The following is a 144,179-nucleotide window of genomic DNA, read 5'->3' on the forward strand; positions in this document are numbered from 1 at the left end:
AAAACTTGACTTCCATCACAGGAGTCTCACCACAGTTGGGTTGGTTACTGCATGGATGGTAAATCCGTTGGGGTATCATATGTGGTTATGAAAATTTTCATAATCCTTGTTGCAACCTCTGGATGCTTTTGAACCTATTTCACTTTAATTCATTCTCTGCTTGCCTCTCCACTGTGTTCTTGGTCTCCATGTATCGTCTCCCCTCACAATCAATGTGAAGAAAGTTCTGTCCAGCTGGAGCTTGAACTGCAACTTCAGTCTCAGACTGATTGCTGCATTGTGAATTCACCTGAATAATCTCAGCAGAAAACAGTTTTAAAGGGACCTGAAAGAAATCCTGATTCAACAGAACAGCTAATGGAAAGTTCTAAAATTGATTGAATGAGTTTACATTATCTTTATATGGCATCTAATATTGGATGGGTAAAGGAGGAAATAATCCTTCAAGACATACTACTGTGTCCAAGGCAACAATTCTGTATATTTGGCATGGTTAACGTGGGGAATACACCCATTTCAAACTAGTGGCGGAATGTGCCTACTTCCTTTTTGGTTACTGTGTGTATCAGAACGTTTGTTGCAATTAACTGTAATGGGGAGGTGGCACATTAGTACTGGTACAGTCGAGTTTTAGTTCAAGGATGATATGTCAGTGTGCCCTCCTGTAACAATGATATTTAGAGTCATAGAGGTCTCCAGCACAGAAAAAGGCCCTTCAAGTCTGCGCTGGTCAAACAAGCACCTAATTATTCTAATCCCATTTTCCAGCACTAGGCCATGGCATCGCAAGTGCACATCCAAATATTTCTTAAATGTTATGAGGGTTTCTGGCTCTACCACCCTTTCAGGCAGTGAGTTCCAGATTCACACCACCCTCTGGGTGAAAAAGTCCTTCCTCAAATCCCCTCTAAACCTCCTACCCCTTACCTTAAATCTATGCCCCCTGTTTATTGATCCCTCCTCCAAGGGGAAAAATTCCTTCCCGTCTACCCTATTTATGCCCCTCATAATTTTATACACCTCAATCATGTCCCCCCTCAATCTCCTCTGCTCCAGGAAAAATAATCCCAGTCTATCCAATCTCTCCTCATAACTAAAACTCTCCAGCCCAGGCAACATCCTGGTAAATCTCCTCTGTACTCCCTCTAGTGCAATCACATCCTTCCAATAATGCGGATTCCAGAACTGCATGCAATATTCTAGCTGTGGCCTAACCAGCGTTTTATACAGTTCCAGCATAACCTCCCTGCTCTTATATTCTATGCCTCGGCTAATAAAGGCAATTATCCCATATGCCTTCTTAACCATCTTATCTACCTGTCCCGCTACCTTAAGGGACTAGTGGACATGCACACCAAGGTCCCTCTGATTCTCGGTATTTCCCAGGGTCCTACCATGTTTGTCCTGCCCAAGTGCATCATCTCACACTTAGCCGGATTAAATCCCATTTGCCACTGATCAGCTCATCTGACCAGCCCGTCTATACCCTCCTGCAATCTAAGGCTAGCCTCCTTACTATTTACCACCCCACCAATTTTCATGTTTCCTCCTACATTCAAGTCTAAATCGTTTATATATACCACAAACAGCAAGGGACCCAACACTGATCCCTGTGGAACCTCATTGGGCTTAGGCATCTAGTCACAAAAACACTCCTCGAACATCACTCTCTTGCTTCCTGCCACTCAGCCAATTTTGGATCCCATGGGCTCTTACCTTCGTTATCAGTCTCCCATGTGGGACCTTATCAGAAGCCTTGCTGAAGTCCAAGTAGACGACGTCAAATGCTTTGCCCTCATCTACACACTTGGTCACCTCTTCAAAAAATTTCCCTTAACAAAACGATGCTGTCCTTGATTAATCCCTGCCTCTCTAAGTGTAGATTAATTCTGTCCCTCAGAATTGCTTCCAATAGTTTCCCCACCACTGAGGTTAGACTGACTGGCCTGTAGGTCCCTGGTTTATCCCTTGCTCCCTTCTTGAATAAAGGTACCACATTGGCTGTCCTCCAGTCCTCTGGCACCTCTCCTGTGGCCAGAGAGGTTTTGAAAATTATTGCCAGCACCCCTGCTATCTCCTCCCTTGCCTCACTCAACAGCCTGGGGTACATTTCATCTGGGTCTGGAGATTTATCTACTTTTAAGCCTGCCAGACCACTTAGAACCTCCTCCCTTTCTATGCTAATTTCTTTAATTATATCACAGTCCTTCTGCCTGATTTCCATACCCACGTCGTCCCTCTCACTTGTGAACACTGACACAAAGTATACATTTAGAACCCTACCTACGTCTTCCAACTCCACACACAAATTACCATTATGCTCCTTAATGGGCCGTACTCTTTCTCTAGTTATCCTCTTACTCTTAATGTACTAGTAAAATAACTTTGGATTTTCCTTTATCTTACCTGCCAATGTTTTTTATTCCCCCTTTTTGCTCTCCTAATTTCCTTTTTAAGTCCCCCCCTACACATTCTATACTCCTCTGGGTTACATTACTTGTCAATCAGAGAATATATCCTTTTGTTACAAGCGAGACAGGCAAATGAGGGGGCAATGTATGTTTTAGTACCCCTATGGGAAATGGCATTGGTCCTGCTTCACTCAGGTTTTTGGCGTGTGGATGCATTGAACAAGCTGCCACAGCCACCAATAGGGAAAATTCGAATTGTTTTTGAAATTCATACAGATCCAAAAGAAGCAGGAGTATTCCTTGCAACACCACTGCATGCCTGATAGTTACAATCGGTCTTACCTGACATCTCTGGCACCCCCTCACCCTCCAACACCTAGCCAGAGGCCATTCCCAGTGATGCAAACTGCCCAAAGTCTGTTTCCAAAATCTATGGAAATGTAACAGATGCAGCAGCTCACTATGCCAACTGAAGGTCCTGAGGCCCAGATGTAGGCTTGCCTTAGCCCTCCCGATTGGGGAAAACACTGCCCATGCCACCAATTCTTTACCCAAAATTGAGCTGAGATGGTCAAGTAGGTTATTCCCCTTATATTGGTTCTCTCACCACCTGCCATAGGCCCTGTCTGACAGCTATGCCCTTCAGGACTTGGCCGGTAGTAGTGCTATTGAGCTACCCTTGGTGATGGCAGTTCAAGACCCCAACCAATATACATTCTGTGCCCTTGCCAACCTCAGTGTTTCTCTCGAGTGGTATTGGACAGGGAGAAGTACTAGTTCATGCACTGAGGGAGGGTGATAGATTGTAATGAGCAGGTTTCCTTGCCCATGTTTTAGGCCATAGTTTTAGGCTAAGGGGTGGTAGATTTAAATCGGAGATGAGGAGGATTTACTTTTCTCAAAGGATCGTGAATCTGTGGAATTCACTACCTCAGAGCTCAGTGGATGCTGGGACACTGAATAAATTTAAGGAGGAGATAGACAGATTTTTAATTAGTAACAGGTTGAAAGGTTATGGGGAGAGGGCAGGCAATTGGAGTTGAGGCCGAAATGAGATCAGCCATGATCGTATTGAATGGTGGGGCTGAATTGCCTGCTCCTGCTCTTGGTTCTTATGTTTGACCTGCTCCATGAGACTTCAAAGAGTCAAAGTTGAGAATTCCCAGGGTTACTCTCTCCCCATTTTATGCCACCGTGCTGCCACCTCTGGTGGGCCTATCCTGTCAATAGGACAAAGTATACCCAGGGATGGTAATGGAGGGGTGCTGAATGTTTGCTGAAAGGAATGATTCTGCAGGTGTGACAATGTCAGGCACAAGTCCCCAAATTTTAGTGAGGGGGACATTGCAGGTTGTGTCTGGTTTCAAGATCAATATGTGGTGGTCTGGCCAGTTGCCGTGTTTCCTACATTGTAACAGTGACTACACTTCAAAGTACGTCATTGGTTGTAAAGTGCTTTGGAGCTTTGTGAGGTTGTGAAATGCACTATCAAACACGTTTTTTTTTGCTTCCTTTCAGCAAAATTACTGACCTAGAAACTGGTTGATAACATACTTGTTTTATGGGCAGAGTAAGAGTCATTAGTCTCCTTATTTGAAAATGCAGAGAACCTAATGCCTGTTTAAAACTTTTTTTTGCAAAATTGACCTGATGTGAACGCAGCTGGTGGCTGGCCCTACTGTGTTCAGGAAACAAAAATGGTTGACATCTAGTTTAATCTAAGGTCTTCAACGAATTGCAGGAGGATGCTACAAAAAAAGCCAAGTTTGTTAAAAAAAAAAACTTGCCTGAATGTGGAGTTAAGAGGATTATTACTCCCTGCTCCACTGCATTGCTGAAGGCCTCTGGCAGCTCCTATTGTGCCTCCTTTTGATCATGGCAGCCCTGAGAAACCAGGTGAATTTTTACACAAATTAATAAGTAAAAAAAAGATTTTTCTGCAATGTTGCATGACTGCAAATCATGGTCAGCATCTAAAGATTGAGTAGTCTCAAGTAAAACTGTTTTGCAGCTCAGACTACACCTATGCTCCCTCCCCATTCTTTCTTGAATCAATCTCTGGCCCCCAGCTTCTCTCATCTACATAATTTGAAACAATAACCAAAGACTTAGACCTCCAGTGTTTTACTATCACTATCTTATCGCCCGGGGAAAGGTTGGATGGGCGGTGGGGGGGGCGGCAGCATGTAGACAAGAGGCAGATGATGCAGCAGTTTCAGGGGGCTCTCAATCATTAAGCTAGTCATGTGTCCAGGTAAGTTTGGATCCTGAAGATTCTTGGAACATTTGGAGTATGAACTGCTTCTCCAGCCAAGGTAAGTGAGCATTGCAAAGAATCCACAGTAAAGTCAGTTTGTCATAATTTTAAAAGAGAATAGATGGATTGCTGTTTTGAGTCAAACAATTGTTAGCAATTGCATTTGTAGGATTCTATTAAAGATGGATGCTGAAGAACCTGTGGTGTATTTCAAGCTCTTCACGCTTTTACGTCAAATTTATAACATTAGCAATTTTTCTTTTTGTTCACTGGCATTGTGCTGGATTTCCTAAATGCTGTGTAACAGACATGGTAGCAAAATTAATGTGCATAGGATTAAAAAAACAATGGCAGCATGAATATGAAATTGGCTATGAGACAGAAAGTAAGAATAGTGAAAAATAGTTATTTGAATGCATACATTTAATGGCTTGGACTTGGGCATAGGAGTCATGATTTCAAAGTTTACAGATGACATAAAACTTGGGAATGTATTGACTAATTAGAATACAAGCAGATTTCAGGTGAAATGGGCACAAGAAAAATATGTTTCCCCTATTGCTTTTCTTCCTTAAATGTCTTTTCTCAATTGTTAGCTTTTCATTTCATTGACAACAGTTATTGCTGTCTAAACATCATAAGGTTCTTGAATTCATTCTCCATACATTCCTTGAAGTCTCGCCAAACCCTAAAGCGCCAAATTCTGTTCCACAGAAGACAACTAAAGAGCTTGTGCATCCTCCCCCACCCAGTTCCATTCATACATCACATCTAATGGCACTGAAGTGTTAATTCATACCATTGTCACCTCCAGATCTCTCAAATTCTCAGCTTATCAACCTCCTTATATAAACACCACTGCCCATGCATGTCCCAATTACCTAGTGCCTTTACCTTCCCAGCTCTACTTTTGCCCCTCAACAATATTTTCAAAATCATCCTTAACAAAATTGCTCCACAACTTTGCCTCACCTCTACCTCTGCAACATCCTGCAGCTCACACCCTCAATGCTTGTAACTTTGGGTCTCTCTCTACTCCACCATTTGTGGATAATCCTTACATGTTCTCATTAAGCATGTTATCAAGTGAGATTAAACAAGATCTATTTTGAGATGCAAAACAGCTGCAGTGTTCCAGTAGAATATATTCTATGCATAAGTGGGAATGAGGCAGAGTCTAGTATCTCAAATGATAAAGTGTTGAATACCTGGGTTTGAAACCCAATGCCAACTGTTAGTTGACTGCTAATATTTGACAGGACAGTGCAAGTGAATTCTCAGGCAGGTCAACATACAGTGGCAGAAATACACCAATCTCAAAAAGAAATATTTTGCATCGCAGTCTGTTGTATCTTGATTGGTATCAGAACAATTCAAAGCTGGCTTAACTTTAATAGAGCGGTTCTTTTAAGTATGGAAGAAAAGGCTTTGGAGGAAGCAATTTTATATAGTCAACGGTATACAATTCACAACACTGACATAAACAAAATTCTCAGTTTTCAAAATGTTACTAAAGCAATTGTGATTAGATCTGGGTATGGTGCATCAACCTCACCTAAGAACACAAATGATTTTTGTTATTAACGCTCTGCATTAAAATGCAAAACATTCAAAAAGACATATCAAATAACACAAACTACAAGAACCATATTATGTTAACTCCACTGGATAAATCTTACAGAAAAAATGCTGCACGCATTGGTATATTTCAAAAAAAAGGACAAAGAACAATGAATGATATTTAAATCAGAATTTGGTCATCCTCTTGTGTGTGTCTGCTTTCTTTTGTTCTTGCTGAGCCCCTGATTCCTGAGACTTTAGATAGGATAATTGCTTCTTTGCATTAGATAACTTCTCTTCCAGATGGGAGGTTACTGCTTTGTCTCTGTAATAAAACAGTAAAGAAAACTGAAACAATAGGTTACCAAGTGACGTGCAGACTATTAATTGATTGTGGTAATAATTGACGGCTGAAATTCCTTAAAGATGGAATGAATCTTAACCCTTATTCTGCAAAGCACTGAATACTACTTCATTATACAAGTCCACCAATAGACAATTTAGGATTCAACACTGAATAAATCAAACCTTAACACAGCTTCATTCATTTGCAGTAATTTTCAATCTCTGTAGATATCAGCTAAAAATCAAAACTAAATGATTCTGCTTTATACATGTACTAAGAAATTACCCACATACAAAAAGAATGCAACTTGAATATAAATGAAAACAAAAAATGCAGGAAAAGTTTAGCAGGTCTGACAACATCTGTGGTGCTCTCCACAGATGCTGTCAGACCTGCTGAGTTTTTCCAGCATTTTTTGTTTTTGTTTCAGATTTCCAACATCCGCAGTATTTTGCCTTTATTTTAGCAACTTGAATTTATATTTTCACTTTAGTAGCAAATTGGGAGTTTCAGTGGAATCGTGCACCAACAAGGAGTTGGGGTGGGGTGGGGAAAGTTGCAAACACAATTCAGGCATATGACTCAATGCCAGGTAAAAGTAGGAGCTCTTGAGGAGATGTAACATGATGGGTGTGTTTGGAAAGGGACCTGCAGGTGGCAAGGGCATGGTGACTCTGCTATCAATGGACAGGGTGGTGTGGGAGAATTATAGCAAATCCAAATTTAGGAGAGTAGGCTGTGGGCTGGTGTGCAAGACTAGAGGAGGTTGCAAAGGTAGGGTAGTGAAGGACAGGAAGATTTGAGGATCAGGACACTGGGAAATGGGAAGCCTATGGAGGTCAGTGTAGATGGAAATGATATGTTAGCAGAGTGAACAATGGAATTTGGAGAGTGTTAGAAAAATTGAACCTAGGGCTCAATTAAGATGTGGCTGCAGATCTCAATGGTCATCGGAGTAAGGTATAGATGGAGATGGGCAAGAAACAGGAGGTTGGAGCATAAAGTCTTCAGCCAACTGTGGGATTTGCAACTCAGCCAAGAACAAAACAGGATACATGGGAGTATTTTTCACCTTCACCTTCACAGGCACCCTTGCCTGTTCAATGGAAGAATATCAATTAAGTTCCTACAATGGGTGAACTATTCTCACCAGGTTACTATCCAGGTAGTAAAGGTGAAAATTACTTCTCAGGTCTCCCCCAGGTTGCATACTGAGCAGCTGACGAACAGATGGATTTGGTGGCCGGGGAGAGGTGGGGGGTGGGGGGGGGCAGCTCGGGTTGCGTTTTAAGTGTGGATTTTCTGCCAGGAGCCGAACTGGATGACTTTAATCCTTCCAAAATTGAGCTGCATAGTCACTTTCAATGAGTTTTCTGATAACCATTTACTATCATGAACAATACAATGTATTAATAGAATCAGTCCCACCAAACTGAATTAAGCTCCAAATCATAAAACAAATCAGTAGATAAAGTACCTTCCAATATTTCTTGCAAGTGCCTCCCTAATTTTTGCAATGTCCTTTTCCGTATGCTCAATTTTTTCTGCTATTTGAAAAAGCTGGGTATTTAGAGCTTTCTTCATGCTTTTACTGCCCCTGTAACGTTCTTTGCTATTTTTTTCTCCCACGGGGAATCCAGTTTGAACTAATGAACTGCTAGTCTGTCCAGTACTTCCAAGTTTGTCATTCAAAAAGTCAAACACAGTCTGGCGAGGTTTTCTTTCTTTAACAACACGCGAGCCTCCTTCGAATTTCCTCTTGTGCTTCTTTTTGTGGAGATGGCTCAGTTTTCCATCCCGCTTGTTTTGCAGGATTTCAGCACATTGATCTAGGGATTTCCCTGGTGGTAAAACCACTGCTTGTACAGGTTCCACTCGACCGTCAGCATTTTTCCCCAAACCTAAAAAGAAACCACACCTTCCAAATCAGTTACAAGTCATTCTCTTTCAAATACAGCCAATTAAGAAGGTAAATTTGAAAGAGTAAACCATAAATAACATTTGCTTTTAAAAAAAGCATGTTCTTTATTAGTGACATTTTGTTCGCAAGACTACACCCATGTGGAAAGTCCAGAATACAGAAACTAGTAAGTAGTTCAATTTGGGACTATTCTGCATAATAGGAAATTGCTTAAACTGTAGGCACCAGGGTTAATTTTGGATCTCAGCAAAGGCATTAAACACATGGTACTTCTCTACCAGAAGCTGACACATTGACAGTAATACAGCAAGACAAGTTCATGCAGTCTTACCTTTTCCAAATTCATAGCCCAGTTTAGCCATTAATTTGGATCCTATTCCCCGAGTGTGAGCTTCCCAACCAGCAAATGAAGAGCTGCAAGCTGGAGTCCAATTTCCTACGTCCACAGAGTTTTCATCGAAGACTGTGAAATAAGATCATGGAAGGAGAACAGTTACAACACAGAACACTATTTTGATTTAACCAGAACGTTTATGGCTTCAAGATATTTGATCAAAGTAACATATTTATATACATTGCAAAATACCCCAGGTGTCTCATAGGAAGAAGTGTGGGTATTGAACAGAAAGGAGAAAAATTAGAGGAAGTGGCTGAAAGCTTGGCCAAAGTAGTATGTTTAGAATAAGGTTGCCTTTGTTGCCAATGCTGCACATGTGCTGTTCTAGTATTTTACTGCATTACATCACTAAGCAACAGAGGCAACTGCCAGGACCAAAGATGGTGCTGCTCATATTATCACGGTTTTGTTTAAGGCAACTGCCTTTAATTCCTAATTGAAACGGATTGGCCGGAGCACCTGTCAATGAAGAAGAGGGAGTCGGGCCTAGGGCAGTAAGTTTGGTCCGGGCAAGAGTAGGAACGGAGCAGGATTTGAGGGAGTGAGGAGTGGGAATGGGAGCAAGGGCAGGGAGAGTGGGAATCGGAGTGGAGCGGGCGGGTCAGGAGGAGAGGAGCAGAGCAGAGCAGGAGGGGGATTTTATTTGGAGGCTCTGTTTTGTGCTAATTGTGGGCCTGTAAAAGAAATCCTCAATAATCACTTACTAATCATTTCAAAAACAGGACTATGAGCTTTCCAACAATGTCACTGACGCATGCACAGTGGAGTATGGGCAAGCTGGGCTCAGTGGAGTGACATCATTGGATGTGCTTTCCAGAGCACATGATCAGACGGACATTGGTGGCCACCTTGCGTTGGCAAGAGTGCGTTCAAATAAATTTCTGACGGCAAAATTTAGGGAGTGGGTTCTTTAGTGATGGAACGTGGCACTCGAAAACGCTGCAGTTGACAGGAATGGAAGCCATGACGGACCAGAATATTAAAAACAGAAATTGGGATGTTAGGCTGGTGAAATGTGCAGAAGTAGTGGGAGCAAAGCTCTGGAGGGATTTCAAGACAAGGATTTTAAAATCAAAATGTTGGGGAGACAAGGTTGAGGAGTATTCTTAAAATCCACTATATTGGTTATATTTAAGAAAAGTTTTATTTTATAAACTTTTTAGACAAATCAACTGATTAACATATATAGGTAAAGTGCTTGTTGCTGAAAAGTTGATGAAAACCAATTAACCAAAATAATTTAGTATTTGGATACAATGGGCCTTAATGTGCGAGCTTCCGAATGTTGAATTGGGGCTGTACCCCAAAGATGGGTTGGGGAATCCCCTTCCGAAGCTCCCAGGTAAGGTCTGCACGGCAAATGTCCAGAAATGCAAACATTCTCTGGGCAATTGCCCTGCACTGGGAACCATCCGATAGTGCAATTTAAATCTTAAACTTTGTATGGTTCCGACTGGGTTACACCAATAATTACCCAGAAAAAGTTAGAAGGATTAAAACCACTTCTAACTTCTGGGTAATTACTGTATAGACACAGATCGCCCCACATGGGACTCCCCCCACACCCCTGACCGCCTCCCCAGCGGGGACTCCCTCCATACCTCCGAATACACCTCCCCACAGGACTTCCCCATCCTGCCAGGGACTCCCCCCACTCACAGACCAATCCAAAGGTCTCCCCCACCACCCCCCCAAATACCCCTCCACCTCCCCCCACTGGATTCCACCCCCACCACCACCAGCAGGCCCGACTCTCAACTACACCCCACCCGAGGCCTGAGCAGACCCAATCTGAGGCCTGACTACCACCCCACTCTGCCCTCCCCCAAGACCCAACCTCCTACTCCAAGGCTCAACTCACCTCCCGTCCCCGGGACCTCCCACCCCCCAACCTCCGATCTCCTTTCTCTGAGCTCCAGCCTCTGATCCCCCCACCCCCCCACCCCCCCTCCCCCAACCAACCCCCCAAAATCGTATCCACTTACCTTCTTCCTGGCCTGTGAAGGACCTTTAAATATACCTGGTTTATGGTAAGCTCGTGCCGTAAAAAATGGGGCATGGCCTCCTTCACTTTGGTTTTCCTGCTCTTTGACGCTAGGTATGCGCTGCACTGCCTGAATCTCACCTGACCTGAGTCAGTAGGTCGGGCAAGAGAGGCTGGGAAAAGAAAGTCAGGTAAGAAAGTGGGCATGAAGTGGCAATCTGATGCTGATTGCCACTCCAAGGAAGTTTTGGCCCAATTAATAAATGACAAATTAAGAGAATTAGATATTGACTTGGTCGAGTCAATTTTGGTGTTCACTGCCTGGATGGTGATCTAGCGAAGGGATCTCCTGTTCCTTACAGAACCTATTTTATTTACATTATATAAGATCAGCCGAGCTGAATGGTTCTATGATTTTCGTTTGATTGATTTCAATAAAAACCTGTGGATTCTATTCAGGGGAGATGATCTGTTCTGCCATTCTACCACGCAAACAATGAAGACAAAAATCTACCCTAGTATCTCTTCATACTGAAGAACCACAAGCCCATCTCATTCAGTGAATATAGATTAGTTTCCTAGCTACATTCAGATTTATTTGAGTGCACATTTGGAATCGGTTGCACATCTCGATATATCTGTACTGTTACATCACACACATACTGGCTGGTTCCATTATTCAATGAAAGTTAATTCTAGTCAAGAGTTTTATTCACTAACTTTCTGACAAACCTGAACATAAAATATAAACATGCTTTTAGCACATCCTCATCATTTCATCCTAGTTGCTATAACATATAGTGGATCTAGAGGGTTTAGACAAATGACTTCTTGGAAGCAGGTGGCTAACATTGTAACTCACAAGCGAACATAGTTACTTAGCAATTAATAAATATACATTTTGGTGAATGTAGAAGGCTTGGTTTGCCCAGATGAGTGTTTGGTAAAACTAAAACATATTGATGTAGCAGTCTGTTGGCATAGTGTACTTTATACAATAGCAGAGGTTACAATCCCCATAGAGACTGATAACATTTTTAAAAATTATTTGTATTCCCAGTGGCCAACTTAAAGGAATATCATGACAAGATTTCAAGTTTTAAGACTTTCACTGCAACATTGACCAAACACTACTTAGCAGGCAACTGGTATTCTAAACTACAGAAAAAATATTCCCCTTTAACTTTATTACCACCGAAAACCCCACACCGCATTTATATTTTACAACATGCTCTCCACAGGATTACAGTCTTCATAAGTCACAGTCCAGTCGCTCTCAGCTCCCAATGAATTCACTTCTCCCCATTTCATCGAGTTGTAACATCCAGTGATGTCAGTCTTCCAGGAAGTCCCAAACCCACTTCTAGCAGCACAGATCACTCTGAAGATTCCTTCCCCTGGCCACACTAGGACGAATCTTTCAGAGTCCTTAAATTCCTGCTGAGTCCATTTTCCCAGTCAAAGGACAAGCTTCCACCAGCATTCTGTATGGTAGCTAACAGAGCACAGCCTTTCCCTGATGCTCCCTGTTCCCTTGTCCCTCTCTCTCTCTCTCTCTTTTGTGCCACTAAAGCTTTGAGACTAAAAGTCTATTCACAGTTAGCACAGCTACCTTTGCCTTTGTTTCTAGGTGTGAGAATTTTACATCTTGTTCAGCAAGTCTCTTGACTTGCCCCCACAGCACACTCCCCCATCCTTTTCCCCATGGTAACCTGTTGCTGGGCAGAGTTTTGCAACCTTCTACCAACCCTCTTTCCAAAGAATTCCTCTGTTTTACCTCAAATTAACGAGACAATCCCAAAATATACTCATCTTGTGAAACCTCACATTTATAACAAAGTTCACACCCAATTTCCCAACCCTGAGACTTTCAAATTTTAATAAAAACAAAAAAATGCTAGAAAGACTCAGCAGGTCAGGCAGCATCTATGGAGAGAAACAGTGTTAATGCTTCAAGTAAAGATGACCTTTCATCAGAACTACTTCAGTTTGACAGAGAACAGAAAAAACAAGTAAAGTTCCAATCTATTCATAGGGTGGGGTATATAAATAAATAAATGGAGAATAAGTCAGCCTCAAGCACTACATCTTTGTGTGAAACACAAGACCACATGCCCTATCCGGTCAGTGATAACAATGCCTAAATTAAGATTTCAAAGTATTAACTTATACCAGAATTGAGTTTATGGAACTAAAATTTGATAGTATTCTAACTAAACAGATACTTTACATACTCTCACTAATCAACATCTCTTATTTTACAGGCAATACCTAACAATTTTTATATTGGCAATATTTTCCAAATAAAATACCTACTTCTCTTGTGAAGGAATTGTTACATTGAACACAAGAAATAGGAGCAGGAGTAAACCACATGGCCCTTTGAGCCTGCTCAGCCATTCAATAAGATTGTGGCTGATCTTGGGCTTCAACTCCATTTCCCTGCCCACTCCCCATATCCCTTAATGCAAAGAGACCAAAAATCTGTCTATCTCAGTGTATTCAATGATGGAGTATCCACAATCCTCTGGAGTAAAGAATTCTGAAGATTCTCAACCCCTTGAATGAAGTAATTTCTCCTCATCTCAGTCCTAAATGATTGGCCCCTTATCCTGAGACTGCCCTCCAGTGTCTTAGACTCCTTGGCCAGCGGAAACAATCCCTCAGCATCTTAAAGCCCCTTCAGAATTTTGTAGGTTTCAATGAGATCACCTCTCACTATTCTAAACTCCAGAGAATATAAGTCCATTTTACTCAGCCTCTCACTATCGGACAACACCCTCATCCCAGGGTCCAATTTAGTGAACCTTCGTTGCACCACCTCCAATGCAAGTATATTCTTTCATAAATGTGGAGACTAGAACTGCACACAGTATGCCAGATGCTGTCTCAATAAAACTGAACTGTAAACTAACTAGCTTTTCTACCTCTTTTAAATTCAACCAATTGAAAAAGGTAATAACTGCTCCTTCCTTAAAGGGGCACCACTAATAAACTAAAATAAAGCCCCAAAGTTTTAAAATATAAACTTATCAACTTAAAATGACATTCATGGAGGGGGTGTTGCGAAAAACCACAGGTATATCAATTAACACTATGTGCTCCCTCTCCATGTGCATCCAGCCAAGGAAAAGAGGTAAGCAATTGAGTTGAACCACCCCCTCGATCACCTGCTGCCTGGACCTGTTGGTGGCCAGCTTAGCCAGGTCCACCAGGGGTCCACCAAGCTGTCCACACCCCTCTGTATTGGGTGGTTAAAGATCAGGAGCGCAGGCAGAAATTGAGAAGCAGTCCCTTCAAAAAGTGAATGAGTGGCTGCAACCATTTTCAAAACATAAACGTAAAACATGGACTCCTCCTGACTGCAGAAATTACAAGCGACTTGAGAGTCCGTGATCGACTTAGCAACCTGATGCACAGGACTGCCCATGCAACACCTGGCGCGCCAAACGCCCAATGGACTAGATTTTCTGAAGACGACAACTGAAATTTATTTTATAGTGCTTACCATTTGCGTAACCAAGCTGCCCCTCATCCTCAGAGCTAGAAGATGAGGAAGACTCATCAGCCCGAGGTACAGGCATAATCCCATCTCCCTCCACTACAATTTCCTTTTGAAGCAAGGAATCAAATTTTACTGTAAAGTAACCATTGTCAATGTCTGAAAAACAGAAAGCATTTCTATGTATTAGACAAGTTTCATAAATATGAAATTTTCTAAAATTGCACATGGAGTTACTCATGCTGCATCCTCTCTCTATGGAATTTAACCCTGAAAAGTGTGAGGTAATACACTTTGGTAGGAGTAAGTTGACAAGGAAGTATTCAATGACCGGCATGGCACTAGGAAGTTCTGAGGAACAAAGGGACCTTGTCATGTGTATCCATAGATCTCTGAAGGCAGAGGGGCATGTTAGTGGGGTGGTGAAAAAGGCATATGGGACACTTGCCTTTATCAATCGAGGCATAGATTACAAAAGTAGGGAGGTCATGTTGGAGTTGTACAGAACCTTGGTGAGGCCACAGCTGGAGTACTGTGTGCAGTTCTGGTCGCCATATTATAGGAATGATGTGATTGCACTGGAGGAGGTGCAGAGGAGATTCACCACGATGTTACCTGAGATAAAACATTTAAGTTATGAAGAGAGGTTGGATAGACTTGGGTTGTTTTTGTTAGAGCAGAGAAGACTGAGGGGTGACCTGTTTGAGGTGTACAAGATTATGAGGGGCATGGACGGGGTGGATAGGGAGCAGCTGTTCCCCTTAGTTGAAGGGTCAGTCACAAGGGGGCATAAGTTCAAGGTGAGGGGCAGGAGGTTTAGCGGGGGGGGGGGATGAGAAAAAGACCTTTTTACCCAGAGGGTGGTGACGGTCTGAAATGCACTGCCTGGGAGGATGGTGGAGGCGGGTTGCCTCACATCCTTTAAAAAGTACCTGGATGAGCACTTGGCACATCATCATATTCATGGCTATGGGCCAAGTGCTGGTAAATGGAATTAAGTAAGTAGGTCAGGTGTTTATCACGTGTCAGTGCAGACTCGATAGGCTGAAGGGCCTCTTTTGCACTGTGATTCTGTGATTCTATCTGATCTTTGTAATCTTGATCCAACTCTTTATCTCCTCGCTCTCTTAACTCTTGCCTAACCTTAGTCAGCCCACATTTTAAACAAAAACAGAATTACCTGGAAAAACTCAGCAGGTCTGGCAGCATCGGCGGAGAAGAAAAGAGTTGACGTTTCGAGTCCTCATGACCCTTTAATTGACTGCCACATTTTAAAAATGTCCTCGATGCAAGTTGAAGCTTTAAGGTAAACATGGGTTTGAGTAGTAACCTACATTTTAATTTTTTTTTACAGCTACAAGTGTTGGCACAGTCAAAGATACAAGAGAAGCTGTTTAGCAAAGCTGGAAATGGGGCCACTGTTTCAGGTGAAGGAGTTGGGGGCTGGGGAGGAGGGATGTGATGGGGTAACAAGCTATATTTTTCAAATTATGGGGGGAAGCCAAAAAAAGAAACAAATAGCGCAGGAACAGGTCTCAAGTAAAAAAAAAAAGCATCTAACAAGGAAAAAAAGCAGTTGAGATGTAAGCAGAAACAGATGTACTTATTTGTACATTTAAAAAATGCATTTGTACTTAAAATGTTTAATAATGTCTGTTGGAAAAAGAGGTAAAAGTCAATGGGAAATAATGAAAAGTTTAGTTTTTTTAAATAAAAATTGCTTTGTTAAAAATATAACTCGTACAAGAGATCTCTAATTGCAGTCCAGGAATACTGTACCTTTCATTCTGACTTTTAGTGGATGTAGCATTGGTCTTTTTGAAATGTTAACAGTTCAACTGGTCCTAAAAATCATGGTTATTTATATAATATATTATATATATTAAAGTTCACTTTCTCACCTAGATTATGTACCAACACAGACATGTTGATGATTAGCACTTTTCCAGCAGTTAAATTGTACAAGATGAAATATGCTGATCATGACAGGAACTGTAGACGTAATAGACGTAATGCTTACCTAGGATTTTAGCTGGGTACCAAATCTCATCTTCATACTTAGCTAAACAGGGTGACCCCACCTCAAGGGAACTGAGGTCCAGTTCTTCAAACTCTCGCAGTTCAGATACAGCCACAACCTCTCCATGTGAGTATCTAGTTAGATATAATGATTTTCAGCATTGTAAACTTTCTTTTAAAATGCATATTTCTCAAAAGTCTTTCACCGCATGTTTTAGGTCAATTTTCTCTCCTTTTCTTATTCACATGCACCAGGCATCTCTAGTACCTCACACATGTGACCCAAGACAGTGAGTGATGGCAGCTTAATCAACCACATGGGGCATCAAAACCAGCATTCATAAGTGAACATTTTTCATCAGGGCCCACTGAATAAAAATAGAAAACTCTGGAAAATCTTGAGGTTAACTATAGAACTTCTTACTCTTACTCTGAGGGTACATGCCCAATACAGACTGGGAATCCATACAGAGGCCTTCCTGGTCGCCATGGCTTCATTTCATCTACAATGCATTTTTAGCCACTAATGGCAAAGGAGTTTCTACTAGAACGTTAAATGCAATTAATTTATAAAAATAAATCTTGAAAGTTGACCTTTTTTCTTAGATATTGGCAGAGTAGTTGAGACTGAAATTTTGCATGTCTAGTAGCCAGAATATCTCTTCTTTACACAAATCAAGAGATTCCAGTGTTTGTGTGAAGAACAAAGGCTGCATAATGTAGTACTCAATTCCTCCATTTAAGAGAGAGTTTACTTCAGACATCTTGTGACTGAAAATTGGTACCGCAGTAATTCAGAACTGAGTGAAACTACAATATGCCTTAGGACATAATCAAGTGCTGGATGAATATGCACAAACATAGGCACACAATTTCAATACCTGACAAGTTTTAACCCTCAAAACATTAGCAATAAATTATTAAATACAATAAATGACAGAAGTGAAATGTTACATATATTAATTCTGTATGCAATAACAGCCATGTTGCTATTAAATTACACACAATTTACAACAATTCCATTTATTAAGTCCCAATCTTTTAACAGAGGAGAAACAGATGGAAAGCAAGGGGTGGCCAAAGGCAACATTCCCAAGTAGTCCTTTTAGAAAGCCTTTAAATCTAGGGAGATAAGTAAAAAGAGGCAGTGTTTCGGGAGAGTGGAGTTGAGGCGATGATAAGATGCATTTTTATAGCACCTTTAAAATAGTAAAACATACCAGGCTGCTTCACAGAAACATAATCAAGACTAAAATTGACACCGAGCTGAAAGAGACAATTTTAGGACAAGTCACCAAAAGTACAATTAAAGAGTTTTGAAAAGCATTTCAAAGGAGAACAGATTAAATTATTGATTGTGGGGGGGAATTCCTTGGCTTAGGGCCTAAATGCTTCAAGGCACTGCTACTAATTCTATGGGGATTGAGGGGGGTACCAGGGTGGAGGATGAACAAGAGGCCAGAGTTGGAAGAATGAAGAAATCTTGAAGAGTTGTAGAATGGGAACAGGTTACAGAGACAGAGAGGGACCAGACACTTGATCAATTTGAACACAAGGTGAACACAGGCTAGTGAAAAGTGCAGTCTGAGATGGGGCAGAACCAAAGAGAGATCAAGAGTATTTTGAATGTGCTGGAGGGCAGGGGCCTATGGAGGTCAAGGGCAAGAGTGATCAGCAAGAGGGACTTGAAATTTTAAATGAAATCAAAAAAAGTGGGAACTTACTGTACAATCATGCAGACCATTAAGGCGGTAGCATGTGTAGGTAAGTTCATAAAAATAAAGGAAATGAAATCCTTGTTTTACACCTTTGAAGTACAAAACCAAAAAGACATAATGCTGGAAACATAAAAAGTTTTAGTTAGTACACCAACTGCAGCCTGGTCTGCAGTTTTGGATATCCAGTTACAGGAAGAATATCAAAGCAATAGAAAAGATGTAGCATAGATTCAGCAACATGTTATCAGGGTCAACAGCTTTCAATCACGCAGGGGAGTTTGAGAAGTTAACTTCTGAGGTCAATATGGTTAAAATGTGATCTGATTAATCTCAAGATTGTGAAGCAAATATTCTGCGAGTAAGCACAAATGCACTATAAAAATTAAAGGGAGCTTACACAAAGGGTGATTAGAAACTGATTGTTCTATTGCAAATCAGAATTCGGAACAGAGTCCATAATTTTTTTTCAAAACGGAGTTGGAGAATTGTTTGAAAAAATGTAATATCCAAGCGGGATGGGAAGCGAGCAGGAGAATGGAATTAGATCATGTGGTTCATATCAAGAAAAATATTGGTGCAGGTTTGAAACTCTAAATGGCCTGTTTCTGTGCATTACATCCTATTAGGGGAAAAGATGTGACTCCAGAATTTTGGATGAGTTGGAGTTTGCGTACAAGGAAACTTAAAATCAACAAGAAAGGCTTTAGGAAAGTTGAATTAAAGTGTGGACAAGGATTTCAATGACAGTGGGAGTGATGCAAAGGCAGAGAGGGGTAATAATGCAGAGGTGCAAGTTGTGGATGATGGATAGGTATGGTGTTTATAGTTTAATCAAGGATTTTACAAGACATTAAGGTTTTACACATACTCAGCTAGCACACTATGTATATGCCTGTGACAGGATAAAGGCAGGGGCAAGATACAGAGTTTTTGGCAGGAGCCAAATAAAATAACATTGGTATTCTCAATGCTCAACTGCAGGAAGTTCCAACTCATTCACAACTTATCAGATAGTCTGACAGTGAGACGGTGATCATGAAAATCCAGGATCAAAATCTTGAAACTCCCTCCCAAACAGCATTGTGGATATACCGACACCACATGGACTACAGCGGTTCAAAAAGGCACTCACCACCTTCTCAAGGGCAATAAATGCTGGCCTAGCCAGCAATGCCCACATCCTATGAATGAATAAAAAAAAATCAAGGGTGATAGTGAAGAGGTAGCATCGATGTTAAAGCTGCTGCATGTCACTAAGTACAAAGATTAAAGAAAGGACCAAAATAAGGACTGTGTGGTATTCCAGCAATGAAAGGAGAAGCCAATACTAGGGGTGTTCTGGCTATACTGGGGCAAGTGGAACCATGCATGAGTAATCCAAAGGTGGAGCTCACAGAAGCAATAGTTGAAGTTGTTGACCATGTCAAATGCCATGAGGAAGTTAAGCAGCAATAACATGTTAAAGTTGCAATTGCAAAGGATAAACCAGGACATTCTCAGTGGTTTAAAGGGAAGCCTTCCTAACTGGATTCAAAGGGAGAGATGAACAAGGAACTTTGGTGGCAATGGCATATTCAAATAACTTAGAGAAAAGAGGTGACCAGACAGTTTGAATGAACAGTGGAATTTGTAACATAATTTGAGAAAGGGGGCAATGACCACAATCTTGAAGGTAAGACATCATTCTACTTTCTGAAGGAACCATTAACAAGTTAGTTAGCAAGATTGTTGAATGGAGAAAGGAACGAGGAATTATGTACAGCAGAAATTGGGGCTAACGGCTGGGGTGATAGGAAGAAGCTACAGAGTGATAAGAGAACTGAGCAGAAGTGGGGGAGTAGCTAAGGGAAGCTATGGACAAGATAGGAAGTAGCAGCTGAGAAAGGCATGAAGTGAGCAGCAATTTTAAAGAGATAATTCAAATGTGTTAAATATATAGGTTGCTACTGTTTTGTCTTTCACGTTGAAAGAATACCTAGATAATTGTGTTATATCATTTCCTGTACAACACAGAAAGATCAACTGAAACACATAATTTTTTTGTATTAGTAAAGAATAATTTGATATGGATTAAAATAAAATTTTTACCAATTTTCACTAATTTAACTCCTGGAATTTATCAATGTTAATTTGTTAATTTTAAAAATCCTCTTGAATTTACGGCAAAACACATTTTCCATTGTTTCCTTACAAAAACACAGATCTGGAGATGCACACATTTCATCCATGACATCAATACAAATATTAGCCGCTGCATTAGTCATGCTCAAATGATGCATGTGCAACTTTGAACTTTATTTGCCTTCAAAAAAAATTAAGACTATGAGATGGGGATTTTCTTTTAAAGGGACCTGGATCATATTTAGCTAAGATGAGTGTTAGATTCTTTAAATTGCAACAAACATTAATCTTTCACTCCTAGCTACATTTGAAGCAAAATCCAATTTAGTACCTACAATATTATAAGAGCGAAATACTGTGGATGCTGGAGATCTGAAATAAAAACAAAGTGCTGGAAAAACTCAGCAACTTTGGAGAGAGAAACCCAGTTAACGTTTCAAGTCCAATACGATTTTTCTTTGGAACTTTAGTACCTACAGTGCTTAGCATATGCTTTATAAAATTAACCAGTACATCTTTCAACTTTTTGAAAATTTAATCATTTTCTAATCTGCATTTTTCTTAACTTATCTTCCAAGATGCCCTTCAAATTTGCGCAACTTCCTTCACTTGGAACACTGGACAGTCAAGACAAAGGATGTTGTTGAATATTTAGCAGATTGAAGGTGCTCACAAAGTCAACAGAGACTACAGTGGCTGTCCTTATTTCCTGCTACAGAGTAGAATGCAACTATATATTTTTTCATGGCTTTATATTTTAAAATTGTCCACCAACTAGAAATGTTATCGCATTAAGTCCAAGCCTGCTACATATCAAGTGGTACATTCAAATGATTTTTAAAAAATATCTGACAATCCCCAAAATAGGGAAGATAGTGGTAATGTCATTGGAATAAGCAAGAGGCCCAGGCTCTGGTAGCAAATGCTCTTGGGGCAAGGGTTCAAATCCCAAGTCAGCTGGTGGAATTTAAATTCAATTAATAAATCTGGAACACAAAGCTTGTCTCAGTAATGGTGGCGATGAAACTATCATATGGTTCACTAATGTCCCTTAGGGAACAAAATCTGCCATCTTTACCTGGACTGGTCGGCCTGTGATTCCAGGTCCACAGTAATGTGGTTGACTCTTAATTGTCTTCGCAAACCACTCAGTTCAAGGGCAATTAGGGATGGACAACAAATGCTGGCCTCGCCAGCGATGCCCACATTCTATGAAATAATAAATTTAAATATGGCATCCTGTCTCTCTCTTTATAGATATTGGTAGACTTGTTTATTTCTAGCATTTTTGTGTTATTTTTTGGATTTGTTTTGAAGGTCAATCTTTGGAGTACTGAAACAGTTTCATGTTTAAATAGGTTTACAGTTGTACACTATTTACATTTTCTTAGTGTTCAGTTCTGCTGTTCTTAAAGTACCAGATCCAGTTAAACTTTATTAAATAGAAATTAAGGCACAAAAACAGGACATTTGGCCCAACTAGCCCATTCCACTATTTATGCTCCACTTGAGCTTCTCTCTCATCCTTGATCTCATCCCATCAACATATTCTGCGGAAATCTTTGGTCTGTCTGCAAGCATGGCCCAGACCTTCCTGTCACTTGCCATTTCAACACACCACTCTGCTCTCAGGCCCACATGTCCATAAGACCATCAGACATAGGAGCAGAAATTAGGCCATTCGGCCCATCGAGTCTGCTCCGCCATTCAATCATGGCTGATAAGTTCCTCAACCCCATTCTCCCGCCTTCTCCCCGTAACCTTAGATCCCCTTACCAATCAAGAACCTATCTATCTCCATCTTAAATACACTCAATGACCTGGCCTCCACAGCCTTCTGTGGCAATGAATTCCATAGATTCACCACTCTCTGGCTAAAGAAGTTTCTCCTCATCTCTGTTCTAAAAGGTCTTTCCTTTACTCTGAGGCTGTGCCCTCAGGTCCTAGTATCTCCTACTAATGGAAACATCTTCCCCACGTCCACTCTATCCAGGCCTTTCAGAATTCTGTAAGTTTCAATCAGATCCCCCCTCATCCTTCTAAACTCCATCGAGTATAGACCCAGAGTCCCCAAACATTCCTCATATGTTAAGCCTTTCATTCCTGGGATCATTCTCATGAACCTCTTCTGGACCCTCTCCAGGGCCAGCACATCCTTCCTGAAATACGGGGCCCAAAATTGCTCGCAATATTCTAAATATGGTCTGACCAGAGCTTTATAAAGCCTCAGCAGCACATACCTGCTTTTATATTCTAGTCCTCTTGAAATAAATGCCAACATTGCATTTGCCTTCCTAACTACCGACTCAACCTGCAAGTTAACCTTAAGAGAATCCTGGACTAGGACTCCCAAGTCCCTTTGCACTCCAGATTTCTGAATTCTCTCACCATTTAGAAAATAGTCTATGCCTCTATTCTTCCTACCAAAGTGCATGACCTCACACTTCCCCACATTGTATTCTATCTGCCACTTCTTTGCCCATTCTCCTAATCTGTCCAAATCCTTCTGCAGCCTCCCCGCCTCCTCAATACTATCTGTCCCTCCACCTATCTTTGTATCATCTGCAAACTTAGCCAGGATGTCCTCAGTTCCTTTATCTAGATCATTAATGTATAAAGTGAAAAGTTGTGGTCCCAACATTGACCCCTGTGGAACTCCACTAGTCACCGGCCACCATCCTGAGAAAGACCCCCTTATCCCCACTCTCCCTCCTGCCAGACAGCCAATCTTCTATCCATTCTAGTACCTTGCCTCTAACACCATGGGCTCTTATCTTACTGAGCAGCCTCCTGTGCGGCACCTTGTCAAAGGCCTTCTGGAAGTCCAAGTAGATAACATCCATTGGCTCTCCTTTGTCTAACCTACTCGTTACCTCCTCAAAGAATTCTAACATTTGTCAGGCATGACCTCCCCTTGATGAAACCATGCTGACTCTGCCCGATTTTACCATGCACTTCCAAGTATTCTGAAATCTCATCCTTAATAATGGACTCTAAAATCTTATCAATGACCGAGGTCAGGCTAATCGGCCTGTAATTTCCCATCTTTTGCCTCACTCCCTTCTTAAACAGGAGGGTTACATTCGCGATTTTCCAGTCCTCTGGGACCCTCCCTGACTCCAGTGATTCCTGAAAGATCACCACCAACGCCTCCACTATCTCTTCAGCTATCTCCTTCAGAACTCTGGGGTGTAATCCATCTGGTTCAGATGATTTATCCACCTTCAGACCTTGCAGTTTTCCTAGCACCGTCTCTTTGGTAATGGCCACCATACTCACCTCCGCACCCCCCCCCCCCCCCCCGAACTTTGGGGATGTTACTCGTGTCTTCCACCGTGAAGACTGACGCAAAGTACCTATTCAGTTCCTCCGCCATTTCTTAGTTCCCCACTACTATTTCTCCAGCGTCATTTTCCAGCAGCCCAATGTCCACTTTAGCCTCTCTCTTACCCTTTATATATCTAAAAAAAAACTCTTGCAATCTTCTTTTATATTACTGGCTAGTTTACCCTCATATTTAATCTTCTCCCTCCTTATTTCTTTTTTAGTTGTCCTCTGTTGGTCTTTGTAGGCTTCCCAATCCCCTGGTTTCCCACTGCTCTTCGCCACATTGTATGCTTTCTCTTTACCTTTTATGCTGTCCCTGACTTCCCTTGTCAGCCATGGTTGCCTCGTCCTCCCTTGAGTATGCTTCTTCTTCCTAGGGTGAATTTTTGCTGTGTCTCCTAAATTACTCCCAGAAACTCCTGCCATTGCTGTTCCACTGTCTTTCCTGCTAGGCTCATCTCCCAGTCAGTTCTGGCCAGCTCCTCCCTCATGCCTCTGTAGTTGCCTTTATTCAACTATAATACCGTTACATCTGAGTCCAGCTTTTTCCTCTCAAATTGCAGGGTAAATTCTATCATATTATGGTCAATTCCTCCTAAGGGTTCCTTTACCTTAAGCTCCCTTATCAAATCTACCTCATTACACATCATTAAATCTAGAATTGCCTGTTCCCTAGTGGGCTCCACTACAAGCTGCTCCAAAAAGCCATCTTGTAGACATTCTACAAATTCCTTTTCTTGGGATCCACTACCAACCTGATTTTCCCAGTCTACCTGCATATTGAAATCCCCCATGATCACTGTAACCTTGCCTTTCTTACACGCCCTTTCTATCTCCTGATGTATCTTGTGCCCCACATCCTGACCACTGTTCGGAGGCCTGTACATAACTCCCATTATGGATTTTTTACCTTTGTGATTTCTCAACTCTACCCACACAGATTCTACATCATCTGACCCTACATCGTTTCTTGCTATCAATTTAATTTCATTTCTTGCTATCAATTTAATTTCATTTCTTACTAACAAAGCAGCCCCACCCCCCTCTGCCAACCTGCCTATCTTTGATAGGATGTATATCCTTGGATATTTAGTTCCCAGTCCTGATCCCCTTGCAGCCATGTCCTCGTGATGCCCACCACATCATATCTGCCAATTTCAATCTGCGCCACAAGCTCATTTACCTTATTTCGTATACTGCATGCATTCAGATACAACAAAACAGATGCTTGAAGTTAGATTTTTAGCCCTTTCCAAACACTGTCCTTTTTTGTGTTCTGGAGAATTTAATAGCCTCTCCTGGGCTCTCCTTTCTTTTCAGTTTTTTCATAATTTTCCATGAAGTTAAATCCACCCCCCACACGCTAACCTGCTGCTTTGTTTCCCATTAGTCATACTTCTTGGGAGTTTTACCCTTCCCCCCAACTTTCTAGTTTAAAGTCCTGTTGACCACCAAATTTACACTTTTCGCTAGAACATTGGTCCCAGATCGGTTCAGGTGGAGACCGTTCTAACGGTACAGATCCCTCCTGTTCCAATACTGATGCCAGTGCCCCACAAAATGGAACCCCTCTTACCTGTCCTTGGCCTGCTGCAATGTTCCAGTGGAGCCCAACGCAAACTGGAGCAACAGCACTTCATTTTCCGATTATGCACTTTACAGCATTCCAGACTTAACACTGAGTTCAACAACTTCAGACTATGAACTCTCTCCTCCATCCTCGCCCACTTTTTTATACCTTTTTATCAATATTCATTTTTTTCATCCACATTTTTATTTTTGTTTTTATTCATTGTTTTATCACCACCTTTTATCCTATTTTCAATCTTTTCCCCCCACCTCAAACACACAGGGGCCATCTATCACTCATTCATGTTGTTCTTTCCAGAGTACTTACCCTGGCCCTGCTATTACATATTCTGCATTCTTACCTTAATGCCACTATCAGCAACTCCTTTAGCCCTTACCATTACCATTAACACCCCTTTTGTCCTTTTGCTCATGACATCTTTATCAATCTCTCCTTTGCCCCCACCTATCGCTGGCCTTCTATCGAACTTCATCTGCTCCATCCCCCTTAAACAGTATAAAGTTCATCACATTTTTACTTCTCTTTAGCTCTGAAGAAGAGTCATACAGACTCGAAACGTTAACTGTTTTTCTCTCCACAGATGCTGTTAGACCTGCTGCGTTTTTCCAGCATTTTCTATTGTTGTTTCAGATTTCCAGCATCTACAGTATTTTGCTTTTAACATATACCTCTATTCCTTTCTCCATCATGTACTTATCGAACTTAAAAGAATCCATGCTATTTGTCTCAACTACTCTTTGTGGTAGCAAGATCCACATTGTGCCAACTTTCTGGGTAAAGAAGTTGTTCCTGAATTTTCTATTAAATATATGAGTGTTCAGCTTACATTTATGGGCCATAGCATTTAATTACCAGGAGCAAAGAAAATATCAGAACCAAAGCCATAAATACCATTGCCTTATGTTTGCATCACTTTTGCCGTCCAGGGCTTATTCTGTCTTGTCTTAAATTTCCAAACTTTTGGTACTTTTTTCCATGTGTACACTTCTTAATCTCACGCCCAGCTTGTGTTTTAACTCCTACTTCTGTCTCCCAGCTCCTTGTACTTCATGGGATGATCTTTTGCACCAAAAGAAACATTAAAGAGCATCTTTCGTGTTCTCAGGGCCTCCCCCTCCAAATATTTTCCCTAGGTTTATCTTTTCAAACCCTCTCTCAGCTCTCCCTCACTCAGCCTTCCTCAGTTACCTGCAGGAATCCAGGAAGCGGCAGCTGCCACTCAGGTAGAAGGGACAGGGCTTCATTGCTCTCTGGGTCGGGTGGATCCACAGGACACGGACCCTGGGCTCAGGTGGCTGCTCACTCTCCACACCCACCACCATGGCGTTGTGATACTGCAGCGGCCCCCAAACAGGACGGTAGGGAGCCCGGACTTTGGTGCCGCTGATCTCCTCGGCCTCCTCCGGCTCCCGGCTCTGCTCGGCGGCCTCCCCCTCGCCCAGGGCCGCCTGGAAGGCGGCGTACTCGGCGTCCAGCAGCTGAGCTCCGGGGCCGTCCTCGGGCCGCGGGGAGGAGGCCTCCCGGTGCAGCTGCTCCAGGAGCTGGCTCTTGCGGACCGACAGGAGGCTGGACTCGGTCAGGGCGATCAGCTGCTGCAGGTCGGCCTGGAGCTGGAGCAGGTCGGCCTCGGCCTCAGCCTCGGCTCCGGCTCCCAACGCCAGCTCCACCTGCTGCAGCTGGGCCTTGTAGACCTCGATGGCCGCCTCCAGACTCGCCTCGTCCATGGCCAGTACTCCAGAGCCGGACCGAGAGCCGTCAGACAACCTGAATTCGCACCGCCATCCCCAACAACACAGCACTCCGGAAGGAGAAGGCAGTGAGCAGCCTCTGACCTGTAGCTGACTGCCCCTAGGCTGGGTTTACACTGCTCACCCTCTGGAGAAATGGTGATGTTCCAATGGTCAGGAGCAAGGAAAATAACAGAGCCAAAGCCATAAAACCCAATTGTCTTACATTTGCAAAAAGTTGCAGCATAATTCTTGCTGCCCAAGGCTTGTTCTGTTCTTTTTATTTATTCCCAAACTTTTGGGGGGTTTTTTTCACGCACATTTTTAATCTCTGCCCAACCTGTGTTGCAATCCCGTTATTTTTCCTACTTCTATCACCCGGTTCCCTCTGCATCTCATGGGATGATCTTAGTGCTTTTTAATGGCCTATTTCTTATTCTCAGGACTCCATCAAATTTAATCAGTCAGTGATTTTTTTTAAAAGTATAGTTTTGAAGTTTGCCCACAGCAAGGCGCTGCAAACAGCCAAGAGATAAAGGATCAGTAATCTGAAACAAAAACGGAAAAATAAAATTGAAAACATTCAACAGGCCAGCTATCATCTATTGAGAGAACAGACAAGTTGATGTTTTGGAAGTACACCTTTCATCAAAACTGACCTGTTGATCTGTTTACAAGAGACTACATCTCATAAGGCACTATTCTGAAATCATGAAATATGTTTTATAAATGTAGGTTCTTTCTTTAACCAAGGGGTAATGGCTAGGACACCAAAAAAACTTCTGCTCTTTAAATAATGCCATATATAAGTAAATAATACCATTTGTTTTACTGTTACCAGCTTTTTATTTCCAAAATTTTGAAACTGAATCTGAATTCTGAAATTGTTGTTATGGAATTTTAACTCATGTTTTCTAGATTATGAGCCCAGTAACATAATTACAACACTGTACTCTTGTAGATTCCCCATAATTATTGAAAACTTGTATCGGTCAATAGCATTTTTCTCAGACAAGATTTTAAACCATGCTTGTCTCCCCAAGTAGTATTAAAGATTCCTGATCACGATTCAAAGGAGAGCAGAAAGCTCTGCAGTTGCCCTGACAAACATCCCAGCCTTGGATAACACCACCAAAGGTGATTATCTAGCCATTTATTTGCTGTTATGAGATCTTAGTGTGTGCAAATTGTCTCCTGTATTTGCCTTTCAAGCAACACTAACTGCACTTCAAAAATAAATATTTGGCTGTGAAGCACTTCAGGGTGTTCTGAGGACATGAAAGGATGCCTTTTAAATAAAAACAAAAAAACTGCGGATGCTGGAAATCCAAAACAAAAACAGAATTACCTGGAAAAACTCAGCAGGTCTGGCAGCATCGGCGGAGAAGAAAAGAGTTGACGTTTCGAGTCCTCGTGACCCTTCGACAGAACTTGAGTTCGAGGCCAAGAAAGAGTTGAAAGAGTTCAACTCTTTCTTGGACTCGAACTCAAGTTCTGTCGGAGGGTCACGAGGACTCGAAACGTCAACTCTTTTCTTCTCCGCCGATGCTGCCAGACCTGCTGAGTTTTTCCAGGTAATTCTGTTTTTGTTTTGCCTTTTAAATACGAGTTTTACTTGTATGTATGTGAATTGCAAAGTATTAGTAAAATTCCACTTCAAAATATTATCATGACACAGCTGATGATAAAACTGAGTTGTTCAAATCCCAGAGGGAAAATTGAAACAACTGTCAAAACCCATTTTTGCAATTTGTATGTTTTGAGATGCAGGCTTTGAATTCAGTAGTAATAAGACAACTGAGTCTCAAGAGGTTTTTATAAAACTAAATTAAACATTTATTAATACAAGAAAGATTGTAAACACATACATAACTACAAAAATCCCCTAATTAATCTGACTCTCAATTACACTCCCAGTAAGGTAACAGTAAAGCTCATAGATTTAACAGACCTCTGGCAAAGCACACCCTGGACAGCCACATTCAAAATGAGTTTCTTTCAGCTCTGGGTCCTTGCAGATAGATTTGAGGCTTACAAGCTGGAGGTTTCTCACACTTGTTGGATCTTAAAATACCTCTGCCTTACACACAATCTCCTTTATACATATCTTTCTCTTTGAATGTAAATTTTCCATTGAATCATTAGGCTTTTAACTTACTTCTAACAATAACATCCTTTCATCCCACCAATTTATTAGTAAGCTGAAAAAAATAAACACATTTCTTGGCATCTTCTACTTAGGTGTAAGATTTCACCTGCAGTCTTGAATGGTTTATTTTAACAAATGCAAATTTGCACTTTACCTTCTACCATCCTTACGTTTATCTAATTAACATCTCTTAAACTACTATACATCAAGTAAGCCAGCCTCCCCCCGACCATGACCCCACCGCCGAACATCAAGCCATTTTCTCAGGACTGTCACTGATCTCATCTCCTTTGGAGATCTTCCCTTCACAGCTTCCAACCTCATAGTCTACCAACCCTGGACTGCTCGCTTCTTCCTCCTCCCCAAAATCCACAAACAGGACTATTTCTGTAGACCGATCTGGTCAGCCTATTCCTACCCCAGGAACTTATTCCTTCCTATCTTGACTCCATTCTCTCTCCCCTTGTCCAGTCTCTTCCCACTCACATCCGCATTTCCTCTGATGCCCTACATCATATCAACAATTTCCAGTTCACTGGCCCCAACCCCCTCCTCTTCACCATGGACGTCCAATCCCTCTACACCTCCATCCCCCACCAGGATGGTCTGAGCGCTCTCCGCTTCTTCCTTAAACAGAGGCCTGAACAATCCCCATCCACCACCACTCCTCCATCTGGCTGAACTTGTTCTCCCACTGAACAAGTTCTCCTTAAACATGTCTCACTTCCTCCTAATAAAAGATGTGGCTATGGGTACCCGCATGGGCCCCAGTTATGCTTGTCTCTTCACGGGGTATATGGAAAATTCCTTGTTCCAGTCCTACTCAGGCCTCCTCCCCAAAATCTTTTTTTCGTTGCATTGATGACTGTAACGGTGCAGCTTCATGCTCTCATCTGGACCTGGAAAACTTTATTATTTTTGCTTCCAATTTCTACTCCTCCATCACCTTCGCATGGCCCATCTCCGACACTTCCCTTCCTTGACCTCTCTGTCTCAATTTCTGGTGCTAGACTGTCCGCCAATATTCATTACAAGACCACCGACTCCAACAGCTATCTTGACTACAGCTCCTCACACCCTGCTTCCTGTAAGGTTTCCATTCCATTCTCTCAGTTCCTTTGTCTCCGTCGCATCTGTTCCGATGATGCCACTTTCCAAAACGGCGCTTCCGATGTATTCCTTCCACTGTTGACAGTGCCCTCAACTGTGCCCGACCTATCTCCCATGCCTCTGCCCTCACACCTTCCTCTCCCTCCATGACAGAGTCCCCTTGTCCTCACTTTTCACCCCACCAGCCTCCGCATTCGAAGGATCATCCTCCGCCATTTCTGCCAACTCCAGTATGCTGCCACCACCAAACCCATCTTCCCCTCATCCCCCCCACATCGACATTCTCTCTGGGACACCCTGGTCCACTCCTCCATCACCCCCAACACCTCATCCCCCTCCCACGGCACCTTCCCATACAATTTCAGAAGGTGCAACACCTGCCCTTTACCTCCTCCCTCCTCACCATCCAAGGACCCAAACACTCCTTTCAGGTGAAGCAGCACGTCACTTGCACCTCCTTCAATTTGGTCCACTGCAGTTTCCTCTACATCGGAGAGACCAAACACAGACGGGGTGACTGCTTTGCAGAACACCTTCGGTCTGGCTGCAAGCATGTCCCAGACCTTCCTGTCACTTGCCATTTCAACACACCATCCTACTCTCATGTCCACATGTCTGTCCTTGGCCTGCTGCAATGTTCCAGTGAACCCCAGCGCAAACTGGAGGAACAGAATGTCATCTCCCAATTAGGCACTTTACAACTTCAGACCATGAACTCTCTGTTCTATCCTCATCACTTTTTTATCCATTTTTCCATATTCATTTTTATTTTTTGTGTACTTATTTTTATTTATTTTCATTTTTATTCATTGTTTTATCCCCACCTTTTATCCTATTTTCGATCTTTTTCCCCACCACCATCCCACTCCACTCACACAAGGGCTATCTGTCACTTGTTCATGTTCTTCTTTTCAGAGTACTTACCTTGGTCCTCCTGTTATCATATTCTGCTTTCTTACCTTAGTGCCACTATCAGCACCTCCTTTAGCCAGTACCACTATCATTAACACCCCTTTGTCCTTTTGTTCATGACATCTTTGTCAATCTCTCCTTTCTCTCCACCTATCGCTGGCCTTCTATCCAGCTTCACCTGCTCCAACCCCCCTTAAACAGTATAAATTTCTGCACATTTTTACTTCTTTTTACCTCTGAATAAGTTATATGGACTCAAAACATTAACTCTGTCTTTTTCTCCACAGATGCTGTTAGACCTGTTGAGTTTTTACAGCATTTTCTGCCTTTGTTTCAGATTCCCAGCATCCGCAGTATTTTGCTTTTATATATATCAAAGCAGCCAGACTAACTAGAGGCCCAAACAATCCCCATCCACCACTACTCTCCTTCGTCTGGCTGAACTTGTTCTCACACTGAACAATTTCTCCTTCAACTCCTCTCACTTCCTCCAAATAAAAGGTGTGGCTATGGGTACCCGCATGGGCCCCAGCTATGCCTGTCTCTTTATGGGGTATGTGGAACATTCCTTGTTCCATCCCTACTCCGGCCCCCTTCCACAACTCTTTCTCCGGTACATCGATGATTACTTAGGTGCTGCTTCATGCTTTCATCAGGACTTGGAAAAATTTATTAGTTTTGCTTCAAATCTCCACCCCTCCATCATTTTCATGTGGTCCATCTCTGACACTTCCCTTCCCTTCCTTGACCTCTCTGTCTCAATCTCTGGTGATAGACTGTCCACCAATATCCATTACAAGCCTACTGACTCCCACAGCTACCTCGACTACAGCTCCTCACACCCCGCTTCCTGTAAGGACTCCATCCCATTCTCTCAGTTCCTTCGCCTCCGTCGCATCTGTTCTAATGATGCTAACTTCAAAAACAGTTCCTCTGACATGTCCTCCTTCTTCCTTAACCGAGATTTGAACCCACGGTCGTTGACAGGGCCCTCAACCGTGTCTGGCCCATCTCCTGCGCATCTGCCCTCATGCCTTCTCCTCCCTCCCAGAAACATGATAGGGTCCCCCTTGTCCTCACTTATCACCCCACCAGCCTCTGCATTCAAAGGATCATCCTCCGCCATTTCCGCCAACTACAGCATGATGCCACCACCAAACACATCTTCCCTTCACCCCCCCCGGTGGCATTCCGTAGGGATCGTTCCCTCCAGGACACTCTGGTCCACTCCTCCATCACCCCTACTCCTCAGCCCCCACCTATGGCACCTCCCCTTGCCCACACAAAAGATGTAACACCTGCCCCTTCACTTCCACTCTCCTCACCGTCCAAGGGCCCAAACACTCCTTTCAAGTGAAGCAGCATTTCACTTGCATTTCCCCCAACTTAGTCTACTGCATTTGTCGCTCCCAATGCGTTCTCCTCTACATTGGAGAGACCAAACGTAAACTGGGCGACCACTTTGCAGAACACCTGCGGTCTGTCCGCAAGAATGACCCAAACCTCCCTGTCGCTTGCCATTTTAACACTCCACCCTGCTCTCTTGCCCTCATGTCTGTCTTTGGCTTGCTGCATTGTTCCAGTGAAGCCCAAAGCAAACTGGAGGAACAGCACCTCATCTTCCGACTAGGCACTTTACAGCCTTCCAGACTGAATATTGAATTCAACAACTTTAGATCTTGACCTCCATCCCCACCCCCTTTCTGTTTCTTCCCCCTTCCTTTTGTTTTTTCCAATAATTTATATAGATTTTTCTTTTCTCACCTAATTCCATTATTTTTACATTTTTTATGCCCCCCACCCACTAGAGCTATACCTTGAGTGCCCTACCATCCATTCTTAATTAGCACATTCGTTTAGATAATATCACCAACTTCAACATCTGTGTTCTTTTGTTCTTTTGTCTGTGACATCTTTTGATGATCTACTCCTATCACTGCTTGCTTGTCCCTACAACCACACCCCCCCTCCACTTCTCTCCCCCCCCCCCCTCCCCTAACCCCACCACCTTAAACCAGTTTATATTTCACCCCTCTCCTTGGATTCACCCAGTTCTGCTAAAGGGTCAAGAGGACTCAAAACGTCAACTCTTTTCTTCTCCGCTGATGCTGCCAGACCTGCTGAGTTTTTCCAGGTAACTCTGTTTTTCTTTTGGATTTCCAGCATCTGCAGTTTTTTGTTTTTATCTAGCTGGTTTTAATCCCATTAACAAACACGCATAGACACAGACCCCACTAGAACTCTATTTTAAAATAATTTCCAAGAACATTATTATATCTTCTTGACTATATGCAAAAGTATGCAATAGATTTAAATCATTTATTTTTCTTGGTTTATTATTGCATAAAATGTACAGTACAGAAATAGGTAATTTGGCCTGTGCTGAGGTTTATGCTTCACACAAGCCTCCTCCCATCCTACCTCATTAAATGTTATAAGCACAAATTGCTATTCTTTTCTCTCTCATATGCTTGTCTGACTTTTCAAAAAATGCATCTATGTATTTGTCTTAAACTTTCCTTGTGTACTTTCTGGATTAAGACATTTTTCCTGATTTCCCTATTGGATTTTATCACCCCTAATTTTGGTCTCCCACACACATGGAAACATATCTACGTCAGCCCTAAATTGAAGTTACTTTCTTCAAATGCTGCTCTCATATCAGCTTATTTGAAGTTGGAATCAAACAGAGAGGTCTGTATCACTTCACTAGTGAAGAAACACTGTAATTTAGTAGTTGGACTCTGGAATGCACTGCCTAATAGTATTGTGGAGGCAGGGTCATTTAAGGCTTTCAAAAGGTAATTGGATCATTAGCTGAGAAGGAAAAAAAATTCAAGGGGACGGGGAAAAGCCAGAAGAGCGGCAATAGGTGAGCTGCTCCTTTAGAGAGCCAGCTCAGACACGACGGGCCGAATGGCCTCCGGAACCCTTAACCATTTCGTGATCCTAATTTCAGATCACACTTGGGTTTGCGCATGCTATGACGTCGTAACACATACAAAATTGATCTGAGAATAGAAACTACTGGAAATACTCAGCAAGTCAGACAGCCTCTCCGGAAAGAGTTAAAGTTTCAGTCCTGTCACCTTTCACAATCTGAAAATGGCTGCCGACTGCTCTGCGCATGTGCATCCCCAAACGCCGTGCGTTGGCGCCAGGGTATGGGTATTGTAGTTTTAACGCCTCGCCTCCTTTCACGGGGAAGCGTCAGAAGAACTACATCTCCCAGAAGGCAATGGGGCCGTTGTAGATCCGGTTTGATCAGTGGATGCTCCCGGATTAAGTGGAATTCGGGGTTTACTTCACAGTTTGGAGTGTGATCACAGATCAGAGGCATTTAAATGGATGGTAAAGTGTAAAGGTAAGAGCCCTTCCTAGTAAATGTTATTGGCAGCGAAAGGGTGACTCTTCAATCGAAAGTCAAAACTTTAGAACATAGAAGAGGCAGTGAGGGATGTTGAAAGTTTTATATCATTGCTGCCATTAAATCCAGAGAGGATTGACATATGGCAGTTTAGGGTTAGGGGCTGTTTTATATTTCTAAATACTAAGAATTAAACCCTTATAAACTGTGACCTATTCCTTTGCTCTGGGATCTTTGACTTATATAAAGGCAGATGGTACATTATTTCGAGCTGTGGAATGTAATTTTATGTCCAATTAGATTCTTATTCGTGTTGTCAAGATTAAATTGATTTCTTATCTTAAATGGGCATACAGTCTGAGGAATAATTACATCTGGAGTGATGTTAGCCAAATAATGCACCTTAACTTGAAATATCATTTGGGTTAAGGCATGCCAAATCAGGTGTGACTACATCATGTTGCTACATTGTGTCTTGAGGCAGCCTTACTTAAAAAGCAGAACACAATAATCACAATGATACCTCTGTCCTGCAAACAATGCCAATTGACAGTGACTACACTTCATTGGTTGTAAAATGTTTTGAGGTATCTGGTGGGCCTGAAAGTTGCTATACAAATGCAAGTCTTTTTTTTCGTAGATGATACTTGTATTGTAGTTTAACTCTGGGCTGCAGAATCTCCCTCTGTACAATTTCTTATCACTGTTACTGTTGTGACTGTCATGTCTCATCAGCTATATTCCCCTTTGATTCTTGGGATTTGCATGAACTTTATTGCATTTGCCTGGGTGGTTGTGGCCATTTTGCTGAAGCAACATTTTCGTCCTTGCACCAACACTTTATCAGCCAATGCATTCTAATTTGGTCTTGGAGGCCTGTTCTTACAGCTACACTACGCTGAGTAAACAAAAAACCCTTTCTGGTCCAATCCATTACATTCCAAACTTCTTATTCCAACAGTGTCAGACTGATGCAGAAACCTACAAGTTATTGGGCAGTCTAAAAGAATGTGGCGAGATGAGAAAGACAATGGGAATTAGAGTGGTAGAGCCAGGTTGGGGGTTGGACTGACAGCAATATCTTTAAATGTTATACATTTATAAAAGCTGGGAGCGATTAGCGAGATAGGAGGATGGCCGTTGGTATTGGCAGCAGGCACAACGATCATGGCTGAAGTGAGGATCAGCTTTGAGGAGGGGTGGGGAGTGAGAATATGATGGGAAACTGTATGAGGGCCACAGTTAACTATATAGTGAGGGAGCAGCTACTGGGAGGGGAGGCAAGGCATGCATTGGATGGTGAGGTGGAGGTGGGAACGAGTGGGGAAGGTAATACACCTAGAACTAGACCAGTAAAGCCAGTGGGGAAAGAGGGCAACATTTGCTGCAAGTAGTGGGGTGTGAATGAATGGTTCAGGTGGCTGTAGTGGAAGTCTTTTTTAATATAGGATTGTGGGGTGTAAGAGTGGGACAGTAAGAATATTTACACTTATTAAAAGTGATACATGGCAAAACAAAAAAAACAAAATTCAGATCGGTTGTCAGAAGTTTCATATAAATGGATTGACTTGCTGAATAGGCTGCAATTCTGACCTCTGTAGTCAGCAATATCACTCCCATCTGCCAAATGTACATTACCAACCTCAGTCAGCATACAAGGGGCATGTTGGTATTGTCAATGGACTAGTGATCCAGGTTTGAATCCCACCATGGAAGATGGTCGAATTTGAATTAAAAGTCTAATGATGACCATGAAACCTTTGTTAATTGTAGTAAAAACCCATCTGGTTCACTAAATCTGCCGTCCTTACCTTGTCTGGCCTACGTGTGACACCAGATCCACAGCAATGTGGTTGACTGTTAAATGCCCTCTGAAATGGCCTAGCAAGCCACTCAGTTCTATCAAACCACTACAAAGTATAAATGGAATGAAACTGGACGGAACACCCAGCATGGACCTAGGCAGTGAAAACGACAACAGCAAACTTAGCCCTGTCGACCCTGCAAAGTCCTCCTTGCTAAATATCTGGGGGGTGGGGGGTTGTGCCAAACTTTGGAGAGCTGTCTCACAGACTCTGTCAAGCAACAACTTGACATAGTCATACTCACAGATTCCTATGTCCTAGACACCATGATCACCATCCCACAGACTGGACCGATCCAGCAGAGGTGGCAGTACAGTGATTTACAGTTGGGAGGGAGTTGCCCTGGGAGTCCTCAGGTCAAACATGGGCAACAAAACCTCCTGCTGATTACCACGTACCACCCCCCAATAAGCTGGTGAATCCGTACTCCTCCATGTTGAACACCACTTGGAGGAAGCACTGAGGGTGGCAAGGATGCAGAATGTATTCTGGATGAAGGACTTCAGTGTCCATTGCCAAGAGTGAATCAGTTTACAGCTGGTGGTGAGGGAACCAACAAGAGGGTAAAACATACTTAATCTCATCCTCACCAACCTGGCTGCTCCAGATGCATCTGTCCACGATAGTATTGGCAGGAGTGATCACTGCACAGTCTTTGTGGAGACAAAGCCCCATCTTTCTATTGAAGATAACCACCCTCCCCTCCCCATCGTGTTGTGTGGCACTACCACCGTGCTAAATGGGATAGATTTCAAACAGATCTAGCAGCTGAAGACTGGGAAACCATGAGACACTGTGGACCATCAGCAGTAGCAAAATAGTGCACAGTCACAATCTGTAACATCATGGCCCGGCATATCCCCCACTCTACCATTGCCACCAACTCTGGTTCAATGAAGAGTGCAGGAGGACATGCCAGGAGCAGCATCTGATGGTGGACAATTAAACAGCTAACTGGAGGAGCAGGCTGCACAAATATCCCCATCCTCAATGATGGGGGAGCCGAGTACATTGGTGCAAAACATGAGGCTGGAGCATTTGTAATAAGCTTCAGCCAGAAGTGCCAAGTGGATGATCTATCTCAGCCTCCTCCGGAAGTCCCCAGCATCACAGATGCCAGTCTTCAGCCAATTCGATTCACTCCATAAGATATCAAGGAAGAACTGAAAGCACTGGATACTGCAAAGGCTATGGGCTCTGACAATATTCCGGCAATAGGACTGAAGACTTGTGCTCCAGAACTTCAGCACCTCTAGCCAAGCTGTTCCAGTTTGGCTTCAACACTGTGGAAAGTTGCCCAGGTATGCCCTGTACACAAAAAGCAGGACAAATCCAACCCGACCCAATTACCACACCATCAGTCTACTCTTGCTCATCCATAAAGTGATGGAAGGGCTCATCAACAGTGCTATCAAGGGACACATGCTGAGCAATAATCTGCACACTGACACTCAGTATGGGTTCCGCCAGGGCCACTCAGCTCCTGCCCTCATTACAACCTTGGTCCAAACATGGACAAAAGGGCTGAACTCCAGAGGTGAGGTGTGAGTGACTGTCCTTGATCTCAATGCAGCATTTAACTGAGTGTGGCATCAAGAAGCAAAACTGGAGTCAATGGGAATCAGGGAGAAGACTCTCCGCTGGTTGGAGTCACCCATCACATAGGAAGATGGTTGTGGTTGTTGGAGGTCAATCATCTCCGTTCCAAGACATCACTGCAGGAGTTGCTCATATTAGTGTTCTAGGCCGAACCATCTTCAACTGCTTCATCAATCACCATCCTTCCATTATAAGGTCAGAAGTGAGAATGTTCACTTATGATTGCATAACGTTCAGCATCATTCACGATTCCTCAGGTACTGAAGCAGTCCATGTCCAAATGCAGCAAGACCTGGACAATATCCAGGCTTGGGCTGACAAGTGCAAGTAACACTCACACCACACAAGTGCCAGGCAATGGACATCTCCAACAAGAGAGAATCTAACCGTCGCCCCTTGACATTCAATGGCATTACCATCGCTGGCATTCTCCATTATCAACACCTTGGGGGTTACTGTTGACCAGAAACTGAACTGGACTAGCCATATAAGTACTGTGACTACAAGAGCAGGTCAGAGACTAGGAATTCTGCGGCGAGTAACTCACCTTCTGACTCACTAGAGTCCACCATCTACAAGGCACAAGTCAGGAGTATGATGGAATACTCTACACCTTGCCCGGAGGAGTGCAGCTCCAGCAACATTCAAGCTTGACACCATCCAGGACAAAGCAACCTGCTTGATTGGCACCACATCCACAAACACTTGCTCTCCTCATCACCGACACACATTGGCAGCAGTGTGTACCATCTACAAGATGTACTGCAGGAACTCACCATGGCTCCTGAGACAGCCCCTTCCAAACCCACGACTATTACCATCTGGAAGGACAAGGGCAGCAGGCACATCGGAACATCACCACCTGGAAGTTCCCCACCGAGCCGCTCACCAGCCTAACTTGGAAATGTATCATTGTTCCTTCGCTGTCTCTGGGTCAACATCCTGGAACTCCCTTCTAACAGCACTGTGAGTGTACCTACACCACATGGACTGCAGCGGTTCAAAAAGACAGCTCACCACCATCTTCTCAAGAGCAATTAGGGTTGGGCAATAAATGCTGGCCTAGCCAGCATTGCCCACGTTCCATGAAAAATGCTTAGACTGGTAGCTACAATGTAGTTGCACCCTTGGTTGCGGTATTCCTGGATTTATGACAATTCCCTTTGTGATGGACCCAAGAAGAAAATAAACTAAAACTTACCTTTCAAAGCAGCGATCAGGTCCTCAGTGGCTGAGAACTACAGTTCCCAGTGGTTTCTGTGCATGCCCCAGCTCTGGAAGGGCTGCACATGTGCAGTTGGTCTATTTTCTCTTCAAGCCTTGAGCACATGCACAGTTTGTTGGTTTTGTTTTTCCAGCTGGAAACTGTTCCTGTGCATCTGCTCAGAAGAGAAACAAGAAAGCAAAACAGTGAGAAAAGAGGGTCAGGTGACCTAGAGCGCATCATTTGGAAGAAAGTGCTAGAATAAATTGGGTACGGGGAAAGAATGGAGCAGATCCCAAAACAAAGAGGTCATCCCAAACCTGGGAGTGGGGCAGAAACGTAAGCAGGATGACAGTCAGGTTATGGGACAAGGACAGGAATTTGAAACAGATCCTATTAAGTGAAGTTGAGTGAGGAGAAGAGGAAAAGGCTCCGAATTAAAAAGACGGAGCTGTGGTGAGCAGCCTTGGAACGAGGTGGGCTTGCAAGAAGCCAGAAGATCTGAGGAGACATCTGATGGTTGGTGACTCCTTACTACAGGTTTTTGGAACAGTGGTGTTCATGGGAGTGTGTGTGTGGAAGGTGCAGCTTGAGTGCAATTCCCTTTGGGATGAACCCAAGAAGAAAATGAACTAAAACTTCACTTTCTCACATACCTTATTTCACATAGCGATCCAGGGAAAAGGAATCTTAGAGAGCGAGATTGAAACCCTGGAGGTGGATCCTTGTTGGAGATATCCGAGCGGAAGCTTCGTTTGGAAGAGAATTGCAGGGTGAGTTCTTCGAACATGGAGATTGGAAGCTGTCGTGAAAGAGACAGCGCTTCAGTGAGACCATTTGCTCACAGTGTGACTAGCATATGAGATGAGAAATATGTAGAAACATAGATTTGGAGTGTGGTGTGTCTGACCACAGTTTGCCTATTAGTTTACATGGACTCTATACTTACTGTGAACACTAGAATATAAGATTTTGTAACTTGTTTTATCTTTACGAATTTGTATTTTTTTTGGTAAAGATATGGTTGGGGTAAAGGAATTGTGTAATATAGTCGTCTTTTCTTGCTTAATAAATGTTTTATTCTTTTCTTAAAAGTTCTTCAGACTCCTGTGAATCTATTCAGTAGACAAACTCCACATTTCTAAACAAAAAAAAAAGGCTAGGATCAAACAAGCCGGATTCCACCCTGGGATCTGACTTGTCCAGTAGTAACATCAGCTGGGACTGTAACAAATTGTTGGCTCATCTTGTGGGATTAGAAATCCTTGAATTTTCGTGGGATCTATGAACCATTATAGAAACGAGCATGTGGAGGTACTGAGCATAGAAACTGGATTTGCTGAGAGATGTATTACACCGGTTGGAATTCAAAATGGCTTTGACTGTTGCTAAGACTCTTTTGGAGTAGAAGATGTAACAGTGGATTATTTGAAATCCTTGACTAAGTCTAAACTGAGAGAGTTAGCAGATAAAGTGAAGGTAGAGATAAGAGCAGAATTTCATATGGATGATATGATTAAAGTACTTACCCAACGTTTAAAATTAAAAGACGAGGCATCTGAAATTAGTGTGTCACAGCTAGAGGTAGCCAAAATTCAGTTGCAAATGAAGCAGCTTGAGATAGAAAGAGATAGAGAAAGGCAGAAGTTTGAACTTGAAAAAGAAACAGAACTGAAAAAAATTGAATCGGAGGAAAAAAGGGAAAGAGAAATGAAAAAACTTGAATTAGAAAGAAAGGAAAAAGAGCAAAAGAAATGGAAATGAAAAAGAAACTCGAATTGGAAAAGGAAAAAGAAATGGAAATGTGAAAGTTTGAGTTTCAAAGAGATAAAGAAATCCGACAACATGCCTTGGCTAGGGAGAAACTATAAATAAAGCAAGAAAGAAGCAATGGTGATTCTGAGGATGAGTCTGATTCCTTTGAGGAATTTGATTTAACTAAAAACCTGCATTAAGTGTCTAAATTTTCAGAGGATGGAGTTGAAAGATATTTCACCTCATTTGAAAAGATAGCTATGAAGCTGAATTGGCCAAAAGACGCTTGGACCTTAATGTTCTCTCAGGTATAGCTATGAATATGTACACTAAGATAAAAACAAAAAAACTGCGGATGCTGGAAATCCAAAACAAAAACAGAATTACCTGGAAAAACTCAGCAGGTCTGGCAGCATCGGCGGAGAAGAAAAGAGTTGACGTTTCGAGTCCTCATGACCCTTCGACAGAACTTGAGTTCGAGTCCAAGAAAGAGTTGAAATATAAGCTGGTTTAAGGTGTGTGGAGGGGCGGAGAGAGAGAGCGAGAGAGAGAAGTGGAGGGGGGGTGTGGTTGTAGGGACAAACAAGCAGTGATAGAAACAGATCATCAAAAGATGTCAACAACAATAGAACACATAGGTGTTAAAGTTGGTGATAATATCTAAACGAATGTGCTAATTAAGAATGGATGGTAGGGCACTCAAGGTATATCTCTAGTGGGGGTGGGGAGAGCATAAAAGATTTTAAGATATTTAAAAATAATGGAAATAGGTGGGAAAAGAAAAATCTATATAATTTATTGGAAAAAAAAGGAAGGGGGAAACAGAAAGGGGGTGGGGATGGGGGAGGGAGCTCACGACCTAAAGTTGTTGAATTCAATATTCAGTCCGGAAGGCTGTAAAGTGCCTAGTCGGAAGATGAGGTGTTGTTCCTCCAGTTTGCGTTGGGCTTCACTGGAACAATGCAGCAAGCCAAGGACAGACATGTGGGCAAGAGAGCAGGGTGGAGTGTTAAAATGGCAAGCGACGGAGGTTTGGGTCATTCTTGCGGACAGACCGCAGGTGTTCTGCAAAGCGGTCGCCCAGTTTACGTTTGGTCTCTCCAATGTAGAGGAGACCACATTGGGAGCAACGAATGCAGTAGACTAAGTTGGGGGAAATGCAAGTGAAATGCTGCTTCACTTGAAAGGAGTGTTTGGGTCCTTGGACGGTGAGGAGAGAGGAAGTGAAGGGGCAGGTGTTGCATCTTTTGCGTGGGCAAGGGGTTGTGCCATAGGAGGGGGTTGAGGAGTAGGGGGTGATGGAGGAGTGGACCAGGGTGTCCCGGAGGGAGCGATCCCTACGGAATGCCGATAGTGGGGGTGAAGGGAAGATGTGTTTGGTGGTGGCATCATGCTGTAGTTGGCGGAAATGGCGGAGGATGATCCTTTGAATGCGGAGGCTGGTGGGGTGATAAGTGAGGACAAGGGGGACCCTATCATGTTTCTGGGAGGAAGGAGAAGGCGTGAGGGCGGATGCGTGGGAGATGGGCCGGACACGGTTGAGGGCCCTGCCAACGACCGTGGGTGGAAAACCTCGGTTAAGGAAGAAGGAGGACATGTCAGAGGAACTGTTTTTGAAGGTGGCATCATCAGAACAGATGCGACGGAGGCGAAGGAACTGAGACAATGGGATGGAGTCCTTACAGGAAGCGGGGTGTGAGGAGCTGTAGTCGAGGTAGCTGTGGGAGTCGGTGGGTTTGTAATGGATATTGGTGGACAGTCTATCACCAGAGATTGAGACAGAGAGGTTAAGGAAGGGAAGGGAAGTGTCAGAGATGGACCATGTGAAAATGATGGAGGGGTGGAGATTGGAAGCAAAATTAATAAATTTTTCCAAGTCCTGACAAGAGCATGAAGCGGCACCGAAGTAATCATCGATGTACCAGAGAAAGAGTTGTGGAAGGGGGCCGGAGTAGGACTGGAACAAGGAATGTTCCACATACCCCATAAAGAGACGGGCATAGCTGGGGCCCATGCGGGTACCCATAGCCACACCTTTTATTTGGAGGAAGTGAGAGGAGTTGAAGGAGAAATTGTTCAGTGTGAGAACAAGTTCAGCTAGACGGAGGAGAGTAGTGGTGGATGGGGATTGTTCGGGCCTCTGTTCGAGGAAGAAGCTAAGGGCCCTCAGACCATCCCGGTGGGAGATGGAGGTGTAGAGGGATTGGACGTCCATGGTGAAGAGGAAGCGGTTGGGGCCAGGGAACTGGAAATTGTTGATGTGACGTAAGGTGTCAGAGGAATCAGGGATGTAGGTGGGAAGGGACTGGACAAGCGGAGAGAGAAGGGGGTCAAGATAACGAGAAATGAGTTCTGTGGGGCAGGAGCAAGCTGAGACGATCGGTCTACTGGGGCAGTTCTGTTTGTGGATTTTGCGTAAGAGATAGAAGCGGGCCGTCCGAGGTTGGGTGACTTTCAGGTTGGAAGCTGTGGGAGGGAGATCCCCAGAGGAGATGAGGTCAGTGACAGTCCTGGAAACAGTGGCTTGATGTTCAGTGGTGGAGTCATGGTCCAGGGAGAGGTAGGAGGAAGTGTCTGCGAGTTGACGCTCAGGCTCCGCGAGGTAGAGGTCAGTGCGCCAGACAACAATAGCACCATCCTTGTCAGTGGGTTTGATGACAATGTCAGGGTTGGACCTGAGAGAATGGAGTGCAGTAAGTTCAGAGAGAGACAGGTTAGAATGGGTGAGAGGTGCAGAGAAATTGAGACGACTAATGTCGCGCCGACAGTTCTCAATGAAAAGATCAAGAGAAGGTAAGAATCCAGAGGGAGGGGTCCAGGTGGAGGGAGAATATTGGAGGTGGTTAAAAGGATCCGTTGAACTGGGAGAGGACTCCTGCCCAAAGAAGTGAGCCCGGAGACGAAGACGGCGGAAGAAGAGTTCAGCATCATGCCGAGCCCGAAATTCATTGAGGTGAGGGCGTAAGGGTATGAAACTAAGTCCTTTGCTGAGCACTGAACGTTCAGCATCGGAGAGGGGAAGGTCAGGGGGTATAGTGAATACACGGCTGGGGTTGGGATTGGAAGATGGGGTGGGGACGGAGGGACGGGCAGGGGTGGAGGGTCCTAGATGGGTGTTGGTGTCGATGAGTTGTTGGAGCTTGCGTTCCTTAGCACTTGAGAAAAAGAGAAAAAGTTTCTTGTTGAGGCGTCGGATGAGCCGAAGAATAAAATGAAACTGCGGGCACGCGCAGCTTTGAAAAAGGGTACGGCAGTGCTGCTGGAGGGAGAGGTCGAGTGTGTTCATATGGCGGCGCATGGCACTGAGTGTGGATTTTAGAATGTGATGGGAACAGCAGTCCAAGAAATGTTTTATGTCCCGGAGATACCTGTAATCCTGGGTGGGTTCGAAACATGAGGGGTGGAATTTCAGTTGAAATCCACGTGGGGTAAGTCGGAGACGGAGACAGTCACTGAGAAAGGAGATATGGCTGTGAAAGCAGGTTTTAGTAAACACCTTGTCAAACACCAGGAGGGAAATGGAAAGCAATGAAGGTGAGCAAGGCAAAAGAGAGGAACGGAAATCTTGTCGCAGAAAAGAACAGAACTTCTTCAAGGAGGTAGGCATTTCTTGAAGAGCAGTGGCGGGGGGGTGTGGGGGGGGGGGGGCACGGACAGAGAGTGAGAGAGAGAAGTGGAGAGGGGGTGTGGTTGTAGGGACAAACAAGCAGTGATAGAAGCAGATCATCAAAAGATGTCAACAACAATAGAACACATAGGTGTTAAAGTTGGTGATATTATCTAAACGAATGTGCTAATTAAGAATGGATGGTAGGGCACTCAAGGTATAGCTCTAGTGAGGGTGGGGAGAGCATAAAAGATTTTAAGATATTTAAAAATAATGGAAATAGGTGGGAAAAGAAAAATCTATATAATTTATTGGAAAAAAAAGGAAGGGGGAAACAGAAAGGGGGTGGGGATGGGGGAGGGAGCTCATGACCTAAAGTTGTTGAATTCAATATTCAGTCTGGAAGGCTGTAAAGTGCCTAGTTGGAAGATGAGGTGTTGTTCTTCCAGTTTGCTTTGGGCTTCACTGGAACAATGCAGCAAGCCAAGGACAGACATGTGGGCAAGAGAGCAGGGTGGAGTGTTAAAATGGCAAGCGACAGGGAGGTTTGGGTCATTCTTGCGGACAGACCGCAGGTGTTCTGCAAAGCGGTCGCCCAGTTTACGTTTGGTCTCTCCAATGTAGAGGAGACCACATTGGGAGCATCGAATGCAGTAGACTAAGTTGGAGGAAATGCAAGTGAAATGCTGCTTCACTTGAAAGGAGTGTTTGGGCCCTTGGAAGGTGAGGAGAGAGGAAGTGAAGGGGCAGGTGTTGCATCTTTTGCGTGGGCATGGGGTGGTGCCATAGGAGGGGGTTGAGGAGTAGAGGGTGATGGAGGAGTGGACCAGGGTGTCCCGGAGGGAGCGATCCCTTATATTTCAACTCTTCTTGAACTCGAACTCAAGTTCTGTCGAAGTGTCATGAGGACTCGAAACATCAACTCTTTTCTTCTCCGCCGATGCTGCCAGACCTGCTGAGTTTTTCCAGGTAATTCTGTTTTTGTTTTTAATATGTACACTAGTTTGTCAGAAGAACAATCTGCAGCCTACAAAGTGGTTAAAAAGGCAATATTAAATGCTTATGAGCTTGTACCTGAAGCTTATCAATTAAAGTTTAGGACCATAAGAAAGAAACCTAATCAGACATTTGTAGAATTTGCAAGAGAAAAAGAAATGCTGTGATTTTGATCACCTGAAGTTACAGAAAACTTTTGAAAATATGAGGGAAATTATGATTGTGGGGGAAGAATACAGAAGTAACATTCCAGTAACCACTAAAACTTATTTAGATGACTGTCAAGTATCAAAGATCCGGGAAGCAGTAATTTTGGCTGATACCTATGATATCTCTCTCATACAGTTCATGTGGGAAAATGGTCATGTGGGAATCAACAAGGAAGCTGGAGAAATAGAAAATCTGGTGATGGAAAAGGGACTAGTTCTAGAGAACAAACAGAAGGATTCCAAAATAATAAAGGAGATAGGCTGGAGGAACCTAAAAGTGATGTCAAGAAAATGGTATCCTACCATTGTAATAAACCTGGTCATATTAAAGCTAATTACTGGAAATTAAACAGCACAGATCCTTGTATATTTGATGTAAATACATTGTTGTTGCTGCTAGAGTAAAATCTATATGAGTAAGAAAGATGGAGTGATAAGAAAGGATGGTGATGGAAAATGAAAATGCCTCCTAAAGATACTTTTTTGTTTTTTTTTTCTGCAGGGAGTTGTTAAAGCTATCTGTAGTTCCAAGTAATTTATACTTGTATTTGTGGGTATCAGGAATGAGAGAGAGATTTTAGTTTAATTTATGGTTTTTAATTTAAGAAAGGTGAAACCTGGATTTTGATTTGAGTTTTCTGAGAGATGGAGCTGGGAAGTCTCTAGGCCCTGTTTGCATATGTGCATTTTTAATGGGGTTTTACGACTCTTGAAGTGAAGAGCTGGGTTACTAAGGGTGGTTAGTAACATAGGGAAGTTAAACAAACACATAAGGTAGAAAAAAAATCTGTGCTGTTGCCTAGAAACGGGTCCAGAGAGATAGAGACCCACAGAGACAGGCAGGAACAGAAAATAGTTTTTCAGTAAGTTGGTATGAGTATACAGAGTGAAGACAGAAAAGGCTAAAACTCTCTCCCCTTAGCTGGAAATGCTGCCAGACTGCTAATGAACTCATATGTATTGCTTTAAAGTTAAAACAATAGTGAATTTAGGGTAAGTTTTCTGAATATCTCAAGGGAGATGCCAATTGTGGAAGAGAAATTTCTTTACAACTGAACCAGCTCTACCTTTGGTGTGGAAATAGTGGTGCAGCTTCACTGGACTGTTGGATCTGGTAAAGATCATTGCTGGGGTAAAAGGGAAAGAACGAGCTTGAACCAGTTGTTCTTTGGTGTCTGTATTAAAAATCTTTGCAACTTGATTGTTATCTGGTGTAATATAGTTAATGTTTCTTGTTTAATAAATGTTTTAACTTTTTGTTAAAAAGTTAACAACAGACTCCTGAGAATCTGTTCAGTAAATACCCTCCGCGGTTAAAAAAATAAATAAAAATGATCTATCAAGCCAGCTTCCATTCTGGGATCTGCCTTGTCCAGTAATAACACCAGCTGGGATCATAACACCTTATTCTTGTTAAAGCTATTGTGTATTATTAGCAATGCCAGCAAAGGTATTTTTCACTGAAAGCACTTGTGCCACTTTATTCATATAAAAGCATTGCTGTAATAGTCCAAGTTTGTCTGCAACATTGCTGTAAGACTGGGGGTATAACTTTGACATATTTATTTGTAACGGAAATATTTGAAAGATGGACCTGTTTTGTTTTGTAGGATGTACACACTACTGTCTGGCCTGTGGAAGTACATGTTCCAGAAGGATGAATATTGTATTCTGATCTTGGGATTGGACAATGCAGGCAAAACTGTGAGATGATATTTGTGGTATTTGGCTTGCCTTCGTAATAGACTTTGAGTTTGATTTTGTAACATAAAAATTTAGACAGCATTTGTAAACTAATGAAAAAAAGCTTTAAATCAGTATGTAATTATATTTACATATTGTCTTTTGTTTTGAGTAATGTGGGAGTTGGCAATGTAAATTGGTAGAAATCAGATACCACCTTATGCTGATGTTTTTTGCACTAAAATTATGTATTATTTCAAACTAATTAACATAAATGCAGCAAAGTGGGAAAGCAGTGCTTAAACATTGAGTTAGATAATTCAAATGAACAAGTGACCTTGAATTAAGAGGAATGAACTGTATATTGTTTCTGGCCATTAGAGTGTAGTAAAGGCTAAAGAATGATAAAGAATTATCTTATGGATCCAGGGTGTGTTCATTATGGGCACAGTTTGGGAATGATGTCATCTTTTTTCTGAGTTGTGTGAATCTTTACATCTATAATGTAAACAAAAGTAGAACCAAGAGATTAAAATATTATTGCATGTTTAAAAATATTTTGTAGATCACTGCTGTTCTAAAGCTGTCAAATGTATCAAACATTTGTACATAGTTATGAGGAAAAAATTACGTGGAAAAGAAAGTGTTTTTTGTGCTCTGGACTTCAAGTTTCATTGTGATGTAATTTTATTTTTATTTTTTGTTGCTTAACCAACATGTGCAGACCTTCTTGGAGCAGACAAAAACCAAGTTCAACCGAAACTACAAAGGAATGAATTTATCAAAGATCACTACTACAGTTGGCTTAAACAGTAAGGTTGCAGCCTAATTTTGTGTGTGTGTGGTCTTTTTCCAGAGACTATCTACATGTTGGCATTAATGCATTGTGATTATGTACTAGATCTTTACAGCATATGGTATGAAATTTTGGCTGGACAAAGGTCAAGAAGCTGTGCATCACATAGCTTTTTCCTCCCCCCAAATGCAAATCATGTATTGCATGAGTGAAACAATAAGAATATTCTAAAAGCTGGTCAAACTCAGATTTTAAAACAGTTAAGTCCTTATTATTTAGCAGTGGTCAGTTTAGGTACAAATATCTATACATCAAGATATCTCAGAGATCAATCTGGAGCACTCTTGAACAATAAATACTGAGAGCACAGCATGCATGAGGAAAGCTATAGGAAAGTGAAGGAAAACCTTGGAAGGAAAGTGGAGAACTTGAGTGTTTCTGAAAAAAGAGACATGCCATCAAAGCTTTTTGTCTTGCATTTATCAGGATAGCTTGCAAGAAATTGTCGACAGCAACAGGGAAGTAACATGTCTCTTCTTTCAGCGGTAAAAAGTGTAGAGTGGAGTCATCACAAGGAAAAAGTAAGACAACTGCTATCAAAACCCTTGTACTACTACAGGAGGGAAGGATAGGACAAAACCACACAGCAAACGAAGAAACACAAATAATGGGAAATTTGTGGAAGGAAGTAAAAACAAGGGGTTAGGCTGGGGTTGTGGAATCTCCATCCTTGACCAGGGACTAACCAAAAGGGAATCAAACCTACATCAAACCATGTTATTGATCCCTCCCCTCCTGCACCTTATTTTCCCTCTGAGGCATAATAAAAGAAAGGGAACCATGTCCTGAAGTTGAGGTGGGGAATGTATGTGATTCTAGTCATAGACTATCTTCCATAATGTCTCAAACCAGGTGGATTGTTAACCTATACCAATCTGACTTTGAAAGGCTGAAATATAGTCATACGGGTTCTCATTTTTAAAAAAATTCAGTCACGGGATGTGGGCATGGCTGGCCAGGCCAGCATTGCCCATCCCTTATTGCCCTTGAGAAGCTGGTGGTGAGCTGCCTCTTCAACCGCTGCAGCCCATGTGGTGTAGGTCAGTGCATGCTTGCAATCAAATAGAAATTCTGAGATTTGTTGATATTTGCCTCCATTTCTCATCTGAAATGTTTTCATAATTATTAATGCAAGATTACTCCACTAGATTTATAATAGCAACGTGCAATAAAGCTGAAATAAAAACAGAAAAAATGCTGGAAACGCTCAGCAGGTCAGGCAGCATATGTGGAGAGAGAGAAACAAGAGTTAATGTTTCAGGCCATGACCTTTCATCAGAACTGGGAAAAGTTAGAAAAGTAATAGCTTTTACGTAGTGAAAAGGGGAGGATAGATAAAGGACAACAGGGAAGGTCTGTGATCGGGTGGAAGACGGGAGACATTAAATGACGAAAGAGTTGATGGTGCACAGCCAAAGAGGGTAGTAATGGGGTAAGTAAAGAAACAAAAGATGGATCCAGAGGAGGTACGAAGGGCAGAATGTTGAATAGCTGCTATCCAAAAACAAAAAGAAGAAAAACAAGGTTAAGCCTGACGCATGCAAAGGAAAGGAAACAAAATGGAGAAACAATGAATAGGGAGGCTGGTGGATTGGATGATGAGGACAGGGGGAACCTCTTATGGTGCTGGGAAGGAAGGGAAGCAGCGATAGCAGAAATGCAGGTAATGATTCAGACAAGTTCAAGGGCCCTGTGCATATTTATGTTTATTTTGAACTTGGTAAGTGACCAATGCAGTCCAAAAATAGATGAAAGATGTTCTGGTTTGATATTTTGGCAGTGTGATTATGCTTGACAGTTGGCAGTGTATTATGTCATCTATAAATTGTTGTCCTTCCTGCTAATAATTACTGCTGTTTACAAAGGTGCAGTAGTCAACTACAATGGTGTTCATTTTTTTTTAGTACTCCCTGATTCATACTTGCTTACTAAACAGTCAAAACTCAATTTTGTTATTTTTTGAAGTTGGAACCATTGATGTTGGATCAGCACGTCTAATGTTCTGGGATCTTGGAGGACAGGAAGAACTCCAATCATTATGGGACAAGGTATTGTTGGCTAAAACTTTGTCAATAAACGTTCTGCTTGAATCGGAAAAACTTTCTAATCAGAATCGGATCTAGTATTCAACTGCTGTACCTCAATGTATTTTATAAGGGAAATAGTCACTCACATCTGGCACCTAGTATTCCACTTGAGTGACAATTCTTTGTAAAAGCCTAGGTGTTGCCGATTCCAACAGTGGAAGTCATCACAAAATAAAAGCAAAATACTGTGAATGCTCGAGATCTGAAATAAAAACAGAAAGTGCTGGAGAAACTCAGCAGGCCTGGCAGCATCTGTGAAGAGAGAAACTGGTTCCAAAGAAGAGTCATATTGGACTCGAAACGTTAACTTTGTTTCTCTCTCCACAGATGCTGCCAGACCTGCTGAGGTCATCACAAACTTGACCATGTTCTTGTCCAACACTCATACGTACAAGTTCTAGCAGGGGTTACTGGAATCCTCAGGAACAGGAATTGTGTTTGAATTCTTTTCACTCACTAGCTGGGAGCCAATTGTAATGTCCTTACGGCTGCCCTCACTGAGATCTGCTAATTCAGTACTGAATGTTCTATACAGGTTAGTGTTACACCATATGATGCCCTTAGCCTTAAAGGAACTGAGGAGGGAAGCATGCGTGGAAAAATTTAATACTATGATTCTGCCATCGGTAATGGGTCAGTTTAAAAACAATTATTACATACTTTCTTCCACACTAGAACCACCATTTTGAATTTTAATAACTGCCGTTTCTCTTAAATCTGTTTTTAAAAAAAGGTCAAGCACTGGGTTTATTTCTAGAAGGATAGAATTAAAAAAGAGAGAAGTTATGTTAAACTTATATCAAACTTTGGTTTCATCACATTTGATGTACTATGCACAGTTCTGGTCTCCATACTATAAATAGCGTATAAATGCACTTGAGAAGGTGCAAAAAGGATTTGCAAGGATGATATTAGAACTAAGGATATACTTATCAGGAAAGATTAGGCAGGCATGGGCTCTTTTTGCCAAAAAAGTTGTCTGAGGGCTGTGCTGATAAAGATCTTTAAAATAAAGGATAGGATGGATTTAGATATGTTTTTACTTGTGGGGATATCCAAAACTAGATGTCATAGATATAAAATAATTACTAAACACAAACAGGCATTCAGGAGGAATCTCATTATTGAGATTGGTTGGAATGTGGAATTTGCTACATCATGAAGTAGTTGAGGCAGATTCCTTATCTGCATTTAAGGGGAGTTAGGTAAGCACATGAGGGAGAAAGGAATAGAAGAATATCTAATAAGATTAGATAAGGAGGATGGGAGGAAGTTTGTGTGGAGCATAAATGTTGTTATAGATCAGTTGGGTCAAATGGCCTGTAGACTATGTAATTCACTGCAAAACAAACATTTCATTTTGTCTTTCTGCAAAACCATGGTTAGGTTTCATTAGGAATATTATATTCATTTCTAGCCTTGCATGGGTAATATTGAGGTTTTGGAAAGTGTGCATAGCCGGACAAGATTAATTCCCTGTTTAAAGCATCTTGGTTACATAGGGTCATAGGATATAGGAGCAAGAGTAGACTATTTGGCCAGTTGAGTCTGCACTGCCATTCAAACAGATCATGGCTGCTCATCTACCTCTTACAACATTTTTCCCATTTTCTCCATATCTCTTGATGTCATTAGTATCCAAAAATCTATCGATTTCTGTCTTGAACATGCCCAATGACTAAGCTTCCACAGCCCTCTGTGGTAGAGAATTCCAAAGATGTATCACTCTCTGAGTGAAGAAATTCTTCCTCATCTCAGTCTTAAGTGGCCTGCCCCTTATTCTGAAACTGTGTGTCCTGGTTCTAGACTCAATAGCCAGGGGAATCGTCCAATGCACATCTACCCTGTCACGCCCTGTCAGAAATTTGTAAGTTTCAATGAGATCCCCTCTCATTCTTCGAAACTTACAGGCCCAGTTTCCTCAATCTCTCCTCACAAGACATTCCTGCCATCCCAGGGATTAGTCTGGTGAACCTCTGTTGCACTCCCCTCTATGGCAAATACATCCTTTCTTAGGTAAGGAGACTAAAACTGTACTCCAGATGCGGTCTCACCAAAGCTCTATTCAGTTGCAGCAAGATACTTTTACTCCTTGCGATGAAAGCCAACACCCCAATTCCCTTCCTAATTGCTTCCTGCACCTGCATGCTAGTTTTCACTTACTCATGAACAAGGACACCCAGGTCCATTTGGACATCAACACTTCCCAACATTTCACTATTTAAGAAATGCTCTGCTTTTGTTTTAGTTACTAAAGTGGATAACTTCACACTTATTCATATTCCATCTGCCGTGTTCTTGTCCATTCACTTAGCCTGTCCAAATCCTCTTGAAGCCTCCTTGTATCCTCCTCACAACTCACATTTCCATCTAGTTTTGTCTCATCAATTTGGAAATATTGCATTTGGTCCCTACATCCAAATCATTTGTATAGATTGTGACCAGCTGTGGTCCAAGCACTGATCCTTGTGGTGCCCCACCAGTAACAGCCTGCCGTCCCGAGAATGATCCGTTTATTCCTAAGTCTATGTTTTCTGTCTGTTAACCAATTCTCAATCCATAGCTGTATATTACCCCCAATCCCATGTGCTCTAATTTTGTTTATTAAGGTGGGACCTTATCGAAAGCATTCAAAAAACCCAAATACACCCCATCCACTGGCTCTCCTTTACTTATGCTGTAAGTAACATCCTTAAATAGCTCCAACAGGTTTGTCAAACATGATTTCCCTTTCATGAATCCATGTTGACTCTGCCCAATCATATTATTTTCCAAATGTCCTGTTATCACATCGTTTATAATAGATTCTAACATTTTCTCTACTACAGACGTCAATCTAACAGGTCTGTAGTTCTGTTTTCTCTCACGCACTTCTTAAATAGTGGGGTTACATTTGCTACTTTCCAGTCTGCAGGAACCTTTCCAGAATCTATAGAATTTTTAAAGATAACCGCCAATGCCTCCACTATCTCTGTGGCCATCCCCTTCAACATTCTGGGATGCAGCTCATCTGGACCAAGGGATTTATCAACCTTTAATCCAACTAATTTTTTGAGTACTACCACTTTATTAATGCTAATTTCTTTCAGTTCCCCATTTTCACTAGGCCCTTGGTTCCCTAGTATTTCTGGGAGATTTTCTGTATCTTCCTCCATGAACACTGACACAAAGTAATTATTTAGTTTATCTGCCATTTCCCTATTCTCCATTATAAACTCTCCTATCTCCTCCTGTAATAGACCCACATTTGTCCTTGCTAATCTTTTCCTTTTCACATACCTAAAGAAGCTGTTAAAGCCTGCCTTTATGTTTCTTGTTAACTTGCATTCATGTTCTCTTTTCCCTTTATCAGTTTCTTGGTCATTCTTTGCTGGATTCTGAATTGCTCCCAATCCTGCTTGCCACTTTTTCTGGCAACTTTATAAACCACTGCCTTTGATTTAATGCTGTCTTTACCTCCTTTTTTTAGCCACAGTTGATTCACTTATCCCGTTGGGCTTTTGTATCTTGGAGGAATGTATATTTGTTGTAGACCATACTGTCAAACCTTTTTAATGCATTTTCCCAATTCCCCCATAGCCAACTTGCCCCTCATATCTTCATAATTTCCTTTGTTCAGATTTAGACCCCTAGTTTCAGAATGAACTATATCACTTTCAAACTTAATGTAAAACTCTATCATATTGTGGTCACTATTTCCTAATGGCTCCTTTGCAGCAAGGTTATTAATTCGCCATCATTAAATAATACTAAATCTAAAATAGCCCGATCCCTATTTGTCCCCTCAACCTACTGTTCCAGTAACCCATCTCATACACACTCCGCAAGTGCCAGGAAATCATCCTCCACAGTATTAGTGCTAATAGGTTTACTTAGTGTATGATTAAATTGAAGTTACCCAGATAGGCTCAATAAGCTGGGTCTCTATACTTCAGTAAAATGTATACATCGGAGTTAAAAGCAAAATACTGTGGATGCTGGAAATCTGAAACAAAAACAGAAAATGCTGGAAAATCTCAGCAGGCCTAACGGCAGGGAGAGAAAAACAAAGTTAACTTTAGGGTCTGTATGACCCTTCTTCAGATCTGAAGAGATGTGGAAATGTGATGAAATTTATACTGTTTAAGGGGGGTGGGGCAGGGGGAACTGGATAGAAGGCGAGTGATAGGTGGGGACAAAGGAGGTATAGACAAAGATGTCATGAACTAAAGGACAAAGGGAATGGTGGTGGTTAGTGCTAAAAAAAAATGGTGCTAATAATGGCATAAAGGTAAGAAAGCAGAATGTGATTATAGCAGAACAAGGGTAGCATTGTGTGAAAGAACAACATGGAACAAGTGACAGATGGCCCTGTAGGGGATGGGGTGGGGCAGGAGGCGGTGGAGGGGAAAAAAACGATAGAAATGGGATAAGGGGGATAAAACTACGGATAAATGAATAAAAATAAAATAAGTGGATAAAAAATGAAAATGAAGGTAGAAGAAAGGGGATTAAAAAAGGGGGCGAGGATGGAGGAGAGAATTCTTGATCTGAAGTTGTTGAATTCAATGTTAAGTCCAGAAGGCTGTAAGGTGCCTAATCGGAAGATGAGGTGCTGTCCCTCCAGTTTGTATTGGTCTTCACTGAAACATTGTAGCAGGCCAAGGACAAACATGTGGCCATGAGAGCAGGATGGTGTGTTGAAATGGCAAGCGACAGGAATGTCTGGGTCATGCTTGTGGACAGACTGGAGGTGTTGCGCAATGCGGTCACCCAGTTTGCGTTTGGTCTCCTCAATGTACAGGAGACCACGTTGGGAGCAGCGGATGCAGGAGACCAAATTGAAGGAGGTGCAAGTGAAGCACTGCTTCACCTGAAAGGAGTGCTTGGGCCCTTGGACGGTGAGGAGGGAGGAGGTAAAGGGACAGATGTTGCGCCTTCTGCGATTGCGTGGGAAGGGGATAAGGTGTTGGGGGTGATGGGGATGGGTGATGGACCAGGGTGTCCTGGAGGAAACAGTCCCTACGGAATGCTGAGTTTTGCCAGCAATTTTTGTTTTTGTTTCAGATTTCCAGCATCCGCAGTATTTTGCTTTTGTCTTAGTGAAAAATTATAGTTTATCTAATTTACCAGTTTTATATTAAAAATGGTGGTTATATTAAAAATGGGCTCCAGATACCAAAGGTAGACGACACTGGTTGACGACAGAGTAAATATAGCATTGCAGGACCAATTTGGAAACTGTAGGGTGCCACATAACATAACAGCCCAAGTGCTACCATTGTAGCATACCAGAGTTAACACAAATAAAAACAAAAAAACTGCGGATGCTGGAAATCCAAAACAAAAACAGAATTACCTGGAAAAACTCAGCAGGTCTGGCAGCATCGGCGGAGAAGAAAAGAGTTGACGTTTCGAGTCCTCATGACCCTTCGACAGAACTTGAGTTCGAGTCCAGGAAAGAGCTGAAATATAAGCTGGTTTAAGGTGTGTGTGTGGGGGGCGGAGAGATAGAGAGACAGAGAGGTGGAGGGGGTTGGTGTGGTTGTAGGGACAAACAAGCAGTGATAGAAGCAGATCATCAAAAGATGTCAACCACAATAGTACAATAGAACACATAGGTGTTAAAGTTAAAGTTGGTGATATTATCTAAACGAATGTGCTAATTAAGAATGGATGGTAGGGCACTCAAGGTATAGCTCTAGTGGGTTTTTTTTAATTTTTTTTTTATTTTTTTTTATATAATGGAAATAGGTGGGAAAAGGAAAATCTTTATAATTTATTGGGAAAAAAAAAGAGGAAGGGGGAAACAGAAAGGGGGTGGGGATGGGGGAGGGAGCTCACGACCTAAAGTTGTTGAATTCAATATTCAGTCCGGAAGGCTGTAAAGTCCCTAGTCGGAAGATGAGGTGTTGTTCCTCCAGTTTGCGTTGGGCTTCACTGGAACAATTCCGCAAGCCAAGGACAGACATGTGGGCAAGAGAGCAGGGTGGAGTGTTAAAATGGCAAGCAACAGGGAGGTTTGGGTCATTCTTGCGGACAGACCGCAGGTGTCCTGCAAAGCGGTCGCCCAGTTTACGTTTGGTCTCTCCAATGTAGAGGAGACCACATTGGGAGCAACGAATGCAGTAGACTAAGTTGGGGGAAATGCAAGTGAAATGCTGCTTCACTTGAAAGGAGTGTTTGGGTCCTTGGACGGTGAGGAGAGAGGAAGTGAAGGGGCAGGTGTTGCATCTTTTGCGTGGGCAAGGGGTTGTGCCATAGGAGGGGGTTGAGGAGTAGGGGGTGATGGAGGAGTGGACCAGGGTGTCCGACACCCTGGTCCACTCCTCCATCACCCCCTACTCCTCAACCCCCTCCTATGGCACAACCCCTTGCCCACGCAAAAGATGCAACACCTGCCCCTTCACTTCCTCTCTCCTCACCGTCCAAGGACCCAAACACTCCTTTCAAGTGAAGCAGCATTTCACTTGCATTTCCCCCAACTTAGTCTACTGCATTCGTTGCTCCCAATGTGGTCTCCTCTACATTGGAGAGACCAAACGTAAACTGGGCGACCGCTTTGCAGAACACCTGCGGTCTGTTCGCAAGAATGACCCAAACCTCCCTGTCGCTTGCCATTTTAACACTCCACCCTGCTCTCTTGCCCACATGTCTGTCCTTGGCTTGCTGCATTGTTCCAGTGAAGCCCAACGCAAACTGGAGGAACAACACCTCATCTTCCGACTAGGGACTTTACAGCCTTCCGGACTGAATATTGAATTCAACAACTTTAGGTCGTGAGCTCCCTCCCCCATCCCCACCCCCTTTCTGTTTCCCCCTTCCTCTTTTTTTTTTCCCAATAAATTATAAAGATTTTCCTTTTCCCACCTATTTCCATTATATAAAAAAAAAACCCACTAGAGCTATACCTTGAGTGCCCTACCATCCATTCTTAATTAGCACATTCGTTTAGATAATATCACCAACTTTAACTTTAACACCTATGTGTTCTATTGTACTATTGTGGTTGACATCTTTTGATGATCTGCTTCTATCACTGCTTGTTTGTCCCTACAACCACACCAACCCCCTCCACCTCTCTGTCTCTCTATCTCTCCGCCCCCCACACACACACCTTAAACCAGCTTATATTTCAGCTCTTTCCTGGACTCGAACTCAAGTTCTGTCGAAGGGTCATGAGGACTCGAAACGTCAACTCTTTTCTTCTCCGCCGATGCTGCCAGACCTGCTGAGTTTTTCCAGGTAATTCTGTTTTTGTTTTTAACACAAATAAACTTGTTTGGGTTTGCATGCAGTTGCAGGCTTTGAACACCAGGCGTCACTCGTTCTACATCACAGAAAATCAATGAAGGGTGCATTTTCATGCAATTTGTTGTATTCTGGACCTTTTCAATGTTAAAGGTATCACAAAGGGTAACTACTATTTTATAGTGAAAATACATCACACAGTGTGCATCTGACCAAAATCTAAGTTGAATTTTGAAAGAAATCCAAGCCTTTTTAAGAGAAACTGATGAGAAAAGAGGGCAGGAGGGAGGAAAGGAGAGAAACAGTGATGAGTAGATTTCTGATGATTCATCAGTTCCTGGAAGAATGGAATTAGAGGGAGTGTATGGAAGGTTAAGGGTGAGTCAGTGATAGTGGAGTGAAGGGGAGACAGTATACAGGAATTGATTGGACAGTTCAAAAGAGAATATGTGATGTAGTAAAAGAATGGTCGAAGGGAAGAATGTGAATGGGTTGGAGACACAATGGGAGTAATAAGGTGGGGAGAAGCAGAGAGATTGGGGAAGGGGGTGAGAATGGAACTATTAAGAATCCCACTTCCACAATTAACTTTAGCTTGAATATATACCTGTATCTGTTGGTGACTTCTTTCTCCACCATGCCACCCACCACCTCCAATCTGAGGACAGAAGCAAAGAAGAAAACTGGGAGAGAAGCATAAGAGGGGAAATAGAAAAACAGCAATATGAAGATGGCAAGGACATTTAAGAGACACCATATTCTCTGATTTTGTGTGTGCAATGTAGTGAGAGATTGACTAAAATTTGGTACATAGTGCATGCATTTCATTTAAAACATGTACTACAGGTTCCTCCTGTAGATTGGTACTGTGATAAGTATTTTCAGTGTTAGCACTGACTCTCAATAATTGCTGTTCAAGTGAATTTCCTTGAGATTGCAATCTGACCAAGGGATTCTCACAAGGCACTCAAAATATTTTAAGGTACCATTAGCCCCACAACCCTCCATGTCTGCATTCCACCAATTTCGTCCTCTTGAGCATTTTAATCTCTGCGCCATTGCTGTGGTTTCTGCTTCCAAGGCCCTAAGTTCTGAAATTCCTTCCCTAAACCTCTTCCCCCTCTCCTGTTAAGGTGCTCCTTAAAACCTACCGCTTTGACCAAGTTTTTTGGTCATCTACATGAATATTACCTTATGTGGCTTGGTATCAAATTTTGTTTCATAACGCTCCTGTGCAGCATTTTGGGACATTTCATCTGATGTCCTGATAACAAAAGGGACAGAATTTTAGCTCATTAGCTTTCTTGAAAATACTATCTACAAATCCATTGCTAAAGTTGATGTAAATATGAGAAGAGTAGTCTCTTTAAAGTTCCACAGCCATATGTTAACCATATTTCCAAGTTCAAACCTGAGTTATCTGATTTCAACCCTGGCATCATGCAAGGATGCTTCATTAGTATGTAATCCTTGGTTAAAATATACAGGAGAATAAACAACCAGTGTTCTCACTTCTAATTGCTATCCTATGATCACTGTTGGAAAATGCATGCATGGATTTTGGCCAAATGCAGCATTAGACATCTTTTATGCCCTTTATGTAAAAGTATCATTAAATATTCAGTGACAAGAATCATTAAATATACACTGTCCCAGCTTGAACATGATCACTGTACAACCTCATAATAAAATAATTTTGAACTTTACCTTTAAATTCAATCTGTGATTGATAGATTTTTGTTAGCAAATGGTAGTAAGTGATATAGCACAAAAGATGCTATGGAGTTAGGTCACAGATCAGCCATGATTTAATTGAATGGTGACAAAACGAGCTGATGAGACTAAAAGACTTACTGCTGTTAGTATGCTCTCATATACTTCCACCCATATTTAAGCCAAGGGAATTATACATAATGTGTAGCACAGAAACAGACCATTCAACTTAACAGCTCTATGCTGATCTTAATGCACCAGATTAGCCTCTTTCCACTCTACTTCATCTAACTCTGCCAGCATATCCACATATTCTTATATTCCTTTCCCTCTCATATTTGTCTAGCTTCCCCCTAAACACACCTATGCCATTTGCCACAACTACTACTTGTGGTAGTGAGTTCCACATTCTAACCACTCTCCAGCTTTAGAGGTTTTTGTTAAATTGTCTGTTACGTTTATTGATGACTTACATCTATGACCACTAGTTTTGGAATCTCACATGTGGAATCATCTTGTCTGCTGTAACCAATCTGTATAGTGTTAAAGACTTCTATCCAGTAACCCTTCAGCATCCTAATTTCTAAAGTAAAGAGGCCCAGCCTGTTCAATTTTTCCTGATACTAGAACTGAGTGGTTATATCTATTATCCTTGAAAATCATTTTTGTATTTCCTCCAGTGCCTCTGTATCCTTTTTAAATGAAGACCAGACTCTGTACAGCACTCCGTATAGTTTAACCAAGATCCTATACAAGTTTAACATAATTTCTCTGTTTTTTAATTCAATCTGTCTGAAAGTGAACCCCAGTGATTGTTTTTTAATGGCCTTTTAATTTGTATCGCTACTGCAGGCATTTCCCTAGATTCCTTTGCTCCTGTACCCCATTTAGACTCTTACCTTTCAAGGTCTATGAGGCCTCCTTTTTCTTCTTGGATAGGTTGATGAGTACCCACATCTGTTTAATGGTACTGCTAGAGATTAACTGATTTAAGCCATTAATTTATCACAATTAATGTTAGTAAGTCTCCAACTGCATATTCATCCTATCCATCAGTTCATGAGCTTGCAACATTACCTGGAGTCAGATGGGAAGAATTTCAACCAACTATGATATGTCAACTGCTCCAGATCCCATAAATGAGCGAGGCTTGCAGGATGGTCTTGCAAACCTGCCTGTATTGGTTGGATTATCAAATCTGGCCCAAAGGGTCTTCTCTGTTCCAATCCCCCATTGAGAACTGTGTCATCTTGGTATAAACTCAGCTGCAAGAAGACACATTTGAATAGCAACCTGCACAATTATTACAGGTTTGTCCAGTAAGCAGGAAAAAAAAATTGAACTGAGCAGGATGGAAAGATGGAACTGAGTTGGGTACAGGATGGAGAGGAAAAGTCTTTTAGCTTTCAAAAATAATACAGGAGGAGTAGGTAAAACTGAATTAGTTTCAAAGGGCAAGGGCAGTGTGGCTAAAGAAACAGCCATGGAGTAGAGAAAGTGGAGAGCAAAGAATAGACCAGTGTCCAAAAGGAGCAAATGAATAGGGACATAAGGCTGAATGGTATCACTAAGATAGAGTACATTGGGGGGGGCATTGAGAATAAAGTGAAGATCACAAGGTTAATTCTTAGATCAGTGAAGAATTAGGAGACTGGCAAGAACGAGGATAAAGGAAGTTTGGGGTTTTGCTGGGTTTAAGGAGGGTAGAAGCAGGGAGTCCGGTTCCAAAAGAATTTTGTTTTATTTTTGTTCACTGGATGTGAGTAAAATAGGCATCGCCACATTTATTGCCTGTTCATTGTTGGTCTGAGAAAGAGGTGTGGGGCATTCTTCAACCAGCACAGTCCTTGTGATAATGATGGTTCCACAATGATAGGTGGGGAATTTTGGGATGTTGAGAAGTCAGCGCAAAGTGATGAAATTTTCTTTTATTCATTCGTGAGATGTGACTGTCACTGGCAAGGCCAGCATTTGTTGCACATCCTAATTGCCGTTGAGAAAGTGGTGATGATCTACTGCTTTCTTGAACTGCTGCAGTTCATCTGGTGTAAGAACACCCACTGTGCAGATAGGAAGGGAGTTCTATGATTTTGGCCCAGTGACAGTGAAGGAACGGTGATATAGTTCCAACTCAGGATGGTGTGTACAGATTAAGTTCTTAGTTGTGGGGGAGGTGGGAAGGAGATAAACAATATTGTGAAACTGGGGGAAGACAGTCTTAATCAACAAACTGATATGGTAAAGGGAGCCTGGCTTGGGATCAAGCAATGCACACTGGTTCCATGCCTGAACAGCAGTTCAGGGTAAAGGTAGTCAGGAGCTGATGGAAGCCAATTTCTGTCAGATATGGCTGTTGATTATCTCTTGTTACAATTTGACTTCCATATACATTTTAATCATTAGTGACAGAATCTCCTGATATTGCTTTCACTTAACTCTACAGATTATGAACTTCTCTCTTTTTCATTTTAGTATTATGCAGAATCCCATGGTGTAATATATGTAATTGATTCAACTGATGAAGAGAGATTATCTGAATCAAAGATAGCTTTTGGTACGTATTGTTTTATATTAGTGTTTTGCAAGCAAGTAAGAATAAAGTAGTTTAAAACCTCCTCTATATTATATCTATTCTTATATAGTGCATATGTTTAAAGACTTTGTTCTGCAGATCTTGAGAATTAGTATAATGTGCAGTGTTGTCCGAAAATCACACATTCAGGATTTTGGTTTCCATCTGTCTTGCTCTTTGAGTCAGATAGTTTTGAGTGCTCGTCAAGGTGAGAACGATCAATGTTGGGGAGTGAAAAATGTTCCCCTTTTTTTGAATTGTATTTGTCAATATTAAGCATGTGGCTTACCAGAAGTATGGTCTAGATCGAGGATAGTGCATTTCTTATACTCTGCCCTAACTTCAGCATCTATATGACATGGCATTCCTTGGAAGGCAGCTAATTATCATAAATGGTTCAATGAAGAGTGCATTAGGGTGTGCCAGTAGCAGTACCAGGCATACCTAAAAATGAGGTGTCAACCTAGTGAAGCTATAACACAGGACTACTTGCGTGCCAAACAGCAGAAGCAGCAAGTGATAGACAGGGGTAAGCGATCAGACAACCAACGGATCAGTCCTGCCACATCCAGTCATGAATGGTGGTAGACAATTAAACAACTAGGCGGAGGAGGAGAGTCCACAAATATCCCCATCCTCAGTGATGGGGGAGCCCAGCAAGCATATCATTGCAAAAGATAAGTTTGAAGCAATTGCTACAATCTTCAGCCAGAAGTGCCAAGTTGATGATCCATCTCGGTCTCTTCTGGAGGTCCCCAGAATCACAGATGCTAGTCTTCAGCCAATTCGATTCGTTCCACGTAATATCAAGAAACGGCTGAAGGCTCTGGATAATGCAAAGGCTATGGGGCCTGACAATATTCCGACAATAGTACTAAAGACTTGTGCTCCAGAACTTGCCATGCCCTTAGCCAATCTGTTCCAGTACAGCTACAACATCTACCCGGCTTTGTGGAAAATTGCCCAGATACCTCCCGTACACAAAAAGCAGGACAAATCCAACCCAGCCAGTTACCGCCCCATCAGTCTACTTAATCATCAGTAAAGTTATGGAAGGGGTCATCAACAGTGCTATCAAGCGGCACTAGCATAGCAATAACCTGCTCAGTTTGGGTTCCGCCAGGGCCATTCAGCTCCTGACCGCATTATAGCCTTGGTTCAAACATGGACAAAAGAGCTGAACTCCAGAGATGAGGTGAGAGTGACTGCCCTTGACATTAAGGTCGCATTTTACCAAGTGTGACATCAAGGAGCCCTCATAAAACTGGAGTCAATGGGAATCTGGGGGAAAACTCTGCTGGTTGAAGTCATACCTAGCACAAAGAAAGGTGGTTGTGTTGTTGGAGGTCAGTCATCTCAGCTCCAGGACATCACTGCAGGAGTTCCTCAGGGTAGTGTCCTCGGCCCAACTACCTTCAGCTGCTTCATCAATGGACCTTCCTTCCATTATAATGTCAGAAGTGGGGATGTTCGCTCAAGATTGCACAATGTTCAACATCATTCACGACTCCTCAGATACTGAAGCAGTCCATATCCAAATGTAGCAAAACCTGGACAATATCCAGGCTTGGGCTGACAAGTGGCAAGTAACATTTGCGCCACATGAGTGCCAGGCAATGACCATGTCCAGCAAGAAAGAATCTAACCATCACCCCTTGATGTTTAATGGCATTACCATCAGTGAATCCCCCACTATCAACATCCTGGGTGTTACCATTGACTAGAGATTGAACTGGGATAGCCATATAAATACTATGGCTACAAGTGCAGGTCAGAGACTAGGAATCTTGCGACGAGTAACTCGCCTCCTGACTCCCCAAAGCCTGTCTACCATCTACAAGGCACAAGTCAGGAGTGTGATGGAATACTCCCCACTTACCTGGATGAGTGCAGCTCCAACAACACTCAAGCAGCTTGACATCGTCCAAGACAAAACAGCCTGCTTGATTGGCACCACATCCACCAACATTCACTCCCTCCACTACCAATGCACAATAGCAGCAGTGTGTACCATCTACAAGATGCACTGCAGGAATTCGCCAAAGCTCCTTCGACTGCACATTCCAAACCCACAACCACTACCATCCAGAAGGACAAGGGCAGCAGATAAATGGGAATAACAACATCTGGAAGTTCTTTTCCAAGTCATCCACCATCCTGACTTGGAAATATATCGCTGTTCCTTCACTGTCACTGGGTCAAAATCTTGGAACTCCTTTCCTAACGGCACTGTGGGTGTACCTACACCACATGGACTGCAGCGTTTCATGAAGGTAGCTCATCAGCACCTTCTCAAGGACAACTTGGATACAGGCCGAATTCAAAGCTAGGTCTCTGAAGTGATAGATTTACCTGCTAACGCCCACTCCACTGGGGGCGTGGTGGCTTAAACAAAATGCTGCACTGGTGTAGTGACTCCTTCCTATGGGGATTTGCCATTTGTTTAATAATTTGAAGCACTTTGAAATGTCCTAAATACATGCTTAGGCTTGATGTAAATATTGATTCTTTCTTAAAATACTGTCAATATGCCTGAGGTGTTTAATTACATCAGTAAACCTTTATCTCCTCAGAAAAAATGATCACTGCTGAAGTACTTGAAGGAGTTCCATTGTTGGTATTGGCTAACAAACAGGACATTGAGGTACTTTTTTCCCCTTATTTGAGAATTATTTGGAATTCACCTAGTTGAGAAAGTTTGTCTTGAACTATGTAACATAGCTGACAAACCTGAAGAGGCCTCCTGTGGCCGAATTTTCCAGTGAAGTTTGGGGAACACAAGAACATAAGAAATAGGAACAGGAGTAGATCAAACAAACCATTTTCCTTCCAGCTCCCTAAATCCCTTGATTCCAGGAGAGATCAAAAATCTATATAAGAACATAAGCAAATATCACTTAAAATTTTTGCTACTGATGTAACTTCAAATGACCATAACGCATATCACTTCAAGTAGCCTCAATGCTTATCATTTGAAATGGCCACACTGCATGTTCCATGTCCCCTAAAATAATTGCTTGCATACAGGAAATAAAAATTCCATTATCAGTTTTTGCAAATCCAGATTCTTCATGAACGGAAGTTATATGTAACTTAACTCTCATTCTTCGTTTTGTTTTCCAATTTTCTTCTTGTCTCATCAAGTTTTGCTGAAGTACTGTTCCAAGGTCATTGACAGCTCTAATTTCTCACGAGTAACCATACTTCAACTGTGAGCTTGGACAAAGTGTGTCAGTCAGTTGGCTGTTCAATTATTGGGGAATTCAAAGCCCGTTTTGCATCATGTTTTCACACTACTATCCAACAGAGATCATTGGATAAGTAGCAGGAACACTGGCACAATCTTATGTTTCCCCTCCCTAGTCAGTGGCCAAATGGTGCACAAATATAGCTCTGGCTAAAATCAGCTAATTGATTAGACTTACTAAATATTACTAGCCCTAATTAAATATTGGGAAGACTGAAGCCATTATTTTCGTTCCCCATTTAAAAATCTGTGCCCTAGCTACCAACTCCATCCCTTTCCCTGGCAACAGTTTGAGATTCTGTCAGTCAGCTTGCAGCCTTGGCATCACATTTGACCCAGAGATGAACTTCTGACCTCATATTTATGTTATCACTAGGACTGCCAATTTCCACCTCTTCTAACATTGCCTGACTTCTCCCATCTCAGCTAATCTGCTGAAACTCACTCTTGCCTTCATTACCTGTGGACTTGACTATTTTAATGCGTTCCCGGTTGGTCTTCCACATTCTCTCCGTCATAAACTTGAGGGCATCCAAAACTCTGCTGCCTGTGTCTTAATTCACATAGAAACATAGAAAATAGGAGCAGGAGTAGGCCATTCGGCCCTTCGTGCCTGCTCCGCCATTCATTATGATCATGGCTGATCATCCAACTCAATAGCCTGCTCCCGCTTTCTCCCCATATCCTTTGATCCCTTTCGCCCCAAGAGCTATATCTAACTCCTTGTTGAAAACATACAATGTTTTGGCCTCAACTACTTTCTGTGGTGGCGAATTCCACAGGCTCACCACTCTCTGGGTGAAGAAATTTCTCCTCATCTCAATCCTACATGGTCTACCCCGTATTCCCAGACTGTGACCCCTGGTTCTGGACTCCCCCAACATCGGGAACATCCTTCCTGCATCTACTCAGTCTGGTCCTATTAGAATTTTGTAGGTTTCTATGAGATCCCCCCTGATTCTTCTGAACTCCAGCGAATATAATCCTAACTGACTCAATCTCTCCTCATATGTCAGTCCCGCCATCCCAGGAATCAGTCTGGCAAACCTTTGCTGCACTCCCTCTACAGTAAGAACATCCTTCCTCAGATAAGGAGACCAAAACTGCACACACTTCCAAGTGTGGTCTCACCAAGGACCTGTATAATTGCAGCAAGACATCCCTGCTCCTGTACTCGAATCCTCTCGCTATGAAGGCCAACATACCATTTGCCACCTTTACTGTCTGCTGCACCTGCATGCTTACCTTCAACGAAGACACCCAGGTCTCGTTGCACATTCCCTTCTCTCAATTCTCACACCTGCACTCCTTTAGTTCTGGCCTCTTACACAACCCCAATTTTAATCGTTTAACCATTATTGATTGCATCTTCAGTTGCCCAGGCCGTAAGCTCTGAACTACCCTCCCTAAACTTCTCCACTTCGCTGTCTCACTTTCTTTTTTTTAAGATGCACTTTAAAAATACTTCTTCATTTGGGCATCTGACTTAATATCTCCTTATATGACTCAGTGGTCATACTTTGTTTTATAATGTTCCAGTGAAGTGCCTTGAAATGTTTCATCACATTAAAGGTGCTATATAAAGTTAGGTTGTTGTTGTAAGCACTCTAGTATCTATAGCTGAGTGTTGCCCACTACAAGGGCGTTTTCATACTTTACTAGAAGGGAATGGAAGTATATAGGTTGACAAGCCAATAAATACTTTAAGACCTCACTGTCTATTTGACTAAATTGCATTCAGTGTTTGCATTTGAATAAAATGGCTTGACCTTTCCCTCTAACACTGATTTCCAGACAAACTAAATAAATGTACAAATAATTATATCAAAATTGAGCTGCAGTATTCTTAAGTAATGAGTAATTTTTTTTTATTCTTTCATCGGTTATGGGCATCATTGGTAAGGCCAGAATTTGTTACCTGTCCCTAATTGTCTTTGAACTGGATGGTTTGCTAGGCCATTTCAGAGGGCAGTTAAGAGTCAAACCACATTGCTGTGGATCTGGAATCACATGTAGACCAGACCAGGTAAGGATTGTAGATTTCCTTCCCTAAAGGACGTTAGTGAACCATATGGGTTTTGACAACAATTGGTGATAGTTTCATGGTCACCATTACTGAGACTAGCTTTATATTCCAGATTTACTGAATCCATGTCACCAGAACATTAGCCTGGGACTTTGCATTACTAGCCCAATTGCATTACCACTAGGCCACCCTCTTCCCAATTTAAAGAAACTTGTATAAGCCCAGTCATGATAAAATGTCAATTTTCCTAATGAAAATAATTATTCTTCTTGAAAAAAAGCAAACACTTTCCAAATAGTAACATTTATACATTACGAACAAAACTGTTGTTTATTTTGTCATTGTGGAATTGACATTAATTATGGCATAGATTTTTTTTTTGTATGATTTGAGATGACGATCCTCTGTTTTTTTCACTTTGTGGTGCTTTTCACTTTGTGGTGCTTTGAGCTCATTTATCCTAACATTAATGCTTCATTCTTTTCCTATGACTGATAGACCTGCCTTTCAGTGGGAGACATAAAAACAGCTTTTAGTGATTGCGCTCCAAAAATAGGGAAGAGAGATTGTTTGGTGCAACCATGCTCAGCACTTACTGGGTGAGTAATAATTGTCTTCATTTATAGCAGATTTCTGGTTGGATAGATGGGTTGGGGGAAGAGAGGGAGAACACATATATCTACTATAACAGTAATATCTAATAATCTTGTGGTAATGGAAGGACCAAAAACAACTTCACACTATTGAGACATGCATGAGAAGATACTTTTGAAAGGGAAGGTGGTAATTTTAAGTCATTGAACACTCTGCAGATTTCAGTAGATTGGAAGAGACTAATGTGCCACACGGTTTTAGTAAATGATGACAACAGAAACAGGTAATGATAATTGGTTTTTAATCTCATGAAGTATAGTGGAATTGATTGTTGGGAGTAAATTGGAGGAGTAACTGTAAAATAACCTAGTAAACAGCAGTCAACATGCATATAAAGGGGCAAAGATCCTGCTTTATTTCACAAGTAGATTGTAGAAAGCCCCACATTCAATTGCACCTAGATTTCCAAAACAAATTCACAAATTTCAATATTCAAGCCTGTTAGTTAAGGGCATTCAGGGTAAATCCTGAGCATGGGGAAAAAGTTGATTGAAGAATTGTTGTTGGAAACTAACGGTACACATTAAGAGTTATGTTGGAATTTTTTTTATTTGTTCATGAAATGTAAGCTTCGTTGGCAAGGCCAGCATTATTTATCCAACCCTAAATGTCCTTGAGATGATGGTGAGCTGCCTTCTTGAACCACTGCAGATATGGAAAGAACTGAGTTGGGTGTCTCAGTTGGGTTTAGAAATTAATTTCTAATTTAAAAACTTTCTGCAAACAGGAGATGCGACAGTGATTTCAGGGAGGTAACAAAGTTACAAAATTAATGGGGCTCAGTGTGCTTGAATGAGGAATTGCAAATTTAAGTTAACGCAAACAACGTACTACAAATAGGCAACACAAGTACTCCATGAATGGTATTTATTTATTTAAGGATCAAGTTGAAATAGATCAACTTTAGAGATTGATAGACTTGTCACTAATTGGGCAGGGGTTTCTGCTGGTTGCACTCAGTTTTGCAGTGCAAGCTGCTGAAATCGACGCAAAAGATCACAGAGGTTTAAGCACAAGTTGAGTTTGCATTATGTTCTGTGCTCATTCTAGCAATATTATTATGCTAGAAGCTTCCCCATCCATAAAACAGACCACATGCCCAGATTGAATTAAGAGTTTCCACTAATTGTGCCCACTTACAGGCCTTCAAGGAGGCTCTTAAAATTAAGCCTTTTCTAGATTTAAGGGCACTAACAGGAACATTTTAAAAGCTTTTAATTTTTAAAAAATTTACAATTATATTTCTATACCATTTTAAGAAGTAAATTGTTCTGTATCGTTTTAAAGTATTTTCATTCATTTTAAATCAGGTTACCCATGGGTGGTGGTTTAGACCCTCTGATTAAAAATGTTTACTTTTTGTGATAAACCCAATTTCAATTGTATTAACAAAACTGCACCTGGTTACAACTTTGAAATAAACCAATACTTTTTTTAACCAGCTTTTTTCAAGAGTTATGTTCCAAAGTGCTGCCTGCTTAAAATCTTATACGAAAGATATTATGTTCAGTGATGTGCAAATAAGTTTGAATGTAAAATTGAGGGGGAAAAAGAATCAAAACTAACACAATTTGGAATTCAATTTGCAAACAACTTCCAATTGCACCAAATGCTGAAGCTCTTGACATTAGATTCAGCCAGTGAAGAGCAGCAGTTAACAAAATGAAAATATTGTTGACAAAAATCAACATAGTTGTACTTTTCACCCTTGCTTATGTGGTGACTTTAATATAGATAGTAAATGGTACAGGATATGTTAATACAACAGATTACTTTAATCTGAATTACAAAACTAAGGAAAGATAACACTGGTTCACATCTACAAAAAAAATCAAGATTAGGACTAATTTTAGGAAATTCTTCTCATGGAGTGATCAACGCATGGAACAGAGCTCCAGATCGAGTAGTACAGGCAGAAACCCTGGAATTATGTAAGAAGCAGTTGAATGCACCAGAGGGGGCTCTTTTAATGCCTTCTTGGATGGTTGAACAAAGATAAGTCAAATGGCCTTCCTTATCTATAGTTATTTTGTGATCTTCTAAAGTCAAAGTGGAAGGAAGAAGATGAGCCAGATGATAAATTGGGGGAAAAGGGAAATATGATCCATTATTGGCTGGGTAAGAGAGAGTATTTTGTATGTGGTTCGTTCCTATGTATTTGGCCTAATTTATTTAGACTGCGATGGGGCTACATGGCAGTCATGCATGTCGTATGTTATTAACGCTGGACATTGTGAGTTCATTCATAAATGTTACATTTTGACATGCTAAAAGAAATCAATTATTGCTTTGCAATTGCTACAGTATGCTAATTTTGTAGTGTCCTAGGAAGATCTGACCAGATATTGAATTGATGAGGTATTTAATGATAAAACAAATGTCTAGTACATCTACCACAATGCATATTTCTCCCCCATTTCCCCCACCCCAAAATAGCCAGGTACCTGAAACACTTTGCCAACAGAAAAGCTTAAAAGAGTACACTTAAATTAGCTGTTAATGTTTTTTAATTTAAATAATTTATATATGTATATTTTTTGCTTAATTTTATATAGTTATGATTCTTGAGGTTTTCCTCAATTTAATATTTCCCACTTTTTTCTTTGATGGTTTGCAGATTTCATTGCATTAAAACAAATTTTTGTCTTCCTCTAGACAAGGTGTAAATGATGGAATTGAATGGATGGTCAAGTGTGTGATTAGGAACATTCACAGACCACCAAGGCAAAAGGATATCACATAAAGCATTCCTTTCAAACCTCGGACTGAGCACTAAATCTCCTGTTTTATCAGAGATGCTGAATTGTATTCAACTGGTTCAGTGGATTTCAACTGGATCAATGGATCACAGACTTTCTTGGAAACGTTCCACCTGAAAATAGTCTCAAGCTCTCATTCTCACTAATTGTGATAGATTGTAGTCACAGTTTCTATTGCATAAATCACTATAATGCTGCAATAATACTTTCCACTGCATTTGAATTTCCTTCTCTTTTTGTGCATCTTCTTTATCTTTTTTTTAGTGCACATATTCTGTCCATTGATAACTTCATTGGAACAACTAATTCTTGTTACAGTTTTAAAAAAGCTTTTCCCCCATCCTCCATCTTTTTTTCTAAATGCTAAAGAAGAAGCTTCCTGATGGCTCACTGTTTTTTTTAATGAGCAGTTCAAAAGTGCAGACCAGAAATGACCCAGGGTTGATGTTGGATTTGATCAGTTAGCTAAATCATAGCTGGAGCAATGATAGCATCACAAAATCTGACCACAGCATCCCTGGGTTAATGAGGAAAAGTGGCCAGGATGATCTGACATTTGATTTCCTTAGAGCAATCATTTCTTTGAAGTGTGCATGCATCAATGCAGTGTGAGGATACAGTTGGGCATGATGTCCTCTACAAACATCCTACCAAGGATTATTCATGAATAACAACCACTTAGCAAGATACCAAAACACATTTGACACCATTCAAACAATATCTCAGCGAGCCGATTGACAGGGAAGGAAGAAGATTGGGAAAAAACAGGAGGAGAAGCATTTTTTTTGGATTTGGTTTTAGACTTAAGTTAGACCAGAGCTTGTTTTACTTAAGCTAGAATGCAAGATAATATCATTTGTTACAGTTAGCAGTGGTTTTAAATCCTACATATTTACTAAAAGGCTTCAACCAAGAACAATGTTGACATGAGATATTCATTTATTCATAAATGATGACAAGATTCTGTTCCAGGAAATGTTTTTGATTATCAACTGAGTGACCCGAGGGGCAGTGCTACTCACCGCTCTAGGAAACTATGGAGTTCTTTGTTGTAAGGTTGCAACAGAATGGTGGTGATGTTTACAATGAGAGGTTGAGAAAAACTGAAAATTTTAGTTTCCTTGGTGCCATATCCCGACAGTTTGTGAACCACTGAACCAGATGGAAGTGGCCGATGATGCAGTGTGCACTTTTATCTGGTATGTCTCTTTGTTTTTGCTGACTTTGTAAATGATAAATCTTGGAGATATATATTTTACATCTGTGACTGTTCAAATAAGTTTGGTTGCAACTGTTAAATGTTTGCAATAGGTTCCTGCAAAAGGCACTTTTTTTCCAGCGTTGAATCAGAACAAAGATTGAGGTTAAGTATTTGAACAACAGTAATACTTTACTGAGATATTTGTAAAATGCAGATTTGATTTTGCTGTGCTAGTATTCCTTCATTTTGGAAGTAATAATCCAAAAAATGGGATGGCAGTTGGAAGCTAATTTTGGCAGTCAAACATTCTATTTCCTTATTTCAAAGAAAAATGTATTAATACCATATTTTGAGTTGAAGAAGCTGTGATTTATGTTGTAATGCATTCCATTTGATATATAAAAAAATAAAAATGTTCCTTGTTTTAAGATAAAATTTCTGCTTCGATAATTGGGAGAAGATGGCTCTTTCTCTCTCCCTTTTCAGTATAATGAAGCCACTATTTTTTATTTTCCTGTTATTCACCCGCTTGATTATTTGCACAAAATTTTGTAGGATATGGGGTTTTCTTTTACATAACCCAAAATGCAGTGGAGTATTTTTAATTTTATTTTTTCACATCTCAGCTGGAGAGGTAACCTAGATGCCCAGAATCTGGTAGCATTTACTGTGTGTAGCTCTGATATTTAGTTTTGATTTTAAAGATCAAAGCAAGGCAGGACTTTAGTTTTGAAGGCTAACAGGAGTTGTCAGCGTTCGCCACTCTTCTGCATTTAATTTGCATTCCAAAGCCTAACCACTTGCTGTGTGAAAAGGTTTTCCTCATGCTGCCTTTGGTTTTTTGCCATTTGCCTTAAATTGGTGTCCTGTACTTCTTGACCCTTATTGTTTTCTGTTCCTGGTATAAACTTACCTTTGCAAGTACTTCAAACCTCCATACTGATCAGATGCTTTATGAACTCCTTGTCTTATTTGAACCCGAGATGAATTTCTGCCCTTATGACCTTTCCAGCACAAAGAACAGGTAATCCCACTTTCATAATAGCTCTCACCCAGCCCCACCTCAAACTGCCTGTGGCTGGAATCCTCATTCATGTCTTTGTCACCTCCGGCCTCAATTATTTCAATGTTTTCTTGACCGTCCTCCGATCCTGCACGCTTAGTAAACTTCAAATGTTCAAAATGCTGCCCGGTTAACTCACGTGCCAAGTTCTGTTCATCCATCGCCCATGCCCTTGCCGACCTACACTGGTTTATGGTCCCTTAGTGCCTCCAATTTAAACTTTTCATCCCTATGTTTAAATTTCCTCATGGCCTCACCCTTCTCTATTTCTATAATCTCAACTATCTTTACAACACCAACCCCAACCCTCCAAAAATTCTCCATTTCTCTCACTGGCTTCTTCTTCCTCCCCTTCCCTTTGCCTCACCATTACCTGTTGTGCCTTCAGCTACGAGGCTCAATGCTGTGGAATTCCCTTCCTAAGTCACTTCACCTTTTTTTTTAAAAGGCTCTGCTAAAGTCCTACCTTTTTGAACAAGGTTTTGATCATATATCCATTTCTTTGACTAGAAAACACTGAACAACCTCAACTTGTTTTTACCTTAAAGGTGCAGTTTAAGTATGTTATTTAGCTTAAAATAATTATTTAGTTGAAAGAGAAACAACATGCTGAGGCAGCTAGGGTATGTCCAGCTTCGTTTTACTGTCTCACTGCTTTCTTGGCAGCATAAGCACTATTATGTCTTACTCCAGGTGAAATGAAAGAATGCAAGTCAAGTTAAACTTATTATCTTTTCCAGGAATTTATTTATTTGTATCCTATAGCAAAAAATTGACATGAGACCAATTGTTCTATTTCAAATTCCAGCGCAGACAAGTTCTTCAGAAGCAATCCATTGCCTGGAAAATTACTAATTATTTTATAATATCACACCTTGGCAGTTTCCAGTAAATTCACTGAATCATCAAAACTGAGAATCCGAAATGTGTTTCATTCCTACTTTACCTCTTGTATCTGTAAGTTGGGATCCCTCCAAGGCTTTTATCATTTTAATTTACATGGTAGCATTTCAATGAAAGGAAACTTCCCTTTATCACTTCAGATACAGTTAAAAGGAAATGAATTGATACAGTTAAATGGAAATGGAGTGATACAGTTAAATGGAAATGGAGTTATACAAACAAGGATGTTCCAAAGCTCATTGGCACAATTAAAAGTAGAAGGCAGTAATGTTCTTTATTGAAGTTGTATAATTGTAGCTTGCAATCAAAACTCTTTCAGCAGAAGTGATTGTTGTTACTTATATGTATGAATTATAACGAGCTCTGCAGGATAATAATAGTAATTATTATAACACTTAGTTATCTCTCCAATGAAAAAGTAGAGTCTGACAAATTATTTTCTGAAGATCTCATCTTTTTGAATAATTTTTGTGGTCATCTGGAAGTCTACTGGAGAATGGAACAATTTTCCACTATTGGCTACAAATATTGTCATCAAGTGGCAAGGTCACCAAGGTAAGATGTATCGGAACAGAGCTCCCTTCAACTGTTCAAAGATCAGGTGAGGTAAAAAACATTGGGCAGAATTTTATGACGTGCGGGTGGGCATGCGCCCGACGCAATCAGGCGCAAAATAGAGCACAATGACATCGGGCAAGCGTCCCAATGTCATCACTCACTCACACGATATTTTGCTCAGCAGGCGCATGTGGATGTAAGAGTCACGCCCGTCATTAATCAACAGGCCACTTAAGGCCATTAACATTCCAACTGACTGCAATTTTTCATTGTCCATGCGATTTTTATGCTCGTCACATGGGCAAAACTGGCAGGCGGCCAGCCAACATTTTCAAAAACCACATCCAAGGGCTGGATAAAAAGGGTCAGCAACATTGCCAGTGTGAGTAGTGACGAGTTTGGTAGATAGTTTGCTGCCGGTCACTTATTGGTACTTGGCAGCTCCCATCTCCTTTTGGGGCTTCGTTGTTAGCATTTCCAGGCTTCATTTTAGGACTCCTTGGTATCTGCAAGGCCCCTGGAGGATTCAGACTGTGTGGACCCTTCCAGGTATCAGACAGCCTCCCATTACCCTGGTAATGGGGATCGTGGTCTCCAATGGTGGCACCTCCTCTGAGGATGAAGAGAAGGGCTGAAGGAAGAGGAGGACAGGTGTCCCAATGCTGCTTCCAGGGGAGAGACCTGGGGGAGAAGAGGCACAGGCAAAAAGGACGCAGGGCCAGCAGATAGTCCAAGGCGTGAGGGGCTGCAGAAGATGCCACTATCCTGCTGCCATTGTTTACAGGTAGTGATGCAGCTACCTCAGTATGCCTGAGGTACAATGACAAAGGAGGCTTCACCTCTCAAAGGAGACCGTGACCTCCATTTGTCAGATGATTGGGCCTGAGATCAGCTCTGATTATGTGGGTGGACACCCCATGCCAGAGGCTCTGAAGATCACAACAGCCCTAAACTTTTATGCTTCTGGCTCTTTCCAGGGCTCAATGGGTTATCTGTGTGGACTCTCCCAATAAGCTGTCCATAGCTGCGTCAAGCTGGTGACACAAGCTCTGTTCAGGCTGTTACTGACCTTTATTCATTACCGGTATAAAAAAAAACTGGATGCTGGAAATCCAAAACAAAAACAGAATTACCTGGAAAAACTCAGCAGGTCTGGCAGCATCGGCGGAGAAGAAAAGAGTTGACGTTTCGAGTCCTCAGGACCCTTCAACAGAACTGATTTTTCTTTACAAGGAGAGGGGTGAAATATAAGCTGGTTTAAGGTGGGGGGGGGTGTTGTAGGGACAAGCAAGCAGTGATAGGAGCAGATCATCAAAAGATGTCACAGACAAAAGAACAAAAGAACACAAGTGTTGAAGTTGGTGATATTATCTAAACGAATGTGCTAATTAAGAATGGATGGTAGGGCACTCAAGGTATAGCTCTAGTGGGGGTGGGGGGGCATAAAAATTTAAAAATAATGGAAATAGGTGGGAAAAGAAAAATCTATATAAATTATTGAAAAAAAAAGGAAGGGGGAAGAAACAGAAAGGGGGTGGGGATGGAGGAGGGAGCTCAAGACCTAAAGTTGTTGAATTCAATATTCAGTCCGGAAGGCTGTAAAGTGCCTAGTCGGAAGATGAGGTGCTGTTCCTCCAGTTTGTGTTGGGCTTCACTGGAACAATGCAGCAAGCCAAGGACAGACATGTGGGCAAGAGAGCAGGGTACAGTGTTAAAATGGCAAGTGACAGGGAGGTTTGGGTCATTCTTGCGAAAAGACCGCAGGTGTTCTGCAAAGCGGTCGCCCAGTTTATGTTTGGTCTCTCCAATGTAGAGGAGACCGCATTGGGAGCAACGAATACAGTAGACTAAGTTGGGGGAAATGCAAGTGAAATGCTGCTTCACTTGAAAGGAGTGTTTGGGTCCTTGGACAGTGAGGAGAGAGGAAGTGAAGGGGCAGGTGTTACATCTTTTGCGTGGGTATGGGGAGGTGCCATAGATGGGAGTTGAGGAGTAGGGGGTGATGGAGGAGTGGACCAGGGTGTCCTGGAGGGAACGATCCCTACAGAATGCCGACGGGGGGGGGGGGGTGAAGGGAAGATGTGTTTGGTGGTGGCATCATGCTGGAGTTGGCGGAAATGGCGGAGGATGATCCTTTGAATGCGGAGGCTGGTGGGGTGATAAGTGAGGACAAGGGGGCATCATGTCCTCCTTCTTCCTTAACCGAGGTTTTCCACCCACGGTCGTTGACAGGGCCCTCAGCCATGTCCGGCCCATCTCCCGCGCAATTGCCCTCACGCCTTCTCCTACCTCCCAGAAACATGATAGGGTCCCCGAGGTCTACTGTATTTGTTGCTCCCAATGCGGTCTCCTCTACATTGGAGAGACCAAACGTAAACTGGGCGACCGCTTTGCAGAACACCTGCGGTCTGTCCGCAAGAATGACCCCAACCTCCCTGTCACTTGCCATTTTAACACTCCACCCTGCTCTCTTGCCCACATGTCTGTCCTTGGCCTGCTGCATTGTTCCAGTGAAGCCCAACACAAACTGGAGGAACAGCACCTCATCTTCCGACTAGGCACTTTACAGCCTTCCGGACTGAATATTGAATTCAACAATTTTAGGTCTTGAGCTCCCTCCTCCATCCCCACCCCCTTTCTGTTTCTTCCCCCTTCCTTTTTTTTCCCAATAACTTATATAGATCTTTCTTTTCCCACCTATTTCCATTGTTTTTAAATCTTTTATGCCCCCCCACCCCCACTAGAGCTATACCTTGAGTGCCCTACCATCCATTCTTAATTAGCACATTCGTTTAGATAATATCACCAACTTCAACACCTCTGTGTTCTTTTGTCTGTGACATCTTTTGATGATCTGCTCCTATCACTGCTTGCTTGTCCCTACAACAACACCCCCCCCCCCCCCACCTTAAACCAGCTTATATTTCACCCCTCTCCTTATAAAGCAAAATCAGTTCTGTTGAAGGGTCATGAGGACTCGAAACGTCAACTTTTTTCTTCTCCGCCAATGCTGCCAGACCTGCTGAGTTTTTCCAGGTAATTCTGTTTTTGTTTATTCTTTACTGTATGGTCGAGGTCAGCCAGGGTGAACAATTGCTGGGTTTCCCTGCATCCAGGGTGCCATTGACTGCACACATGCGGCCATCAGGGTACCAGCGGGTTGGCCAATGCCTTCATCAACAGGAAGGGATTCCACTCCATGAGCATGCAGATAGTGTGTGACCACAGGATGCAGATTCTGCAAGTCTGTGCAAGGTACCCTGGCAGCTCCCATGACACTTACATCCTGAGACACTCCCAGACCGAGACTCTTCAGTGCTCCAGCCCGACTGGATGGATGGCTGCTGGGTGTCAAGGGTTATCCGTTGAAGAGGTGGCTCATGACACTTCTCCACCACCCAAGGACAGAGACGGAGAAGCATTACAATACAAGTCATACCTCCACAAGGGCGGTGGTAGAGAGAACCATAGGTCTTCTCAAGATGTGCTGCTGATGTCTGGACTGTTCAGGGGGAGCTCTACAATACCCCCAGCATGGGTGTCACTGATAGTGGTTGCATGCTGCGCTCTCCACAATCTGGCACTGGCAAGGGGGGGACCCACTGGAGGAAGAGGATCTTGACGCAGCTCCACAGGCCATAGATAATGAGTCCAGTAGTGAGTCAGAAGAGGAGCACGGTGAGGAGAACGCTGAGGGCATGGAGGTAGACCTCGGTAACCTCCAGGGAGGCATGGACGCCTTGATCCAACACTCCTTCAGCTGGGCTATCAAAGATCAGCTTCAAACATGTGCCAGGGCTGGCACCTCCATCCCGACTGTCTGAAAGGACGCTTTGATTTGAGCACAAAGAACACTCAGTGCCTGTGCAATAAAGTTCAGCGCCACTTACATTCAGCATTACATACTGGCGCACCCTGCACAATAAAATAAAAAGGTGAAGCATACTTAAGCCATGATCACAAAAACAACATTTATCTCATTTTGACAATTCCAAACTATTTACATAAACTTTTCTGGTCTTCATTCCTAGACTAGTATAGATAAAGTAAATATAAATGAACATAAAATCACCTGTGACCTGTCCCTCTTGTGCTCGTGGTGCCTTTAACTTACTCTTGTGTGTGCTGTGTCTTGGTGCCCCATCCCCCCTCACTGGTACAGGCATTGGAGACAGGCTGTTGACTCTGCTGTCTTGTTGGCCTTGATGATCTTGGCAGTCGTCCTCTGGCCAGTGGAGCCTGTGCTGGCCCCGCCTGGGAGGGAGCGGCCAATGCCATGGCTGGCATCTCCCCAGCCATTGCAGCCTCAGATGCCACGGTCACTGTCAGAGAGGTGGAGAAGCCGCTGTCTTCATCCAGACCACCTTGAGAAAAGCTTGCAGAGTTGACAGGCAGCTCATGTGCCAATGTGAGGTCGCTCCGGACCGGCCTGCTTGCCATTGATGGAGAGGCACCTAGCTGGGATATTGGGTACCTCATCCATCTCCCACACTGGCACTGACCACCTGAGCTCTGCCTGTGAGGGCTCGCAGGTCTGAGCACAACCCCAGGAGCCCCAATTCCCAGGAGCCATTCTCTCTCAAATAGAGAAGGCAGTGCACTCAGCCATGTGGGTCAACGCAGTGCTGATGCTCCGCGTGGACTCCTCTGTAACGGAGACTATAGTACACATACCCTCATGGATGTCCGCCAGATCCTCCCGCATATCTCACTGGACATCCAGCATCTGCCACCTAATGGATGACTCCAGTGGCTCATCATCAGCCTTTGACTGAGCATTGTCCTGGTTCCCAGTAGTCCTCCGACTGCCAGCGCCCCGGGTACTCTCTGCCTCCTCCTGCACCACAAGCGAGTGTGAAGTGCCCTCTCCAATGTGCACCAAGATACTAGCTGCTGAACTAATGCCCATGATCGTGCTGGTATCTGCACTGGTGCTTGCTTCAGGGAGCGGGTGTGACGCAGATGCAACAGAAGCCCAGTGGTCCTCCAGTGTCAGGGGTGGCCCGTCAGAGTCCTCAGAGCTAACGCCTGCTGATGAAGCTAAAAGGGAGAACAAGGACATGTCATTAGTTAAAGTCATCACACTGTCACTGTGCATGCCAGGCACCCTGGTGAGACAACGGAGATCTGCATCATGGTGCCATCATCTTTCAATGATCAACGGGGACTCCAGGTTCGAGGCTCCCATCAATGAAGAGACTACACTAGTTTGGCTGCACAATCCAAAATTCTCACCTCTGTGCACAGCATTCTTTCCTTCGTCTGGCACCCTGCCTCTCCATGCTCAGTTGCATGGGGACTGTGCCGGCTCTCCAGCTCCAGGGCACCCTGCTCAAACCTGCTGAGCAGGTTGGGTGGGCCTCTGCCTGTAGATGACCTCTCTGCCTGGTTATGGCTTGTCTTCTCCTGAAAGAACAGAGGAGCATTGACTCATCCATTCTCTACCTGCAGTGCCATTGCAGCCTGCCAACCCCAGCTGAGGAACACCTCCCAGGGCACACTTGAGTCATGGCCCTCGAGCTGCAAGGCACTCAATCCAAGCAGCCAGGACTCACGCCCTCGGCCAGCTCCGGTGCGATTGACATTTGGCACTCAGACTCTAACACCCCTGAGGTCAATGGGGGGCGGGGGAACGACTACACCTTAACACTTCTGCACACTGACCGATGCCAACAAGGTACTCACCCTTGCTGAGCGCAGCCTGTGATCGAAGTGCCTCCAGCACTGCACCCTTGTGTGCCGCACCACATCATGGCTGCTTACCATTGCAGTCACCTCCTTCCATGCCCTCTTGGTGAGATGCAGGGGCCTCTGCCTCCCATCTCTCATGAAAAGGGTGTCCCTCCTGGTAGCCACCTCCTCCAGGGGGACAGAGAGGCACTCATTGAAAAAGCGGAGGGCTGAGTGCCCACCCAACCTGCCCTCCCGCCTGCCATGTCCAGCCGCACTCAACTCCACAACTTCGGTTTGGGAACACAGACGAGATGTCCTTCCATGGCAGCCTTCCAGGGACTGCCTAATCTGCTTTTAAACCGGCTGCCGGGTCGCCATTGGACCCGGTAGCAGACAGGCCCCCACCCCTGCATGGACCTTCCCAACCAATGCGGAGCCACATTTCACACTGAGCAGGCCTTAATTGGCCCGTTAGCGTGAAATTGTGGTCAGGGGCTGACCGTGGGCGGTGGACCCTTTCCCGGCCACTCCTGGGCCCTCCCACCATGCCCGCCTGATGACCTCAAAATCTTGACAATTGTAAGCATTCCCTATTTTCACAATAGCTACTTTTATGATCTAGTAATATTGCCAGGAGTCCTGATTTTTTTCAGCAACTTTGTGTTTTGAACCCCTTTGCATTGAAAACTTGCTTTGAGTATCTAAATTCATTTAAAACGTGGCCCTTGATGCCAATATTGAAAAGATATATTTTCATCCCATCAGACTGAATTTGAATCCAGATCTCAGGATATGAAAGGACAGTGTTCTCATATGCTTCCCTTGGAATATATTGTCTTAATGTTTCTGTACCTCAGACCATATCCTGACAGCATTCACTTTTTTTTTGTTCCTGTGCTGTCAAAGGTAAATGAAGGCTGTCACTGATTCTCATCTTAAAAATATGGAGTTGTGAAGCAACTTTTTAATGTTACTTTTACTTCTGATATCCCAAATTCTACCTTTTGTTGCCTTTCAAGCACTAACTTATGTGAGATTCATTGCCATAAGTTGTCAACTTTGGTGGAAGGATCCAAAGTGTAAAATTGTATTCTGATTGATAAAGAAAGAGTCTTATGGCTCTGGCTGTAGCCAGTAGCCTGGATGCTCAGGAATATAAAGCTATGTATAGCATTTTTTAAAAATCATTTTAGATCATGGGCATCACTGGCAAGACCAGCATCTATTGCCCATCCCTAATTGCCCTTGAGAAGGTGGCAGTGATCTGCTGCCCACAATCACTGTCCTTCATATGGTGAAGGTACTCCCAGAGTACTGTTACGCAAAATGTTAGTTTCAGGATTTTAACCCAGCAAAGATGAGGGAACACTGATATATTTCTGTGTCAGGCGGGTGTGAGATTTTGAGGGAAATTTGGAGGTGGTAGTGTTCCCTTATACCTGCTACCCTTGTTCTTCTAGGTGGTAGAGATTATGGGTTTGACAGGTTCTATTGAAGAAGCCTTGGTGAGTTGTTGCAGTGCATCTTGTTGATGGTGTTCACTGCTGCCACTATGCACTGTTGGTTGTAGGATTGAATGTTGTAAGGTGGTGCATGTAGTGCTACTTAAACAAGTTGCTTTGTGCCCTATGGTGTCAAGCTGCTTGATTATTGTTGGAGCTACACTTATCCAGGTAAGTTATAGAGCATTTCATTGCACTTTTGACTTGTGCCTTATATATGGTGGAAAGGCTTTGGGAGTCAGAAGGTGAGTCACTCGCCACAGAATTCCCAACCTCTGCCATAAACTTGTAGCCATTGTACTTATACGGTTGACCCAGTTAGTTTCCATTCAATGGTTAAATCCTCATGATGTTGATCCTGTGATATTCATTGATGGTAATGCCATTGAATGTCAAGGGGAGATGGTTAGATTCTCTTTCTTGGAGATGGTCATTGCCTGGCACATGTGTGGTGCAAATATTACTTATCAACTCAAGCCTGAATGGTGTCCTGGTCTTGCTACATGTGGACACAGACTAACTCATTATCTGAAGAGTTACTATTGGTACTGAACACTGCAACCATCACAAACACTCCACTTCTGACATAATACAGAGAAGGTAATTGATAAAGCAGCTGAAGATGGTTGAGCTTAGGACACTGCCCTGAGGAACTCCAACAGTCATGTCCTGGGGCCAAGATATTTGTCCTCCAACAACCACAGCCATCTTCCTTTGTTTTAGGAATGACTCCAGACAATGGTGAATTTTCCCCTTCATTCTCGTTGACTTCAATTTTACTAGGGCTCTTTGGTGCCATATTAAGTAAAATGCTGTCTTGGTGTCAAGGGCAGTCACTTTTTTTAATTCATTCATGGGGTGTAGACATCTTGGCTGGGCCAGCATTTATTGCCCATTACTAATTGTCCTTGCAAAGCTGGTGGTGAGCTGCCTTCTTGAACCGTTGCAGTCCATGTGGTATAGGTACACCCACAGCGCTGTTAGGAAGGGATTTCCAGGATTTTGACCCAGTGACAGTGAAGGAACGGCAATATTTCCAAGTCAGGATAGTGGGTGGCTTGGAGGGGAACTTCCCAGGTGGTGGTGTTCCCATGCATCTGCTGCTCTGGTCCTTCTACATGTTAGTGGTCATGGGTTTTGGTGCTATCTAAGGAGCCTTTGTGAGTTCCTACAGTGCCTCCTGTAGATGGTACAGTGATTCAGCGATGATAATGCCATTGAATGTCAATGGGCAATGGTTAGATTCTCTCTTGTTGGAGATGGTCATTGCCTGGCACTTGTGTGGCGCGATTGTTACTTGCCACTTGTCAGCCCAAGCCTGGATATTGTCCAGGTCTTGCTGCGTTTGGATATGGACTGCTTCAGTGTCTGAGGAGTCATAAATAGTACTGAATATTGTGCAATCCTCAATGAACAATCCCACTTCTGACCTTATGATGGAGGGAAGGTCATTGATGAAGCAGTTGAAGATGGTTAGGCCGAGGACACTACCCCGAGGAATACCTGTAGTGATGTCCTGGAGCTGAGATAGTTGATCTCCAACAACCACAACCACCTTCCTTTGTGCTAGGTATAACTCCAACCAGTGGAAAGTTTTTTCCCCTGACTCCCATTGACTCCAGTTTGGCCAGGGCTCCTTGATGCCACACTTAGTGAAATGCTGCCTTCATGTCAAGGGCAGTCACTCTCTCCTCACCTCTGAAGTTCAGCTCTTTTGTCCATGTTTAACCAAGGCTTTAATTAGGTCAGGAGCTGAGTGATCCTGGTAGACCCCAAACTGAGCATCAGTGAGCAGGTTATTTCTAAGCAAGTGCAGCTTGATAGCACTGTTGATGAATCCTTCCATTACTTTACTGTTAATCAAGAGTAGACTGATGGGGTGATAACTGACCAGGTTGGATTTGTCCTGCTTTTTGTGGATGGGACATACCTGGGCAATTTTCCACATAGCCGGGTAGATGCTAGTGTTGTAGCTATATTGGAACAACTTGACTAGGGGTGTGGCAAGTTCTAGAGCACAAGTCTTCAGTGCTATTGCCAGACTATTGTCAGGGCCCACAATCTTTGCTGTATCCAGTGCCTGCAGCCATTTCTTGATGTCATGTGAAGTGAATCGAATTGGTTGAAGACTGGTGTCTGTGATGCTAGGGACCTCTGGAGGAGGCCAAGATGGTTCATCTATTCGGCCCTTCTGGCTGAAAGTTGTTGCAAAGTTTCAGCCTTATCTTTAGAACTGATGTGATGGGCTTTCCAATCATTGAGGATGGGGATATTTGTGGACCCCTCTCCTCCAGTGAGTTGTTTAATTGTTCACCACCATTCACAACTGAATGAGGCAGGACGTTGGTTGTGGGATCGCTTAGCTCTGTCTATCACTTGCTGCTAATGTTGTTTGGCACATAAGTAGTCCTGAGTTATAGCTTCACCAGGTTGACACCTCATTTTTAGGTATGCCTGGTGCTGCTCCTGGCATGCCCTCCTGTACTCTTTTTGAACCGGGGTTGATTCCCTGGCTTTTTGATAATGGTAGAGTGGGAGATATGCCACACCCTGAGGTTATAGATTGTGATTGAGTACAATTCTGCTGCAGCTGATGGCCTCATGGATGCTCAGTCTTGAGTTGCTAGATCTGTTTGAAATCTATTCATTTAGCACGGTGGTAGTGCCACACAACATGATGGAGGGTATATTCAATGTGAAGACAGGACTTAATTTCCACAAGGACTGTGCAGTGGTGACTCTTACCAATACTGTCATGGACAGATGCATCTGCGACAGGCAGGTTGGTGAGGATGAGGTCAAGTATGTTTTTGCCTCTTGTTGGTTCCCTCACCACCTGCCGCAGACCCAGCCTAACAGCTGTGTCCTTTAGGACTCGGCCAGCTCGGTCAGTAATGGTGTTAGTGAGCCACTCTTGGTGATGGACATTGAAGATCCCCCACCCAGAGTTCTGAAGAAGGGCCATACAGACTTGAAACATTAGCTTTGTTTCTCTCTCCACAAATGTTGTCAGACCTGCTGAGTTTTTCCAGCATTTTGTTTTTGTTTCACCATTTAAATAGTTCTGTTTGGAGGTGATTGAGACATGGATGGGTTTGCAGCAATACATGGAGTGGTAACTGGCAGTGTTACAGAAATGGAAGTAGGCAGCCTTTATGATGGAGAAGAAAAGCACCAGAAACTCAGCTGAGGATCAAATAGGTGCCAAGATTTTGAACAGCCTGTGACAGTTGCTGAAGAGAGGATAGAAAAGGTGGCAAGGGTACAGAGCATGTGGTGGGAACTGAAGGTGATGAAAATGAGACTTTGTTTCAGCACGGACTGTGCGATGGTCACTCCAACTAAAACTGTCATGATGATGTGTCTGCAACAGCTAGATTGGTGAGATAGAAACCAAATAGGTTTTTCTCTCGCATTTGTTCTCTCATCATCTGCTGCAGGCCTGGTCTGGCAGATATGTCCTTTAGGACTCAGCCAGCTCTGTCAATAGTGGTGTCTGTCTTTTCAGTGTCTAACTGAAGAAAATTGCAGCTCATCCAGGACTGGATGGTGAATAAGTAGCCTAAGGACACAGGCAGTGGAAGTGAAAATTATCAGTCTGTATATGGAACTTCACCCCATCTCTGGATAATGTACAAGCTACCCTTTTGTGTCATACAGAAGAGGAGAGTGCCAAGGATAGATAGTGGGGGTATTCTAGAAGTTACAATATGGTTGGAAAGAGAAACTATTATTGGAATTACTCTCACCGCGATTTGAGAGACAAGAGTGGAACCAAGTAAGGGCAGTCCCATGAACTGGATAATGAATGAGAGAGCTTGGAGAAGGAAGTCATAAACTGCAGAGAAGTCAAGAATGATGAGGAGGGATCGTGTACCACATTCACCATCACAAACTTTGACTCAGGCAAGTTTAGTGGTATAATAATGCAGAAATCTAACTGGAGAGAATCAAAGAACAAGTTCAGGATAGATGCACACAAATTTCCAGAATATTTAGAGATGGGGTATTAGTTGGCAAAAATAGAGTTCAAGGTTGGCTTTTTTGAGGAGGGATCTAAAGGGAAGGAGAATCATATGAGGGGGCCATTTCCAATGTCAACTAGTATGGTGGTAAGCGTTTTGGCAGGAATGGGATCAAGGGAGCATGAGTTGCATCAAATGAAAACAGAAATTCAATAAAAAAAATATAACCAGAAGTAGAAATAGACTATCCAAGACACAGCCCTGGATAAATAACCTCACTTTTGAATTCTATAATGTATTATTACATTAACTGATCAAAAGATAAAATAAGGAAATAAGCCTATCAGGCCCTTGAGTAAATTTCAACTCATTTAAAGCTCAAAACTGGAATTGCAGATAAACACCCCAGTAGACAGCATTAGAATTAATGGAAAGGCAGATTGAGTGAGTTTTATAATGGTTGCTCAACCGCAACATTGGTTTTACACTCCAGTGATAAGTTGAAAATTACCATCTTAAGTGTTATCAAAAAGGGGACAAGGCCTTGATTTAACATTTCATCGAAAGCACAGCACCTCTAACATTACAGCACTACTTTGGCTTTACACTGTCAGTCTAGATTATGTGCTCAGGTCTCTGGAGTGAGGTTTACATTGCAAAATTCTGTCTCAGTCTCTGTGTGACCACTGAGCCAAGACTGACACCTGACAGGAAGTGTCAATCTTATGTGTGGACTAGAGTGAAATGTTGGCCAGTTCAGATAGATTCACTTCCCTGAAGGATATTAGTGAGCCAGTTTTGTTTTTTTCAATGATCTTAGCAATTTTCAAAGTTACTCTTCTAGGCCTGTACTCTCTGGAGTTTAAAAGAACAAGAAGCAATCTCATTGAATCTTTGGAATTCTCTAGCCTAGAAGGTTCTTGATGCTCCCAACGTTGAGTATATTTAGGGCTGAGATACAGATTTCTGGCCTCTCAGGGAATCGAGGGATTATGGGGAACGAGCAGGAAAACGGAGTTGATGCAGAAGATCAACCATGATTACATTGAATGGCAGAGTACGCTCGTGAGGCCGTGTGGTCTATTCTCCTATTTCTTCTGTTCTTATGTAAATTTTTTATAAATTGATTTTTTTTAAATTATTTGCTTTCTTGGAACTAATAGTTCACTTTTGTTGGAATAGTCTTCATCAGGCAAGTTCTTTAACCATTCTGTTCCAGAGTAGCCCATTGAGTTCTAATTACTTAGCAAAATATACCTTCTGGCCAAAACAGGTACTACACATGCAGCACTTGGACCCCATTTTTCAAATCCTATGAACAGCTTCATTGTCACTACACAAAATGCCAAAAATGTTAAGCTAATCCCCTGATCGTGCACACAATACCTAATGTAGTCCTGAGTTATGCCTTCAAGGAAAGTCTCAGGGTCCATCGCTAGTCCATAACAAGTCACTTATTCTCAGTTCTGGTGATAGTTGGGCACTACAAATTGGCTTCTGTGAGGAGAAGTCAAATTTCATATTCCTGATCACTATTCAGTGGTCTCTGCCAAAAATGTTTATGTTAGCGTTAGTGGTTTTTCACAGGGAAAGATTTCCCCCCATTGTTGGGGGGGGGGGGTGGGGTGGAGTGTGGGGACGGGTGCGAGTGGGTGCACCTCCAATCGGCACCCCCGATTGGGTGCGCACCGTCATTTTACGTGAGCAGGCCAATTAAGGCTTGCCCAGCGTGACGTCCGCCAGGAAGTGCTATGAGCTCCCTGTGCAGGCGGGGGTGATTCCCTCAGCCGGGAGTGTGCTGTTTCGCGCATGGGAACAAAAGAGTGCACAGATCTCCCTGAGGCTAGGTGCTGCCTCAGGGAGATCGCCTTGGAATTAAAGTTTTTAATAGAAATGATAAAAATATTTTCTTGACATGTCCCCTCATGTGACACTGTCACATGAGTTGGGACATGTCTATAACTTTTATTAAAGCATTTGATAAAAATTTAAATACCTTCATGAAACATCATCCCACCCGTGAACGAGGTTTCATGCTTTTTACGAAACCCGCCAGGGCTCCTGGCCTGCCCGTCAACCTTAAGGTTGGATGCGCAGGTCCATTAATTATCTTAATTAGATTCTCAATGGCCTCAATAGGCTGTTGATAGGTCGGCAGGCGCACAGCTGACTCGGCTGCGCCCCCACCGACCTGAAAATGGAAATGATTCGGGGCGACGTTGGGAGTTCCACCCGACATCATCCCACATCGCTTTACATGTCGGCGAGCGGGCCTCGCCCCCGCTTGCCGACCAGAAGATCCTGCCTTCATTCTTTTCAGCTTTCCTGTTTCTCTTCAGTGACATTTTTGCACAGATTTATAGTTGGATATTTTCAGTATCCTGTGATCTTGGCAAAATGTTATGTTCTCTACCCAGTGTTTAAAAAAAATTGTTAATTTGTTTTTTTCTTTATTTGTTCCTCTATTTTAAACAGCTGAATTCACATTGTAAATAAAGCCAAATATCATTCTGATAGATTCATGAAAAGGCATGCAAGGACATTAATTTCAAGCATAGAAGATGCTCTCACTTAAAAATTGCAAATGAAATTTTTAAGTAAAAGATAAGGTTTTCAGGCTATATGCTTTTTATATATCATCAAAAACATTCTTTGTTTTCTTGGAACTGATCAGTTCTCTTTAATCAAATACAAAAATCTTCATGGGCAAGTTCCTTAATCAGTCCACTCTTTTTTCAACCATTTAGTTTCTGCTACTTTATTCTCTCTGATATAGAAGGCTGAAGAATATAGAATATAGAAGAAGAATCATTGGAACAGGCGTTACTGCTGGTAGTGAATTTAGGAAACCCTCTGAAAACTAAGGGAAATGCCTGGAGGTGGTCACTCGAAGTTACTACTTGGTGAAGTGAGGGCAGCTCCGTTGAACTGAACATTGGAGGAGAGATATAGCAAAAATATGCTGCAGTCAATCGTGTCAAATGGTGAAGAAAGGTCAAAGAGGAAGTATGGTCATAGTCTTGGAGAATAAAGTTTCATGACTTTAGTTAGGGCTGTCTTGAAGCCATGGCAGAGATAGTGGCAACATGTTCAAGGGCTTTGGAGAGAAAAGGACATTGAAATTAGGTTGGTAGTTTGTAAAGAAAGACAAGGCAGACATTTTGTTTGCAGGGGAATGACAGTGGTTTTGAAAAGAAGGGGGCCTGCACTTAGGAAGAAGGAACCACTTCCAATAGCTGGAAATGTGCAGCAGGTGCAGCATGTGCAGCATCTGTGAAAGAGAAACAGAGTTGATGTTTCAGATTGACTATCTTTAATCAGACCTGGAAAAAATTAGAAATCTAATGGGTTTTAAGGAAGTGAAGGGTGAGAGGGTGGAAAAAAAACAAAAAAGGTCTGTGATAGAGTGGAAGACAGGGAAGATTAAATGACAGAAGAGTTGATGGTGCAGGGACAAGTTAAAAAACAAAAGGTATGTCTTGAGGAAGTGTGAATGGCAGAATGATGAACAGCTGCCCCAAAAACTCCAGTGAAAAAGAAACAGAATGGTGGCAAATATTACAGTCTGAAATTATTGAACTCAATGTTGAGTCCAGAAGGCACTAAATGGCCTAACTGAAAGACAAAGCTTGCGTTGAGCTTGACTGTAACACTGCAGGACACTAGGGATAGAGGTCAACATGAAAGCAAGGTGAAGAATTAAAATGATAGGCAATCGAAGCTTGGGATCATTCTTGCAGACTGAGGTGTTCCGCAAAGTGGTCACCCAATCTGCATTTAGTCTCCCCAGTGTAGAGCAGACAGAATTTGAGCAGCAAACACAGAATATTAAATTGATAGAAATATATGTAAATCACTGTTTCACCTGAAAGGAGTGTTTGGGGCCTTGGATAGTGAGGAGAAAGGAGGTAAAAGGGCAGGTGTTACATCTGTGCTTGCATGGAAAGCTACTGTGGGAAGGGGAGGGGTTGTTTGGGGTGACTGAGGATTGGTTCAGGGTGTTGCAGAGGAAATGGGTCCCTTCAGAATGCGGGTAGGTGAAGGGAAGGTGTGTTTGGTAGTGGTATTGTGCTGGAGGTGTCAGAAATGGCAGAGGATGATCCATTGAATGTCGGGGCTATGTGGCGGAAGGGTAGGACAAGGGGAACCATTTGTGATTCTGGGAGGAAGGGGAAGGGGTGAGAGTAGAGATAGAAAACGGGACAAACATGGTCAAGGGTCCTGTCAACCATAGTGTGGTGGATTGTTGTCTGCAGAAAAAGGAAGAGATCAGAAACACTGATATGGAAGATTGCATAATTAAAATAGATGTGTCAAGAAAACTAGGAAACTGGACTAGAGTGCTCACAGGATACAGGATTTGAGGAAGTGCAGTCAAGGTGGCTGTGAGAGCCAATGGGCTTATAATAAATATTAGCTAATTGTGTAATTTACACTAAAACTTATTAAAATGGACTACATAGTGAAGCGAAATTTCTGAACCAAATTATGAGCATTTAACAAATCAATCTAACAGTGTACCTGAAGGAACAATGCAAACAGCTGTTCTTAGCCATTCACAGCATTTCTCTGGGGGTCCTGCCAATCTTCCGTCAGAGCACCCTGCAGAAATTCTAGGGTGGTCTGTAAAGAAGCAGTGCATACCGGATTGTTTCCTAGGACCCCATTAAGATTTTGCTAAGTTAACTGATCTCAACTGGACTGGTAATAGACCTACTGCAGTTGGCTTTTGTGCACCCAGGAATGAAGGATCAAATTCCATTCAGGATGTCTTTTTCTTACTATTACCTAATAACTCTTAGAATCAGTTTGTGCATGTATGCCAGGCAAGGACAGCGTATAGTTTGCTTGTGGTCTCCTCTTTGCACTACAGAAAAATGCCCTGCCGGCATTCACTCTCCTGACTTAGACAATAATAGATTTAGGGTGGGGATGATATCAAGATAGATAACTGATATCTGTGAAGCTGCACATCACTTAAATCATTCCTTTTTGGAATAGAGAGGAAAACATTGTTAGCAGCTTAAAGTTTATTTTCATAGCAAATTTGTAAAAATATTCAGTTCCTCAAAAGTTTGAGTCCAACAATGCATTATCATTGAAGAGTGACAGATCGGAATTCAAAGTTGTAAAATGGAATTGACTAGTTCCTCTGAATCAAAAACAGAAAATGCTGGAAAGACTCAGCAGGTCTAACAGCATCTGTGGAGAGAAAGACAAAGTTAACAATTTCAGTCCGTATGACTCTTCTTCAAGGCTAAAGAGAAGTAAAAATGTGATGAAAATTTATACTGTTTAAGGGAGGTGGAGCAGGTGAAGCTGGATAGAAGGCCAGCATTGTAAATAATGGCCGACCACATTTAACACGCATCTGCTCTTCACCTAAAGCTGCAATACCATCTGCACATATACAAGTAATGGGGAGTGCCATTATTTTGGTGGAGACAAAGGAGAGATTGACAAAGATGTCATGAACAAAAGAACAAAGGGGTGTTAATGATAGTGGTACTGGCTAAAGGAGGTGCTGATGGTGGCATTAAGGTAAGAAAGCAGAATGTGATAATAGCAGGACAAGGGTAAGCACTCTGGAAAAGACAACATGCACAAGTGAGAGATGGCCTTAGTGGGGGTGGGGTGGAGGGAGGGGATGCTGGTGGGAAAAAAGATTGAAAATAGGATAAAAGGTAGGGATAAAACAATGAATAAAAATGAAAATAAATAAAAATAAAAATAAGTGGATAAAAAATAAAAATAAATATTGAAAAAGGGGTGAGGATGGTCTGAAGTTGTTGAACTCAATGTTATGTCCAGAAGGCTGTAAAGTGCCCAATCGCATTACTAGTACAGTGGCATTACCACCATGTCATTGCCTCCCCCATAATGGTTTACATCGGTGTTTGATAATGCACTTTTTTATGTTATTGTTTTGGTTAGTTCAAATGAAAATAATAGTTAAAATAAACATGTGAATTTACCTAGTATGTAGGTCAGAGTGGAGGAGGTGGAGTCTACTTTATGTTGTCCAATGATTTCAATAGGCCACAATGTAATCATAAATAAAAGGTCAGGGGGGAGTAGCATATCCTGACAGCAGAACCATGGTAGGTGGTGCTAACAGACCAAAGGAGGCCAGTGTGGAAAAAAGTACTTTTGCTCCTTGTGGGCGAGGAGGAGTAGAAGTGCTACTCCCAAGCTCCATAAGGAGTCATTGGGCCTCCCCAGCTCTGGCCTCCGCCATTATCGCCAATTGCCTACAGATCTGCTTCTCCCAATAACTGTCTGGGCCTGTTCCTGTCAAGCTAAACTACTAAACTTAAGTAGATCTACCTTCTTTAATTCGTAATGGTGGGGTAAGAAGCATACATGCACAAAAGTTGGATAATACTGCAAAGGTGCAAAATGTATTTTCTGGAAATTGTTGGGAAATTCCCCACCCCACCTCTCAAATTTTGATTTTTGACATTTTATTCAGTGTGCTTTCCAGTATTTTGGATCAACACTTTCTTTGTAGAATCCCCTTCCCAATCCTTCAAGGTAGGCATGCTATTGCCCTTTCAGCAAAATAAATATTTAATATAATGGTAAGTAGTGACTTACTTAATATAATGAAACTCTAAAATAGCTTAAAAACATGCTTACCTGAAGTATGAACCATTTGGTATTATATATGTTCGTATCATTTATGTTGGCCGGAATTTGTTGTGGCAAGGCATTGAACAATGTCTGCCAATTTAGACTTGCCTTTGCACCCTTCTCAGAAATATTTTGCTAGCTAAGTTGCTGAAAGCACAAGCCGATCACAGTGCAATGAGGGAAATTTCATATCTGGGACCTGAGTGAACAGGGAAAGCAACAAGTTATCTACTTAACCAATCAGATTTAAGTATTGGGAAATAAACAAGATAAAGATTGAAAAGGGGATGAATTCTGTGTCAAACAGGTACAGAAAGGGAAAGAAAGGAGGGAAAGTAAAGGTTTTTTTTTAAAACGTAATATTTTTAAAAATCTCCTAAAACAATCCACAACATAGAGGAATTATACGTGTAATGGTTTATTTTTTGGTGCTAGAGATGTTGATTGGCAGTAATTAACACTTATCATGCCTTTAAAAGGGTACTTATGCTTATCTTTATTAGCCCCAAAATCTGTGGCTAGTTTAGTTCCTATAGAAAATAGACCAACTTCAAAACATTCAACGCATGTCAAAGATGAGACAGGCAGTGAAATACTGTTCTCATGTAGATAATGGCCGACCACATTTAACACACATCTGCTCTTCACCTAAAGCCGCAATACCATCTGCACATCTACAAGTAATGGGGAGTGCCATTATTTTGACAGCAAATTCTGTTGCATTATATATTATGCAAACCTTTTGTATGCTAGCTCCTGGTCATTAGTAGGATATGCTATTTATGACAATTAAGGAAACAGCAAAGTTCTTAATACAAATATTGAGAGCATTATTAAATATCTGTCTGAAAAGTAATAAACATGACAGCAATGCTGAGAAATGAATATCAGACCTGTACTGAAAAAGAACACTTACAGCAAGGGTTAAAAGAGAGCAGCAGAGATATACTTAAAAATGGAGAGTCTGAGAGTAGCATTATAAAAGTATATAAATAGTAGGAGCAGTAATAATGAAAAAAATACACAAACAGGATTAAAAATAGCCAAATACCAGGGCTAAGGACAGTAAAAGTTACTGAGAGAAGCACAAAAAAACTCAAGACAAAATTTAATGCCCTCTTCCAAAATGAGTTTGGAGGAGGGGAGGCTTTCAGTAAGGCAGGAGAATGCTGGGTAGGGATCCCACTGCCCTATGTGGCGCAGTTATGTCTGAGGCAAGAAGGCTCATGGATGGCCTTCTTGCCCTGCTGCCAATTGAGATCCTTAATGCCCACTTAAAGGCCCCATCCTGCCACCCTATTGTGTTTGCTTGCAGGCTCCCAGGTGGGGGTTGCTTGTTGAAAGATGCCTGATCGAGGACCCGTATCAGGAAGAGGGGCCTGCTGGGAGTCAACCCTCTGACCTTGCTGCTGACCTCCCTCTGCCACCACCACCAACACCCACCCCCCAACCCCCCACATCGCCCAATGACTCCCATCCCATCCTCACTCACCTGGATCCTTCAGCAATCTTAGGCCTGTTCCTGTGTGAATTGCCAGCAGTTGCCACCATTCCCCCCACTGACGTTACCAGCAATGAAAAGTTGCCGGCTTCTCATTGGCTGGCAGCTCTCAGGGGCAGGATTTTCGCTCCTGGGATCCTTGATCCTGGGAAAGGCCCATTACTGGCCACTTAAGTGCCTGAGAGATACTTAATATTGGCAAGGCCCTTTCCAAAGGAGGCAACACAAGGCTCTAGATGGCTTTTTGGGGTTTCCCATCCTATCATCTGAAGAGTTGGTGGAACAGATCCCTGCCAACACTGGCTGCCCCTCAGCTATTTCACACTCCAATGAGTGTTAATTGGCTGCAGGCAGGACTTCCAGCCCTCACTCAGGAGGAAGTCCCATCTTACAAAGCTGTTGGCCAATCTGATTAGCCAGCAGCTCTCTAGTCCCTACAGCACCAGAAGCTGTAGTGGACAGAAGCAGGACTGCATGCAGTCCCTGCAGGCTAAGTCCCAGGAGTGCAGGAAAAGGTAGGTTTTGGTGATCTCAGGGTGGGGAGGGTTTAGGGAGGCCTTGTGGATGGGGGAATGGTGGTGTTGGGATGTGGATAGAGGGAGATTGGGATGTTGGCGGAGAGGGGAAGTGTAGGTCCAGCAGCCACTGTACCTTAAGGGGAGTGCCCAAGGTTAAAAAGAGGCTTCTGGTGGAGGCGCCTCCCCCTTCCTGCCTGAGGACTAAATCTAATTATTTTTGGGCTTCCCCCACACCCAGGAAATCAACCCACCAGCCTAAAAATTGAGGCTGGGTGTGAAACGGCCCTTAAATGGTCAATAATTGGTCACTTAAAGGGCTCAACAGGGGCAAGGGCAGGTGGCCAGTTCGAGGCCTCGCCGGTCCCAGCGTAAAATTGCTGAGAGGTCGGGGTGGGCGGGTACCCAGCAGGAAGCCCATTCGTGCTATTTCACACTCAGCCCTGCCTACAAACCTGCCAGCAGGGAACGTGAAATTCAGGCCCAAGTAAAGTCATGACAACAGCAGTAAGGTTGTGTAGGGGAAGAGTGTGCCCTCTGTAAATCTTTTAATATAAAATAATAGTTGGATTTCAAATGCTTCAATACAGGTTATTAAAGTAACTATTAATTTGACTTAGAATAGATTCATTTTAATTATGAGCATTTTTGAGAAAAAATACTTAAAACTAGCTACTCCTGTCTTTGCAAATGGTAACCTTTTTGGTGGTGGTCTCATGAAATATTTGGGGGAAAAAATCAAAGATTATTCACTTTTGTGTGTTTCTTAACTAAAAGAGTTGAGGGAGGAGGGTGCAAACAGTCAGGTTTTCCTTCCTCTCCACAGCTATGGCTGCCCTAGTAATCAAGGAACAGCTGTGCCTATTGGGGCTACTGCCTTCCACTTCCAACTGAAAACTGCTCTGGAGAAGGGAAGATTTGGTGCAGATGCTGCTCCCTTTACTGAGAAGTCACCTGGTTCTAACTCATCTTTCTGTTAATGTTTCTAGAATGATTTCTGCATTAGTTCTAGTTGATCAGTTCAGAGAGGACATTGGCAACATTGTCAATTGCACATTCATGCCTCTTCTGGGTACTTTTGAAAGTGTAGCTCCTGTGCCCACAGGGATAGAGAAGTTAAGGAAATTTCAACATCTCCTTGGTTGCTTTCACTATTTTTGAGCATCGTCCCCCCCACAGATTTCCCTCTACCTCCACCAACAGCACCCCCAATTCTCAGCAGCTGACACATCTGCAAAGCATTTATGTATCTGAGAAGATCCTGGTTAAGTGTATTATCTGCCAGTAAAGATTACACATCATCTGCAAATAGATTGCAATATAATGTGTGACTTTCCTTTAAAAGTTGATAAATTCCCATCACAAGAAGAATTTAACTTTTAACTGTAACCTCTGCCTTACTAACAGCCACTGATTTCTAATCCAGTTCAAATCCTCACTGCTAACTCCCCACACACCACACCCCCCAGTAAAAAAAAACTGCAGGATTGACACCACATACATATTGATCTAGAAATTGGATCTCATTGCTGTGCTGTCAAATGTGCTGACCTTAGAATGAGGAATTGAACAAATGCCCCATCTGTTCCTTCATGTGATATAAAAGGTGACATTATTTGAAGAAGAGCAGAGGGTTCTCTTGGCGTCTTGATTGATATATATTTCTCAGCCATTATCACTAAAAAAACGTTTTTTTCTGGTCATTATCTCATTGTTGTTTGTGGAATCTTGCATTTCCCTACAAGAATGGCACCTCTTTTTATTTTTGGAGGCAAAAGTATATCCACTTTTTGACAACTTGTAAGCAAGAGTTTGCTGTGGATACTTTTTATTAACTGTTGGATTCAAAATTCCTCCTTCCAAAAGCTCAACATGTCAAACTGCCTAAGGCGAAGATGATATGAGCAGTAAGCTTCTAATGAGGATCCTAGGCTCCGTGGCAGTTATTGTAAATTTTATCCTATACTATTATTAGTTAAGGTGCTATTAACCAATGCGTGCTTAACACTTTTCTATAACATTCCTTTGCCCACCTTCTTTTAACATAAATGTTTAGCCATTTCAAACAATTTTCATGATTGAGACTGAAGATTTTGAGCAAGTTAAGTAGGTATTTTCCTTTATCTAAAGTACCATACGCACCAAAATATATAAATCTAAATAAATAGAGATAAAGCCCAATCATAGCATCGCACTATAGCCAACATAAATACAACTTTAAACATGAAAATGTCAGAAACCAAATTGCCAAGAAATGTTCCACATTGATTACAATATTTTGTGCAAATCCAGCAATTAACTGGCGATTCCCGCAAACCGTTGCGTCAGTGCACGGTTTCGGGAATTCTCTTGTTGAGTTTTATTTTACTTCTGTTTTGACGTGATACTTTTGCCAGTAGATGGCTGATTTATAGCTGATGTGTTTATTGCAAGAATTAGCGCGTTCCATAAAAATTAAATTCCATTCGGGAATAGTATCGGTCACATATTTGCATTTACTCATTTGCAGGAAGAAAACTGCAGTCATTACACCGGGAAAATAGTGTTACCAATGCGGATCAGCGAAAATTGGTCAAATATCATTTGTTTTTTGAACAGATTGGATGAAACTTCATTTCATTGATATGGGTGAATTATGTCTCACAATGACATTTGGAGAGCAAGAACGGTCCATGTATGTTCCTTGATGTAAACTTCGGATTAAAGGCTAGTGCTAAATTAGGAGAATGCTGAGATAGCAAAATGACCTGGTAGCGTTTTTTTCATTCGTTGGTAGGTTCAATCATTCATGTATATCCATAAACCGTCCGAATTCAAGGTGTAATATGATGATTATTTCTGGAAATATAAATTCCAAATTGGAATTAAACTCGTTGAAACCGGTAGCTATTTATCTGCTTGATCGGAATGCACTTTAGCTCTTATGCATCATAGACTGGGTATATCTTCTTAGGCTCTCAGCCCAAAGGTTCGACCCACAGTGCCATGACAGATAGGACAAGAGGGCGGGTCCTGAATCCACCCCAACCCAAACAGGGATTGAACCTCATGCTATTGACACCAGTCTGATATTCACCAGCCGTCTAGCCACCTACCTCCCCCCACCACCACGCCAGGTCCTGAGTTGCTGGCAACATGTATGTTGTTGTCTGTAACTATGGGTAGTGTTGGTAGAGGATCCAATTTTCTTTCCATCACATGGATGCCCTGGAATCTCTCCCACTCTTACCACCTGCCAATGGCATATGTTGGAAGGATTTACAAGTTGTTTGGTTATGTTATGAATACACCTTCATTGGCCGTTAAGTCCTGAAGTGGGACTTGAACTCTCTGGCTCAGAGGCGGGGACACTATGACTGCAGCAGGACACCTCCTTATATCATCAGTCATCTGTGTTAAATACAGACAACTGGACAAAGCTCCATGGGGAGGGATATCGAGCATACTGCCATTGATGAGCATCAATTTCTTTCAACATTATACCTTGTGAAGAACATTCAAAATTATAATATATTTATCATTTCTAAAGCTGGTCGATTAAAACCAAACAGTTGCAGAAATTGACTTGTAGCTGATCTTTGACCTGAATTCAGAAGTAAAACCTCAAATCAGAAGAACTGTACATAAGACAACAAATTCATAATCCAATAGTACACTCCTACTTGCATAATTGTCAGGAGTTAGCAAGAAACTGTTACATGCCCAAATACCTTTGGCATTGTAGAACTCTCACATATCAGTAAACCACGTCTATTGTCCCATAGGGAGGTCTTTTGTCACAGCAGTTCAGACTGCTTGTACTGTGGATGCTGGAAATCTGAAACAAAAACAAAAAATTCTGGAAAAACTCAGCAGGTCTAACAGCATCTGTAGAGAGAAAGACAGTTAAGGTTTCATACGGACTCGAAACATTAACTCTGCCTTTCTTGTCACAGATGCTGTTAGACCTGCTGAGATTTTCCAGCGTTTTTTGTTTTTGCTTGGAGGGGCTGGTTGGCTCAGTTGGCTGGATGGCAGGTATGGATCAGTTTGGTGCTAGCAGCATGTGGTTCAGTTCCTGTTCTGGCTAGGGTGGATTCAGGACCTGCCTCCTTGCCCTACCCATGGTGGAGGTCATGACACTTTGGACAGAGAACTGAAAAGAAGATTGTCCTATCCATCTGAAAATAGGGAGATAGAATTTTTCGTAGGTTTCATCAAAGATATGATGGGTGATCGGGAATGCCCAAGGAAATTCCAGACATAGGTTTTTATGTGTACTTTGAGTTTCTGAAGACGTTAAAACTACTGTTGTGCTGCTACTCTGATGTCGTTGTAAACTGGTTTCAGGTGTGTTTCAAAAGAAAAGTGCAATGTAAATCCAACATAATTAAGTCAATAACTTAATTTTCAAATTTGCTGAAACAAAAACCATAAGACCACCACCAGTGGGGATTTCCTCCAGTATGTACTTCATACTGAATGTAATAAAATGGACAAGGATCCACAGAATCTTGTGTAAACTTAATGAGGTGCTCATGTTCACACTTTCATAGCATTAACATTAAGAATGTTCAACAGTGCAGGTCTGCAAGTGTGATCCATGGTTAGGAACAACTGCAGTTATAACTTGGTATTGCAATCTACAGATTGTACCTAACAGAATTGGTTTGAGACAGTTTTTATATCATAATAGCATCAAATGGCAACCAAACCAATGTCAGTTTGCACATGGAAGAGATGTACCTGTTACTGTTATATCGTGCTTAATGGGTTGCCAGGGCTCTTGGTTTCTGAAATCAGGGACAGGATTGTCCTTGCGAGCCTCAGAACCCCACTATCAGGCTCAAATGTGAGTCCTGAAGCCTGTGTGGGGTACAGTCACTCAATGTGATTTTCCCCAATGCAGCCAATTAATGGGCTTACTGTCTAATGAAGGACAGTGTTCATGAAGCTGAAGGGCCAATTAAGCAGAGATTTTCCAGCTTGAAAGCAGCAGCCAGATGCTAAGGCAGGCGAGTGAGGGAGAGGGCACTGCAAAATGGAGGTGGCCTTCAATGCTTTCAAAGTTTGAATAAGAAAGTAACTTTTGCCGTGTCCCCACTGTGGAGGTGGAGCCACTATAGGAGAATCTGTAGCTGCTGCTGCATTGAGGGAGGTGGGGAGGGTCTCTAAACCTGTCTGAAGTGCTTGCCCCCCCCAATCACACCCCCACCTTGATCCACCACTAGGAAGCTGCCTCCAGACAGTTAAACTGGCCCCCATAGCACCTGGGAACCTGGAAACCTACATGAAAATTCCAGTCAGCTTCCTTCAATTGGCTTTAAGTGGCCCTTATTAGTTAAAGTTACCTGCCATGTGTGGGAGAGTAGACACCCCCCACCCCCTACCCCCACCACCCCCCAACCCCCACTACCCCCACCACCACCACTACTCCCTTTTCAACTCCGGGAAGTGACCTGCGGCTGGTTGAAGCCCACAAACCAGCATATAAACCAATGGTGCTATCTTTAATGCCTGACTGCATCCATTTCCGACCCTGGTCAGAGCTCAAAATCCAGCCCCAGGTTTCAGTCAGATAACATCCCCAGAGTAAAATTGTTGAATTTCGGACATTTGCTTTGGAATTGTACCCACAGCAGAATGCTGGGAGCTCCAAAGCATCCCACTAATCAAATAGAAAACCTTTGCTATGTTTCAGTTTTACACCACATGTAATTAGCAGAATGCCAAAATTTAATACTTTGCTGAACTACTTTTACATATGTGGCATTGTATCAAAATTTGCAGATGACACAAGGAGGTAAAAGAGAGGCGATTGCAGGGTGTGGGGAAAGAACTGGGATGTGGACTAACTAGATTGCTGTTCAAAAGAATTGGCATGAATCAATACAAAAACAAAAATACCTGGAAAAACTCAACAGGTCTGGCAGCATCTGTGGAGAGGAGCACAGTTAACATTTTGAGTTCGAATGACCCTTCAACAGAGCTAAGTGAAAATAGAAAAGAGGTGAACTATAAGCTGGTTTAAGGGGAGGGGGTGGTTGAGCTGGATAGAGGGCCAGTGATAGGTGGAGATAACCAAAAGATGTCACAGACAAAATGACAATGCATGAGCCAATTTTCCCTCTGAACTGTGAAGCCATAATCAACCCAAAAACTGCTGCGGGGAGGGAAACAGAGTTAACATTTCAGGCCAAAAACCTTTAATCAGAAAGGGAAAAGTTAAAGATGTAATAAGTTTTGAGCAAGGAATGGGTGGAGGACAAAGGAAGATCTGTGGCTGGGTGGAAGACAGGAGAGATTGAATGACAGTAGAGTTAGTCCTACGGGGCCAAAGAGATGGGGCAAGAAAAGAAACAAATAAACAAAAGATATATATTTAGAGCATTTGTGCTGCTGTCTGAAAGCAAAAATAAGAGAAGAGATGAAGTGTGCAAAAGAAAGCAAACAGAGTTTACAGTCTGAAATTGTTGAACTCAGTGTTGACTTCAGAAGATTGTAAAGTGCCTAATTTAAAGATGAGGTGCTGTTCCTCAAGCTTATGCTGAGCTCCACTGGATCAGTGCACCAGGCCAAGGACAGAAATGTCAATATGAAAGTGAGGTGGAAAATTAAAATGACAGGCTACCGGAAGCTCGGGGTCATGCTTGTGGACTGAAGGAGGTATCCACCCAATCTGTGCTTGGTCTCCCCAATATACAGTGAATACACGCACTAGTGAGTACAGTATACTATTTTGAATTTTTTTCCCATGTCCTGGGTAATATTTATCCCTCAATCAACATCAGTAAAATAGCTTGTTTGGTCATTATCTCATTGCTGTTTGTGAGACCTTGCTGTGTGCAAATTGGCTGCCATGTTTCCCTATCTTGCAATAATAATATTTCAAAAACATTTCTTTGGCTGTAAAGCATTTTGGGACATCCTGAGACTGTGAAAAGTGCTATCTAAATGTATGTCTTTCTTTCTCCTTGAAATTCTTATGCCACAGTCCTTTTGGTACTCCTACAATGCTGTTAAGTAGGGAGTTCCTGAATTTTGGCCCAATGGTAATGAATAAATAAAGTAAAAACATTCTAACTAAAACCATTTATGATCTCTCAATAGGAGAAGGTTTTGGAACCTCGCAGTATTACAGGTATACAAAATTCTTAAGAATATAAACACTACAATATACATTTGTTTATCCCATTAAAAGTGAAACATTCAGATCACTGAGTAATTGTAGAACTATATTGTTAACCTATTTCAGGTTATAAGTACTATAGATATCTCTCTGATATGGGCTTTGGTAATCATAACAAGAGTGTTATATCTGGAATCTTTTATGTTTTCTCAGTTAATGTATGTGCTGTCAGAGTTTGTAGAATATCAATGTATCACAGTGGTGCTGTAATGTACCTTATTGAATGTTTGTCATTATTACTCATAAAAACCCACTTGTAACTACACCACCATTAGACTTATGAAGAAGATATTAAGTTATAATGTACTATATTTATGGTACAATGTTGCTAGTCAATCTGATGTGGCATAAAAGAGTTCCAGATTTGCAAGCTGTCAACTGTCTTTGAATAATATTGAACTTGATGAAATTAAAATAAGGATGAAGTAATATTCATCTGCTTTGCCTATTCCCCTTTTTAAAAAAACTATTAGGAAGTTGCATTACACATGGGTGCTACTGTGTTAACATTGGTCATAAAAAGTACCTAAAATTCCCTTAGGGCTGGAATAATACTTTGACATGAAGAGTAAACGTTAAGGAAATATCCTATTTTTGTTAATCATGCCTATATTTCTTGTTGTAATATTCAGGTTGTTTTGTGTTGGAATATATGGCAAAGTGTATTATTTATGTCTAGTAAAATGGCACTATTAATATCCATCTGTGAAATAAAATAAATCAGTAATGGAGATGGAGTTAGAAATTTGCTGAAGAAAACGAGGAATGCAAACCTTTACTATTCCTAAAATGGTATAGCACAGAAGGAGGCCATTTGGCCCATCAAACCTGCACCAGCTCTTTGGTAGAGCTTTTGAATTAGTCCCTCTTGCCCCATAGACCTGTGATTTGTTTCCTTTCAAGTATTCATCTTATTCCCCTTTGAAATTTACTATTGAACCAATAGTGACTTGAGTGGAATATTATTCTAACCGGGATGGGAGGAGTGCATGGATTATCTGCCCTCCTATTCCACAGGTCATACCATTAGTTTAAAAGTTTAATTTACTCCTGTGGCTGAGGCGGGAATGGGACGGCATAGTGCGAAAACCAGCCATTGCGGTCGGTGGGTAAAATTATATTTTTCCTGCCTGCTACCACATTTTCTGCAAATCTGGTATGACTCCACCCACAGTCTTCCAGGCCTGGTTTCTTATTCAGAGCCACAAAAATCATGTTACCCCCTTTATACACAGTCCAGTAGGGCCAAGAAGTTTGCAGCCTTTTTTCAACTGCTTAATTACCCTTTCTTGTAAGAGGATGCTTTTACCAGGAATAACAATCAGAGTCCTGCATTAACCTTTTAAGGGACAGCATCTTTTAAAACACAAATTCTTCCAGAATGACCTAAGTCCTTGAAGATGAACCAGAGGAAAAAATATTGGCGAAACATTGGGGATTAAAATCCGACAAATTCCTGGGACCTGATGGCCTACGTCCTAGGGTTCTAAAAGATATAGCTGCAGAAATAGCTGTTAGGAAATAGAGACAGTTTAAGTAAGTTATATTGGTATTTGTGGGTGTCAGTAATGAGTTTTAGCTTTAAAGTTTGATATGTATTTCTGCATTTGTGTGTTAAGAAAGGTCAAACTGAGTTTTAGTTTCACATTGAAAGGTGCTTGCATTTCTAACGAGAGTTTTACAACTGTAAGCCAAATTAAGCAAACAAGAGTAGAATAGTGCTGTTGCCAAGTGAAGAAGGTACACCCTCCAATCCTACAATTACCACATAGGCCAGTTGAAGAGGAGAAGTTACACTGTCTGATCCCACAGTGACCACAGAGACTCAGGCTTCCTTTAACCAGTTTTATTCAAACATATGCAAGGGATAAGGATAACAGGAGTCCTCGGATTAAGGTGCTTAATTGGGGGAGGGCTAATTATAACAATATTAGGCAGGAACTGAGGAATCTAGACTGGAGGCGGATATTTGAGGTCAAATCAACAACTGACATGTGGGGGGCTTTCAAACGTCAGTTGATAAGAATTCAGGACCGGCATGCTCCTGCTAGGATGAAAGATAAGCATGGCAAGTTTCAGGAACCTTGGATAACGAAGGATATTGTGAGATTAGTCAAAAAGAAAAGGGAAGCATTTGTAATGGTTAGAAGGCTGGGAACAGATGAAGCCCATGGATAATATAAAGAAAGTAGGAAGAAACTTAAGCATGAGTCAGGAGGGCTTAAAGGGGTCATGAAAAGTCACTGGCAATCAGGATAAAGGAAAATCCCAAGGCCTTTTATACATATGTAAAAATCAAGAGAGTAGCCAGAGAAAGGGTAGGCCCACTCAGGGACAGAGGTGGGAATCTGTGTGTGGAGCCAGAAGAAATGGGAGAGGGATACCAAATGAATACTTCTCATCTGTATTCACCAAAGAGAAGAACTTAGCGGTCGATTTGTCTAGGTAAGAGTGTGTAGATAGCCTGGATCATGTTGAGATCAAAAAAGAGGAGGTGTTAGGCGTCTTGAAGAATATTAAGGTGGATAAGTCCCCAGGGCCAGATGGGATCTACCCCAGAGTACCGAGGGAGGCAAGGGAGGAGATTGCTGGGGCCTTGACAGAAATCTTTGTATCCTCACTGGTTACAGGTGAGGTCCCAGAGGACTGGAGAATGGCCAAAGTTGTTCCATTGTTTAAGAAGGGTAGCAGGGATAATCCAAGAAATTACAGGCCAGTGAGCCTTACGTCAGTGGTAGGGAAATTATTGGAGAAGATTCTTCATGACAGGATATACTACCACTTGGACGTATTAGTGAGAGGCAGCATGGTTTTGTGAAGGGGAGGTCATGTCTCACTAACTTGATTGAGTTTTTTGAGGAAGTGACAAAGATGATTGACAATGGAAGGGCAGTTGATGTTATATACATGGATTTCAGTAACGCCTTTGACAAGGTCCCTCATGGCAGACTGGTACAGAAGGTAAAGTCGCATGGGATCAGAGGTGAGCTGGCAAGATGGATACAGAATTGACTTGGTCATAGAAGACAGAGGGTAGCAGTGGAAGGGTGCTTTTCTGAATGGAGAGCTGTGACTAGTGGAGTTCCACAGGAATCAGTGCTGGGACCTTTGCTGTTTGTTGTATACATAAATTACTTGGAGGAAAATGTAACTGGGCCAATTAGTAAGTTTGCAGACGACACTAAGGTTGGAGGAGTTGCAGATAGTGAAGAGGATTGTCAAAGGATACAACGGGATATAGATCAGTTGGAGACTTGGGCGGAGAAATGGCAGATGGAGTTTAATCCAGACAAATGCGAGGTAATGCATTTTGGAGGGTCTAATACAGGCAGGAATTATACAGTAAATGGCAGAACCCTTAAGTGCATTGACGGGCAGAGGGATCTGGGTGTACAGGTCCATAGGTCATTGAAAGTGGCAATGCGGGTGGATAAGGTAGTCAGGAAGGCATATGGCATGCTTGCCTTCATTGGCAGGGGTATTAAGTATAAAAGCTGGGAAGTCATGCTGCAGCTGTATAGAACCTTGGTTAGGCCACACTTGGAATATTGCATGCAATTCTGGTCGCCACATTACCAGAAGGATATGGAGGTGTTGGAGAGGGTGGAGAGGAGGTTTACCAGGATGCTGCCTGGTAAATTAGCTATGAGGAGAGGTTGGAGAAACTCGGATTGTTCTCACTAAAGCGACAGAGATTGAGGGGCGATTTGATAGAAGTTCACAAAATTATGAGTGGCATGGACAGAGTAGATAGTCAGAAGCTTTTCCCAGGGTAGAAGAGTCAATTACTAGGGGACATAGATTTAAGGTGAGAGGAGAAAACTATAGAGGAGATATGCGGGGCAAGGTTTTTACGCAAAGGGTAATGAGTGTCTGGAATTTGCTGCCAGCGAAGATGGTGGAAGCAGGTATGATAGTAATGTTTAAGAGGCAGCTTGACAAATACATGAATAGGATGCGAATAGAGGGATATGGACCCTGGAAGTGCAAAATTTTTTAGTTGACGGGCAATATGATTGGTGCAGGCTTGGAGGGCTGAAGGGCCTGTTCCTGTGCTGTACTTTTCTTTGTTCTTTGTTCTTTGAAGCTGCAATCATTCCTAAGAATGAAGACCCAGCTTCCAGATTGATTACATTTCATTATTTTTGTACTTTTTCTTATCATAATACATCCAATCGGTAATCAACACACCGGTCCCATGCTAACTCTATCCAATTGAGTACATAAACATGTGATTTTGCTAACCAATTATTCTAAAGGCTGTATACATAATTATATTAACCAATCAAAATTAAAACACGAATACAAAGACCTTGGTTCTCACAACTCAAGATTGTTTGTGTTTCATCAAAGCCCCCTCTCTGCCCATTGTCTTCCCATATCTAAGCTAAAACCATCTGCCCCTTCCCTATGTGAGAGGGGGGTACACTTAATCTAATTTATATCCTACTTTTGTCTCCAGTCTGACTCTCAAGGCTGTGCAATGTTCATCTGGCAATCTTCAACTCTTAATATGTTTAGCAGCCATGTCTGCCTGGAGATTTTAAGGGTTTTTCAGTAAATTCTTACTGTATTCTCTTTTAACATTTTTAATTTCCCTCTAACACTAGCAACAAGGGTCCAGAGAGGCACAGACACATACAGAAGAGAAACAGCAGTTTGATTTTGGAAGCTATTTGAATTCAGTTGGTTTTGAAAGTAGCTGCCAGGAGAGACTGGAGCAAAAGAGACAGATAGCCAGTCCCAAGCTAAAGAAAAAAACCCAAAATCCATGGGAGTGGAACAGGGGAAAGTCCCAAGCAGACCTTCTGGTCAAAGGAAGGACAGGAACCTGGAAAAGGTCCTGTTAAGTGATATTAAGAGTGAGGGGCAGAGAGAAAGGTTCCAAGCTTCAGATTTAAAAAGACAAAAGCTGTAGAAAGCAGATTTAAAACAAGAACAGCTTGCAAGAAGCAAGAAGGTCTGAAGAGACAACTGAAGGTCTGTAATTCTTTGATATTAGCATTTGAAGCAGTGGTACTGTTGATGGAGAGATCCATAACATCTGGTTGAGGTGGCATTTGCCACTTGGTTTGAGAATGTTGTGTGTCAGACCACAGGTTGCTTATTGGTTTACATGGACTGTACTTACTGTGAACATTAAAGTATAAGAAAGTTTTTGTAACTTATGTTATCCTTAACAAATCTGTATATATTTGTAAAGATATAGTTGTGGATGAAGGAGTATTGTAATATATTTCATTTTTCCTTGTTGAATAAATGTTTTATTCTTTTGGTACAGTTGACTCCTGTGACTCTGTTCAGCAGCTGCTCTCCATGTATCTAAACGAACAATTAAAAGTTAGGATCTATCAAGCTGGGTTCCACCCTAGGATCAGGCTTGTCCAGGGGTAATCTCAACTGGGATCATAATATAGTAGATGCGCTGGTTATGATTTCCAAAATTCCCTAGGTACTAGAATGATTTCAGTGGATTGGAATTAGCAAATATAATATTGCTATTCAAGAAAGGAAGGAGAGAGCGAACAAAGAACTAAGGGCCAGTTAGCCTGATATCAGTCGTCAGGAAAGTGCTGGAATCTATTATTAATGATTGAAGACTTAATAATGCACTTTGAAAATCATAGTATGATCAGACAAAGTCAGCATTGTTTTACAAAATGGAAATTGTATTTGACAAATTTCTTAGCATCGTTTGAGGATATACTTGGTAGGATAAATAAAGGGGAATTGGTAGATGTATTATATTTGGATTTCCAAAAGGCATTTGATAAGCTGCCACACAAAAGGTTAAGGGCTAGTTAAGGGCTCTTGGAGTATTGTATTAGCTTGGATAGAGAATTGGTTAATGGACAGGAAGCAGAGAGTAGGGATAAATGGGTATCCCCTGAACTAACTTTGGAACTAATACAGCAGCCATTGTGTTAACGAAGTGAGTGTTCAACATCCAAAGGGAGTAGAATTCCTTTTGGGTATGGAACATCACAGAATTGAAGTGCAGCCCCTGCAAAGTGTTGTGTGTGCAGTCTATGGCACTCACAGAAAAGCCCGTAATCCTAGTGAAGTTGCGTGCTCATACTGCCTGTTTTTCTCTGGCAAGAATTAATAAAATATGCTGTCTTTGCATTCAGGGTGTAAGTGATCTCCCTTTTGACACAGTGGACTGCGAGATATCGTAAATATCGCCGTGATCCAGACTGGACAAAGCCATGTGCATAAATGTTTATGACTTCGGTCACCTTCGCAGCCACTGGTAATATCGTCCTCGCACTGCTCTGAGGCAGGTTTCATTGAGCACCTCCAATAGTGATGTGGAGAAGTCTGACACACTGTTTTCTCCTGGGGCTGAGGTAGGAGAACTACTGCCTCAAATCCCTGGATGGATACGGACACCTGCTGAGAGCCCTGCTCTTCCTCCTCCTTCTCCCTCTACCAGCAGTTTGTCTTTCTCTTTATCCTCTCTGCTGATTCTCCTTGTCACACTGTGGTCCAAGGGAATGCAAATTACTGAACACATGACTGGCAGAAAATGTTTTGTGCAGCCCCCTTGAAGGCAGGACCAAGTCTTTCAGCAAATGCCACACCACCCCATGTAGACTTCAGCGATTTGAAATAACCGTACAATCCACCAAACACTTTTACAAACTTAGCAACAGTCAGTAGAAAACAATCGGCATCTAATCTGCAAGCAGTTGATCTCTTTAAACAACACTGCAAATCCTTTTAAATAGCACAATCATCAGTAGAGTAATGGAAGGGTCATCAACAGTGCTACAAGCAGCACTTGCTTAGCAATAACCTGCCCATTGACACTCAGTTTGGGATACATCAAGGCCACTTGGCTCCTGACCTCATTACAGCCTTGGTTCAAGCATGGACAAAAGAGCTGAACTCCAGAGGTGAGGTAAGAATGACTTCCCTTGACATCAAGGCAGCATTTGACTGAGTGTGGCATCAAGGAGTCCTAGCAAAACTGGAGTCAATGGGAATCAGGGGGAAAACTCCCTTCTGGTCGGAATCATACCTAGCGCAAAGGAAGATGGTTGCGGTTGTTAGAGGTCAATCATCTCAGTTCCAGGACAGCCCTGCAGGAGTTCCTCAGGGTAGTGTCCGAGGCCCAACCATCTTCAGCTGGTTCATCAATGACCTTCCTTCCATCATAAGGTCAGAAGTGGACATGTTGTTTGATGATTTTACAATGTTCAGCATTATTCACAAGTCCTCAGATACTGACCCAGCCCATATCCAAATGCAACAAGAGCTGGACAATATCCAGGCTTGGGCTGACAAGTAACATTCGCATCACACAAGCACCAGGCAATGACCATCTTCAACAAGAGGCTCCTTGACATGCAATGGCATTACCATCGCTGAATCCCCCACTATCAATATCCTGGGGGTTGCCATTGGCCAGAAACTGAACTGGACTGGCCATATAAATGCAGGAGCAGGTCAGAGGCAAGGAATCCTGTGGCGAGTAACTCACCTCCTGACTCCCCAAAGCCTGTCCGCCATCTACAAGGCTCACATCAGGAGTGTGATGCAGTACTCCCCATTTGCCTGGATGAGTGCAGCTCCAACAACACTCAAGAAGTTTGACACCATCCAGCACAAAGCAGCCTTGATTGGCACTCCATCCACAAACATTCACTCCCTGCATCACCAGCGCACAGTGGCATCAGTGTGTTCCATCTACAAGATGCACTGCGGGAACTCAGTAGGCCTCCTTAGACAGCGCCTTCCAAACCTACGACCACTACCATTTAGGACAAGGGCAGCAGACATACGGGAACACCACCACCTGGAAGTTCCCCTCCAAGCCACTCACCATCCTGACTTGGGAATATATTGTCATTCCTTCACCGTTGCTGGGTCAAAATCCTGGAACTCCCTGGCAGCAGTGTACCTAGACCGCATGGACTGCAGCAGTTCAAGAAGGCAGCTCACCAGCACCTTCTCAAGGGCAATTAGGGGATGGACAATAAATTCTGGCCTAGCCAGCAATGCCCACATCCCATAAACAAATAAAAGAAAAACTTGCAGAGCCTCTTTCCTGCTGCTGAACAAATGTTCAGCTGTGCAAGGGTAAGAGAGAGTGTTAGCTGGATTATCGAGTTCCAAAATGGCAATGCTAGCATCAAATCAGCATTACATGCTGACTGACATCACAATCTACCCTACTCTACAAAGGCTTCCAGTCCACACTTCCTGCAAGTATGTGCTGACATCCTACCCAAGATGGCGTCTAGCACAGTCCTCACCAGAGTTTTGCATGCATCCCACTTTTTATTTATTCTTTCATGGGACATGGGTGTCACTGGCAAGGCCAGCATTTGTTGTCCATCCCTCACTGCCCTTGAACTGAGGAAGGTTTAGAGTCAACCACATGTCGGCTAGACCAGGTAAGGATGGTAGATTTCCTTCCCTAAAGGAGAATTAGTGAACCAAATGAATTTTATGACAATCAATAATAGTTTAATGGTCACCGTTACTTTGACTAGTTTTCCATTCCAAATTTTATTAATTGAATTTAAATTCCACCAGCTGCTGTGGTGGGATTTGGACCCAGAGCATTCACCTAGGCCTTGGATTACTAGTATAGCGATATTACCACGATGCCACCATCTCCCCTTGGGCTAACTTTGGAACTATTTGAGCAGCCATTGTGGTAAAGGAGGAGGTATTCCACATCCAACTTTTTAAGCTATTGTGCATGTCTGGGCTTGGTCAAACACAATAAAAGTTTGCACCCAGATTTGGTGTCAATTTGAATGTTGTTATAATTGGTGACTAGTGCACAACCTGACGAGCAACATTCCTGTGTGACACCAATTGCCTTTCATGATTAGGTTTGCGCTGAACTGAATTTTATTTATGTGGAAAATGCCTTGGTGGGTGTGTGAGTTTATGCTTCCAGTTGTTTGTGTAGCCATGACAACTGTCAAGGAAATTCATAAAAAGAAATTATTTGATGTAACCAGAAATGAGATGTAAGTCATCACATTGACCAAAACAAATCAGCTGTCTGGCCTGTGCACAAGGGTTTGCGAATGAGAAAATGATGGCATTAAAAGCAGTGGGGCACTTTTGCCTAGAGATGAGCAAACTAGAATAAGTAAGAGTTGAAAATGCGGTAGTGTATCAAACAACACTTGACAAGGAGGTGATTAAAGGTCCAAACAAGGCAAAGACTGTTCCACCAGTATGCATATGGGGATACAGCTCAAGGGAGAGACTGTTCAATAAACAAAAACAAAAATAGCTGGAAAAGCTCAGCGGGTCTGACAGCATCTGCGGAGAGGAATACAGTTAACATTTCGAGTCCACATGACTCTTCATCAGAACAAAGTTTGCTTTACATATTTACACACTTTAGTTAGCTTGTTACTCAGGTATCCAGTTTGTCACATGACTACAAACAGTGCTGGACAATTACAGTATTGATTTTTTTAAAAAAATATACTTTATTCATAAAAGACCTGGAAGAACATTACAAAACATTTCAAAATCGCCATCACAAAAAGTACAATCAGATTCAACTTTTACACATGGATCACGAGGTGCATCAATACAATCAATGAATATTACAATCATTTCAATATGGTCATTACAGACAATCAGACAATGGTATTGGAGTTATCAACATACATCATGTTGCGCTCTGAGGCGCTTCAATACAATTATAATACAAGTAGTATTCCATGCATACATTCATTGAGTCATACAGCCTGAAGGGTCTATGACAGTTCCTAGACCCTCGGTGCACTATGGCAGAAAGGTCTTAGACAGCGACCTTTCCCCATTGCGCCTTTGCAGCGGCTGCCCCAAGATTTAGTGCGTCCCTCAGCACGTAGTCCTGGACCTTGGAATGTGCCAGGCTGCAACACTCGGTCGGGGACAACTCTTTGTGCTGGAAGACCAACAAGTTTCGGGCAGACCAAAGAGCGTCTTTCACCGAGTTGATGATCCTCCAGCTGCAGTTGATGTTTGTTTCGGTGTGTGTCCCTGGGAACAGACCGTAGAGCACAGAGTCCTGTGTCACAGAACTGCTCGGGATGAACCTTGACAGAAACCACTGCATCTCTCTCCAAATCTTCTTTGCAAAGGCACAGTCCACAAGGAGGTAAACAACAGTGTCATCCCCATCACAGCCACCTCGAGGGCAACATGCAGAGGGAGTGAGACTCCTGGCATGTTGGAAGGATCTGACGGGGATGGCCTTTCTTACCACCAGCCAAGCTACGTCTTGGTGCTTATTGGAAAGTTCTGGCGATGAGGCATTCTGCCAAATGACTTTGACAGTCTGCTCGGGGAACCATCCCACAGGATTCACGCTCTTCTTTTCCTGCAGGGCCTCTAAGACGTTACGTGCCGACCACTGCCTGAGGGACTTGTGGTCAAAGCTGTTTCTCTGCATAAACTTTTCCACGAGGGACAGGAGGTACGGCATGGTCCAACTACTTGGAACGTTCCGTGGCAGCATGGCTAGATCCTTCCTTCACAACACCGGGGACAGGTAGAACCTCAGCATTTAGTGACACTTGGTGTTTGCATACCGAGGGTCCACATACAGCTTGATGCAGCATGAGGGCAATGTTGGGCACGTTTTTTCCCCCCTTATCAAGAGGCTTGTACATCGTGTCCCAGTGGACATGATCCATTTTTGACCTCCAGATAAAGCGAAAGATGGCTTGGGTGATTGCCATCGCGCAGGAGTCAGGAATGGGCCAGACCTGTGCCACGTACAGCAACAGTGAGAGTGCCTCACACCTGATGACCAGGTTCTTACCCGCAATGGAGAGGGAGCGTCTCTCCCACATGCCCAGTTTTCTTTGCACTATAGACACTCGCTCCTTCCAGTTTCTAACACATGCACTGGTCCCTCTGAACTATATCCCCAGCACATTCAGGCTGTCAGCCCTAATGGTGAAGGGGACAAAGGATCGGTCAGCTCATTTCCCAAAGAACATGGCCTCGCTCTTCCCACAATTTACCTTGGCTCCCGAGGTCAGTTCGAACTGGTTGCAGGTGTGGATCAGTCTGCGCACCGACAGAGGATCCGAGTAGAAGACGGCGACATCGTCCATGTACAGGGAGGCTTTGACCTGAGTGCCTCCACTGCCTGGGATCGTCACTTCTCTTATGCCCAGATCCTTCCTGATGGACTCAGCCAAAGGTTCTATTCAACTCACAAGCAGGACAGGGGAGAGAGGGCAGCGCTGCCTGACTCCAGGATTAATAGGAAAGCTATCTGATTCCCACCCATTGATAGAGACTGCACTACTGATGTTCGTGTAGAGCAGTTGGATCCAATTGTGAATTCCCTCCCCAAACCCCATTTTGGAGAGCACATCCACCATGTAGGTGTGCGATATTTTGTCAAAGGCCTTTTCCTGATCCAGGCTAATGAGGCAGGTGTCCACACCCCTGTCCTGCACATAGGCAATCGTATCCCTGAGTAGCGCGAGGCTGTCAGAGATCTTCCTGCTGGGCACAGCGCAGGTCTGGTCAGGGTGGATCACGAATTCCAGAGCAGACTTGACCCAATTGGCGATGACCTTGGACAGAATCTTATAGTCCACATTCAACAGTGAAATGGGTCATCAATTTCTAATTTCCTCCCTTTACCCCTTGTGCTTGTAGATGAGGGTGATGGTGTCTTTCCTCATGGATTCTGACATGCTGCCGGCCAGAAGCATACTCTCGTACACTTCTAGCAGGTCTGGGCCAATCCAGTCTGACAGAGCCGAATACAACTCAGCTGGCAAGCTGTCACTTCCGGGAGTTCCAAAGGACTCAAGGGCCTTAGTCAGTTCGCCAGGAGTTAGTGGTTTGTCCAGATTCTCCCATGTACTGTCGTCTAAGACCTCCATGGTAGAGGACAGGAAGAACTGGGAGGTCATGCTGTCTGTGGGCTTCACATCATACAATCTGGCATAAAAGGATTTGCTGATCCTCAAAATGTTAAACTGCGACGACTTTACTGAGCCATCTTCTTCCTTCAGGCTGCTGATCACAGAGCTCTCTCTGTGTATCTTTGGGAAGAAGAAACGTGAGCAGGTCTCTTCCTGCTCCACTGAGCGGACTCTGGAACAGAAGATGATCCTGAAGGCCTCCGGGGCAAAGAGCGAGGCTTGCTGGCTCTTCACCTCTTGGAGTTCCTCCTTGACTTTTTTTTTAAAAATATACTTTATTCATAAAATATCTGGCAGAACATTCCAAACCATTTCAAAATCACCATCACATAAGTACAATCAGAGCCAACTTTTACACATGTATCACAAGGTGCTTCAATACATTTATAATACACTGAGTATTCCATGCATACATTCATTGTGAGTCGTACAGCCTGAAGAGTCTGACAGTTCCCAGACCCTCAGTGCACTATGGCAGAAAGGTCTTAGACAGCGACCTTTCCCCTTTAGGCCTTTGCAGTGGCTGCCCCAAGCTTTAGCGCCCCTCAGCACATAGTCCTGGACCTTGGAATGTGCCAATCTGCAACACTCGGTCGGGGACAACTCTTTGTGCTGGAAGACCAACAAGTTTCGGGCAGACCAAAGAGTGTCTTTCACCAAGATGATGATCTTCCAGCTGCAGTTGATGTTTGTCTCAGTGTGTGTCCCTGGGAACAGCCCGTAGAGCAGAGTTCTGTGTCACAGAACTGCTCGGGATGAACATCGACAGAAACCACTACAACTCTCTCCAGACCTTCTTTGCAAAGGCACAATCCACAAGGAGGTGAACAACACTCTACTCCCCACCACAGCCACCTCGAGGGCAACGTGCAGAGGGGGTAAGACTCCTGGCGTGTAGGAAGGATCTGACAGGGAAGCCCTTTCTCACCATCAGCCAAGCTATGTCTTGGTGCTTGTTGGAAAGTTCTAGTGATGAGCTCTTCACCTCTTGGAGTTCCTCCTTGACATCAATCCCCATCAACTAGACCAGTCTCTAATTAAAATGAACTCTTCTTTTGTAAAGCTAATCAAGTTTCTACTGCGCCCACATTACAGTGACAATGTTCCTTGTGAATGCAGACAGGTTCCCATTCACAGCAATTCTATTTTACATACATTATCATGGTTATGTCTCTTTGTGTAGCTAAACTGCGCAAGTATCTCCTCAGGGTCTGAGCAAATTCTGAATTAAGCTTGAATTAAATATGTTTTTAACCCTTTAATCGCCTCAGCTTTGTGTCAACCTTACACTAAGCTCCCAGCCTGCTGTGTACCTATGTACCCTTCTACATATCTGTCTCTTGTCTAATTTCTTTCTGTACTTATGTACCCCTACAAAAGAGAGTGAGTTGACACGTCGTCAATGATTAGATGATGGTTCGATCGTACTGGCTCGGCCATAATTGGCAGCAACGTGCCTTTTTAAAAATTTTTTAATGCACGCTGATTTGTTTTAGGGACGGGCTTTACATTCCTCTGTGTGGCCATGTACACCTAACAGGGCTGACTTGTGCGTGGAACCTTTGAATTGCTGCATGGCCACGCAGCTTAGTGGGAACATTGACTGCAACCCTAGGTTAACGGAGTACTCAGACAATGTAGGAGTGGAATATGTTCTAAACGGAGAACAAGAGTCAGGGAATTCTCAAGGAGCCTTGTGTGAGTTTATGACGAAGGATTAGTGAAGGATTAGATACTTACCTGGCAGGGGAGAGACCTTTATCGCGTTTTTGCCAGGGAAAGAGCAATGGCTATAACCAGTCAAACCCCTTACCATGGGGTACCTAACACCATCCGAGTCATGGTGAAGGGCAGCGAGCAAAGAACAGGAATGGATAGGACCTTCTTCACCAAGAGGATCCTATTCAAGCTGTGTGGTTTCGAGGCTGCAGAGATCTACTGCCTACAGGATTTCCCCAGCGCTGGTTTCTTTGATGTGACCTTCAAACACGTGGCAGCTTGTGTCAAGCTCCTGAAGGTGTTTGAGGAAAAGAAAGACCTGCCAGAAATGAAGATCCTGACGGCGGAGCCGCTCTTTGTTCTACCATTGCATCGTGAACGGGTTGCGACTGTGCATCTGTACAACCCCTACGTCCCTGTCGCTGACGTGCTCACCTTCCTTACCAGGTACTTCGATAAGGTTGGGAGCTGCACTGAAGTTAAAGGTAATTTGGGGATCTGGACATGTAAACGCCAGGTTAAGATAACACTCAAGACAGACGGTAAGGGAGCCGTTTTCCACCCCCCTTCCAGATTCGCTATCGGGGGAAGCCGTGGGTATCTTGTCTACGCTGGGCAACCCAAACTTCGTCGCTCATGCGGCAAGTCTGGTCATGTGGCGGCCAACTGCAGCGCCGTCCTCTGCAAGAACTGCAAAAAGGAAGGGCACCAGACAAAAGATTGTAAACAGGCTAAGTGCTGCAACCTGTGTGGCGAGGCAAGTCACCTCTACAAGACCTGCCCCAAACGTTGCCGTACTTATGCACAGGCAGCTAAAGCCAACGAGAGGGAAGCAGAAGAAATGCCTCGTGTCACTCCAACCACCAAGGCCCCCAGGGTGAACAACGGGACAAAGGAGGACACAGAGAGAGACAAGGTGGAGGAAAAGATTGGGGCAACAGACAGCCAATCAACAGCACTGCCTCCTGATCCTCCCACTCCTCAGGAGAGCGAATCAACGGAGGAGGAGGAGGCAGCAGTGGGAAAGCAGCAGGGGGAGTGGCAGCTGGTGAAGAGAGCCAAAAGGAAGAAGGGGCTAAAAAGAAACGAAGCTACTTCCCAGACAAGAGTCAAGAGGCGTCTCCTATCCAACACGGATAACAAGAGTAGCAGCTCTTCAGACGAAGAAGTGCCAGGGCGGCGCCAACAGAAGAAGCGGCAAAACGCTAGGGAGTTGGAGGATGAGACACCCGAGCTCCAGAACATTGGAGACAATGAGGAGACCAGCGCACCCCAACTTGGCCCACAACCCAAAGAGGCCAGTGCACCACAACCCCAGGAATCTGGGAGCAGTGAGGCGCTCAGCGCACCCCAGCTCCAGGAAGCCGGGAGTAGCAACGCTCCAGAGGGGGAGAGGATTGGAGAAGCTTCTCCAACAGAGGACATTTCAAACCCCGCTCTCTGCACGGACCCCCAGATGCCACCCGAGCAGAACACCACCAATGGGGAGGTTCAGGACGCTTTCCTCAGCCCATCCCAAGTGAAGCAATTTGAGCACACTACGGGCATGAAGGAACTCTCAGAGGCAACAGGTTTGGTAAGCGACTAGCTGCTTTAAAATGGGTGTAAAGATTGTATCCATAAATGTGCGTAGCATTAAATCTACTACGCGATGTGTTGCGACCTTGGACTACCTTGCCAAGGTCAAAGCTGACCTGTTGTTTCTGCAGGAGTGTGCGATACTGCACCTCAGCTCCTACTGGCAATGGTCACGATGGTGGTCCCATGGGCCATCGAGCTGGTCGGGAGGAAACGACTCTCGTTCCTCCGGCCTGGGTATTCTGCTGCGGGGAGGCAGCTTCACCGTCTCCCAGGTTAAAGAGGTGGTGGGCGGGTGCCTCCTCGTAGCAGACGTAATGTACAAGAATGCTCCACTTCGTTTAATTAACGTCTACGCCCCATCACAAGGGGCTGAGCGGCTGGAGGTTTTTCAGCAGCTCCCTCTGCTGCTGGCGACCTCCAGACCGGTCATTCTGGGCGGTGACTTCAACTGCATCATCGATGCAGCTGGACGATCTGGCAGGGCCGACAGCAGATTGGACGCTACGTCCAGATCCCTGATGGAAACAGTAAAGGATGCCAAGCTGCACGACGTCTTCAGCAACCCTGCAGATGGAGCGCAGCGTAGATACACCTGGTCGCGGCCTGACGGGTCCGTCTGTTCCAGGATAGATTTCCTGTTTGTGTCCCGTGCACTCGCAGTCAGATCCACCGACGTCAAGCCAGTGTTCTTCTCTGACCACTGCCTCCTACTGGCTGACTGTCACTTAGAGAAGGACCAGAGGGTTGGCAGGGGGGCATGGAAGCTAAACGTGCAACTGCTGACCCCAGAAAACATTGAGGAGCTCAAGAGGGATTACAAAGGTTGGAGAACCATGAAACCCCACTTTGAGTCACTGACACACTGGTGGGAAGCGATTCAGGGAAACATCAAAAGGTTTTTCATCCTCAAAGGCACCCAGAAAGCTAGAAAGGAACAGAGGGAAATGTCCCGACTCCAGGAAAACATGCAGAATCTGCTCTGGCTGCGGTCGATGGGGGTCGATATCAAGGAGGAACTCCAAGAGGTGAAGAGCCAGCAAGCCTCGCTCTTTGCCTCGGAGGCCTCCAAGATCATTTTCCGTTCCAGAGTCCGCTCCGTGGAGCAGGATGAGATGTGCTCACGTTTCTTCTTCCAAAAGCTACACAGAGAGAGCTCTGTGATCAGCAGCCTGAAGGAAGAAGACGGCTCAGTAAAGTCATTGCAATCTGACATTTTGAGGATTAGCAAATCCTTCTGTGCCGGATTATATGACGTGAAGCCCACAGACAGCACGGCCTCCCAGTCCTTCCTGTCCTCTATCACGGAGGTCTTAGATGACAGTACACGGGAGAGTCTGGACAAAGCGCAAACTCCTGACGAACTGACTAAGGCCCTTGAGTCCTTGGAGAAGAGTAAAACTCCCGGAAGCGACGGCTTGCCGGCGGAGTTGTATTTGGCTCTGTGGGACTGGATCGGCCCAGACCTGCTAGAAGTGTACGAGAGTATGCTCCTGGACGGCAGTATGTCAGAATCCATGAGGAAAGGCATTATCACCCTCATCTACAAGCACAAGGGGGAAAGGGAGGAAATTAGAAATTGGCGACCCATTTCACTGTTGAATGTGGACTATAAAATTCTGTCCAAGGTCATCGCCAATCGGGTCAAATCCGTTCTGGAATTGGTGATCCACCCTGACCAGACCTGCACTGTGCCGGGCAGGAAGATCTCTGACAGCCTCGTGCTGCTCAGGGATACGATTGCCTATGTACAGGACAGGGATGTGGATACCTGCCTCACCAGCCTAGATCAGGAGAAGGCCTTTGACAGAATATCGCATACCTACATGGTGGATGTGCTATCCAAAATGAGGTTTGGAGAGGGAATTCACAATTGGATCCAACTGCTCTACACTAACATCAGTAGTGCAGTCTCAATCAATGGGTGGGAATCAGATAGCTTTCCTATTAAATCTGGAGTCAGGCAGGGCTGCCCTCTCTCGCCTGTTCTTTTCGTGTGTTGCATAGAACCCTTTGCTGAGTCCATCAGGAAGGATCCGGGCATAAGAGGAGTGACGATCCCAGGTAGTGGAGGCACTCAGATCAAAGTCTCCCTGTACATGGACGATGTGGCCGTCTTCTGCTCAGATCCACTGTTGGTGCACAGACGTATACACATCTATGACCATTTCGAACTGGCTTCGGGAGCCAAGGTTAATCGTGGGAAGAGCGAGGCCATGTTCTTTGGGAAATGGGCTGACAGATCCTTTGTCCCCTTCACTGTCAGGGCTGATGGCCTGAAGGTGCTGGGGATATGGTTCGGAGGGACCAGGGCACGAGTTAGAAACTGGAAGGAGCAAGTGTCTATGGTGAAAAGGAAACTGGGCATGTGGGAGCGACGCTCCCTCTCCATTGCGGGTAAGAACCTGGTCATCAGTTGTGAGGCACTCTCGCTGTTGCTGTACGTGGCGCAGGTCTGGCCCATTCCACACTCCTGTGTGGTGGCGATCACCCGAGCCATCTTCCGCTTTATCTGGAGGTCGAAAATGGATCGTGTCCGCAGGGACATGATGTACAAGCCTCTAGATAAAGGAGGAAAAAATGTGCCCAACATCGCCCTCATACTGATGGCCACCTTTGTGTGCGGCTGCATCAAGCCGTGCGTAGACCCTCAGTACGCAAACACCAAATGTCACTACATGCTGAGGTTCTACCTGTCCCCGGTGTTGCAAAGGATGGGTCTGGCCACGCTGCCGTGGAACGCTCCAAATAGTTGGACTGTGCTGTACCACCTGTCCCTCATGGGAAAATTTATGCAGAGAAACACCTTCGACCACAAGTCCGTCAGGCAGTGGTCGGCACGTAACGTCTTAAAAGCCCTGAGGGAAAAGGAGAGGGTCGATCCTGTGGGATGGTTCCCTGAGCAGACTGACAAAGTCATCTGGCAGAACGCCTCATCACCAGAACTTTCCAACAAACACCAAGATGTAGCTTGGCTGGTGGTGAGAAAGGCCCTTCCTGTAAGATCCTTCCTACATGCCAGGAGTCTCACCCCCTCTGCACGTTGCCCTCGAGGTGGCTGTGGTGGGGAAGAGACCGTTGTTCACCTCCTTGTAGATTGTGTCTTTGCAAAGAAGGTCTGGAGAGAGATGCAGTGGTTGCTGTCGAGGTTCATCCCGAGTAGCTCTGTGACAGAGGACTCTGTGCTCTCCGGGCTGTTCCCAGGGACACACACCGAGACAAACATCAACTGCAGCTGGAGGATCATCAACTCGATGAAAGACGCTCTTTGGTCTGCCCGAAACTTGTTGGTTTTCCAGCGCAAAGAGTTGTCCCCGACCGAGTGTTGCAGACTGGCACTTTCCAAGGTCCAGGACTACGTGCTGAGGGACATAGTTAAGCTTGGGGCAGCCGCCACAAAGGCGCAATGAGGAAGGGTCGCTGCCTAAAACCTTTCTGCCACAGTGCACTGGGGGGCTGGGAACTGTAAAGAGCCCCTCAGGCTGTACAGATTAAAATGTATGTCTGCCAATGATTGAAATATTCATTGTTTTTTCTGATACACCTTGTGTTTCATGTTGTAAAAGTTGAACCTGTTTGTATTTTTGTAATGGTGATTTGAAATGGTTCGAAATGTTTTTGAAGATTTATGAATAAAGTATATTTTTGCAAAAAAAAAATGACGAAGGATTAGTGCATCTCATGCAATGCAAATTAATAAGTTACAAATTTAAAACAATTAAGGAGCTCTCGCCTCTGATGGAGGGCTAGAAACTGTTTAAAACCTTGTCTAACCATGCGGATGGTCATTAGAAGTTCTTCGTATAAGGGCGGAAGCTGTTGTGCGATGTAGTTCTCATCTGTGCATTGAGAATCAGAAATAATACGTCCAAGGTATAGATATAAATGAGGAAATTCCCATTGGAAAATATGATAGGAACAAAGTAAAGTCTTGTTGAAATGAAGAAGGTCAGATGCAGTCAATAGCTACTACTGCCTATGAGGATTTAAAAAAAGGGAATAATCAGGGACAGTCAGAAATTTAAAGATAAAATTGTTGATCATAAGCAGCAATGGCTTGTTCACATGCAGTTAAAGTTTCTGTAAAAAGGGACTGTTGAAGAGTGAGAAGGGACAATTAGTCCTTTTGCAGCAAAAGCTATAAAGCAGTCCAATAGAAATTATTTTGTCAGACATGAGAAGAGTAAGAATATGTTGAAAGAAATCGAAAACGTACAGCAAATATCAGAGACTAAAATTGTTGTCAGAAAATAGGACTGAAGTTAAAAAAAACTGACATTCATTGTTTTGCATGTAATGTCTCACAGAAGCATAGAAAATCCTATCTGTGCTGGCTAAAAAAAGAGCTTTTATTTTGAAAAATATACTTTATTCATAAAATATCTGGAAGAACATTACAAAACATTTCTAAATTGCCATCACAAAAAGTACAATCAGGTTCAACTTTTACAAATGGATCACGAGGTGCTTCAATACAATCAATTAATATTACAGTCATTTCAATATGGTCATTACAGACAATCAGACAGTGCAATGGTATTGGAGTTATCGGCATACATCATGTTGCACTCTGAGGTGCTTCAATACAATTATAATACAATTAGTATTCAATGCATACATTCATTGTCAGCCGTACAGCCCGAGGGGTCTATACCTTTCCCAGTCCCTTGGTGCACTATGGCAAAAAGGTCTTAGACAGCGACCTTTCACTGCTAAGAACAGACTAGCTAAAAAAGAACTATCCAGCCTAATCATCTTTTGGTCTGTCACCTTCATGTGCATATCCAAATGTTTTTTAAATGTGACGAGAATCTCAGCCTCTACCACCCTCTCATGCAATGAGTTCTGGATTCCACTATCCGATGGGTGACAAAGAATTCTCCTCAACTCCCTTCTAATCCTCCTACCAATTATTTTAAATTTATCCCCCATAGTTACTGACCTCTCTGTTAACAGAAGTAGGTCCTTCCTGTCCACTCTATCTAGGCCCCTTATAATTTTATACACTTCAATTAAATCTCCCTTCAGCCTCCTCTGTTGCATAACAAACAACACCAGTCTATCCAATTGTTTCTTATAGCTAAAACTCTCCAGGCCTGGAGACATACTCACAAATCTTCTTTGAATCCCCTCTAGCGCGATCACATCCTACTTGTAATGTGGTGAGCAGAACTGAAATGTCTAATGAAAGTTGCCTCTCTATCCAATATCTTATAGCACAGTGGGTAACATCACTGCCTCTGTACCAGAGGCTCAGGGTTTGAGTCCCCTCTCAGGACTTGATGGCCAAGGAAGGTGTGTTCATAATGCAGCCAAACAGAATAAATATCAATCTGCAAATCATTCCAACACATCACTAGCAGTTGGTAAGAATGGGAGAGATTCCAGGTCAGCCATGTGATAGAAAGAATATTGGCATCTCTACCATCATTATCCATAGCTTCAGACAACAACATGCATGTAAAAGTGCATGTTACCACAGCAAACCAGATTCCCTGATTGAACTGTAAACGCTATTACACCACCTCTCTACCCAGAGAAAAGGCAGGCTAATTGCATTTATTTGACTCTATTACCATGTTTGGGACTTGGTCATATGCCATAGAAGGTTTACGCTGCATAGATATTTAATGTCAGATTTGAATGTTCTTCCATTTATTAAATATTTTTGGGTTTCCTTTTATGTTAGTCACTAATCTACTCTCTTGCTTTCTTATTCTCTTTTTTTGGATCTCTTCTGTACTTTTTGTATTCAGCTTGGTTGCCTACTAGATTATGAATCCTATATTTCTCCTAATTTTTATCCCATGTCTTTTGTCACCCAAGGAGCTCCAGCTTTTGATGCCATTCCTTTTCCCTTAATGTGTCTGTTCTGCTCTCAAACCTTCTCCATTTTGAAGGTCTCCCATTATTCAGTTAGTGTTTTGCCTACTTATTTTTGACCAGATCCCTTTTCAACTTGCTAAAATTAAGTCTCTTTTAGGTTAAGTATGATTATACTTGATTGCTCCTTGTTCTTTAATATAACTGTTTTAAACCTGATGATATTATGATCACTGTTCCCCAAATGCTCTCACATTGAAAACTGCTTCCCTTATGCCACTTTATTCCTCAGAATTACATCCAGCATTGATTCCTTCCTCATTAGGCTGAAAGCACACTGAGCAGAATATTGCGCTCGCCCGACCCGGATCATTATGAAATGATATGCAATGAGATTGGGTGAGCATCCTGACATCATTGCGCACTTGTGCGATATTTCGGTCAGCGGGCGCGCGCGGGAGTCGGCAGCATGCCTGTCAACAATTAACATGCCTATTAAGGCCATTAAAGTTCTAATTAAATGAAATTTTTTGCTGACCATCCAACCCTCCTCCCCATCCACAACCACCCCCCCCCCCAACTGCGCCCCCACCCCCCCACCACCACCATCACCACACAGCGTTGAGTGCTGCAGCATGCAATTCATGCTGGCTGGCCATTAATTGGCCAGCCAGAGTGAAATGGTAGTCACAGCCCAATCGCGGGCAGTGGTCCAATTCGCGGCCATTCTCACTCGGCCCCACTGAGCCCACCTGAGGACCAGAAAATCCTGGCCACTGAGAAGAAAGTTGATTTGAGCACATTTCAGGAATTCCCCCCCGCCTCTCTGCCCTTTACACTGTTACTGTTCTGGTTTATATTAAGATAATTGAAGCCCCCATTATCACCATAATTCATGCATCTTACTGCAGTTCTCCTGCAAATTTGCTTCTCTGTCTTCTTTGCAGTATTTGGTGGCTATACTAAACACCCAGTAGTATAATAACTCCTCTGTTATTCCTTACCTCTAAATAAATAGGTTCTCTCTTTGGTGGAATCATCCCAGATTTGCACTAAGTGCAGTAGCGGGCAGGTAAAACGATATTTTACCCATTGGCCGCAATGGTGGGTTTTCACGCCATATTGTCTGAAACCCGCTGCATTAGTTATGCATTCCCGTGAAATATGCCATTTCAATGGCAGGTAGGCTCTCATTCACCCACCATGCTATCACCCCACTGCTTTATCATGCCAGGTGCCATATTTGAAGTCCAGACGCGTGCACACATCTCGGTGCTTCCAACCTAAGACTACTGCAGGGAAGAAGTCCATGAAAGGCAAAAAGACTCCAACTCCCAAGTTTAGTGGCGCATCACTGAAACTCCTTTTGGATGCCATAGAGGCCTGCCCCCACTCTGGCCACAGGATGGGCAGCAGTGTGACCAGCCAGATTTGGGAGGCAGTGGTAGTGGTGATCAGTGCGAATGCTGCACAGAAGAGGTTGGCCATCCAGTGCAGACAGAGGATGAATGATCACATCCGCGAGCCAGGGTATGGCAACCATCTCAAGACACTAAACTCACACACTCAAGCCCATCGCACATTCACTGGCATCTCACTCATTGCCAGCTCAAGGGTCATCACCACATTCTCATACACATACCCTCACATGTCCATCTGTCCTCATCTCCTCTGGAGACTGCCTCCCCAGCCCTCACCATCTTGAGGTCACTTGCACAGATCAACATGTGCCCCCTCACACACCCTGGGATACCCTCCTTCCCCAGTACAGTTCTCGTCCTGCAGCCTCTTCCCTTGTGTGAAGCCATTTCTCCCCTTTTGCCAAGCAAGCCCTAGCCCCGCAGCCATTGAAAAGCCATTTGTGCGATATTTCTGATATATGGCTGATCTGGTAGGTAGGGACCTGCCATGAGCCCCCTGATGTGGTCTTGTCTGTGAAGCCTGGTGCTCATGACTGTGAGTCCTGACTGAAGCAAGGTAGGCAACCAAAGCTTGAAGTCTCGAGCGATGTGCAGCCCTCCAGGTGCACGTCGCTTATGTGCTGTTGTGAAACACATTGGCGTGTTTTCCCGCTGACATGGACAGATGATAATTTGGTGAGGTGGGCGGGGTAACGATTCCGGCGGGATGGTCTAATAATATCAGATGTATTACAATGAGGTTCCCAACGTCCGATGGCGGGAAATGTAGCCCACTAACGACGGGCTGGGCGGTCGATTGCAAACTGGTTTCACGCCATCGTGAGACCAATCGTGCCATATTGTCCACCCACACTACTGAACAAGCCGACACATGGAAAATCCCAGCCTTTGTCTCCTCAGATATGTAACCCTTTGCTCCCTTTCCAGTGTTATAACTGTGTCTTTGATTAGTATTGCCTCCTTTTTTCCATTTCCCTTTTTTCCCTGAATACTTTATAGCCAGGAATATTAAGTTTGCAACCCTCTCCTTTGAGCCACATCAGTTATTACCATTCTATCATAGTCGCATGTAGTGACTTATGTCTTGAGCTCAGTTGGTTTATTTACCATACATACATCCAGCTCTGATCCATCTTAGACTGTCTTGTACTTGGTGAATCTGATCTCTCCTATTTCTGAACCATTCTTTGCTGCAGTATTTAGGTTGGATTTTAATCATCCCACTGTGACAGGTTGGGAAACTGGAGGATTCATAATATCATGACGAAAGGCATCAGGACAGAAGCCCAATGTCTTTAATGAGCATCCGGATATGATGAAGGGTGGCTGGGTTAATGGGAAGACCTCGCGTTGGAACAAGGCATGAAGGTATTAACTCCTATTTTACCAGGGATTTCTAATTTTACAATGTAAGCATGGGAACAATGGGGTTCAAAGCCTCACCAGGTACAAGGAGGCAGTGGGCTATCAGAAGTTGGGTCCAGGCGGCAGCCATTGTGAATGGTAGCATGGCTTGGCAGAGGATGGAACAGCATGGGCAGTGGCAATAGAAATTGGAAGCAAGGACAAGCTTGCCGTCATAGCAGGGGCATACCCCTTGTGTGATATCTTAGACATGGCACTTGTATGTACAGAGCAGAGTGGTGATGGGCCCTGAAAACTGAGTGCAGCCATCTGCCCTAGACTTTATTTGCTCAGATTTCAAGACTTGCAACAAGGACCATCAGAGGAGAGAGCTGCAGTCAGAGGGAGTGAGCCAGCAGCTACCAAAGGGGCACTAGGAGCTCCAGCCTTAGAGGGAACACAGGGGAGGAGGGCATAAAGTAGCACACAACCAGCCTCTTATGCAACGAAGAGGTTATCCACCAGAGAAGGTCTACCATCAGAGGCCCAGCTTCCTGCAAATGTCGGAGCAGCAATGTCGCTGAAGACTGCGCCTCCTGAGGGTGGCTATAATGTTCTGTTTGCCATGATGGCAGATGAGCTGAGCCCTACAGGGTATTGTGGGCACCAATGCCTTTGGTAGTGAAGGTTACTGTGGTGCTGAATTTCTCTGCCTCAGGATGATTCAAGGGATCTTCAGGATATATCGATGGGATTTTCCAGTCTCCGGTTCGTTACTGCATCAAGGTCACCAATGCCACATTCAAGATGGCCAATCAACACGTGTGTTTTTGTTCCTACCCGGAAAATCAAGTTGAGAGGGTTATAGGACTCAGGGCCATTGCTGGATTCCTCCAGGTGTAGGGTATCATCAACTACATGCATGTGGCTATGGCTCCCACAAACTGGCTTGCAGCCTTCATCAACAGGAATGGCTTCCACTCGCTCAATGTACAACTAACTGGTCTGTGATCAGCACAATCTTTCAAGTCTTTGCAAGGTTCCCGGGAAGCTGTCACGATGCCTACATACCAAGGTAGCCCCAGGTGCCAGAGCTCTTTAGGCCCCCTGCATGCCTTCAATGGTCGATACTGGGTGATAAGGGCTACCCACTACCTTAGCACTGATGCACAGGAGAGATATAACACCAGCAATAGATAACTTAAGCGACCATCAAGCAGGCTATAGGGCTTCTGAAAATACGGCTCAGATGCCTAGATCAAACTGGTGGAGACCTTCAGTATGCCCCAGCAAGGGTTTTGAATATCATCATGGTGTGTTATGTCCTGCAGAACCTAGCTCTACAGGGGGAAGAGGAACTTCCTTTATTGTCCAAGCAGCCTTGAAGAGAACCTGTGGGGATGCAGGTTCTGTAAACCTTGGATCATCCTTCAGCCATTCCAAATAATGCTTTGTTCTTCAGGTCTCTGTTTCCTGTATGCATCATTCCGTTTGACATAGTGCTGGCAGCCCTTTAAATATGGCACTAGCGCTTCCTGTAGCATGATCTCATGCTGCCTCACTGTCTGAGTGGGAAGTTCCTCTGCCTCAAGCCAGTTAATTGGCCAGCTATGATGTAATCGCATCCACCTCCACTCACAAGGCAACAGCTCTTGTATCAATTCCCAGTGGCAAGATCTTGAGCCTTTCTGTAAAATTCAGCCCTTTGTCTCTCTTGGTCTTTGGTACACCTGTTTCTTCTTTTTATTGTTTCATCCTTATGCTCACCCAACAACATTCATTCCTGTCTCTGTGTTCACATAATTCCCAGCTTTGTTGGGATACAACTGAAAAATATATATTGAAAATCCACCAGTTATTTTCTTCTAGTGCAATACTGACTACACTTTATTGAAGTATTTGGATGTCCTGTTATTGTGATTAGGCATGATGTAAATTAAAGTTCTTTCTTTCTTCTAATTAATTCACCTTTAGAACTTGGATTGCTCCACTAGCATTTCCTCTCCACCTCCACTGAAGGTACAACAATAACTTCAACACAAAATCCTTCCAGAATCTCTACTGCTACCCAATAGCAAGGTGATTTTAACCAATTTAAATAGCTTAAAGAATGTTAATATGTTGAGAAATGTAAAATACAGTAATATACAATAAAAGACAGATGGAACACAATAGAATTGCAAGCTGAAAAATGAATAAAAAATTAGAAAATCAATTTAATTGATTGAAAAATACAATAACAGACTGAATGAATGAGCAACATTATAATTTTTCTGATACAATTGCTATTCCTACCCAAAGCTATTTCACAAATTCTAAAACCTTTGCCTTTACATGTAAAAAATTCAATAGAAAAATAAATATCTAATTGTAATTTGGCAAATCTTATTGTAAGAAGTGCTTTATGATAATACACTTTACCACACATACTATGGCAGACATTATGCACATCTATATATACAAAATGGGCAGTATATGTTTTTCAGAAAAATCAACTTTTGCATTGATTGTTTCAATGATTAAATGATATTTCACACTAAGATAAAAGCAAAAAACCGAGGATGCTGGAAATCTCAAACAAAAACAAAAATACCTGGAAAAACTCAGCAGGTCTGACAGCATCTGCGGAGAGGAATACAGTTAACGTTTCGAGTCCGCATATGGGCTCGAAACGTTAACTGTATTCCTCTCCGCAGATGCTGTCAGACCTGCTGAGTTTTTCCAGGTATTTTTGTTTTTGTTTAATATTTAACACTGTTTTATTCACATTCCTGTTTTGTATAAATAACAATATACATTTGTTTTGCATCTTTCAAAGAATGATACAGCATAGAAGGAGGCCATTCAACTCACTAAGACTGTGCCAGCCCATTGGCAGAGCTATCCAGTTTGTCCCAATCCTGTGCTCTTTCTCTAGTGTCTTTTAAATGCTTTCCATTCAAATACTTATCTAATTCTCTTTTGAATGTTATTACTGAATCTGCTTCCGCCATTCTTTTTTAAATCTTCTTTGTACTAAGGAGAACAACCCCACCTTCTCTAGTCTCTCCACATAGCTGAAGTTTCGCATCCCTGGCACCACTCCAGTAAATCTCTTCTGCACTTCTCTAAGGCCATCACATCTTGATATGAGTAAGATATGAGCAGCAGATTTTTAGATGAGCTGAGGCCTGTGGCGCATGGAAGATGGGAGGCTTGGACAGTGGATCATTGGAATAGAAAGCATGAATGAGGGCTTGATCAGCAGATGGGCCGATACAGGGCAGAGACTGGCAGTCTTAGCAATGGAGAGGGTATGGGGTTAGGAACACAGCTCAGGGACAAATAGGATACCAAAATTTGGCCCCAAATGTTCTCATCAGCCAAGTCCCTCAAATTTCTTTCCTTCTCCCTTGATGAATAATATTTTCTGGAATGCAATCGCACATTATCGTACTACCCACTATCTCATCCAAGTGCCAATTCTTCATGTGTGATCCCAGCCAGTGATAAGTGCCACAACTGTGTCAAATGCTACACACATGCATGTTTTTGTGGTGTTGGGGTGGGGGGCATGCAGCAGAAGTGGGAAGCCATGCGAGTTTTCCCCATCCATAATACAGAGGTGCACAGGTCAATTAATTGTAGCATCCAGCAAAGATCAGTTAATCCAGCACAAACTGGGAATAAAACCTGGAGCCTTCTTGTCTGTATGGTTTAGTTGTACTCTGCAATCATTCAGTGTGAATTAATAATTTTGAGAGCTGAGTTGACACTTCACATAAAACGCTTTCGTACATTTTTTATAACATTTTTCAAATTTGCTTTTCCAAGTATATGCAGGGTATTTTCTAGTAGGTGGTTTTCCTTGATACCTTCTTTCCATTTCATTAGAAGGGGATGTAACTTTTCATGCATTATATACTTATTCTGTATTTTCAATTGTTTATTAATTTTCTTTGCCCCTTCAATCTGAAGTAAATTAATAAATCTCATTAGCTTCTTTAGTGGAATCTTCTGATATGCCACAAACTGAATAAATGCTTCATTACAGGAAGAAACAGCTGTTGAAGGAAAGAAAATTAAATTAGCATTTTATTAGGGGGGCTACATTGGTGCTTAGCTTTCTGTTGAAGGTTTTGGATATAACAATTCAGAAATAAACTTCCGTTTTTCTGGACTTGTTTTCATTTTCTGCACAAAATACATTGAAAGCTCAAAAAAGCTCCTGACTGAATCTTGCACTGAGCTTCATAAACTGAAGGCCTATGTGAAAAACAGTTACTAATATAATGTACCATACAATTCTCATGTGAATTTTCTTTTATTCATCATGGGAGGTGGGCGTTGCTGGCTAGGCCAGCACTTATTGTCCTTCTCCAAATGCCCTGAGAAGGTGCTGGTGAGTTGCCTTCTTGAATCGCTGCAGTCCATGTGGTGTAGGTACCCCATTGTGCTGTTAGGGAGGGAGTTCCAGAATTTTGACCCAGTGACAGTGAAGGAAGTGATATGTTTCCATGTCAGGATAGTGAGTGGCTTGGAGGCAAACTTCCAGGTGGTGGTTTTCCCATGTGTCTGCTAGTCTTGTCCTTTTAGATGGTAGTGGCCATGGATTTGGAAGGTGCTGTCTAAGGAGGCTTGTTGAGTTCTTGCACTGCATCTTGTAGATGGTACACACTGCTGCCACTGTGCGTTGTTGGCAGAGGGAGTGAATGTTTGTGGATGGGGTGGCAATCAAGTGGGCTGCTTTGTCCTGGATAGCGTTGAGCTTCTTGAGTGTTTTTGGACCTGCACTCACCCAGGCAGATGGAGAGTATTCCATCACACTCAAGACTTATGCCTTGTAGATGGTGTACAGACTTTGGGGAGTCAGGAGGTGAGTTACTTGCCATGGGGTTCCTAGCCTCTGACCTGCTCTTGTAGCCACAGTATTTAGATTCTGGTCAATGGCAACACCCAGGATATTGATAGTGGGGAATTCAGCAATGGTAATGCCATTGGATGTCAAGGGGCAATGGTTAGATTCTCTCTTGTTGGACATGTCCAATGCCTGGTATTTGTGTGGCATGAATGTTACTTGCCTTTTGTCAGCTCAAGCCTGGATATTGTCAGGTCTTGCTGCATTTGGACACGGACTGCTTCGGTATCTGAGGAGTCGTGAATGGTGCTGAGCTTTGTGCAATCATCAGCGAACATCCTCACTTCTGACCTTATGATGGAAGGAAGGTCATTGATGAAGCAGCTGAAGATGGTTGGGCCTAGGACATTACCCTGAGGAGCTCCTGCAATGATATCCTTGAACTGAAGTGATTGACCTCCAACAACCACAACATCCAGTGGAGAGTCTTCCCCCTGATTCCCATTAACTCTAGTTTTGCTAGGGCTCCTTGATGCTACACTTGGTCAAATGCTGCCTTGATGTCAAGGGCAGTCACTCTCACCTCTCCTGATAAAAGAAGTTTTGGAGATATAGTTTTATATGTTAATATAGTCTTTTGGTGGCAAAGGCAAACAGGTATGTTACTCTCCTTTATTTATCCCCCCCACTGACTCCCGTGAATCCAGTTACCAATCTAGATTTTATGGGCAGGATTTTTCATATGGCGGGTGGGCTCGGCGGGAGCGGAGCCAGTTGCCGTCTGCTATCAGCTCTGCACCGCCATTTTATGCGGGCAGGCCAATTAAGGCCCGCCCAGCGTAATACGCGACCGGTAGCGCTCAGTGCTACCTGTGTGGGCAGGAGGAGGGAGAGTTGGGGCCAGCGCTCTTTCACGAATATGCGTGAAAGTGCGCAGCAATCTCCCTAAGGCACAGAGCTGCCTCAGGAAGATTGAATGGATATTAAAATGATTGAATAAATTCTTTTAAAATGTATTTAAACATGTCCCAGTCACATGAGTTGGGACATGTGTTTATATTTATGAAAATTTATTTATTTATTTATTTAATAAAAGCTCCAGGAAGCCTCATCATGCTCGTGGATGAGGTTTCCTGAAAAACATGAAGGCTACTTGGGCTTTTGGCCTACCTGCCAGTCTTAAGGTTAGACGGGCGGTGTTCACAATTGCTTCAATTAATTTCTTAATGGCCTTAATAGGCCGCTTACATTTCAGTGAGCATGCAGCCGACTCCGGCGTGCGCCCACTGAATTAAATATCGCGGTGGCGCATGATGACACCGGGATACACGCCCGGCATCATCACGCATCATTTTACGTGTCAGTGTGTCAGGCCCACTCCCACACGCCGACCACAAAATTCAGCCCTATGGATCTGCTTTATTTGAATAGCTATAGTTCATTTCCTCTGAGTCAGAAGGTTGTGGATTCAAGACCCACTCAAGAGACCTGAGAACAATATTTATGCTGATGCTCCAAAACAGTACTGAGTGAGTGCTATACTATCAGTGCTGCCATCTTTCAGATGAGTTGATAAACAGAGATCCCCATCTTCCCTCTCAGGTGGACATGAAAAATCCCTTGGCACTATTTCAAAGAAGAACAAGGAAGTAATCCCCAGTGTCTTGGGCAATATTAAATCCCTCAACAAACATCATTATATCAGATTACCTAAACATTATCTTCTTATTGCTGTTTTTGGAAGCTTGCTGTGTGCAAATTGTCTGCCATATTTTTTACATTATAGTAATGACTACATTTCAAAAGAACTTAATTGTAAAATATTTGAGATGTCCTGAGGTCATAAAAGGCACTATATAAATGCAAGTCTTTCTTTTATTTAATACCAGCAGTTTTAACATTTAAACTAAACCACCAGCATTAAAATAAACAGGAAATCCAGCTGTCCAAGACATATGGATGTTTGGCCATCTACCAGTCAGTAACATTGTTGGCTGATCTAGTAGACAACTCCCAATCCAGCTTTCCATCCTACAAAGGGAGCCACATGGAATCTGTTTGGAGTTTTCATGCAGCTTTACTCTTGCAATGCATCTTCTAAAGAAGAGCAGAATGAGTAAAGCGCCCCAACGAGATTGGTATTTAGTCAGGCAACCTGAATCTTGATGACAAGTTATCATTCAAAAAAAACCCCAAACATTTCACGTAACATATTGGCTTTTGGGCAATATTCCATGAGATTACTTTACACACCTGAATCATCCAAAGTTCTGTTACCATATTTCTTGCAGGAAGTACACAGGGTATTGTGGTATCGATTACCTGGGACATTAACCTGTAAGCCTTCTTCAGTGCAGTTTGTGTGTACAAAACAAGGTTCTGAACTGGAAACTCTGGGAGAAAAATAACCATTGGTACACAGCTCACAATTTGTATCACTGTATGGGGTTCCTGGAAAATACCAAATTTACAGTTTCTGTTAAAACTCATGGCAAAGATCTACTTATATCATTACATATAAAGCAGCATGTAGTACATTTTGCAGTAAGTGGAATTCTGGCCTTTTTTACTGTTTCAGACTGATAAGAGGAAACAAAATTGTGGTCTGTGATTCAAATCCATTAAAAGAACTAAACTCATTCACAAAAACTTTGAATTTATAGGCAAATTCAACTATCAAGTAAATACATTTAGTTCAATGATTATCTCAACAGATCCTTGATAACTAATTTATTAGTGGAGTTAATCATTCTATCTTATCATCCAAGAAAGACTCCACAGCATTAACAACAAAGTATTTAGTAATGCTATCTATTGAGACAGTCCAGGACTTTCTTGTCGTGTTAGTTAAGTGCTTAGCTAGCAGGTTCATATTGAGTTTCCAAACCTATATCATCAAATGATGTGTTAGTCTTTATTGTTTCTTTATGCTGCATGTTAAACTTTTAATCTAACAAGCATCTTCTTTTGTTTGTCCAATGCATGCTGTAAGATTCCTAGGGGACCCATTCTTCAAGTTTCCTTGTTAATTAACAAACACTAAATTAAAAGCTTTGGTTGACTGTGAACTTATTTTTAATTTGTTACGCTTATCCTGTTTTTATTCCTGTTGAGATTGTGATATGCTCTAAGTAAGAGTGGTTGACAAGTGAAAAGATGGGAAATTGTGGTTGGGCCCTCATTGATCGAATGTTTTATTGGCCCAAAAAGTGTAGAAGTCAGTTGGTCAAAAAAAAAACAAATTTCAGCAAACTTCACACTAACACGGTGGGGACGGTGACATAGAGGTAATCCAGAGGCCCAGGCTATTGCTCTGGGGACACAGGCACCATGGCAGCTGGTGGAGTTTAAATTTAATAAATAAATCTGGAATTGAAAGTTAGTCTCAGTAATGATTTTCGCAAAACCCATCTTGTTCACTAAAATCCTTTAGGGAAGGAAATCTGCCATCCTCACTGGTTTGATCTACATGTGATTCCAGACCCACAGCAAATGCTGTTGACTCTTAACTGCCCTCTCTAGTGGCCTAGCAAACCCTTCAGTTAGAAGGCAAGGCACCACCACCTTCTCAAGGGCAATTAGGGATGGGCAACACATGATGGCCATGTTAGTGATGCCCATGTGCCATGAAAGAATAAAACAGTATCAAAAGATTAAAGAATAATTTCAATGAACAATTCCTCATAAGTTTAAATAATCAAACGTTCTAATGGAAATCAATTATAGTTCTGCCATTTTATATAATTATTCTATAAGATTGTAATTAGATATTTTTACAGAAAAGTAATAGAATCATAATTCCTGAAAACAAACTACATAGTCAAGGCAATAGATGGATGATGTAAGTTCTAACAATGCAGATACTAAACTTACCCATTTTAATTACGCCAGCACCATAAGGGCAGCTGGAGTGTTTCAGGCAGAATTCAAACTCCAAATAATAGCCAGCTTTGCATTCGCACACTCTATTATGTGTAGAATTACACTGGTGCTTTTCATACTGGTGGACTCCACAGAAGACATTACAGTAGCGACATTTCTGAACGTAGTTCCAATACTGTGTATAGTGCAAATTTGGGCAGCCTTCACACATTGTTGGTTGGGTACTAGTACAGTATTCTTTCACAAATGTCCCAGGTGGACACTGCTCACATGTCACCATCTGACCAGTTATTGCATCTCTTCTTTGGTAAGTAGGCTTGGTTTTGACTGGTTCAAACGAACTTGAAACATTTTCTATTAGTATAATACTGATGAGGTGCTGTTGGGGAAATTATAACCAAAAATAAGAATTAAATGTGAAGTAAACAGTCCATCATTACCATTCAGTACATCACAGCCAAAATAATTTTGCGCAAATACTTGTTCTAGATGCCAATAACTCAAAATAATAAAGTATAAAAATGCATCAAGTACTGGTGCACTAACAGTGCAAATGCAGACAATGACAAGTGTGAGAAAATCATGCCTTAGTATTATGCTTTGTAAAAGAATTAAACCATGTATTCAAATTTTGTAGCTTGAACAAATGTATGCATAAATTCGAACAATTTCTTTTACACTCTAAGTGAACCTTTGCAACCTTGGCTCACATACAGGCTTCCAACTGCATGACATTATATCATAGTCATCAGAACAAGTATAAATTAATAAGGGGCAGGATTTTTAGTTCAGCGTGCAGGCATGATTGGCGGGCCCGGGAACAGACCGCTGCCCACAATCGGCCCCCGACCACCCTGCCGGGGTGGGGGCTGGAGGGAAGGAACTGACGTAAGCGTGTGTGCAGACGAGCGCTGAAGGAAAGCTCCCTGAAGTCAGAGAGCTGCCTCAGGGAGATGAAGACTTTGAAACCAATAAATAAAGTTCTTAAAAACCAGGAAAAAATGTCCAGGTACCACAATCAGTCACCTGAACATATGCATGTTGAAAATGATGTCCGTACTTTTTTAAAAATTTAATAACAGAAACCTCATCCTGCCCTTGGATGAGGTTTCATCAAAATTGCAAAGTCTGCCTGGCAGATTCGACCATCCACCAACCGTAAGATTGGATAGACCACGAAAAATCGGGAACAATTGGAACTGTAACAACTTTAATTCTGACACTTGTACAGCCGACTGAAATATTGCGTGAGCAAGGGATGACGTCGGGGTGCTCGCCTGACGTCATCTCGCACAATTTCGGGTCCAATCAGGTCAGGCGCGTGCCTGCATGCTGACTTAAAAATTCTTCCCAAAGGGTCTGGATGTGTGATTCTTCTTTAGGAATAGAAGCTAATACCAAATAACCAAAAAAAAATCAAAAATCAACATAATGTCCTGGTATATAAAAATATATAAAAACAAAAAGATAAAAACAAAAAACTGGAGATGCTGGAAATCCAAAACAAAAACAGAATTACCTGGAAAAACTCAGAGGTCTGGCAGCATCGGCGGAGAAGAAAAGAGTTGACGTTTCGAGTCCTCATGACTCTTCAACAGAACTGGGTGAAAATCCCTTTCCTTGGATGCTGCCAGACCTGCTGAGTTTTTCCAGGTAATTCTGTTTTTGTTCCAGATTTTAGTGTGCTCATTGTTCACAGCCAAAACAAGTATAACCTGTTAAGCAGTGTAGTCTAGTTTACTTCATGCTTAATGAATCTTTGCACTTTACTACAATTTGACGGTCTTGCTGTAGACTTGTCCGTCATGCCCAAATTCCTGACATAAGTAGGATTGCCGTTCCCCCAGGATTGGCCTGGGGCAGGATATTGAGGTCAGTGAGTGGAGGGCGGGGCCTGCCCACTGACATGTAAAATGACGCACGGTGACGTTGGGCGGAACTCCTGATGTTATCGCGCCCCATTTAAATTTTCCGGTAGGTGGGGGCACAGCAAAATCAGATGTGCACCTGCCGACCTGTCAATGGCCAATTGAGGCCATTGACAAAGTAATTTAGCTAATTAATAGACCTGCCTGTCCAACTGTAAGGTTGGCAGGCAGGCCAGGAACCCCGGTGGGAATTAGAAAAAGCATGAAACCTCATCCACAGGCGGGATGAGGTTTCGTGTAGGTTTAAAAAAGATTTATCAATGTTTTTTGTAAAATTATGGGCATGTCCCAACTCATGTGATAGCCATTTTTTTTCTCTTATTTTTAATATTTTTGACAGAACAGCCGATCTACCTGAGGCAGCACTTAGCCTCAGGGAGATGAGTTCACTCTTTCATGCACATACGTGAAAGAACGCACTCTGGGGTTTAGGGATTCTGAACCCCCCCCCCCCAACCCCACAGGCGGACGGAGGGCGGGGGTTGCCATAGCGCCCGGAGGTCCCAGCGCGCTCGCCGACCTATCCCGGGCCAAATTCTGCCTCCGTCGCTGGCGTGAGGGGCTGGAAAATTCCGATCCCTCTCCGCACTATGACATACACGGGGTGGAATTTCCCTCTTTTTCCCTGAGCCCTTCCAGCGTTTGCTTTTTTTTTTCGCTCGGTACAGCTCTCCGGGATGGGGCAGTGTTTTGCTTCGGCATTGACCATTATCATAAATAAATGGAGTCCGCTCATCTGCCTACCTTGAAGATCATGGTGAGTTTCCTCTGGTCCTGCCGCATCTTCTGGGCTCCCTCCTGTTACGGGCATGATTTTATAAGCGGGGATCATCGTTCGAAGCCCGATGACTCACCCTCAGGAGTTCCTTGTAAACCGCACGTTTTTTTTTACGGACTCCACAGATTTGAAAAACGTCTCAAGAAGGAAGTTGTGCTGTGACAGTGGAATTTCCCCCCTTTTCCTTAACTCGAACGAGCAAAACATATATTTTATGGGAATAAAAAAAAAAATTAGTTCCTTTAAGCATTTCTGAGACACTAGAAAATCGCGGTATGACAGTTACTGGTGCGGTAAGACAATGTGTGGCGGTTTCTAAGGGGCGAGCACAGTTCTTGGAATGTCACTTGTTATATATTTAAATGTCAATGTTTGGAAACGACTTCGCCCCGAAGTCACAAGATGCTAAGTGTTTTATATCTCGCATTTTGCTTTATTCGCTTTTTGTTAGAAACATTCTTTCTAACCGAAACAAACTATCAGTGAAAAACTTTTCGGTTGAAACACCAGTCCAGGTGTTATTTTTCACCCACACAGCATGCCAGGTATCACCTGTGGAGAGGGAGAGAGAAACAATTCAAGTTTCAGAAACTTTCCTTCAGAGCTGTAAAAAGTCAAGAGATGCAACACTGCTCACAAGTAGAGGGGTACAGAAATACAGGGGGAGGAAGGAAAAAAGGGAAAGATTGTGGTATAGAGGAAGGCAAGAGAGATTAAATAACAGAAGGGATGTTGGGGCAACACAAAAGGGAACGAGTAAAATAAAAGCAGAAAATGCTGGAAAAGCTCAGCAGGTCTGGCAGCAGAGTTAATGGGCAGAATTTTCCCTTTGGCGTGCCAGTGAGGGGGGAGCCTCGCATGTGCATGCGTAAAATGACATGCGGTGAAGTTGGGCGAGTGTCCTGACGTCACCGCACGCCATCGCGATATTTCGTTGGGTGGGTGCGTGATGTCCAATGTGCCATTAATTAATTAAGTAACAGGCAACTTAAGGCCCTTGACTCACCAATCGACACCGATTTTTCGACTCCCACGCAATCTTCGGATCAGCGCACGGGCAGGTGGGTAGGAGACATTTGTATAAACCTCATCCACGGACGGGATAAGAGGGCTCACTGGGGTCACGAGTGTGCACTGTCAAGTATTTATTTTTCAAAGTTATTGAAACTCACCTGTGTGATCTGCAGTACTTCAAAACGCACTCTAGCTGCTTTGTCCGGACTCTCAACCTTCAAGTCAGCACAATGCAATGAGTTAAAAACAAAAAAACTGCGGATGCTGGAAATCCAAAACAAAAACAGAATTACCTGGAAAAATGAGTAATCTTTTCTGCGCCTGTGGGTTTCAGGAAGCCTTCCCTTTGCCTGGGAATGGGAGCTGAACTGTCCACTGGAGGCAGCTCCTCTGAGGAGGAAGGGAGGGCTAGAAGGAGGAGGAGGAGGAGGCCAGGAGTGCACATTCAGCCTCCAGGGGAGCCACCTTTGGGAGGACAGGTGCAAGCGGTGCAGGGACAAGAGGTGGACCAAGGCAGAAGGGACCGCAGATGACGCCGCTATCCTGCTGCCAGGGTATACAAGTGGCGAAGCAGCTACCTTAATATGTCTGAGGTGCAGTGCCGACGGAGGCTCCATCTCTCAAGGGACTCAACTATATCTGTTAGATGATTGAGCCTGAGATCTCCACTAACTGTATGGTTGGACAACCCATGCCAGTGGCTCTGAAGGTCACAGCTGCCCTCAACTCCTAATCCTCTGGCTCCTTCCAGAGGTTGGTGGGTGATCTTTGCGGGTCTCCCAATCAGTTGTCCACACTTGTGTCAAGCAGCTTACAGACGCTCTGTTCAGCTGTGCATTGATCTTCATCCACTACCGTTGGGACTGGGCAAGCCAGAAGCTTTGCAGCCATTGCTGGCTTCCCCTGCGTCCAGGGTGCAATTGACTGCACACATGTGGCCATCAAGGCACCAGCAGGTAAGCCTGATGCCGTTGTCAACAGGAAGAGTTTCCACTCCATGAACGTGCAAATAGTGTGTGATAACAGGATGCTGATTCTTCAAGTCTGTGCAAGGTACCCAGGCAGCTCCCACGACGCCTACATCCTCAGACATTCCCAGGTGCCAGGGCTCTTCAGTGCTCCAGCCCGGCTTGATGGATGGCTGCTGGGCAATGAGGGCTATCCCCTCAGAAGGTGGCTCTTGACGCCTCTCCGCCATCCAAGAACCGAAGCTGAGCAATGATACAATAGGAGCTAGGCCTCCACAATGGCTGTGATGGAGAGAACTATCCGTCTTCTCAAGATGCGCTTCCGATGCCTGGACCACTCAGGGGCGCACTCCAGTAGCCCCAGATCGTGTGTCGGTGATAGTGGTAGCATGCTGCTCTCTCCACAATCCTGTGCTGGAAAGGGGGGACACAGTGGATGATGAAGACGCTGACACAGTGGCTGTGGCTGCACACGATGAGTCCAGCAGTGAGTCCAAGGATGAGCATGCACAGGGAAATGCTGAGGGGGTAGACGCTGACCCGGGCATACTGCAGGGAGGCAGGGACACCCAGGAGGCTTTAATCCAATGAACCTTCAGCTAGCACACCACAGATGGCCCTCCAGGACAAGCCTGGGCAGTAGGCTTCATACTCAATACCTAAATGCCAAATCTGCCAGGTTATAAACAGTAACTAAGGGCCTTGTTAATAAAGCTGAATGTCCCACAAAGCACTCCTAATATTTTTGGAAACCAAACACATGCAAAGGAAAAGAGGCACCCTCGGCCATGGTCACATGTCTGAATTTAATATCACAAGCAAAGAAACTTAATCAAAAAAAATGATCATGGTGTTCCAATTCAAAGCAAATCATCTTGGGCCAACACAAAAGCACCAATGATAAACCCATGGTGTGCCTAAGGTGCCTTATGTTTACATTTCCAGGTGCTATGTCTTAGTGCTGCCCCATTGCTCGGAGTTGCTTGTGAGACAGCCTGCTAACTCTGCTGTCCTGATGGCCTTGATGACATTGGCAGTCGTCCTTTGGCCCGTGGAGCCTGTGCTGGCCCTGCCTGGGAGGGAGCTGCCAGTTCCACAGCTGGCATCTCCCTAGTTGTCGCAGCCTCACAGAATGTTACAGTCACTGGGAGGGGCGGAGGAGATGCCGCCCTCATCCGAAGCACCCTGAGAGGTGACCGTGGAGACAATAGGCAGCTGCTGCACCGATGTGAGGTCTTCGGACCTCCCTATTCGCCATGGATGGATGGGCACCGAGCTGGGAAACTTAGTGCCCAGACCATCTTCCACACTGGCACTGATGAGCTGAGGTCAATGCCAATGTGAGGGCTTGCTGGTCAGAGCGCATCCCCAGGAAGCCCTGAGTCGCCACTCTCTCCATAGAGGACGCATGGCCCTCAGACATGTGGCTCATTGCTTTGGTGATCGTCCGCGTAGACTCCTTCACCACAGAGCCCAAACCAAGTATAGGCTCATGTATCTCCTCCAGAGGCTCCTGTACACCTGCCAGCATTTCTGGCTGAAGATTGTAGCAAATGCTTCCGCCTTTTGCACTGATGTGCTGGGCCCCCATCATTGAGGATGGGGATATTTGTGGATCCTCCTTCACCAGTGAGTTGTTTAATTGTCCACCACCATTCACGAGTGGATATGGCAGGATTGCAGAGCTTAGATCTAATCCATTGGTTGTGGAATTGCTTAGCTCTATCACTTGCTGCTTATGCTGTTTGGCACGCAAGTAGTCCTATGTTGTAGCTTCACCAGGTTGACAGCTCATTATTAGGTATGCTTGGTGCTGCTCCTGGCCTGACTTCCTGCACTCCTCATTGAAAAAGGTTGATCCCCTGGCTTGGTGGTAATGGTAGAGTGGGGGAATATGCCGGGCCAGGAGGTTACAGATTGTGGTCGAGTACAATTCTGCTGCTGCTGCTGATGGCCCACAGCGCCTCATGGTTGCCCAGTCTTGATTTGCTAGATCTGTTTGAAATCTATCCCATTTAGCACGGTGGTAGTGCCACACAACATGATGTAGGATATCCTCAATGTGAATATGGGCTTCATCTCCACAAGGACTCCTACCGATACTGTCATGAACAGGTGCATTTGCAGTAGGTAGGTTGGTGAGGATGAGGTGAAGTATGTTCTTCCCTCCTTTTGGCTCCCTCACCACTTGCCACGGACACAGTCTAGCAGCTATGTCCTTTAGGCCTTGGCCAGCTCAGTCTGTGATGGTGCTACCGAGCCACTCTTGGTGATGGACATTGAAGTCCCACATCCAGAGTACATTGTGCGCCCTTACCACCCTCAGTGCTTCCTCCAAGTGGTGTTCAACATGGAGGAGCACCGATTCACCAGCTGAAGAGATGCGGCACTTGGTAATTCCTAGCCTGTGTGTGACCTGATGCCATGAGACTTTTTCTATCCACACCCAAGTGTCACGTCAAGCAAGGTGTGACTCAGTTTACATACTTATCTGTATGTCACTTGTTCTGTTACAGCTGCTTTGGGGCACATTCTTAGTAACAAGAAAACTTAATGACTCATCCAAGTCAACAAATACAGAAAATGCTGGAAAAACTTGGCAGGTCTGACACCATCAGTGGAGAGAGGAACAGTTAACGTTTCAAGTCCGTATGACACTTCTTCAGAGCTAAAGAGAAGTAGAAATGTGATGAAATTTATACTGCTAAAAGGGATGAGCAGGTGAAGCTGGATGGGGGCAAAGAAGAGATTGACAAAGATGTCATGAATAAAAGGACAAAGGGAGTGTTAATGGTAATGGTAAGGACTAAAAAAGGTGCTAACAGTGAGGTAAAAGTAAAAAAACAGAATGTGTTAATAGCAGAACAGGGGTAAGCACTCTGTGAAAGAACATGGAACAGGTAACATTTGACCCTTTTGGGGGAGAGAAATCAAAACCAGCTTTCTGCTTACCAGACGGGTGGTGAGAGGAGAAAGCAGGGCTGTTTAAATTAAGCTTGCTCCTGTCCGTACCAAGGGCAGAAGTTTCTGCCTGTCGGGCGGGCGGGCCCAACCCAATCTCCGGTGGGCATGGAGCCGATCCCCGCCAGCAAAGCAGGCCGCACCGCCATTTTACGTGGGTGGGCCAATTAAGACCCACCAAGTGTGACATCCAGAGGGGAGCACTATGCGCTCCCTGTGCAGGCAGGGGGATTCCCTAAAAGCGAGAGTGTGCTCTTTCACGTATGTGCACGAAAGACCGCACATCTCCCTGAGGCTGCACTTAGCCTCAGGGAGATCGCCTAGACTTTGAAAAATATTAAAAATAAAAAAAAAATCCCTTACATGTCACCCTCGTGACAATGTTACATTGAGTTGGGACTTGTTCATGATTTACAAAATAACATTATTAAAATTCTTAAAACCCTGCGTGAAACCTCATCCCGCTGCTGGATGAGGTTTCATGTTTTCTTTATTTGCCACCGTGGCTCCTGGCCTGCCCACCAACCTTAAGCTGATTTTGCTGCGCCCCTGCCTTCCTGAAAATTTAAATGGGGCGGGATGATGTTGGGGGTTCCGCCTGACGTCATCCCGTCATTTTACGTGTTGGCGAGCGGGCCCCACTCGCTGCTCTCCAACGGCAAAATTCTGCCCCAAGAGTACCTACACTTTAAAAAGGTGTCTTTGGCTGTGAACTGCTTTAGGACATTTCTTCCAAGCTAGAGAGAAATAGAAATGTGATGAATTTTATACTGTTAAAGGAGGGTAGAGCAGGTGAAGCATGATGGGTCAAAGGAGAGATTGACAAAGATGTCATGGCCGGGGGTGGGGGTGTGTGTGTATCATGTGACATGACTCCCACTTTTCCACCTTGGTTTGCACAAAGGATGTATATTCCTGGTCTGGGTTCTTGAGATGTTTAATGTTTCAACCATTAACAACTTCAATAGAGGTTTCAGGGTCCTTTCGTCCTTACAGATGGACCATCTTTGTTAGTCAGGGCCTGGCCTTACAATGTAAAGGGCCTTTGTATAATTCCTTGGGAGTTGATATCTGCAGTAACAGGGGGCGTCAGCACCTCTTTAGAGATAACAAGTTTGCTGCTGTTCTGAAAGCCAGAAATTCCTTTTGTGAGAGTTATAGAGTGTCATGACTTTAAAGCATTGTCCAGTTTTAAGGATTTTATAAATTAGCTATGCTGATACACATATATATTTTATTAAAATATAGAATGGCTTCACTCCTAGACAGTTGTAATATAGGATTCAGTCACACTCCCACAAACAGCAATGTACTAATGATATAATGATTCTAGTGATGTTGATTGAGCGCTAAGTATTGACCAGTTCACTGGAGAAAATTCCCCTGCTCTTCCTCAGAATAGTGCCTTGAAATCTTTTGCATGCACTTAAAAAAGAGCAAAAGTGGCTGAAGGCCACAGTATCCCATTCCTTCAGTACTGCATTGGCATGTTGGCAAGCATTTTCTATCCAAGTTTCTGGAATGGGATTTCAACCCACAACCATCTGACTCGGAGGCAACATTGCTATCAGATGATTCATAACTAAGATCACAAAACATCACACAACTGAGGAATTAAATTCTTGCCTGACTCATTGCTGTAGATTACTAAACTGTATGGATGACTTAAGCTTCAGGGCATCCTTTTAGTTTCAGGTTAATCTTACATTTTTTTCTCCTGAAGACAAATGCTGCAGATGTTGGAAATTTGAAATGAATTTTAGGAGTTCTGCTGAATGACTTGAAGCATTAACATTGTTGCTCTCTCCAGGGATGCAGTTGAACATTGCTCCTGGTATTTAATTAAATTTATTGCTGCAATAGGAAAGTTTCTTTCACATCATAGCACCTGAAATTAAAATTCCTTGGAGCTCTGTGGGTTATTGTAGAATGGAACAGGCAGATACAATTAAAGGAAGGCTGGGTGGGAGGACTCTTAGATTAAGATAATCATTTAACTCTACATCTAGTTAGACATCAAACATATCCAAACCCATTTTGAATCTTTCTTCAAACAGCAATAATAAATAAAATGGTAACTTGTGTTGTTTGTTATTTTCTTTCAGGTTTGTAAAAGAACTGTCATTTCATAACTTCTTAAATCAGAAAAGGCTGGAAAAATTTATGGTCTACGCATATTTAACTAAGCATGGATTCAGACAAAGAGAACTCTTAGCTGTGAGAGATTCTATTAAAAATGTACAAATGGTTGATTACTGCCAATTAACCTATCTTGCAGTGAAAAGTTACAAATGCTGAATCTCATTCCTTCAGGTTTGAGTTGCTCATTTTAAAATTTACAACATATTTAAATAAAAGCATAAGAAATGTGAGGAGTAAACTACTTGGCCCTCAAGCCTGCACTCCATGGCTGATCTTCTGCCTCTACTTTCCCACCCACCCATATCCCTCAATTCCCTGACAAACAATTTAATTTCTCCTGTCTCTTCTCTCCCATTCCAATTTTTCCCCCTCTGTACTTGATTTGACATTGAACTCACTCAACAAACATTTGCTTTTTAGTCCTTGCACTGTCAATTTCACAATCCTTCAATTTAATTGATTAGGAGATACATAGTTGCTTGCCCTATTCACAAAGGCCCCAGATGCTCTGTTTCCTTTAATGTGATGTTATCAGATTGCATTTTCAGCAGCTTTCCATGTGCAATTTTTGTAAACCTAAAGTTGAAAGAGCAAGTCTCTGTTAGATGCCCTGCCACGGTGATTTGCCCCATTCTAAGTTCATATTTCAGTACAGTACGAAGGGAATGCTGCATTAACAGAGCTAGTGTCTTTAGGGTCACAATTT

General features: G+C 43.1%; 3 protein-coding genes across 5 annotated transcripts; 1 reads left to right on the forward strand and 2 right to left on the reverse strand.

Moving 5' to 3' along the window:
• Window positions 1-6,095: 6,095 nt before the first annotated feature.
• zgpat (zinc finger, CCCH-type with G patch domain) lies at window positions 6,096-26,992 on the reverse strand. Of its 2 annotated transcripts, XM_041205106.1 has the most exons (6): window positions 26,343-26,991; window positions 16,399-16,532; window positions 14,385-14,537; window positions 8,827-8,958; window positions 8,052-8,475; window positions 6,096-6,553 (listed from the first exon to the last, which is right to left on the reverse strand). In XM_041205106.1, exons 1-6 carry the CDS (start codon window positions 26,876-26,878, stop codon window positions 6,415-6,417), a joined length of 1,518 nt encoding a protein of 505 aa, XP_041061040.1. In that variant the 5' UTR covers window positions 26,879-26,991; the 3' UTR covers window positions 6,096-6,414. The 2 variants fall into 2 exon arrangements, with proteins under 2 accessions (XP_041061040.1, XP_041061041.1); XM_041205107.1 differs by lacking the exon at window positions 14,385-14,537 and having other exon boundaries at window positions 26,343-26,992.
• Window positions 26,993-34,291: 7,299 nt separating this feature from the next.
• On the forward strand, window positions 34,292-72,110 carry arfrp1 (ADP-ribosylation factor related protein 1). 2 transcript variants are annotated; one of them, XM_041205344.1, is made up of 9 exons: window positions 34,292-34,416; window positions 39,758-39,860; window positions 47,265-47,358; window positions 48,062-48,149; window positions 50,159-50,241; window positions 61,696-61,777; window positions 64,369-64,439; window positions 67,567-67,667; window positions 70,378-72,110. In XM_041205344.1, exons 1-9 carry the CDS (start codon window positions 34,401-34,403, stop codon window positions 70,463-70,465), a joined length of 726 nt encoding a protein of 241 aa, XP_041061278.1. In that variant the 5' UTR covers window positions 34,292-34,400; the 3' UTR covers window positions 70,466-72,110. The 2 variants fall into 2 exon arrangements, with proteins under 2 accessions (XP_041061278.1, XP_041061279.1); XM_041205345.1 differs by lacking the exon at window positions 39,758-39,860.
• Window positions 72,111-127,679: 55,569 nt separating this feature from the next.
• LOC121287272 (tumor necrosis factor receptor superfamily member 6B-like) lies at window positions 127,680-136,496 on the reverse strand. Its single transcript, XM_041204988.1, is given in 5 exon segments — window positions 127,680-128,845; window positions 128,848-129,006; window positions 132,054-132,251; window positions 133,674-134,061; window positions 136,355-136,496. Coding segments are annotated over 5 exon segments (939 nt in total). The 5' UTR covers window positions 136,394-136,496; the 3' UTR covers window positions 127,680-128,690.
• Between the last annotated feature and the right edge of the window lie 7,683 nt (window positions 136,497-144,179).

This window comes from Carcharodon carcharias, chromosome 14 (assembly GCF_017639515.1).
Source record: "Carcharodon carcharias isolate sCarCar2 chromosome 14, sCarCar2.pri, whole genome shotgun sequence".
NCBI lineage: Eukaryota > Metazoa > Chordata > Chondrichthyes > Lamniformes > Lamnidae > Carcharodon > Carcharodon carcharias.

Bases quoted from the DNA above. Each gene is read 5' to 3' on its own strand.
- arfrp1 (XM_041205344.1), top strand. The intron at 50,242-61,695 runs GTATTGTTGGCT...TTTTCATTTTAG, and splicing joins TCCAATCATTATGGGACAAG to TATTATGCAGAATCCCATGG. The intron at 61,778-64,368 runs GTACGTATTGTT...TTATCTCCTCAG, and splicing joins TGAATCAAAGATAGCTTTTG to AAAAAATGATCACTGCTGAA.
- zgpat (XM_041205106.1), bottom strand. From the start codon at position 26,878: ATGGACGAGGCGAGTCTGGAGGCGGCCATCGAGGTCTACAAGGCCCAG. The intron at 14,538-16,398 runs GTAAGCATTACG...TCTGTTTTTCAG, and splicing joins GTACCCAGCTAAAATCCTAG to ACATTGACAATGGTTACTTT. The intron at 6,554-8,051 runs GTACTTTATCTA...GTTTTATTACAG, and splicing joins CTTGCAAGAAATATTGGAAG to AGACAAAGCAGTAACCTCCC.